Genomic DNA, 137,776 nt, shown 5'->3' with positions numbered 1-137,776 from the left:
CTGCCTTAGCAGCCAGGTCCCCGCTCCGGCGGCGCTCCTCGGCCACCGCCTCCCGCAGCCGACCCATTTCCCGGCAGGCCGTGTTATACTTTTCCAGCAGAGCCTTTAGCTCCTGGCCCCAAGCCTGGGCCTGGGCCACCAGCGAACCCCGAGTTTTCTCGTGTTGCCGCAGGCTGGCTGCCTCCCGGGCCCTTAGCTCAGCCACTTCCTCTGTGGCTTGGTAGAGCAGCTGCTTCAGCTTTCCGATCTCCTGGCTCTTCCCGCTCATCGTGGCCTGAACTGCCCGCAGCTCTTCCTCCAGCTTCCCCAAGTCTTGCTCCAGAGCGGCCACTTGGGGGGATGCTGGGGCCTTTAAGGAGGTGCCTGGCTCCTGACATGGGGACAAGGACCCCCGCAACTGCCGGTTTTCTTCTTGCAGCCGAGCCAGCACCTGCTGGGCCTCCCGGTGCCGATCTACCAGGGCGGTGATGCAGGCCCGCAGCTCCTCCAGGGGCTCCGCTGCTTTGCTTTGTGCACTCCTCTTGACCACTAGGTCTGGGGGCAGGCAGTCCCACAGCCCTTGGAGACCGCTGCTCTGGGCGGCCAGGAGCTTCCGCAGCTTCTCTGTGGCCTCCTTCTCCACGGCCAGTTCATCCGTCAGCAGCCCCACACTCTGCCGCAACTGCTGTAGCTGGACCTGCGCCTCTGGCTTGGGCACAAATTCCCGCTGCAGCCGCTGGCTCAGGGACTGCAGCTCCCTCTGCAACCTCTGCCGCTCCCGCCCCAACTCACCTAACTCCTCCACCAAGTTACTGTTGCTCAGTCTCAGTGCTGACACCTCCTTCTCCAGCTGTCCCTTTGCCAGGCCTCCTAGGGCCTTTTCCCCTCCAGGGGCGCCTAGAGACTCTCCGCGAGCCCCAGGAACCCTTTTCTCCTTCTCTTCATCCTCTTTGATGCTCCCTGGGGCTGCCTTTAGGGCTCCCTCTCTGGACTCCTGGTAAGGAACCTCAGGTTTCACCTGTAGTCCTGCCTTTGCCCGTTCCAGCCTTGCCAGCACGCGCTCCAGTCGGGCCTCCATCTTCTCCCAGGCAGCTGCTGCTGCCTCAGCACGGGGAGTCCCCAGGGCTCCCTCCATGACCGGTCTTGACAAAGCTCCCCGGGCAGCATCCTTTTCTCGCCACACTGCAGCAAGCTCCTCTCTTAGTAGTAGCAGAAGCTGGTTCATGGCTGCTGGGCCCACTGGTTCAGCCACTGTGCCTCCTGGTTCAACTCCTAGAACCTGGGAACTCTCCTTCTGGCCAGCAGGCAGCTGGTCAGCATGATCAGGGCCAAAGGTCTGTGCACCACTGGTAGTCAGTTGCTGTCCTGTGGCTTTCCTGATGGTCTCAGACTCTGGGCTCTGGGGTGGCCCCTGTTCTTCTTGTTGGGACCTACTATGGACTTCATACTGGATCTCTCCTGGGGCTGAGTCCTCAGCCTTCTTCAGAGTTAATACTGGATTTACTGTGGCTGCTGCCTGCTGCTGCTTCTTTAGCTCTTGTATACGCTCAGCCAGCAGGTCCATAGGACAACCCTGCTCCATGCCATCCCCTCCAGGCCGGAGACTAGGGGCTTGCCTTCCTGAAGCTCTGGGCTCCCAGGATAGGAGAAGCCCTAGCTCCTGCACCTGCTCTCGAATCTGGTTCTCAAGTCTCAGACAGGCTGCAGCTTGAGTCTTACACTCTTCTGTCTTTTGCACCAACTCCTGCTCCAACTGAACAACTTTCCTCTGCTCCTCTTCATACTTCCACCTCCACTCCTCTGAGCATGGGTCTTCATCCTCCTCTTCCTCTTGCTCCTCTTCAGGCTCTGCTCTCCATGGGCTCTTAGGTGGAGAACCTGCCTGGGGCTCAGATGGAGAGGCCTATGTTGGAAACAGAATAGTAAAGTGTGGCCACTAGGCAACAAACTGAGCCCCAGGAGTGCCTTTTTTCTCTTAAATGTCTTGACACCCCAAGGACCACTGGGAGTAGTCACAGTGGGATAGCCTGGGGTGTGTCAAAAGCAAAAGGGGAGGCACTTAGGTTCTTACCTGGGATGCAAGATCTGGGTGCTGGACTAGCCTCTGACCTATAAGAAAAGATATGAGGAAAATGAGAGAAGACAGGTTCCATGTACTTCCAGCCCACATTCTTAGCTTCAGACTTTTTCTGAGAGAAGTGGCCTCTCTGTGATCAGTCTCACCACATATCTTCCTGGTGCCAGAAGCCAATCTTGTTTAGTGGATCCCTAACTATCCAGCAACTTTGGTGTCCTCTCCCAGAAATGAGTCACCTCATTCATTTTGTTCACTCATTTATTTATTGGTCACTGTGTCCAGCACTTTAATAAGCACTAGAACGTCAATGGTGAGCAAAACAGAAATGGCCTGTCACCTAAGCAGATTACAATCTGGTAGAGGAAAGAGAGAGTGATCAACAAATCACACAAATAGACGTACAATTACAACTCATAAACGCTAGAAACAACACTAGCCAGGGTTGTCCTCAGTGACAGACCAGGCTGCATTAAAGAATTTTGTGATTATACTTTTGGGATGGGAATTTGGGGTCCTCTCACAGTAGCAGCAATAAATAGGTAAACTCTCAACTCAGGTGACAATTATTTGTCAGATAGATTACTTCCATGGAAACAAATGGGACTCTAAGAAACTTCTCTGATTCTAGGGCTATCAAGGAGAACCTGGAAGTTACAAAAGGGCTTTACCGCCCCGCCGCCGCCGGTTCAGGGCCTGCTGTAGCAGCCTCCACAGTGACTTGTCTTGTGTGTGCAGAGCATAGTGCAGAGCATCATGCCCTGTGCTGTCCACAGCCCCTGCGTCTGCTCCGTGGCTCAGGAGCAGTTCAGCCACCTCGACACTGCCTTTCTCACAGGCCAGGATCAAAGCCGATCTGTGGGTTGAGACAAATCTGAGCATAGACTTTCCCCCATGGAATCCAGAAGTCCTGGTTCCAGACATTCCACTCATAGGGTAAGCTCTTACTCAGTGGGGTCAGGAGAACAACAGACCAACATTAGACCAGACTAGATTTTTTTTTTTTTTTTTGAGACGGAGTTTTGCTCTTGTTGCCCAGGCTGGAGTGCAATGGCGGGATCTTGGCTCACCACAACCTCTGCCTCCTAGGTTCAAGCGATTATCCTGCCTCAGCCTCCCGAGTAGCTGGGATTACAGGCATGTGCCACCACATCTGGCTAATTTTGTATTTTTAGTAGAGACTGGGTTTCTCCATGTTGGTCAGGCTGGTCTTGAACTCCCAACCTCAGGTGATCTGCCCGCCTCGGCCTCCCAAAGTGTTGGGATTACAGGGATTCTACATACAATTTCTATTTGAAAAAAGGATCCTCTTGCTTAAAAGATAATTTGAAACCCAGTAAATTCAGCCAATGGGTCCAGAGCATCGATTCTACTTCCGGGGTCATCTATCTATGAAGGCGGTAGTGACAGCAGGCAGAGTTCTTCAGAACCTCCACTGGGAAGGAATGAGGTTCCCAAGAACACAAAGACCAACCTGACTTCTTCCCCAACACACATACACACACACACGTTGCCCACTGGCTTCTTTCTAAATTGGTCAGGCATGGGAATTGGGGTGGGTAAACGAGGAGGGCTCACTTGTCATTCTTGTCTGTAACATTAACTCGGGCGCCTCTCTGCAGCAGCTGTGAGCAGATAGCTGTGTGCCCACCCAGCGATGCGATCATCAGGGGTGTACGTCCATCCTGCACAGATCGTAGGAAGGGGTTCATGAGGAGCCAGGGACTGCCAGAGGCTTGACACAATCCTAACGGCTCCCCTCCCCTCACACCACTCCACAAAAAATAAAAGCCCAGATCTTGGGTCTAAACACTCCCTTTTGGAGGGTCAGAAGCTCTCCAAAAGATAAGGCTTAACCTCTCTGTGAGGAAGAAGAGGAGAAGCAGGAGGAGAAGGAAGAGAAGGGTGGTGCTAACACAACCCTAGGTCATGGAAGTTGGCCAATCAAGCTCAGAGAGAGCAGCAGCTTGCCTGTGTAGGACACTGCCCACTTGCCCATCTGACACTCACATTATCCAACACGTCCAGGAAGGCTTCGTGGTCACACAGCAGGAGTACACTTGAGGCACAGCCAGAGGAGGCTGGGGAGGAGATGATTGGGTTACGGGGAAGCATGAACAAAGCCTGCTCAGACTATAACCCAACATCCCTTCCAACCATTTCATTGATTGGCCCTGGCTGCCCTTCCCTCGTCACACCTCCCCTTTCCCACCCTGTAGTCCCTGCAGCCCTGTTCCCATGAGTCCCCTGCACACACCTGCCCAGTGCAATGGACTACGGTTTTCTGCATCCACAGCATCTTCATTAGCACCATGCTGCAAATGGCCACAAAGGGAAGCAGCATGGAGCTTGGTGTTAACATCCTCATCCCATACCCCCATTGGGTTACCAATTTCCATGGTAGTATGAGGAGGGGCAGGAGGTCCATTTTGGAGAAGGCTGTCTACTAGGCAAGCCCAGTTCATTCATTGCTGATGATAGGCAGCGTTGATTATCAGCCCTGGTTTCTAAACCAAGGGGCTAAGAAAAATCAGATGGTAGATAAGTAAACATGTTAAAAATCAGATGGTAGATAAGTAAAAGTGTTAGGGAAAATGACACCCAATGTCCCCATGGCTGGTACTTTAGAAACATAATGTGAAACTTGGAAAGGATTAGGAAGAACAAAAGCAGAATATCCATTTGCCTGATGGCTAGTTAAGATAACTGCTTTTTGTTGTTGTTGTTGAGATGAGTATCGCTCTGTTGCCCAGGCTGGAGTGCAGTGGTGCAATCTTGGATCACTGCAAGCTCTGCCTCCCAGGTTCAAGCGATTCTCCTGCCTCAGTCTCCCAAGTAGCTGGGACTACAGGCACGTGCCACCACACCCGGCTAATCTTTTGTATTTTTAGTAGAGATGGGGTTTCACTGTGTTAGCCAGGATGGTCTCGATCTCTTGATCTTGTGATCTGTCCGCCTCAGTCTCCCAAAGTCTGGGATTACAGGCATGAACCACCACACCCAGCTGGTAACTGCCTTTTGTACTTTTGGAAACTCATTTATAAATTATCCACATGTCATTGTACATGTATATTTCTCTTTATACTACTAGACTATAAACTCTTCAGAAACAGACAGTAGGGCTTTGGTTTAATTTGAATATCTCTGTCCTCCTTCCTCTTGCCCCTCATCATAGCAGGAAGTCTCTGCAGTGGCTCTTCTAATGACAAAATCGATAGTTCCTGGCAACTCTGCTTTATAACCTGCCCTCAAAGGCAGTATCAAACATGGTGTCTGTACATAGTAGGTGTTAAATAAATGTTTGCAAACAAATGATTATCAGCCCTCCTATTGGGTACGAGGCGAGTACATTTGGCCAACGATTCCTTTTTTTTTTTTTTGAGACGGAGTCTCGCTCTGTCGCCCGGGCTGGAGTGCGGTGGCTGGATCTCAGCTCACTGCAAGCTCCGCCTCCCGGGTTCACGCCATTCTCCTGCCTCAGCCTCCCGAGTAGCTGGGACTACAGGCGCCTGCCACCTCGCCCTGCTAGTTTTTTGTATTTTTTAGTAGAGACAGGGTTTCACCGTGTTAGCCAGGATGGTCTCGATCTCCTGACCTCGTGATCCGCCCGTCTCGGCCTCCCAAAGTGCTGGGATTACAGGCTTGAGCCACCGCACCCGGCCCAATTCCTTTTAAGTATGAAATGAAGTTAGAAAACTCCGGGACCACTTATTCCCTTCACAAGAGTAGTATCAAGGGGCTGCTCTTACCTGAAGCAGGACCTTAACACACTGTGGCTGGCAGGAGATGGTGGCCAAGTGCAGGGCAGTGCTTCCTGGAAACAGAAGGAAGGGGAGAAGGAGGGTAGGTGGCCCCATGCATGCTGATGACTCACAGGGAGGGAAGGCAAGAGACGCACAGATAATCAAGAGATTAGGGAGAGAAGCCACACAGGGCCAGAAATTCCTGTTCCCCAAGTGCCTGGTACCTATGATGAAGGTGGGAGTGGGGGTGAGGTGTGCCCAGCTTACAGGGAGGGGAACTCCTGGAGGGATGATGACCAGAACTTACTGAGGAGAGAAGCAAGGGACCACAGTAGGAAGGTCCAGCAGGGCCCAGCACCGCCGCCGACTGCTGCTGTACCAGGGGCAAGCAAGCAGCGTGGCCCGGGCTCCGGCTCACTCACCGTCCTCATTCTTGCTGTTGATGTCAGCCCCATTTGCAAGCAGTAGAGTCAGACATTCTGTCAGTCCTTTGGAGGCTGCCAGATGAAACCTGCCAGAATCAAGGCCGAGAGGCAGAAGGATAAAGGGACCAAGGATGAGGAATGGGAGAATCTTGATAAGCCCTTCTTGCTATGCTCCCTACCCCAAAGCCAATCCTAAAAGCAGAAAAAGAAGCTCCCCTAGCTTGAATTTCTGAGAAAGAGAAGTCTAAACGCCCTCCAATCATAAAGGGTGCTAAAAGCAAGAAAGAAATAAGAGCTACAGGTCTCAAGGAATCTCAGACTATTGCAGGGATGTCGAGGGAACACATAATTACCTGCCTTTCTGAGCACAGAACCCTTAGCACAAGTGGAAGGGTCACAGAAAGAGTCAGTCAGAGCAGAGCAGAAGGCTGGACATTCGAAGGCTTTGGGTAGAGACCAGGGATAACATTTCCCTTGGCTTAATCACTACTCCCTCTAGCCATGTGACTCCTATGCTACCACTTCATTTCTAATTTCCCAAGCATACCCACCCTCCTACTTGTGCAATGAAGAAATACTCTACTTCGTGTATATATTCATTTTCTGTTTGTTTAATGGGCTTTATGGACTTTACAAGTCAGTGGTGTCAATCTGGGTTGAGAGATGGATGGAGCTCAGGAACAGTATTTTCTTTCCTCACTTTGTGTAGAACTTATATGTAGCAAAAAACTATTGATATACTCGCTGATTAAGACAATTGAAAAGAGCTCTGAAGCTGTAGGCATTCCCTGGTCCTATGTTATATTGGATTTGGGAGCCTCAAAAGGGAGCCACATGTAAGGGGCAGGGGCAGGAGGACTTACTTACGGGGACTGGCCGTTTGAGTCTAGCTTGGTGGGTCGGGCAGATTTCCTGGAGGCCAGGGCAGCCACGCGTCCCACATCTCCCCGCTGCACTGCCTCCAGCAGCTTCTGATCACGGCGGTTCCATCTCTCCACCTGGTCCAGAGCCACAAGTTGTGTGAATATAGGGGATGGGGGTCGTGTGGAGAAAGAAAAGAGGCAAATGGTTAGGATGCCAAACGAGAGAAAAGGAACATCCCTGAGGTCCTTTTTCTTTTCCACAAGTCACGCATCCTAGATCATTTAGTCCTTCTTAGGTGGGCCTAGCTAAATCTTAACCAGCTAATATGCCACCAAGAACTATTGCTCATTATTTCAGCCCTGAGCCAGAAGGACCCTGGACCACTGAATTAAAAATCATTTGAGTGAATGCATAGTATTTTAAGCTGAATGCATAGTATTTCAAATGTCCTTTTATCATCATTACGATTCGAGTTGTTGTTGGGTGCCCAACCTAAAAGCAATCCTTTCCCTTTTGCTCTCTAGGTCTTGCTGGAGCAAATGGAACCAACCTGACCACTCTTGAGGGCTCACATTGCCTCTCACCACGGCCTCCATCCCTGAACCCCTGCTGCTCTGCCTTTTGTCATCAGTTGTTTGAGAAGTACGTCAAGGCACCGAGCTTCAGGTTACAGCTAGGAGTCCCAATACCTAACCATTCCATCTCTTTTCATTGGCTTTGGGCCCCAAAATTAAAAGAGGAAACTAGAGTTTCTGTTTTCCCATATCATATCTAGATGCTTTGGTGAGTGTCTTTCCCCTTTCCGTGGCAACAACAACCAAAAGGCAAAGAGGTTTCTAGCTATGCTTGAGGAAGCAGCAAGAAGGCAGCTCTCCTTCTCCTCCCTCCCAGTTTCCCTGGCAGGGAGCAGCTGTCTAGACAAGAGCCACACCTGGGCATGCATTGTGCTATCATTCCAGCTTGGGTTTTGCGGGTGGTGGGGTAATTACAATAATTGAAGTGCTGCAGGGCGTGAAAGAGACAGCTAGGTAAAAACACCCAGGGCCGAAAGTACAGAAAAGCCTGGTTTTGTCCAGAGAAGGGAATGAAAAGGAAGAGATAGATGCAAAGATCTGTGGTCTGATGTAAAGTGTGCCAGACGAGTATTTCATTGGCTGGCCTGAGTTTGGGACCTAGTTCAGCTACATTCTCGGCTATGTGACCTAGAGTAAGCCATTAAACACCTTTAACCTGTTTCCTCTTCTATAAAATATGACTAATAACAACTACCTCATCATGCTGTGACTATTAAACAAGCTAATATACACAAAATCTCTTTATAAACTGTAAAGAGCCATACAAATGTGTGGCACCCTTGTAACAAAACAGGAAGTAGTGGGGGGTTGGTGGTGGCACATGGCATTTTATAAGGTATAATCTTAACAAGAGGCTATAGAAGGGGGTGAAGAAAAATAGGGTCTGTGGAAGCCCAATAACTCATTTTCAAGCACTGTTTACGTAGCCAGGGCAAATTGTGAATCAACCACAGGAAAGCTTTAAATGTCCAAACCATAAAATTATCTAAGGTAGATGGATTCTGAGGTAACACTCCTGTACGGAAGTTGTAACTTCTCACAGTCCTTTCACGTGCTATTTCAATTAGTCTCTCAACATCCCTGGAAAGTAGTTAGGGCTGGCCGAGTGCAGTGGCTCACGCCTGTAATCCCAGCTCTTTGGGAGGCCGAGGCGGGCAGATCACGAGGTCAGCAGATCGAGACCATCCTGGCTAACACGGTGAAACCCCGTCTCTACTAAAATACAAAAAATTAGCCGGGCGTGGTGGCGGGGCCTGTAGTCCCAGCTACTCGGGAGGCTGAGGCAGGAGAATGGCGGGAACCTGGGAGGCAGAGCTTGCCGTGAGCCGAGATCGCGCCACTGCACTCCAGCCTAGGCGACACAGCGAGACTCCGTCTCAAAAAAAAAAAAAAAAGAAAGTAATTAGGGCTATTATACCATCTCTTTGACAGAAGAAACGGAAGTATACTGAGATTAGATAACCATTCAAGATCACGAAAAAGAGTGGCAAAACTGGAATTAGAATCCAGGCCACAGCCGGGAGTGGTGGCTCACGCCTGTAATCCCAACACTTTGGGAGGCCGAGATGGGTGGAATCACCTGAGGTCAGGAGTTCAAGACCAGCTTGGCCAACATGGTGAAACCCCGTCTCTACTAAAAGTCCAAAAAATTAGCTGGGGGTGGTGGCCGGCACCTGTAATCCCAGCTACTCAGGAGGCTAAGGCAGGAGAATTACTTGAACCTGGGAAGTGGAGGTTGCAGTGACCCGAGATCGCGCCATTGTACTCCAGCTTGGGTGACAAGAGCAAGACTCTGTCTCAAACAAACAAACAAACAAACAAAAAAAGAACCCAGGCCACCTGATGCCAAATCCTAGCTCTCACCACCAGACCACACTACTACAAACTATAGAAAAAGGTTTACTTATTTCCAGATAAACAGTCTCAAGTTGCCTCCAGGGCAAAGACACCCACCCTTAGACTCTACTGCCTGCACGGAGTCTCCAAACAGGTTAACTCTCAAAGGACAAAATAAGCAAAATGACTCCTCCACATACTAACAGACTCTGACATGTAAGAACGCATTTCCTAATGCCCTTTTGAGACCAGGTCACCTCCGGGAAAGTAGAAAGCTAGAACTATACCACACGACAGGGTGCTGCCATCAGCTGACCTGAACCTGCAGTTCTCTGTTTAAAGTCTTGACTTTAACACTGTCTGCCTCTGTGAATTTAGGCATGTAACAACATCTCTGAACCTCAATTTCCTAACACTATAACAACCTATAAGGCCTCTAGCTCTGTGTCTGTCACATAGTAGATGCACAATCAATGTTATTTCCAATCCCCATCCTTCCTAGGCACATTTTAGATGTTCCTGGGCTCAGAATTCTCCAGCCAGGGGAGTGGAAGGGATCTTGCTGATATTAGCCAGTGAATAACAGCCAAGCTGTATAGATGGTAAAGATGTTTCTTAGCAATATAGATACTTTTCTTTCCACTTCTTTTGATTTCTTTTTTCTTTTTTTGACAGAGTCTTGCTTTGTTGCCCAGGCTGAAGTGCAGTGGCATGATCATAGCTCACTGCAGCCTGGACCTCTGGGCTCAGGTGATCCTTCCACCTCAGTCTTCTGAATAGCTGGGACTACAGGCATGTTCCACCACACCCAGATAATTTTTTTTTTTTTTAGAGATGGGGTCTCACTGCATTGCCCAGGCTGCAGTGCCTCACTGCAGATGGGGTCTTTTAGAGATGGGGTCTCACTGCATTGCCCAAACTCCTGGGCTCAAGTGATCCTCCACACCTCAGCCTCCCAAAGTGCTGGGATTATAGGCATGAGCCACCACACCTGGCCTGGATACTTTTCTTTCCAGCTAGATAGTTCTAAATCCACCCAATTTACTTCCTATAATCTCATTATACTAAGTAGAGTTTAGAATGGAAATTTTTCATGGCCAAGCCTCTGCAGAGCTGGAGGAAAGGACAGAGAAATGCTTTCAAATGTTAAGACAGACATTAATGTCTTAAATGCACAGACATTTCAAATGTCTGTAGCTTACCCCAGCACGTTGGAAAGGAGGCACTAGATTACCATCACAGCCTCAAGGGAGCAATCACCAAATTAATCAGCAGACTCAATAAGTATAAGCTTTGTATTTCTATAGGTGAGATTAGAGGACTTTTGTAGAAGTAAATGTACCTTCTCCTTAGCTCTCTGACAGTGTACCTATAAGCATCCTATAACATGGAAGCACACCAGCAAGTAGAGAGAGAAAGAATGACTTCTGCTGCAGGTCAGGTGAGTGGAAACAGAAAGCCTATCCTGGAGGAACCAAGACCTAATTCTCAGTGTTTTAATTGCAGTAGACAGTGCCAATTTTTTGTTTGTTTGTCTGTTTTTTGAGATGGAATCTTGCTCTTGTTACCTAGGCTGGAGTGCAATGGCACCATCTTGGCTCACTGCAACTTCCACCTTCCGGGTTCAAGCAATTTTCCTGCCTCAGCCTACCAAGTAGCTGGGATTACAGGTGCCTGCCACCACGCCCAACTAATTTTTGTGTTTTTAGTAGAGACAGGGTTTTGCCATGTTGGCCAGGCTGGTCCCAAACTCCTGACCTCAGGTGATTACACCCGCCTCAGCCTCCCAAAGTGCTGGGATTACAGGCTTGAGCCCACGGCGCCCAGATGATCCAGTGCCAATTATTTAAAGCTCTCTTCTAGTTTACTTCTGGTCTACCTAGGCAGAGTAAGCTCGTATGTAAGATACCCTCAAGGATATCCTCTACTTGACTAAAATAAAATGGGATTATAGGAGTTGGGTTTTTGTTTGTGGATGTTCCTTTATACTGGATAACTTAGATTAGCTTTAAAATGATCACCGCTTTTTCAGTCCTTACTCAGACTGAGGGTGCAGGGCTCTGGCCCTGGACCTAAGTGTGTGAGTGCAGATGGGTAGAGGCAGTCTTCCAGTGTGACTGGGAAGCCAGGCTTTTGGAGTGGCCAGCAAGACTGCCACACTACTTCTCTGACAAATGGTTCCAGAGTAGTTTGCCATCCAAAACAGTGGAGGAATTTATCATGAGAAGTATGGGGAAATTTCATGAGGAACAAATTTACAGCTGAAACTGGCCTATTTGCAAGCTTTCTATGACTCCAGTCTATCTGAAGAAACAGTTTTCTTTCCAGCTAGATAACTCTAAACCCATCCGACTTACTTCGCATAGTCTCATTATGGTAAGATCTTGTTATACTAAAAGTTTAGAATGGGTGATCATTCTTTATGGCCAAACTCTGTACAACTGGAGTCAAGGAGGACAGAGGGATGGTTCCAAATTCCAAAAGCCAGTCCGCTCACTCCAGCACCTTGGAAAGGAGGTACTGCCCAAGGTTTGGAGGATCAGAAAGAATGAAATAGTTTCCCCATTCCTAAGGAGCAGGCAGACTGCACAAACCTGTAAGGGAAAGGCAACATCGAATACTTTCAGTAACTAAGGAAGAGGCCATATGAATTTCTAAAAAGTCATTATGAGTTAAGACTGAGTCTGGGCAGCATCAGTTTCGGGGGTGTAGAATAGTAAATACCTTTGGATTGGTTGATCAATGTGTGGAAACTAAGTAGAGATGCAAATGTAAGTGGGACAAGGACAGGCCTCAACAGAATTCATACTCTTGCCTCATAGCTTGCTTCCAGGATTCTGTAACCTGCCCATGCAGAATGAGCTAATTGAATGTTTCTCATATTTGCTTATGAGCGATACCACTAAGTCAAGTTAGCAAAGCAATATTGCTACAAGTAGCTGGCTAATTTGCTTCTAAATTAGCCATAACCCTAACCTCTACAGAAAATTCCATTTCTAGATTAGGGGGCTCTCTGTAAGAGATCTTTAGAGAAGAAGAAGCAATATCCTCCCTAAGCCACTACCTTCTATAATCTTATGGGTTTTTTTTTTCTGGGAGAACATGGGGAATAGAGTGACTTCTACTGGGAACTCTGAGTCTGCTCTATCCTCTTCTCTCATCATCACTTTCCTCCAACTCAACCAAAGGAAACAGAGAGTATCATTCCTAAACAACTGGGCAAGGGTTCAGGAAATGAATAATCTGGGGAAAAGCAGGCAGAAAGGCCTTGAGCCTTGACTGGCCCAAGAACCAGTCTGATGATCAGATACTGCAGTGAACTGGCTTGGGTGGATTCTGCAGGCAACTCATCCAGTCCCTTGGGGAGCAGTCAGGCAACTGTGCATCCTCTGGCAGTGCCTGTGAGGCTGACCGGACTGCAATATTAACTCACAGCAAGCAGGCAGGAGGAAAAGTGGGACTGGCGACCACTGGGCAGAGTAGGGCAGAGGTTGGAGGGGAGAACAGAAGGTTGCTCTTGTGGGAGCATCAATTGGAAAAAGGTTTGGAGTGATGTCTGAGGAACAGCAGTGCTGGTGAGAGACGGGAGTGAAAGTGGCATGGGGCAGGAGGGAAGCAATGACAGAGGAGATTGTGAAAAAGAGTTAGCAGAAGGCACAGGGCTGGGAGTGCTTGTTGAACTAACAGGAAACAGCAAGGACAGAGCTACGTGGGAAGGCAAGATTGTGGGGATAGGACAGGGATGAAATATGGGGCTCTGGGACATGACTTGGTGGTGTAGAATGGAGCTTGGGGCCAGGCAGGGGCCGGGGAAGATGCTTGGGGAAGGTTTGGTACTGGGAGACAGAGCAGAAGTAGGGGCAGGGCCATGGGAAGGGGACAGAGCTGCAGAAAACGTACCAGAAATTGGGGGTGTAGATGCTAGGAGGACAATAAAGGGGCCAGGGGAAAGGACCTTGGGGAGGGCAGAGGTGAGGAAGGCAAGTCAGAAGCTGCATTGAGACGGAACTAAGGACTTCTGTCACCACAGAGCTGGGACCCCAGCCCCATCCTCCCACACATTTTGGCACCTACCGCCACCTGTGAGCTGGAGCAGGAGAAGATACGCTTCATGGCCAGGGTCGAGGCCACGGGGGACGGGGACGCGCAGAGAGCCGGGCCACAGGTTCCCGAACCCACCGGACTTGGCAGCGGCTGTGCAAGAGACAGCTGTCAAAAAGCAGAGCGGGCCCCGCCCCAAGATACGCCTCAGAACCCGCCCTGCTCAATCAGAGGCAAGAACCCAAGGGCTGGGCTCAAAACTCCGCCCCTGGCCCTGCCCTACCCCGCCCCTGCAGAGGCGAAAAGCCCGCAGTCTTAGGCTGCGACGGGGGCTAGGCCTCAAACCTCGCCCTTCGAATCTGAACCCGCCCTGGGATCCGACCTGCTCAATCAGGAAAGGAACCGGGTGGGCTCCGGCTGAGACTTCTCCCGGGCCCGGCCCCGGCCCACCCGCAGTTCCAGGCGGGGCCTCCGCCCCAAGCCCCGCCTCAGCCCCGCCCCTTGGAGAACTGTAGCTAGAGGCAGGAGGGTCCCAGCTTCTACCGTGGGCTTCGGTCTCACGGACTGTCGTATTTGCATTTAATCACTGGCGAAGTTACCTCTGCCCCCTCCAACTCCCCCCGCCCCACCCCGCCCCATTCCCCTGCCAAAAACCCAAGCAAAAAAGAGCATTTGAAGAGAGCAGTTCGGAAATAGGAGATTGTAGTGCTAAGCAGATCACGGATAATGCGCGGCCCACGGTAACCTGGGGACAAAACCTAAGGAAAGGGCATCAGGTCCAATTTTATTTTTTATTTCTTTTTTTCTGAGACAGAGTCTCACTGTCGCTCTGTCGGCCAGGCTGGAGTGCATGGTGCCAGCATAGCTCACCATAACCTCCAACTCGTGGGCTTAAGGGATCCTCTCACTCCAGCCTCCCGAGTAGCTGAGACTACAGACATGCGCCACCACGCCTGGCTATTTTTTTTTCTTCTTTTTTTTAAAGAGATGGAGTGTCGCTATGTTATCCAGTCTGCTCTTGAACTCCAGGCCTCAAGCGATTCTCCTCACCGTAGCTTCCCAAAGCGCTGGGATTATAGGCATGAGCCGCCACTGTCCCTGGCCCAGGCTCAATTTTTAAACGCACTACTGAATTAGAAAAGAGCAGAGAGCGAGGAGAGCACTTTTATTTCAAGCCGCCCTCCCGCCCCGCCCCCGCCTCCGCATAGAAACAAAAAATAACCAAACAAAAAACTGTCTTCATTATTTCCACTGCCCTTGAAGTTCAGGCTTTTGGTAATTCTTGAAATCAGTCTCCGCCCATTGGTCTTCCGGTCTCTCTTTTCTCCTCTCCCCGCCGGAGAGAGCTCACTAAAATGCATATGAAAACTTAGAGGGTAAGGCCCAAAGTTCTTAAGTGGTTTACAAGGCTCTTCAGGAGTCCTATGCTGCTGCCCTCTTTTCCAGTCCCATCTCTCATTACTTTCACACAAAAGAGCCACTCAAACTGTTTCTTTTTTATTTTATTTATTTTTTTTATTTTTTGAGACAGAGCCTCACCCTCCCACCCAGACTGAAGTGCAGTGGCTCACTCACGGCAGCCTCTGCCTTCCTGGTCCAAGCAATTCTCCTGCCTCAGCCTCACAAGTAGCTGGGATTACAGGCACGTGCCATCACACCCGGCTATGTGTTGTGTTTTTAGTAGAGACAGGGTTTTGCCGTGTTGGCCAGACTGGTCTCAAACTCCTGACCTTAAGTGATCCACCTGCCTTGGCCTCCCAAAGTACTGGGATTACAGGCGTGAGCCACTATGCCTGGCCTTGTTTTATTTGTTTTGAGGCAGGGTCTCGCTGTCACCCAGGCTGGAGTGTGATAGCATGATCACGGTTCACTGCAGCAGCCTTGACTTCTTAGGCTCAAGAGATCCTCCCATTTCAGCCTCCTTAGTAGCTGGGACTACAAGTGCACATCACCATGCCCAGCTAATTTTCGTATATTTGGTAGAGACAGGGTTTCACCATGTTGCCCAGATGGGGTTTGAACTCCCGGGCTCAAGCAATTTTCCTCACCTCAACTCCCAGAGCGCCAGAACTCAAACTGTTCTAATTTATAATTCCCTTTGAAGCTGGTGATTAATCCTCCGAAGAATGCCTCCTGTCACATTTGATCCCTGTGGTGGAAAAGTTAAATATTAAATTTGAACTCAATTGAACATGGACAGAAACAATGGTCACCAAGTCCCAGAACAGGTTGTGTGAGCCCTTTTGAGGTGTTCATCCAGCACTGTTTTGGAGAAATCTCTATTTCAATCTATTCCTATACTTTAGTTATTGAAAAACAATAGACAATTGCAAAAATAAGTTGAACGTTTTGTGTTTCTTGAGCCCAGTTGCCAAGGGCCTTGTGACTGGGCCTCATGCCAAACAACTCGTTACAAAAAGAGGTAGGGTCCTAGACTGCACCAAAACTTCATGAGACCTCTCCTCGTCTGTGCATGGACCAGTGGCTGACTCTGGAGCCCAGGCTGTTGCTTCTCAGTCTGGTGGTGAATCCTCCATAGTCTGGTGAGTGTAAATATCTTTTCCCTTCTCCCCTTCCCATTGCAATTTGCTTATTATATCAATCTGTTTATTATATCATTTGCTTATTACATAATTTGCTTATTATATCAATTTGCTTATGCCATTTGCTTATTATATCTGCATTGCCATTTATGTGGATAAAGCTTGTTTACCCTTAAAGGTATTGTGTGTGTGTCTTTTCTTCTCCCCTTGCGTGTTTCCTGCACAGAACAACCCCCAGGCCAAATTTCTTTTTTCTATAAAGTTTTCCCTTACAACCCTGCCACCCCCACTGCCCAAGAAAGTGTGCCTCTTATATGACATACTCCTAGTACTTGTTGATATATAGCAATCACCTCTTTGCATTTGCCAATTTTTTTTTTTTTTTTGCTTTTGTTTTTGAGATGGTGTCTTACTCTGTCACCCAGTCTAGAGTGCAGTGGCATGATCTCGGCTCACTGTAACCTCCACTTCCTGGGCTCACGCCATCCTCCCACCTCAGCCTCCCAAGTAGATGGGACTACAGGTGCGCGCCACCGTGCCCAGCTAATTGTTTTTGGAATTTTGGTAAGGACGGGGTTTCACCGTGTTGTCCAAGATGGTCTCGAACTCCTGAACTCAAGTGATCCAACTGCCACGACCTCCCAAAGTGCTGGGATCACAGGCGTGAGCCACTGCGTCCAGCCTGTATTTGCCACTATTTGTTTACATGTTTGTTTCTGCTACTAGATTGGACTCTTTGATGGTAGTTGTGTTTTATATTATTGCCATTGCCAAGCACATATTATGAGCTTGATATCTGATGAATAAATGAATGAAAAAATTAATGAAGAAGCAAAGGACTAATACTATTGCAAATAAAGGGATAACAAGATTGGGGTTACAGAAAGTCCCAGTCTGGCACTGAGGATGGATAGGAGGGGTATCTCTAGGTGGAAAAATACATTAAAAGTGCTCTCTTAATCATATGGATAAAGAATTACATGAGGTCAGGCACAGTGGCTCACATCTATAATCCCAGCATGTGGATAGGCCAAGACAGGAGGATTGCTTGAGGCCAGGAGTTGGAGACCAGCCTAGGCAACATAGTGAGACCCCCTCTCTAAAAAATTTTTAAATATACACATATATACACATATATATGTATATATGTGTAAGAATTAGATGAACCAGTCCTCAAGGAAACCCACTTCCATTTGGGGACTGACTGAGGGTAAAGAGGAGAGGAGAGTCTGTCAACATAATATGGTTGCAGTCTCAGCCCTAGAAACTCTGTGCTCCATAAAGGCTGATAAAGTTACAGCCTGTATGAAGTGCACTGAGAGTCACAATGGAAACTCTTTCCTGTCACAAAACAACTTAGCAGGTTGACAGAGAATGGTGTTCATGCCAAATAGGCCGGACAGGCCACAACTCTCAGGGTTAGGCAACAGAAGCAGAGACTGGGTCTCTAGAAGACCATTGCTTAAGTGCACATGTTCCCTCAGGATACTGGAAAAACTCTGGGTGTCTCAAGAGAGCCTAGAAGATACCTGCTTAATGGAATCAAATAGATTTGATCCCTACCATGAGAACCTTAAATTCTTCAGCTAATTATCACCTTAGAGAGCTCAAAGAGCTTATTTCAAAAGGGATGAGGCAGGCCAGGCACAGTGGCTCACACCTGTAATCCCAGCACTTTGGGAGGCTGAGGCAGGCAGATCACGTGAGGTCAGGAGTTCAAAACCAGCGTGGTCAACATGGTGAAACCCTGTCTCCAAAAATTAGCTAGGCATGGTGGTGCACACCTGTAGTCCCAGCTACTCAGGAGGCCTGAGGCAGGAGAATCACTTGAACCCAGGAGGCGGAGGTTGCAGTGAGCTGAGATCACACCACTGTACTCCAGCCTGGGTGACAGAGCGAGACTCCATCTCAAAAAAAAAAAAAAGGGGGGGGGGATGAGGCATAGGACAAGATTTAGTGGATGAGACAATAGCACATAGAAGAAACACACCTTCATGACCTGGGAGATGGGTCAGAGAGCAGGAACGCCACCACCTGGTGCTCCAGTATACTTTCTCCCTTAATCCTCACAAGGCGTGATACGGTAGATTATTTTATGACAAAATAGTTTTATAATCATAGTTACCATTTACTGAGCATTTACTAAATGCTCATTTTTCTTGGATTATTTCATTTTGTCTTCATGACCCTAATAATAGGTTTAAAGATGAGAAAGCCAAGACTTAGAGAAGTTAAGTCTGTCCTAGGTGAAACGGACTTTTTAAGTTGTATAGCCTAGATTTAAACCCAAATCTGCCTTCATTGTTAACCACTGTAAGACACAGCCTCTTATTATTATCTGAGCCTCAGGGAAGTTATGACTTGCTGAAGGCCATCTAGTTAATAAATGGCAGACAGGATTTCAATCCAAGCCTCTGTGCTTCCCAGACCTTTATACTTTCTGGTCACTTAAGCAGGTGAGAATTACAGGAGGCTAGAATACACCTCCTGTGGGACAGCCACAGAAAACATTTAAAATACTTAACTTTGCCTTCCAGGGGCTCCACTCTGTAAAGTCCCAGGCAAAACAAGTATCTACCTCTCACTATTACTGAGCAGTCTATATCCTAGGGAACACATATAGAGCCAAAGGTCATTTGACACTGAACTTTATTTGTTCTGACCATCTGATACACTGTCCACCCTGCTGGGAAACAGAGACAATGCCCATGAGGGTGGGCCTCTGCAGAAGGCCAGAGACATGCCAAAATAAACACTGTGGTCAGGCCTCAGGAACAGCGTGGGAGGACAGGTTCTGTGACTGCCAGTCAACCACCCAATCAGGTCTTCTCTCTTCTCAGCTCTAAATGAGTGCTGATTCTTCAAAAGGCTCTCAGAGCTGCACTCTGGAGATCAATAACTGACTTCGATATCTCAAGTCTTGATCACAAAGAAATATAAGTTACCCAGTTGTCTATGAGACTCTAACTGCCTTTACTGGCCATGACCCAAATATGGAGTGGATTGGGGAGGGGTCAGAGATAGAAATTAACCTGGAGATTTCCAGTAAACACCAAGCAAGGGCTGGCAAACTGATTCCACCAGAGAAACCCTGCAAAATATGACCAAGGTTCTATAGGGTTGCCCCAGAAACACTTTCCTAGGAGCTATTTGTGCTGTATAACCAGTGCTGAGCAAGTAAGGGCTTGCTCCCCACAGTCCCATGCCACTCTCGAAGGCTTCTTAATGTGGACCCCTCACGTTAGATCCCATGCGGCTGCTGCTTCCCAAAGCTGGTAAAGTGAAAGCATTTCCCATCATCAAGCAGCAGTACTCTCTCTTCTGTCTGCTTTCTAAGCAGGCCCTAAGGAGGGCTCAAGAGTGAGTATAAGACTTGAGAGAAGCAGAGAAAATACTGCCTAGGTACACCCAGTCCTCCCTGCTATTCCAGCTCCAGCCACCTGAGGGCTCCTGGCTACAGAAAATCAGGCACCAGGCCCTGGCTTTGCTCCCAGAAAAGGCTGGGAATCAGGAAGCCTATGCCCAGCAAGCCTGGGGGCAGCTCTGTTTCACCAACACCTGAGGGCGGGCGAGTGCACCACAGGTCTCAGGTTTCAGGGGGGATGGCAGTTGCCTGTCTAAAAGGCTTCTCTGTTCCTTGGAATTGTACAGAATGTCTCTTGTGGCTTTTCCTCCTCCCTCCTTTTTTCCTGTTGACTCTCCCCATCCGGCTCTATGAATCACCAGAGTCCACAGGAAAGCAGCAGATGTTGACTTTACTCCTTTCAAGCCAACGTCAGCTCCCTCCTGTGGAGTGGGGAACAGGCAGGAAGGTGAGAGGGTGGAAGAATCGAGGAAGATAACTCTCATCCTTTCCAAACTGTGAGGGAAGATTAAGAGGGAATCTGAAAGGAGTCAGGCACCTAGGCAAAAAAATGATTGGTTCCTGGGGATAAAAGGACCCCAAAGAAAGGCCCCAGTGTTGGCTATGGAACCAGGATCATGAAGAGGAGGGACGCAGAGGGTGGGAGCATGGCTAGTTTCGGTGCCAGCTCTTCTTGTCTGAGGTAAAGCCTCTTCTCTAGCCAACAGTATCCCTAGGACTCAAAAGTCAAGTCAGGCTGCTGGTCTGGGGAGATAGTCCAGAGGCGGCTTCTTGTCCCATCTGAGCTCCCAAACCTCTGCTTTAATGCAAGTCTCTTGAAGAAGCTGCCAGGGAGGACTTTCTAGACCCTTATTCTACATTCATTGTTCCAACTTCTCTTCTCTTTTTTCTTCCTCAGGGATTTTCTTATGGGCAAAGAAGCCAAGCTGTAGAGGAAAAGATAAGCGTCATCGCCAAACGCCTAGACTGGGAACCTTGCCAGTAGCTCTCAGACTTATCTGAGATCTTCACTTTTGTTCTGTTTCCAAAAATGGAATTCAAATTTATTTTATTTGGCTTAGAATAATTTAACCAACATTTGTGGGGTACAGTGAAGGAGACTTGGGCATGACATCCACAGCCTGCTTAGCTGCCCAGCACAAATCCTGTTCTCTCTGCTATAATCAAGGATTCTTCAACTCATGGGCACCATGCTCCACACTCCCCACTAAAGCAGTGCTTACCTTCCACAGGCAGAAGACAAGGAGAGCAAGCAGGAGCAACCCTCCCAGGACACTGCCTATGAGGATCCACAGGGAGATGAGGATAGGCCGGGTCTGAACCACCTCCAGAAGGCTCTGTATGGAGAGAAGAGTAGTTTTCTACATGCATCCTGTAACCCAGCTAGTCTCATCCCACATTATACCAAAGCCAGCCCCCAAATAGAAGAAATAACCTCCTTCTACTTAAAGGAAAGAAACTGAGGCAGGAATGGCAGCAGCGGAACACTAGGATCCTGCTACCTGATGGAGATGCCTTCGTTCTGGAAAAGCCCACGGGTGGCCCTATCCCATACTCATCATCATTATTTTCACAGCTCTCAAACTCGGTCTCCAGCCCCACCTCACTCCAACGGGAGGCTTCAGTCAGCTGTAGGACACTGCCCTCCTCGGTTCCCAGCTCAAAGGTGCTGACCACCATCAGGGACTTGAACTTGGCCTGTGGAACAAGTGGATAGGAAGACATTTAAAATGAGCCATCACCAGGTGATGTAGTTCTTTAGAATCCCAACAGCAAAGTTGAGGCCGAGAGACAGTAACCTCAAGGGCTCTCAAGACTAGAAGAAAAGGCTGAAGACCAGTGGGAAAAGAGAGGAAGGATAATAGATGGAAAACCCCTGGTCACATCTGCTGCTGCTATTTGTTTTCCAAGGACAATCAGTACATCTGGTGCTTTACCTGAAATGCATTTTTTTTTTTTTTTTTTTTTTGAGACGGAGTCTCGCTCTGTCGCCCGGGCTGGAGGATCTCAGCTCACTGCAACCTCCGCCTCCCGAGTTTACGCCATTCTCCTGGCTCAGCCTCCCGACTCAGTCCCTCAGCTGGGACTACAGGCGCCCGCCACCTCGCCCGGCTAGTTTTTTGTATTTTTTAGTAGAGACGGGGTTTCACCATGTTAGCCAGGATGGTCTTGATCTCCTGACCTCGTGATCCGCCCGTCTCAGCCTCCCAAAGTGCTGGGATTACAGGCTTGAGCCACCGCGCCCGGCCTACCTGAAATGCATTCTACTTCTCTTTCCTTTGGCTGACCTCTACCCCTCCTTTAGATTGAAGTTTAGAAGCCATCCCCTCTGGGATTTAGGGAAATCATTCCTCCTAACCCCCACCAACCCTGGTGTTTACTTCTGTCTTTCACTCCTGAACTACAAGATCCTCCAGGTTAAAGGCTGTGCCTTACTAACTTTTGTGTCCTTGGTGCCTAGTAGATAGCACGGTGCCAAGTATGTAGCGGTTTCTTTTTTCTTTTCTTTTTTTTTTTTTTTGAGACGGAGTCTCTCTCTGTCACCCAGGCTGGAGTGCAGTGGCGTGATCTCGGCTCACTGCAAGCTCCGCCTCCCGGGTTCACGCCATTCTCCTGCCTCAGCCCCCCAAGGAGCTGGGACTACAGGCGCCCGCCACCACACCCGGCTAATTTTTTGTATTTTTAGTAGAGATGGGGTTTCACTGTGTTAGCCAGGATGGTCTTGATCTCCTGACATCATGATCCACCCGCCTCGGCCTCCCAAAGTGCTGGGATTACAGGCGTGAGGCACCGCGCCCAGCCATGAAGTGGTTTCTTAATAAATCTTTGTTGAAAGCATGAATAGATTAATGAAAAAAAGATACCAAAGAAGGACAAAGAGACTTGGAGAAGGATGGTTTATTGGACTTAACGTCCCTAAAACATATGATGACATCCCAGGGATCTTGTGTTATTCCAGGTAGATATGGGAAAGCACAACATCAACCTTAGTGCCAAATGCCATTACAATTAAGATGCCATTTCCCTGCCCAGGAGGAACTCACACTGACTCCTCACTACCTGTCATATTAAGTTCAATTTCTCCCTGGATTCAAAGGCCTTTCATAATCTAGATCCCTCTTGCCTATACAATCTTACTTCCCACCGCTCCCCAATACAAATCCTGCATGTAATATCAATTATTCAGTCATTTAGCAAAAATATATTAAGCACCTACAATGAGTTAGGCATGGGGGCTAAATGTTGGCGATATTCTCCTCAGTGTCAGCCTAATACAGGGCCTTTTTACGTAATAGGCACTTGATGGATTATTAACTGATTAAATGTAGGTATCCTGTAAATGTTGACTGATACAGCACTAAGGAATGGTCAGTGGAAGAAAATACAAGGATAATAACTTGTGTTCACCATATGTCCAGCTCATTATTCATTTATTCTTTATAACAACTCCATGAAATTGGTATTATCTTCCCCGTTTAGAGATTAGGAAAAAGAGGCTTAGGGAGATGAAATAACTTGCTCATGGTCAAATAGCTAGTAAGAGGCCGGGCGCGGTGGCTCAAGCCTGTAATCCCAGCACTTTGGGAGGCCGAGACGGGCGGATCACGAGGTCAGGAGATCGAGACCATCCTGGCTAACATGGTGAAACCCCGTCTCTACTAAAAAATACAAAAAATTAGCCGGGCGAGGTGGCGGGCGCCTGTAGTCCCAGCTACTCGGGAGGCTGAGGCAGGAGAATGGTGTGAACCTGGGAGGCGGAGCTTGCAGTGAGCTGAGATCCGGCCACTGCACTCCAGCCTGGGCGACAGAGCGAGACTCCGTCTCAAAAAAACAAAAACAAAAACAAAAACAAATAGCTAGTAAGAGGCAAAAGTGAAACTTGAACATGGGTCTGTCTACCTCCAAAACCTATGCTAAAGTTCCAGAAAGGAGCAGAAGAGGGGAGTAGTAGAAAAGGAAAGGCTTACTCTTCGGAAAAATTCATTGTGAACCAGCCTCAATAGTCCAACAGAGACCTCGGTCCCCTTTGCCAGCTGCCCAAGGTGGCACCTCACCACCTGACACTGAGTATTGCTCCCATTCTAACAGAAGAGAGAGAGACAGACAGATCAGGACTCTGTGGTGGAAAGATCCTCTTTCCCCACCTCTAGTTCACACAGTCTTGTCTCAAGGCACCTGACTCCATTTTCATTCCCACTCCAGATCAGACCCTGGGGTGGAAAGATCCCTTCTTCCCCACTCCAGATCCTATCCCCTTGTCCAGGGCATCCAACTCCACTTGCATTCCCACTCCGGACACCCCCTTGTGACTCATACCAATCTGTTTGTGTGTTGAAGCTCCTCTGGATGCACAGGGGGTGCTGGGGGTTCAGTCAGATTCTGCACTGTGCAGCTTGCCTAGGGGAAGATCCAACTTGAAAGACCCTCCTGATGGGGTGGGGCTAGCCACTCAAGGCTGAGCTGGAACATACCCACACCTTGCAGTTCTTCCCCTTATAATCCCTTTTTCTTCTCCCAAATAAGCCACATGTGTAAAAAGAAAGCCCCTCCAGAGAGAGGAGCCCCAAGAGTAGCAGCCCAACAGATAAAGAGCTGGTGTGGTGTCCAGCTTCAGTGAGTCCACCAGCTCAAGGGAGCAGGACTCCATGCCCTCCTAGACCAGACTCACATTGTTAGTGATGACTTGAGACAGTGATAGGAAGTAATTGCCCCCATGGGCCACAGCTGGAAGGAGGGCTGAGATGATGAGGCCACTGACCACATAGCAGCCTAGGTTCTGAACCTAAGAGGAAGGTTGGGAATAGTAAGAAGTGGGAGACGGAAGGCCCTTCCTCATCTGTTCCCCTTCACCCTAGATACCATTAAAATCCAAGAGAGACCCTTCCAATCCTTTTCCCACAAAGCTGTTGTTCTCCCACCTCCCCTTCATGCCAAGACCCCTCCAGCTTCTCACCCTAAGAGTGGTTTTGAATTCTGGGCCAGGACCCACTGGGAGGGTCCCATATGGGTGAACCTCATAGCGGTGCAGGGTAGACTCACTGTGTGAACACCAAGTCAGGAAGTACATGGTCACAGCCATGACACAGACACAGGAGCACATGATCAGCACACAGACATGGATTCAGAGGAGGCAGGGCCAGCACATGGATAAAGAGATGGGGGTACATGCAGAAGACAGAAGTAGAACATGACACAGACAATGCAAGCTTTATGGCTACATCCCATATCCCCTCATCCCAGCTCCAGTGCCCAAGGCCTGGCAAAACCTTATATCTAGGAAAGTAAGATGCTTAAAAGGGAAGGTTCAGCATGAATAGGATTAAGGGCAAAAAGACTGAGCAGCCGCAAGGGCTTGGGTTTTTGGAAACACTGAGGCACATGGAAAGGGAGGAAAGCAGCATAAGGGTATGAGTGTGAGGGGAGAACTGGGTCCCACCTAGAAGCTGGGCCTACCTAGAGAAGAGGAGATGGGGCTCATATTGGATGTGGGCTGAGGTCTGGGCTGTGTTATCTCGAAGGGTTCCATCTCTCTCCAGGCTGTCACTGTAGGATCAGAGGGGAGAGGCTCACATCTCAAACCCTCCTCAGAAGACACCCTTCTCTGCTAATAGAGGAATCAGTGTTGTTCCTCCCCACCCCTCTAGTCAAGACTCAGTAGGAGGAGAGGTCTAGAAGAAAGTTCCGTCATTCTCACCTGCTGGCAGTCAGCTTCACGAAGACTTGGCTCAGGAGAGAGGAGCAGCTAAACTCGAACTCTAGCAGAAAGGTCACCTAGGGGCAGGGGACACGGGGTAATGGTAGAGTCTTCCTCATGGAACAACTATAGAGGAACAGGAGCCCTTGTGTGCCTCCTTCCCTGAAGTCCCAGGACCCTCAGATCCCAGCCTCTGGGACCTCCTTTTCATCCTAGACCCCAACTCACCTTGGCTCCAGTCTGGAAGACAGGATGCCCCACAATGCAGAGCCTGGCATGAGTAGAAGGGGCTGCACATTCCACCTTTATTGGGCTGTCTCTCTGAGGGCAGGGGAATGGAGATGGAAGCTGGAGCTGGGGCTGCAACTGCTGTCCTACCCACAGCCTCTAAACACTGAGCCATTCTCTAGAACACCTCACAGCTGAGGCCAGTACCCCAACCTTCTTCCTCCTCCTTTCTTTCCTTCTCCCACACCCCCTCCTCCATGGGCACCTGAGGAGTGAGACTGGCCAGGTGGAGGTTTCTAGAGAAGATGAGACTCAGGCTAGTATTGTAAGCATTTTCCTTCCTGTTCTCCAGAGTTGCAGATACCAGCGCTTTCCGCCGGCCACCTCGAACCACAAATGGGGCCTTCCTGGGAATGATGAATGAGGGAGAGACCAGGAGTTGAAGGAGGGGAGTGCCAAAAGTCTCACTTTTGTTGTCATGGGTAAGAAACAACCCCCTACCCTCAGCTCCCTTCGAGTCCCTTCCAGTCTGTCTCAGGTCACCCTGGTTTGCCCAGTACATGTTCATCCAACCTGGAGCCTCTGATGTCCATATTCACTTGAAGCACCAGGTCTGTAACACATTCATTGTCAGGGCCACAATCCTTTGAGAAGGGGACCTGGAAGAAAGGGAAGGGGCTAAGGGTTGAGAGGAAAGCAAGGAGGAAAGGAATAGAATAGGGGAAAAGTGAAAAGACAAAAGTGGGTATATTTTTATTAGAGGAGCCCAGGTCAGATTTCACCATGATCTCATGTCTTCTCCCTCCCTTTTCTCTTGAAAGAGGGCAGTGTTGGGAGCAAGGGGCAGGGCATGGCACTGCTGACCAGCTTTTGTATAGAGGTGGGTGAGCCCTCATCCAGCACAGGCCCTGGCTTTGTGGTATTGTCCAAGGCAAAGGTCACGGTAAAGGCCACAGGCCGGAGGTAATCTGACGTATCCTGAAGGAAAACAGAGTCACAGAGTCAAGGATCATGTGATAATTGTAGTGATCATTTATGAAGCATTTTCTGTATGCTGGGCACTGTCCTAAGATCTTAACTGTATTACTAAATTTAATATTAATACAACTCCTATGATATAGTTCTTATTATTATCACCCCTTTGCAGACAAGAAAACTGAGGGTTGGACTTGCCAGAATTCATAGGTGGTAAATGGCACAGCTAGGATTCAAACCCAGATCAGCCCTGACTCCAAAGTCTGAATCATCTCATTTCCCAGCTTTGGCTTTCTTGCTGATCCAGCTGAAATTCCTCCTCTGACCCAGACTTCTCTTCATTCTCAGTTCCTGCCCTTTCCTTACCAGCACATGGAAGTGTAGCTGCTCACAAGTGACATTCCCCACACTGAGTCGGAGCCTCCGAGGGGACAGCCTCTGGCCAGAACCATCAAATGCTGCACGTGCCCCAGCCGTCCATTCATCCAGTGATGCTGTGAACTTCATGTCTGAATGAAGGAGGCAAGAATAAGGGTGGAAGGGGTCTAGTGAGGAAGGCAGACAAGGAATTGAGAGTTGCCTGTGATGCGCTTTAGTCACTCACAGAATCGGCGATCCCAGCGACCAGGAGTACGGGAGGTCACTTGGAAGCAGAGGGCTGCAGTCAGACAGACTGCCTCCTGGCCTCGCCGCCTACAGTCCCTCTGAACCACACTGATGGCCTGTGGGGTCACCTCCAGTGATGGGGCCAGATGGACAATGGGCCGGGAGCTGGGAACAGTGTGGAAAAGAAATCCTATCAGTAGGAGGTAAGCCCTTGAGAAGCGCAAGCCCAGTGTTTGCTTCCCCATGGTCAAAACAAAGAAGGAGGGGCTGAATGCACGTGTCACCCTCCCCCGGAGCCCTCTGACAGAAGTAAGACAATAGATTCATGTCATTGATCTTTTTTTTTTTTGAGATGGAGCTCACTCTGTGGCCCAGGCTGGAGTGCAGTGGGGCGATCTCAGCTCACTGCAACCTCTGCCTTCTGGGTTCAAGCGATTCTCCTGCCTCAGCCTCCCGAGTAGCTGGGATTACTGGCGCCCACCACCATGCTTAGATAATTTTTTGTATTTTTAGTAGAGATAGGGTTTCACCTTGTTGGCCAGGCTGGTCTTGAACTCCTGGCCTCAAATGGTCCTCCTACCTTGGCCTCCCAAAGTGCTGGGATTACAGGTGTGAGCCACTGTACCCGGCCCTAGATTCACATCAATAAGCAATTATATGCTAGGCACTGTGTTAAAATCATTATATGGATTATCTCATTTAACCCTCACAATAAACCTATAAGGTAGGTACTATTACTATTGTCATTTTTTAAACTAAGGAATGGAGGCACAGAGTAAGTTGACCAAGAAACCCAAATCTCAGTCTGTGACTTTAAGGCCCTTGCCTTTAACAGCTATGCTATGCTGTCCACTGCTACCTGAGCTGGGACCCCTCACCTGAGCAGGATGGCTGCCCCCTGGGCACCCACAGCCACATCGACCAGATCATCTCCATCCAGATCTAGCCGGCCATCCACACTTCGGCCAAAGTAGCTGAGGGCATGTGACATGGAGGCAGCAGCAATCCTCTGAGAGGAAGAGAGAGGAGACTAAGGCAGGGACCCATACACCTAGTTTCTCAGGCCTCCTGCCTTGCTCTTTCTTTATTTTTACTTTATTTATTTTATATATATATATATATATATATTTTTTTTTTTTTTTTTGAGATGGAGTTTCACTCTTGTTGCCCAGGCTGGAGTACAATGGTGTGATCTTGGCTCACTGCAACCTCCGCCTCCCAGGTTCAAGCGATTCTCCTGCCCCAGCCTCCCAAGTAGCTAGGATTATAGGCATGCGCCACCAGGCCCAGCTAACTTTTTGTATTTTTAGTAGAGTTTCATCATGTTGGCCAGGCTGGTCTCCAACTCCCGACCTCAGGTGATCCACCTGCCTCAGCCTCCCAAAGTGCTGGGATTACAGACGTGAGCCACCACGCCCGGCCATGCCTTGCTCTTTATAATCCTCCCATCAGTCCTGGGAATAAGAGAAACTTGCCTGTGTTCAGGAGTTCTTAGTTCAGCAACCTGTATTCTACCCCACTGCCTTATGTTTTTGCCTACTAATAAAAGCACTTGTTCAGTTTGGGTCTCAAGCCAAGGGCACTATTGACAAGCAAAGAGAATCCCCCTACTCCTCTTCCTACAACCATGCCCCTGCTTTATTTGGGTACTCCTGACCTGGGCAGGATGGGGCCTGACTCCACTCTGGGTTCCATGGTACAGGTACAGTGCTCCCTGGTGCCCATCCTCCAGAGGTGCCCCCACAGCCACATCAGCAAAACCATCTTGGTTCAGATCAGGAAGAGCACTCATGGCAAAGCCAAACCGAGCATCCTGGGGGGGTTCTGGCTGAAGTTTTCCTTGGAGGGTCAGCAAGGACTGCTGGTGGAGGAGAGAAGATAGAAGATGCTAATCCAGCAGCCCCAACCTCTCAGCAAACCCTCAAATATGTGCACCCTCCCTCCTTTCCTCCCTCACCCCCACAACGCAAGTCCAGGGCAGGGGGTCCCAGCCAGTCTCACCTGGCCCACCAGATACACATAAACACGTCCTGTTTCCTTGTTCTGGGGTCCCAGGAACATGGGGGCAGCCACAAGTAAGACATCAGTTGTTCCGTCCCTATCTGTATCCAATGGGCAGAGCTCACTGCCAAAGTATGAACCAATCTGGGGAATGGTGGGTGATAATGACCCCAGAGAAAAGGGAAGGTGACTGTAGACAAGTGGACTCAGTGGGAAGAACTCACCAGCCTGCAAGTCTGCTCCTTACATCCCTGACAGACTCTGCCAACCAGAATTCCGCACAGACTTTGCAGGCCCCTCTCTTACCCACTTCACACTCCTCCCCAAGAGCCCGGAGGTCCCTGGGAATCCAAAGGTCCCACTCTTCCTTGGATGCCCTACCTGCTCCCCCTGGAGGCTCTGGGCAACCCTCACAGCCCCATCTTTCTTAAGCTGGAAGGCGATGACTTTTCCTCGATGTCTAAATCGAGGAGCCCCAGAGAGAAACAGGCGGCGTCCACCCCGCAAAAGCATGGAAGAAACAGAGTAACCTAGAAGTGAGCAAAGTAACAGAGTAGTAAAGGAAAAGAAGATGGGGTCCAAAGTAGGGGGTTCCCTAAAGGCACAGCGGGAGGTCCCAAGGGAAGTAGCAAGAGGTCAATGAGAAACCTCATGAGTTAAGAGGGAGTATTTCATACCCCCCAACTAGGGATGTATTTCCTCCCCTACCCTGCAAGTCCTCTGCAACTCTCTGCTACTCACCCAGGTAGGCTGCATGGTTCTGCAATGCAGAGGGGAACTCGTCTTCCAGAGCCATTCGTGGGGGGAAAAGGTGGTGACCTCCTTCAAGCCATAGCACAGAGCCCCCCCAGTCATAGGCCCCCACCATCCCAAAGAGAATCCCATCCTGTGGACAGAAGCAGATGGCGTCACTGAGAAGACAGTGGGGAATAAAGGGAAAAAAACATTCCAGGAGTGAAAAGATCACTGAGGGTCTGCTGGGCTCAGTTGGAAAGGCACGGGAAGGTCAGCATGGAGGCTGGTTAAAGGAGGAATCTGGAGGGCCCTGTGGTTGAAGTTATCTGAGTCAGAGAATGGGAGAAGTCATAAAGGGGTCAATCTGTCCAACCTTTAGCCGATGAGTGGAGAAACCAATCTGAGACATTTCCAGCCCAAAGGAGCTTTCATTTTCTGCATGGGACCCTTAGTCGTGAGAAAATATTGAGACAATATCAGGGGAAGACAGTTTCCCCTTTGACCTACGGAATTCACTCCAGAGCCCCACCTACACTCCAGAACTTCTCCTGCTCTGTCCATTTCTCCAGAGTAATCCTCACCTTCGAGGCCAAAAATCCGATCTCCTAGGGCATCCACAATGTCAGTCAGAGCAGCCTCATCTGTGACATTGAAGAAGAATCGCTCATCTGGATCACTGGCAATAGTTCTAATTTCTCTCAGGAAAGAGCTGGGATCTCGCTGCCGCCGGAGGTAGTGACCAAGGACCTAAGAGGTCATAAGATCAAGGAATGAGACGTTAGAGTTGGCACAGAACACAGCCAACTAACATGATGAGGCTGAAGTCTGGGAAGTAGTTAATGCCCTTGTTTTCCTCAAGTTCCCAGTCCTTGGACAGTTCACAAGACACTGCCCCCTTGCGACCCCCCAACTCTTCCAGATCCAGGGTGAATTCTCACTGCAATCCCATAGCGTGTCACTCTTCCAGCCTCACAGGTCTTCAGTGCTGCAGGAAGCTTCTCTCCATCATGGGACTCTCCATCAGTGACAACCACCAGTAGCCTGGCAGCCTCGGGTCGGCCCCCATGGGACTGACTGAACCCTTCTGTGCTGAGAAGAGAAAGGAGTGAGGTGTGATCAGATGTATGCAGACACACACAAACACACACACACACACACACACAGGATTTAACATCAGCACTTCACTGAGGTCAGGCATCTTGCTTTTAGGCCATTTCTTGAGTATTTAACATGGAGATGGCATGGAATGAGAGCTCAAATGTTTGAATGTCATAGAACATACAGAGTAGCTTATCAATCTAAATAAGTACAACATTCATACACTCAGATTCATTCAACAAATATTATACTTGGGAGGATAAATACTAAGGAAATATAGAATAGAAGAGAATGGTCTGGGCAGGGACTCCTCCCAGACATGAGTTGTTTTGTTTTGTTTCAATTTTACCACTGTGCCCCTAGAGATGAGTTTTGGATCATGTTTGGAACGTGAGCTAGGACATCAGTAGTGGAGAACCTGTGGGCCAGGATCACTGTTGGAGTGGAGGGATAGAAAGATACTTCTGTCTGTGAAATATGGAAAGACACAGACATAGACACTTTGTAGAAATGTAGTGAGAAGGAGTGCAATGACAGCCCACTTAGCCTTCCTCTGTGTACCATTAGTGTACATACAAAGAAAGTATGCAAGACATCTTGGGATATATACACTGCACTCCAAACCTGCCCTAACTTCTCCTTCTTGTTTTTTTTTTCTTTTTTTTTTTTAAAGGGAAAGTTTTATTTTATTTCTTTATTTTATTTTATTTTTGAGATGGAGTTTTGCTTTTATTGCCCAGGCTGGAGTGCAATGGCGTGATCTCGGCTCACCGCAACCTCCACCTCCCGGGTTCAAGAGAGTCTCCTGCCTCAGCCTCCTGAGTAGCTGGGATTACAGGCATGTGCCACCATGCCTGGCTAATTTTGTATTTTTAGTAGAGATAGGGTTTCTCCACGTTGGTCAGGCTGGTCTCAAACTCCCGACCTCAGGTGATCTGCCCGCCTCAGCCTCCCAAAGTGCTGGGATTACAGGCATGAGCCACCGCACCCAGCCCTGCCCTAACTCTTCTAAGGCTTCATTGCTCTAGCTTCCCACACCTCTCTTCCCAGTGCCTCACCAGGCCACCATTATTGCTTGGGCAGTCTTTGTTTCTCGTCCCTCCCGCCGACTGAGGTTCTTTGCTGCTCTCACCACTTCTTCCTTCGTTCGGAAATCTCCCAGGGACCACTCATGTACAGGGCTCTCCCCATACTGTACCAGTCCCACCTGGGAATAAAGCGCATTCAAATGAAATGTATGTATGTGAGATCGGGGGAGAGGAGGAAGAAGAAAGTATGTAAGAAGAGGAGAGATGAACACCTGGATACTACTGAAGACAACACCTACATTTATCCCCTCTCTCTCTGTCTCTCCCCTTCCAAGCCCATCCATATTGCTTTTCTCTCTCTAAGAAATGGGGTCTCACTCTTTCACCCAGGCTGGAGTGCAGCTGTGTGATCAAAGCTCACTGCAGCCTCAAACTCATGGGCTCAATTGATCTCTTACCTCAGCCTCCTGAGTAGCTGGGACTGCAGGTGCATGCCACCATGCCTGGCTAATTTTTTTTTTTTTTTCATATTTTTAGAGATGAGGTCTCACTATATTGCCCAGGCTAGTCTTGAACTCCTGGCCTCAAGGGATCCTTCCACCTCCACCTCTTGAGTAGGTGCCACAAGCAACTGCACCCAGCTCATATTGCCTTCTCTTACCTGTATCTGTTCCGGGTCAATAAACAGTTTCCCTACCAGTCTTCGTAGGAAAGTCTGAACTTCAGACCAGGGGTAGATGCTGTTGGAGCCATCCAAGACGATGACAACATCCATGTATGTTGGGCAGCCTAGAAGGAAGGGGGAAACTGAGGTAGAAGACACTGAGCTGGGGGCAACAAAGGAAAGAGGTCACAGGAGGACACATTCAATTTAGACATTTATAAGGCACTCTTACATGCAAAGAAGGTACTGTGCCAGGCTCTGTGTAAGTGTAGAAATTAATAAAAGATTCCTTTAGTAATCTTTAGTAATTGTGTATATGTAAGTATATATATAAATGTATATATGTGTGTATATATGCATATATAGGTATATAAACACACACATATACACATTTATATACATATATAATTTATATATACAATGCTCTAAAAAACAAGAAGGAATTAAATGCTAGGTAGGAACATAGCATGACTCTGTACAGTGGGGGAACAAAAGCAGATTGGTTCTGATGGTGGGGAATGAAACATGGTAGCAACTAAGAAGATAGTAAAGACTGAAAATATTTAAGGAGAAGAGAATATTAGGAAAGGCATGTGGGTAGAGAACATTTTGTTTGTTTTTGAGACAGAGTCTCACTCTGTTGCCCAGGCTGGAGTGTAGTGGCATAATCATGGCTCACTGCAGCCTCGACCTCCTGGGCTCAAACGATCTTCCCACCTTGGCCTCCTGAGTAGCTGGGACCACAGGCATGCACCACCATGCCTGGCTAATTTTTTTATTTTTTATTTTTGTAGAGATGCCCAGGCTGGTCTCAAACCTCCAGACCTCAAGCAATCCTCCTGCCTTGGCCTCCCAAAATGTTGGGATTACAGGCATGAGCCACTGTGCCAGGCCAGATCATGGACTCCTGATAAGGAGTCCGAGTTATTATTATTATTATTTTTGAGATGGTGTCTTGCTTACTCTGTCACCCAGGCTAGAGTGCAGTGGCACAATCTTGGCTCACTGCAACCTCCACCTCCTGGGTTGAAGCGAGATTCTCCTGCCTTAGCCTCCCAAGTAGCTGAGATTGCAGGCATGCACCACCACGCCCGGCTAACTTTTGTGTTTTTTTTTCTTTTTTTTTTTTTTGAGACAGGTCTCACTCTGTCACCAGAACTGGAGTGCAGTGGCACGATCTCGGCTCACTGCAACCTCCACCTCCCTAGCTCAAGCGATTCTCCTGCCTCCACTTCCCGAATAGCTGGGACTACAGGTGCTCACCACTACGCCCAGCTAATTTTTGTATTTTTAGTAGAGATGGGGTTTCACCATGTTGGCCAGTATGGTCTCGATCTCTTGATCTCATGATCTGCCCGCCTCGGCCTCCCAAAGTGCTGGGATTACAGGCATGAGCCACCACACCTGGCAATTTTTGTACTTTTTTAGTAGAGATGGGATTTCACCATGTTGGCCAGGCTGGTCTTGAACTCCTGACCTCAAGTGATCTGCCCACCTTGGCCTCTCAAAGTGCTGGGATTACAGGTGTGAGCCACCATACCTGGCCAGGAGTCTGAATTCTAATCTGTCAGGAAACATGGAGCTTTTGCAAGCATATTAGGTAACGATGAGGACAGCCATGCAGGCCCTCTGCCAGGCATCATACCCCTTTGCCCCATCTTTTTCCCACCCAGTATCCCCTTCTGGGAACCAAGTACTCAGCCTTCCTCTGGCTCACGTTGGGCAGTGGGTGCCAGGCTTCCCTGAGGCCGGAATGAAGCATCCACACGGGCACATATCCCAGAACTGAAGACAGAGCTGCCACAAGCACGAGACCAGAGAGGGGCACAGGCCTGGGGATGGGGAAAATAGTTACTCCCAGGCTTGGGAGGGCACCCTCAGAACATGTTCCCAGTTGAAGGAGGCATGAAGACCACCCCCTGACATTACCTACCTTGCTTTCTAGGTTTTTAACTTCTTGGCCCCTCCACACAGACCATTTTCCCTTACCACACTGCTCTTTTTTCTATTATGGACCTTCAGAGACACTGCCACCACCCTTTCCTTAGCTCACCATGAATCCCCCATCACCATCTGTCTCTAACAGAGACATCCCCAGGTGCATATTCACAGCAGGATGAGATGAATTTCCCAGTTGGTAGTCACCTGGTTGGAAGGAGGTAGAAGAGAATGAGATCATGGTGTCACAGATGGGGTGCTTGAATTCATATGATTTTGGAGGAGAATGAGCAGGGATTGGTATCAGATTGGGGACAGTGGATTTTAGGGGTGAAAAAGCTGAGGTATAGGGAGTTGAAGCTTCTAGAGTATCAAGGTCAGGGTTTAGGAGAAGGGTCAGGCATCTTCTTACCTAAGTGGCTCTTGGCACATGGGGCATCGTGGGCGCCCCCTACAGGGCAGCGATAAACATCCCCCCTCCGGTCGCCTGAAGGCCCATCCCAGGGGGCGCCCACCAGCATCCTGGGAAGAGGATGTGAATATAAGCATAGGGCGAACATGACCCTTGACATAGGCCAAAGGGAAAAAGCATGGAGGTGGCAAGTTTAGAGCCCCAGCCACTTCCAAAAGGCCAGATTAGTTTAGAGTCCCATCTATCTTGCCTCCCCTTTGTTAGCACTACTGCAGTCCCAGTCCCCTGGCACTCCAGTTTCTTCCTCACCATCGCTGTCCACCCCCAATATGTTGTAAGACACTGTATCCAAATTCAGCTTCTGGTGGCCCTGGGAATAGGCGCAGGTGATGTTCATCCAGGTTAAAGGGGGAGCAGAGACCTGTGGGGCCAGGATCATAAGGTTAGCATGAGGTAGTGAATGGCTAGAGGCACAGCCAGAGAGAAGCTATGAGGGAGCATCTCAATCTCAGTCTTTCTGCCTGCTTTTTCACTCATAAGCTTTTCTGGCCTCTCTCAGTGTCTTGTGCTCAGAACCCCAGGCAAAGATGATCCCCTTCCTGTGTTTGTGTCCAGATGCCTAACCTGTGGCCCTCTGCCATGCTGATGCACAGCTGTATTTCCATTCCCACCCCTGAAATTTCATTCACAGACATTGTCTGAAAAGGTCAAGTTACTCTTTTCCACAACATTCCTCCCACACACACTCCTCAACAAACTGTGAGAGTCAAAAGATGGAGAGGGCCTTTCTGTATCCCCAGAACAACCATTGCTTCCAATTCTCCCCAACATAGGGGGAATGAAAGGAAGCTAAGAAGCACCGCATGTCTGGCTCTCTCCTTCTCTATCTCTTCCTGACTCCCAGTGTCATTGTCACACTCTCACTGTCTTTTTCCAGTGTCTAGGTCTCTGGTTGATTCCAGCCTTGGCAATCTCAGTGGTAATTAACTGGGTGGGGCCACCCGCCTGCCCACACACATAGTTTGCCATCCATCCTTGCCAAGGGTCCCATCACCCTGAAGTTTCCCACAACCTGCCTCCTTTTTAACTCATCTACTCTCCCAACTGCACCTTCCATCCCCACCGCCAACCTCCATGGTTTCCTCAGCCTTTAGCCCACTCTAAAGGTGGCCGACCCTGGCTGATCTTCCCTTTTGACCCCAATGCCTTTAAAATCAGAGCTGGTATTTTAGGAAACAATGATTACAGGGCACTGCCAAGGAAAAACTCCAGGCCTCTTGTCCTTCCCATGGTCCTTTCCCCAACTATGTCTTGCTCTGTACTTCTAAGCAACCCCTCTCAGGCTACCCCCCCACCATTACCAATGGCTATAGCTTTATCCCAAACCATGCTCATTTTCAGAAAGGTGTTTTGTATGTGAGCAGTTCTGCATCCAGAAAACTGGCAGGGCTGTATGACTAGAAACTGCAGCTCATTGGTTAGATAAACCCAGAGTTCTGACCACATAGTTAGTCAGTTATGCCTCAGGCCCCAGGGACCACCAAGGGTAAGAAGTTAGGGAGGGGATAATAGGAATCAGACTAGCCACATGGAAAGTCACATCACATTTCTTTTTTGTCTCCTTACTCCTATAGGGCTTAGGATGAAGATTTTATATATTTAGATACAAATCTCAGCCAAGCATGCTGGCTCATGCCTATAATCCCAGTACTCTCGGTGGCTGTGGAGGGCGGATTGCTTGAGTCCAGGAGTTAAAGACCAGCCTGGCCAACATGGCAAAACGCTGTCTCTACAAAAAAAAAAAAAAATTAGCCAGGCGTGGTAGCACATGCCTATAGTCTCAGTTACTCGGGAGGCCAAGGTGGGAGGATCACCTCAGTCTGGGAGGTTGAGGCTAGAGTGAGCCATGATCATGCCACTGCATTCCAGCTTGAGTGACAGAGTGAGACCCTGTCTCAAAAAAAAAAAAAAAAAAATTAGCTGGGTGTGGTGGCGCGCACTTAGTGGTCCCGACTACTGAGCTATGGTTGCACCACTGCAGTCCAGCCTAGGCAACAAAGTAAGACCCTATCTTTAAAAAATAATAATTATAATGATTATTATTAGATACAAATCTTACACAAGGTCCTAGGCAGCTTTAGCCCCTGCCAGTCTCAATATTGAAACAGTCATATGTGAGGGCCTAAAAATGCACAAGGACACAGACACACATAACAAGAAATGTAGAACCAGTGTTCGCTTCCTAAATCCCAAAGAATTTTAACTCTAATGGTCCCAATTCCAAACGATCTATGTATCTTCCATTCCCACCAGAAACCAAGAAGTTAACTTCCCTCACCTGTCAGGAACACCAGGGGCAAGAACAGGTGAGTGATGAGGGGGAGTTCCATGCCTGATCGGTTTCTGTCCGGTATGAGAAGTCCTCTGGCCTCTGTCTGTCCCTCTCCTTTTCTGTTTTCTTTACTTTCCCTCCCATCCTGCCCCCTCCCAATGGCAGCTAAAAATAAAGTTGGAAGGAATGGGAGGAGTGACGGTGGGGAACTGTGGGGAGCCCCAGACCAAGGAAAGGACTGAGCCATCTTAGTCTATTTCTCTGCCTTGGTGCTGCCACCTGGAGGCCTCATCTCTATATCCAGAGAACATTTTTTTTTTTTTTTTTTTTGAGATGGAGTCTCGCTCTGTCGCCCAGGCTGGAGTGCAGTGGCCAGATCTCAGCTCACTGCAAGCTCCGCCTCCCGGGTTTACGCCATTCTCCGGCCTCAGCCTCCCAAGTAGCTGGGACTACAGGCGCTCGCCACCTCGCCCGGCTCGTTTTTTGTATTTTTTAGTAGAAACGGGGTTTCACCGTGTTAGCCAGGATGGTCTCGATCTCCTGACCTCGTGATCCGCCCGTCTTGGCCTCCCAAAGTGCTGGGATTACAGGCTTGAGCCACCACGCCCGGCCAGAGAACATTTTTTTTTTTGTCCATTTCTGCTATTTCTTTTTTTTTTACTGTTTGTTGTTGCCAGGTCAATAATGCTTTCCTCAACTTTGGAACAGGAGTGGGAGATGGATTCTTCTTTTATAAGAAAAGAAATCTTAAACTTTTATCTAAAAGTTTTTAGACAAATTATTTATATTGAGAATACAGACAGGGTTTCACTATGTTACCCAAGCTGGTCTTGAACTCCTGAACTCAAGGAATCCTCCCACCTCAGTCTCCCAAAGTGAGCCACTGCACCCGGCCGGGGGATAGGAGATAGGTTCAGATTCTTTTTTTTTCTTTGTTAAGGCAGAGTCTCACTCTATCACCCAGGCTGGAGTGCAGTGGCGCAATCTTGGCTCACTGCAACCTCTGTCTCCTGGGTTCAAGCATTTCTCATGCCTCAGCCTCCCAGGTAGCTAGGACTACAGGCACATGCCACCATGCCTGGCTAATTTTTGTATTTTTAGTAGAGGTGGGGTTTCACCATGTTGGCCAGGCTGGTCTTGAACTCCTGACCTTAAGTGATCCACCTGCCTTGGCCTCCCAAAGTGCTGGGATTACCAGCGTGAGCCACCAACCTGGCCGATAGATTCTTTTTACCTCCTAACCTTATTTATCTCAACCTGGAATATGGAAAATGAAAGAGCTGACAGCAGTGGTATCATTTTCTCTACCCACCCAGGGGAGTCCCAACATGTGAAGACACAGCTCCAAATCCTTACCAGCCCCACACCACTGAGTTCCGTTCTTGGCTCTTAGCCTATGCTGTCATATGGCATTCTGCTTCTTAGAGGGATTATATATCAACTGGTATGAGATGTGTTTTGTGGAGCCAGGACAATAACTTTAGTATTAGACCACCCCTCTGCCACCCCAACTCCTCAGCTAGGTTATAAACTTCTTAAAAGTTGGGAGTGTGGAGGTTCTTAGATTTCTGGATGCCCACTAAGTATTTTGCTTTACATACTGTAGGTGCTCAATAAAAATAATGTGGGTGACATTAGTGGCTAATCCCAAGAAAAACCCAAACCATAGTGACAGGAATAGGGGCCTCAAATGACCAAAAAATGAGGGACCAGACTAAATGTTGATGAGCAAACTGAACTTTAATTTGCTTACCTGAAAGGCTTGCTCTTCATCATTGGCATAGGCCACAGCTATTTACACAGAATCATTGTACAAGATTTACAGCAAGATGCTACACTAGGGAACAGACTAGGGAATAAAGCTCTGAAATCAAAGTGTAAGCAGAAATCTGAAGGTATGTGTACAAGGAAGGATAAGGGCCAAATCATGAGCGAGGCTGGTGAGGTAGACATGAGGGAGGAAGAGGAAACATCCAACCACTTGTGGTGCAGAGATATGAGGGAAGAGTCCACTGGCACATAGTATTAAAAATTATGTTTGGAGTTTGAAGGAGGAAAAATCTGCCATAAGCCACCTCTGTGAGAAAAAAGAAGGCAGTTAGAACCTTACAGACCAAACCTTATACCTCCCCTACCAAAAAGTAATTCTGCTGATTAAATCCCTGGATAGAAGAATGAGAAGGTTAAAAAAAGAAAGAGAGAGAGAGATGCATGGACACAGAACCTTAAATAGACATAACAGACACAAAGTAAATACATTCAAGAGAGACACAGACAAAGACAGAGGAAAAGAACAGAAGCTCAGGCACATCTAGAAATTAGACACATCCTATTAACTTCACGAGTCACCTTTCCTTACCTCATCTTCCCCAAAGCTCTTCCTCCACCCCTAAATCTCTGAATTTCTAACTTTAACCAAAGAGTAGAATTCGAATGAGGCTGGTACATGGGGGACGATCTAAGATTCCATCTCACCAATTCAGGTCCCCTCCTTATCCTGTACCAGAAGGTCAGGGCTTGAGTCGTAGCCAGGGATAGATTAGGGTGAGAATAGACAGGATGGAGGACACGAGGCCACAAAGCCCCACAATCCCAGGGCCACAGCGCCAGAGGCCTAGTTTGTCCAGTGGAATGAAGAGATCACAGGCATTTCTGACCACATCTAGCAGAAGTGGGGGATGACCTCTAAGGACTCGAGCCAGGAGCAGGACTTGCAGCCGAAGTTTCAGAGCCAGCTGGGGCAGACCTCCTCCTGGAGTCCCTGGTCCCCCAAGTCCCCCAGTTTCACTTCCTCCAGGGACTCCTCCTCCGGAACCTTTCAGTCGCCGGCTACAAGCTGAAGACTCTTGCTCCATCAGTAGGCGAATCTCATAAGCATCACGGCTCAAATTCATGATGAGGGAAAACAAATAGTACCTGATACACAGAGCAAAAGGGTCAGTAAGGGCATGGATACCTACTTAACATATTCAACATCACATTTTAACATTGTCTTTTCCTGTAGCACAAAGAGATTACACATTAGATCATCAGAAGTAAAGTGAATGCTATTACCCCTATCAGAAATGTCCTCCCTTGAGGACACTATGCTAAGCAAAACAAGCCAGACACAGAAAGACAAATACTGCATAATCTCACTTACAGGTGGAAGCTAAAATAAGGTCGGGCGTGGTGGCTCATGCCTGTAATCCCAGCACTTTGGGAGGCCGATGCAGGTGGATTACCTGAGGTCAGGAGTTTGAGACCAGCCTGGTCAACATGGCAAAACCCCGTCCCTAATAAAAATACAAAAATTGGCCAGGTGTGGTAGCCAGCGCCTTTAATCCCAGTTACTCGGGAGGCTGAGGCATGAGAATTGCTTGAACCCAGGAAGCAGAGGTTACAGTGAGCCGAGATCTCACCACTGCACTCTGGCCTGAGCAACAAAGAAAGATTCTGTATCAAAAAAAAAAAAGGGCTAACTCATAGAGGCACAGAATAGAATGGGGGTTGCCAGGGGTTGGGGAGTGGGGGAAATGGGAAGATATTGGTCAAAGTGTACAAGTTTCAGTTATGCAAGATGAATAAGTTCTGGAGATCTAATGTACAACATTGTGACTATAGTTAACAATACTGTATTGTATACTTGAAATTTGCCAGGAGGGTAGATCTTAAGTGTTCTTACCATAAAAGAAAAAAGGTAATTATGCGAGATGATGGATATGTTAATTAGCTTGACTGTGGTGATCACGTCACAACATACATGTACAAACATCGAGCTATAACTCCTTAAATATATATAATTTATATTTGTCAATTATGTCCCAATAAAAATGAAGAAACACAGTCCTCCCACCATTCTATAACTAATACATGTTTATGTGCGCCTTAAGATCCTGTTTTAAACTTCATGAGCATCATGAAATCTTCCAAGGTCAATCTCAAACTTCATTTTCCACTTGGCAACACACACACACACACTCACACACACTCTCTCTCTCTACTTGACCTATAACAAGGCAAATTTGTTTTGAAAGAACAAATTTCAGTTGTTTCAGAGACTCAAACATATTAAAGGTGATCTAAATCCAATCCCTATTTCTTTAAAAAAAAAAAAAAAAAGTGGCCCAGAGGTTTAATTGCCAAATGTGTTAAATTATAAATTTCTTCAGTAAAAAAATCCATGTTTTTTATTTGCAATCCAATCTGACAATGGTGGTCTGTACTCAATAACTTGATCTACCTTAAAAGTATATCCTGAATCCAACCACATCTCTCTATCACACCCCACCGCCATACTCTAAGCCACTAACATCTCTTGTCTGGACTTCTGCTTTAGTGTTTTAACTGGTCTCACTGTGGCCATTCTTGCCCCACCCCCAACAATCTATTTTCATATAGTAGCTAGCATAAACATAAATCACATCACTACTTCCCTTCTTAAAACTCTCCATGGTTGACCAGGCGTGGTGGCTCACGCCTATAATTTCAGCACTTTGGGAGGCCGAGGCAGGCGGACCATGAGGTCAGGAGTTTGAGACCAGCCTGACCAACGTGGTGAAACCCTGTCTCTACCAAAAATACAAACATTAGCCAGGCGTGGTGGCACGTGCCTGTAATCCCAGCTACTCAGGAGGCTGAGGTAGGAGAATTGCTTGAACCTGGGAGGTGGAGGTTGCAGTAAGCTGAGATTGCACCATTGCACTCCAGCCTGGGCAACAGAGCAAGACTCCATCTCAAAAAAAAAGAAAAACAAATAAACAAACAAACAAAAAAACACAGCTTGTCATGGTTTTCTTCCTATCACATTCATAATAAAATGTAAATACCTTAGAGAGGCTTACAGGACTCAACATCTGGTCCCTACCCCTCTAACTTTACCTTGTATCATTCTTTCCTTCAATCATTATGCGCCAACCATGTTGGTTTCTTTCTACATTTTAATTTCATCATGCTTGTTCTTGCCTTAGGACCTTTGCACTACCTATTCCCTCTACCTGGAATATTCTCCCTCCAAAATCCTCACATAGCTAGTTCTTTCTTGCTCTTCAGGTATGAGCTTAAATATCACCTCTTCGGAGAGGCCTTCCCTTATCCCTAAATCTAAAGCACTGAATCAGTTACTCTCTACTCCATAACCCTGTTTTAATTTCCTGCATAACACTTACCAGTATCTGATATTTTAATTTATTGTTTATTTATATTTATCTCATCCCATTACAAGGTAAGTTCCAGAGGAGCAGAGGCCTTGTTTGTCTTTAACCACTGTACCCCTGTATGTAGACTGATGCCTACCATATGGTAAGAGCTCAGTAAGTATCTGTTGGATGAAATGAATAAATGTAACATACAGACTCCTTTAGGGAGTTGCTTTTCCATACTGCTCCAGCCATGCCTCTGCTCCCACCCCTCATACATCATAAGCCATGTTATAGTTGTAAATCACTGAGAAAGATGAAGGGAAAAGCAAGGTTAATATAATGAAAAAGTACAATCATAGGAAAACAAAAAACAAATACAGATAATATGTTAGGGAATTTTACTCCCACATCATATTCTCCCTACCTTCATTGTCAGCTACCTCCTTTGTCCAAGCCAACGTCATCTCTTGCTCATATTAGGGCATCTCCTCCTCTCTTGCCCCACTGCAATCCATTTTCTTTTCTTTTCTTTCTTTTTTTTTTTTTTTTTTGAGATGGAGTGTTGCTTTTGTCACCTAGGCTGGAGTGCAATAGCACAATCGCAGCTCACTGCAACCTCTGCCTCCCAGGTTCAAGCAAGTCTCCTGCCTCAGCCTCCCGAGTAGCTGGGATTACAGGTGCCCGCCGCCACACCTGGTTAATTTTTGTAATTTTAGTACAGACGGGGTTTTGCCATGTTGGCCAGGTTGGTCTTGAACTCCTGACCTCGTGATCCCCCAACCTCGGCTTCCCAAAGTGCTGGGATTACAGGTGTGAGCCATCACGCCTGGCCTGCAATCCATTTTCAACATCTCAGAAAGAGATGTCCTTTAAACACAATTTGAATCAAGTCATTTCCCTGCTCAGAATCCTTCAATAATGTTCCATTGTAGGATAAAATAAAACAAGCATTAACTAAAAGGCCCTATATGAAAGGTCTGATGCCTGTCTACCTCTCAAATTTGAACTGATGGACTCAATACTGTCAATCACACTGGCTTTCTATTTCTCTAATTCCCTGAAGTCTTAGTTCAAAGTCTTACTTAGAATGTGCTATTTTCTCTGTTTGGAAATGTCTTTTCTGCTACTGTTGGCTTTGTCTAACTCCTCCTACTCAGACATCAGGTCTGAACTAAAATATTGCTTTCTCAAAGAGTTTTTTCCCGATTTTTCAATCTAAATTAGCTCTCCTTGTGATATTCTTTCATAATACCGCATACTTTCCCACAAATATATATGAGAAGTTATTCATTGTAGTATCTAACTCCCCCACTAAACTGGAAGCTTCATGGGAACAGGTACATAGGCACATTATCTGTTTAGCTCTGTGCTTTATCCCCTGCCCCACAGTAAGCATCTAATAAATATTTTTGGAATGAATGAGTAAGCAGGTAGTGAGGGGGAATAACCTGTGGTATAGAAGCACAATTAAAGTGATATAATATCTTACCTTGCACAATATTAGTCATTCATTATGGAAGATCATCTGTCTTCCATCTCCCCCCATTTGATATTCTCCAATAGTTTAAGATCTAACTGAAGACTGGAAGCCAAGTGGCTGATCAAGACTTATATACTCTGGAAAGATCCTAAGAGATCTTTCCCTCATATAAGACAAGCTATGCAATATAGAGGCTACAAAAAAAAAAAAAAATTTTTTTTGAAGGAGAAAAGGATATCAAACCTGAATGAACGCTGGGCCCACTTCTCCTGATCCACACGGGGAGCCAGTCCAGACTTTCCAGCCCACAGGACATTGTCACAGGCAAAGTATAAGGCTCGATTGAGGTGACTAACAGTGATGCAGAATCTCAGGACAACATCTGATAGGTGAACAGCTCTTTTGGCTGACTCAAGGGCATCTGCTGAGTTACCCAGGCGTAGAACTTGTGAAGATTAGAAAGGGAAAGCAAGGATTTGTAAGTAGAGAGGCAGATAGCAAGAAACAGAAACAGAGAAAGCAAGAAGGCAAAAGTTGAGCAATAATAACAATTTTTTTGAAGAGCAGAAACAGGCTGGACGCGGTGGTTCAAGCCTGTAATTCCAGCACTTTGGGAGGCCGAGGTGGCTGGATCACCTGAGGTCAGGAGTTTGAGACCAGCCTGGCCAATATGGTGAAACCCCATCTCCACTAAAAATACAAAAATTAGCCCGGCATGGTGGTGGGCACCTGTAGTCCCAGGTGCTCAGGAGGCTGAGACAGGAGAATTGCCTGAACCTGGGAGGCAGAGGTTGCAGTGAGCCGAGATTGGGCCACTGCACTCCAACCTGGACGAGAGACTCTGTCTCAAAAAAAAAATAAAAGATAAAGAGAAGAAACACTTCATTTTTCAATTTCAAATTTAATTTTTGTGCCAGTTTAGTTTTCTCAAACTTGCCCCATTCTCTCCAACCCTCCTAATTACTTCCGTACCCCTGCTCTCTTATCTCAACTTGACGCATGCAGAGGGTAAGTGCAGAGCCAAATGAGAAAGAAGAACAGGCAGAGAGGGTACAGGAAGAAGGGACCAAGGAAGGAGAGCTGGGGATGGAGGAAGGGTTGGGGGATAAAAGGAAAGACAGAGTTACTTACGCTTTCTTCCAAGGCTCAGGTGGCCCTCCAGCTGTCGAATCTGTTTCTGTAACTCAGGACTGGCTCCATGCCTTTGCAGCGCATGGCCAAGAAGAGAGCAAGCATACTGGGCGGCCCTAGAGGAGAGGGCAGGCAAGGTAAGGTGGAGACCTCCCTTACCTTCCGCTCAAAATTACCCTCCAAAAGGCACAGACTTCCCCCTTTCCCAGTTTGAGACCACTCCCCTTCCTCCTCCATGCCCATATCTCACCATTTCTCCAGGTCAGAGGAAGGGAAAGGCATAAGGAGAAAAGAGTCTAGAAAGGGGTGGGGAACACTATTGAATGCTGAGCAAATAAGAGATTTGACAATGATGAGGCCGGAAGGGGCCGGTGCAGGCCGCAGGGTCCATCACAAGCACATCAGCGTGAGCATGTATGTGATCGATGAGGGGAGGCAGACAGTTGGAGGGCATTTTATTCCTCAAAACAGGTGAACTAAGAGATTTCAAGGCCCTCTAGCTGAATGGAGACCAAACGCCAGGACGGACGCAGAGGAGTTCCCGAATGACAGCACGGTGTGGGGACATGGAAACTGGGAGTGCCTCCTCATCTCTGGGGGCAGAGTCCAGGGCTATCCACCGTGAGGTGAATGCTCCTCATTCTATCAACGCTCAGTGAGAACACTGTCGGTCTTATGTGGACACAGCAACCCTGAGTGGCCTCCCCGCTGACCCACTCATGCCTCAGTTTCCCCATCTCTTCCGCGAGCGGAAAGGAATCATCTCAACAGCGGCTCAAATCTGCGCCTCACGGTCCGTTCGGGTAGCCAGAGTTGACCCTTCTTGACCCCCCTGTAGCCTGAACTGATTTCGCCTCACTAGAGTCTTCCTCTGCCCATCCCTCCCCCGCCCCACCCCCATTCCTATTCGGGCCGCACCTACACAGCCGCTCCCGGGCTTGGCTCTGAGCACTGAAGCGGACCCAGGCGTCCATGACAGCGGCAGCCCAGGCTCCGCGGCCCCGCTCCCGCCCCACTTCCCGCCCCTAGTCACGCCTCCTGCGCGACCCAACGGTGCCTCGCGAGGGACAAACAATATCAGAAAAGAAAGCGAGTGGAGCTTGCCCTCGAAGCGGAATTTCAGGACGCGAAACGCGTGTCTTTTGAGCCTACATCTGCGTATTATTGTGCGTGTCTCCCTCAGAGGGTCTCCTTATCAGACGATCTCCACTCCCTAGCACGCCTCCAGCGGCACATTCTTCTTTAAATATTCAGGACCAAGGGCGGGGCCTGCAGGGGTCGGGGCGGGGCGAGAAAGCGCCGCAGTGAACTCCACGCCTTGGAGGCCAGGATAGGTGTGCGCCCGGCAGAACATCCGAAATACACATGCACGCAGGCTCTGACTGAATCCAGGGCTGTAGGGGCTAAAGAAGTCTAGGGCAGTAGAAACCCGAAGCCTAGGCTGGTCTTTCCAAGGAAAAAGGAGCGTGACTGGTACCAGATCTTCGTTCCCTGCAGAACCTTGACAGTTGGACAAGTGACCTCCTCCAGAACAGATGGAGAGTCTCCAGAAGCAGAGGCTTTAGTGAACGAAGTTCGCAATAATCAGCTCCAGATCCTGAAAAGGTGGGAGAAGAATCAGTGGCCAGAGCTAACCGCTTCATACCCACACTGCATCCTCCTCAGTTTCTCTCCAGGCCACCATGTCTGCAGGCAACGGCACCCCTTGGGGGTCAGCAGCGGGGGAGGAGGTCTGGGCTGGATCAGGAGTGGTGGTGGAGGGCTCAGAGCTGCCCACCTTCTCGGCAGCAGCCAAGGTCCGAGTGGGAGTGACCATTGTGCTGTTTGTTTCTTCGGCTGGAGGGAACCTCGCCGTCCTGTGGTCAGTGACACGGCCGCAACCCAGCCAGCTCCGCCCCTCTCCGGTCAGGAGACTTTTCGCCCATTTAGCAGCTGCCGACTTACTAGTCACTTTTGTGGTTATGCCCCTAGATGCCACCTGGAATATCACTGTTCAATGGCTGGCCGGGGACATCGCATGTCGGACACTCATGTTTCTGAAACTAATGGCCATGTATTCTGCAGCTTTCCTGCCTGTGGTCATTGGACTGGACCGCCAGGCAGCAGTACTCAACCCGCTTGGATCCCGTTCAGGTGTAAGGAAACTTCTGGGGGCAGCCTGGGGACTTAGTTTCCTGCTTGCCTTGCCCCAGGTGAGTGACCTAGGACTCAGGACCGGGCAGGACAGGGATTTGGGTCCGTAGCATGAGTTAAAGGGTGCGCTTGGGGGCCATTAATTAAAGGGTGCGCTTGGGGGCCATTAATTCTCAGGAAGTAAGCCTCTGCTTTTTTTTTTTTTTTGCCGGCTCACTGCAACCTCCGCCTCCTGGGTTCAAGCAAGTCTCCTGCCTCAGCCTCCCGAGAAGCTATAGGCGCCCGCTACCACGCCCGGCTAATTTTTGTATTTTTAGTAGAGGCGAGGTTTCACCATGTTGGCCAAGTGGTCTCCATCTTTCGACCTCGTGATCCGCCCGCCTCAGCCTCCTAAAGTGCTGAGATTACAGGCGTGAGGCACCGTGCCCGGCTACCTCTGCTCTCTTCTGTAAGATTATTTGCATGTTAATTTACATCTGTTAAGAGCCTGCCTTTCATAAGCAGTATCCTCTATTTGTGCCTCTTCCATTAGATCTGTTTTACTACACTTGGCTTCTGCATCTCTGCATCCTCCCAATCTCACCTCCTTCAGATTGGGGCAGGGAAGAAAAACAGAAAAACATACATGGGGGTCTATGAAGAGAGTGAAGTCAGTGGTTTGGGTAAAACTTTGTGGTACTCATTTATCCATTCAAAAAGTGATATGCATCTCCAGGGCCACTCAAATTTTGCTAAGGATAGGGTAGCAAAATTCTGCCTTCAGGAAATGTATTGACTAGTGCAGGAAACAAAGAAATTAGGCAATTACAATATAGTGTATTCGGAAGTGTTATGCTAAAGGAGCTAAAGAAGACAATGGGGGTGGGGGGCAGAGAGGGGTGTCTGACACAGCCATGCAGTCAGGAACAGCTTTCCAGATGTTAATGTTTGATTCTTCAGAGATAGGTGTTAGACCAATTAAAATAGGAGAAATGCTAGGGAAGATGGAGGATAGAGGATCTCAATGCTGCTAAAGCTGAGGACTAGTTAATGGTGAGTAATGAGCTGAGAGGGGAAGAGCGAGCCAGATCACAAATAATAAAATTGTACTTTATCCTGAGTGCAGTGGAGAGACACTAAAGAGAGTGACATAACCAAATTTGTGTTTTTTACTGACTTTATTGTCGAATGAGTGTTAAAATTGGAAAGAGGCGAGCATCTGAACCTGAATACTAGGTTAATCAAATCTCAAAGCAAATCCAATACTGAAAAGGAACTAGAAATCTAGGTGGGAAAAAAGCTAAATACAAAGCAATTCCTTCAAGACAAAAACCACTATCACTATCATGGGGTTGGGGGGCAGGATAGAGCAGCATCTCTGAGACTGTAGGATTAGCATTCTGTCTAGAAGGAGGCCAAGAAGGGTCTAGGATTTGTTTCTGGAATGATAATATATTATACTGATTTAAGATTTGATCCTTACTTACATCCTCAATTATTAGAAATATAACTACTAGAAGTTAGTCTGACTATACTCCTAAGAACAAAGAAAGGCCTGGTGGCTCAAGCCTGTAATCCCAGCATTTTGGAAGGCCAAGGCGGGTGGATCACTTGAGGTCAGGAGTTCAAGACCAACCTGGCCAACATGATGAAAGCCCATCTCTACTAAAAATACAAAAATTAGCCCGGTGTAGTGGTAAGCACCTGTAATCTCAACTATTCAGCAGGCTGAGGCATGAGAATTTCTTGAACCTGGGAGGTGGAGGCTGCAGTGAGCCAAGACTGCACCACTGCACTCTGGCGTGGGCGACAGAGCCAGACTGTCCAGGGAGATAAAAAGAGAAAACCAATACTTCTAATATGTTGCAAACAAGACCTTTACCAATCCAAGTGTTAAAAAGAAGCCTGTTGCTACAGTGCCATTTACAATTAGGTTTGTTTACATAAAGCAAATTTTACATGTGGACTGGGAATTAGAAGACTTTTTGTTTCAGTTTGCCTGTTTTACTTTGTTTTTTTTCTGAGTCTCGGCTCTACTGCTAACTAGCTATATGATTTTGGCTAAGGCACTTGAAATCCATGGGCCACAAGATGATGCAATGGGAAATGAATTTCATCCTTTCTTATGGCCTGACAATCTGACAATATTTGCAATCTCTATTTGTTTCGATGGCAAACTGATTGTGACATGTATGATACATGTGCAAAAGGTGAAATTTTTTGGCTCCAAATTAGTATCCTTCTGGGTAAATTCTGCCTTGCCCATATGCTGTAGTTGTAGTTAAAATATTAGTGTTAATAAAATAAAAAATTTAATAATGTCACGTTAGTGTGGTAAGGGCTTAGGAGTCCTTAGGGGTACGATTGGGGTAGTTAGAAATTACTTATTTTTGTAGGCTTGTTCCCAAGTTATCAGCAGTTGAAAGGGATGTTTCTATAGTACATGGTAAATGGTAATAAAATAGGAGAGAGGAAAGATCAAAGCAAGGCTTGGACCAAACTATGAATCCAAGAGCTTTGACTATTTTTTTTTTTTTTTGGAGACAGAGTCTCGCTCTGTCACCCAGGCTGGAGTGCAATGGCGCAATCTCAGCTCACTGCAAGCTCCGCCTCCCGGGTTCACGCCATTCTCCTGCCTCAGCCTCCTGGAGTTCCCGAGTAGCTAGGACGACAGGCGCCTGCCACCACTAATTTTTTTTTATCTTTAGTACAGACAGGGTTTCACCGTATTAGCCAGGATGGTCTCGATCTCCTGACCTCGTGATCCGCCCGCCTCAGCCTCCCAAAGTGCTGGGATTACAGGCATAAGCCACTGTGCCCAGCCAGCTTTGACTATTTTTATACTCCTCACAATTCTCATGTACTTCTTAGGCATAGCACAAAAACAAAAACAAATTATAAATATATGAATGCAAGAGATGGGAAGAGGAAATAACATTTTCCGAGTAGCTCAGAGTAGCCTGATCATAACTCCAAACAGTTCACAAAACTCTGTCTTAGGCTGAAACTATTCATCTTTCCTAAATGTCCCTCATGTCTGCTAAAATCACTGTCCCAAATGCCTTGTATCTAGGAATCTGATACCTACTGAGCTTACCTTTTATCAAATTAATAGTGACTCAATCTGCATTACTGGAACCCAGGCACTTTAACCTTGTAGCTCTAAATGGAAATAGTTTTTACTGATTCAGTTGGAAAACCCAGCAATTTAACAAAAAGGGGGAGGGGCAGTCCAATAGCATTTGGAAAATGTTAGATTTTATTATTTAACATTCTTTACCATTATAGTTACTGCACATAAGACTATTACTACTAAAGGTCACTTCAGAGTCACTGCAAAATGCCTGGAATTTTGGCAGCACCCATTTTACACAGTTTTTCTTTTTCCACAAAATAACAGACATACCAGGAAAATCATTTCAGCTAAAAATATGAGTGAGGTGGTAGAAATATCATCCCTTATAAAGCGCAGTGTTAGAATAGTACTTGAGAAGGCGGGATTGTTTTAAGTTCCGAGATTTAACAAACTCACTGCTCAGCATCATATTCAAGCCTAAAAGGAAGACAGGATTTCAAGATATATTTCCAACCTCTTTAACATGGCACCATGGATGAACTGTTTTTCAGCACTGTGCTGCTTCACTTGGAATTAAGGATGAATTGGGAGGAGACAGTATGACACAGGTGGGTAGGTTGGGTGGTGAGGGGAACCAGTTCTAATAGTCCTGAACTCCACTCCAGCTGTTCCTGTTCCATACCGTCCACCGAGCTGGCCCAGTCCCTTTCACTCAGTGTGTCACCAAAGGCAGCTTCAGGGCTCGATGGCAAGAGACCACCTATAACCTCTTCACCTTCTGCTGCCTCTTTCTGCTGCCACTGACTGCCATGGCCATCTGCTATAGCCGCATTGTCCTCAGTGTGTCCAGCCCCCAGACAAGGAAGGGGAGCCACGGTGAGACTCCAATTCCCAGGCCTTAATCCTTAACCCTAGACCTGTTGCCTCTAGCATCATTTATCTACCTACCTAATAGCTATCTACCAGTCACTAAACTGTGGTGAGATCCTAACCACATGTCTAGCACCTGATGCTAATTTAATTGAATCCTTTCAATTGTAAACAGCTAAGTTAGCTGGACAAGGACTAGGGAGGCAATCAGTATTATTTATTCTTGAACACCATCAAGTCTTAAAGTAGACTGGGTGGCTTCACATTTCTATCATAATCCCTGGGGGTAAGAGATCATATAGTCCCAGGTTGGGAAGGGGAAAAGGGTTTGCAGCATTCTCCTCCTTGTAGGAGGCGAGCTCTGTGTCACTAGCTATGCCCCTCCATCAATTCACCCTATACTCAGTTCAGAAGCTTAGAGTCTGAATTACAGTATATTTTCTAAATTCCTAGCCCCTGCTGGTGAATTTGTCCTCCGCCGCTCCTTTGACAATCGTCCCCGTGTTCGTCTCCGGGCCCTGAGACTGGCCCTGCTTATCTTGCTGACCTTCATCCTCTGCTGGACACCTTATTACCTACTGGGTCTGTGGTACTGGTTCTCCCCCACCATGCTAACTGAAGTCCCTCCCAGCCTGAGCCACATCCTTTTCCTTTTTGGCCTCCTCAATGCTCCTTTGGATCCTCTCCTCTATGGGGCCTTCACACTTGGCTGCCGAAGAGGGCACCAAGAACTTAGTATAGACTCTTCTAAAGAAGGGTCTGGGAGAATGCTCCAACAGGAGATTCATGCCCTTAGACAGCAGGAAGTACAAAAAACTGTGACATCAACAAGTGCAGGAGAAACAAAAGACATTTCTATAACATCTATCTGATCCTAACAGAGTGTACAGGAACAAAATAATAAGTCTTTAATACCATAAGATCTTAACATCTCACTTCTACTCCTGCTCTCCTAGTTCCCCCAAAAAAGAAATACTGACCAGTGTCTACTTTAAACCCTACCTGAAACTTGAGACTGTATCTAGTATAGAAATTCATATAACCAACCCAGGCAACACAGCAAGACCCCATCTCTACAAAAATATTAAAAATTTAGCCGGGCATGGTGGCATGTGCCTGTAATCCCAACTACTAGGGAGGGTGAGGCAGAAGGATGGCTTGAGCCCAGGAGTTTGAAGCTGCAGTGAGCTATGATCACGCAGCTGCACTCCAGCCTGGGGAACACAGCAAGACTCTTATCTCAAAAAAAAAAAGAGGCCGGGCGCGGTGGCTCAAGCCTGTAATCCCAGCACTTTGGGAGGCCGAGACGGGTGGATCACGAGGTCAGGAGATCGAGACCATCCTGGCTAACACGGTAAAACCCCGTCTCTACAAAAAAATACAAAAAACTAGCCGGGCGAGGTGGCGGGCGCCTGTAGTCCCAGCTACTCCGGAGGCTGAGGCGGGAGAATGGCGTGAACCCGGGAGGCGGAGCTTGCAGTGAGCTGAGATCCGGCCACTGCACTCCAGCCTGGGTGACAGAGCAAGACTCCGTCTCAAAAAAAAAAAAGAAATAGGCTGGGCGCGGTGGCTCAAGCCTGTAATCCCAGCACTTTGGGAGGCTGAGACGGGCGGATCACGAGGTCAGGAGATCGAGACCATCCTGGCTAACACGGTGAAACCCCGTCTCTACTAAAAAGTACAAAAAACTAGCCGGGCGAGGTGGCAGGCGCCTGTAGCCCCAGCTACTCAGGAGGCTGAGGCAGGAGAATGGCGTAAACCCAGGAGGGGGAGCTTGCAGTGAGCTGAGATCCGGCCACTGCACTCCAGCCTGGGCAACAGAGCGAGACTCCGTCTCAAAAAAAAAAAAAAAAAAAAAAGAAATAGAGTTCAGTCCCTAGAATTATCTTCACAATGATCCATACAGCCTTACTATGCTTTAGAACTTTCAATTTTACGATAGGAAAGTAATATTAAATGTAGAAAACAAAAATGGAACATTTATTCGCAACACAAATACTATGCATATAGGGTAAGAGATTAAATATAAACACAGAAAGTTCCACCCCACTCCTATTTGTCCAAGGCTGCATAGTCAAATGGAATCTTGAAGAGAACACCTGGACAACAGAGGACCTGTCAGCGACGTCTCCGGTCTGGACTTCTGCTGCGTCTTCGGCCTCCTCTAGAGAAAAAGAAGCAGGGAGAAGAGCCCATTAGAGGGACATAATACTACGTCCTCATTCTGTTTTGTTTGTATTCCCTTCACCCAGTGTTTGCCCTCTTCATTTTACCTCCTCTTGCCTTTTGGTGGACCCCGAACAAAACACCAGTCAACGCTGATGGGCTGTCCCATCAAATCCTGGCCATTGAGTCCCTCCATAGCAGCCTGGGCCTCCTTGTATGTTTCATACTCAACTAGAGTATACCCCTGGGGAAAGTAAAAAGACAGATATGAAAACCCTCCTATTTCCCCAAGCATCATTGAGTATCTTTTTCCTCAAATCTAAACTCAGGAAAATCTATAAAATTTAAGCAATGAATGTACATCATATATCTCTGTATATATACAACATGTCTGTCTCTTTGGCGTGTCTGACAAAACATATCCATGTTTTAAATGTCATTTTATTTCAACTTTGCTCTTGGCCAACCACAGCAAACACAGAACTACCAATGCTGTCTAAGGGTTATGAAAGAAAGGAGGCAATAAAGTGTCACTTAGGATACCTTCAGATATCCTGTTCGCCTGTCGAGGTTGAGGTGAATGTTTTTAATTTCCCCATATTCTGCGAATTTGTCGTGTATGTCTTCTTCAGTGGCTTCCTCATGGACTCCAGTGACAAAAAGAATCCAGCCTTCAACAGCTGTTGGGGGACGGGGGAAGTTGTAAGAGAAACGCTTCAAGCAGGCTCACAGGAGTAGAGTGAGTGCGGACTCAGATTGTTTAAGCTATCTCTGAACCCATTCCTACTGCTTAACTATGTTATCGGTTTCTAACTACTACCACAGACACGGATACCTCACAGGTTCCATTATTACTCACAGCGTTGTGGTCCGGGTTCATCGCCATCCTGCTCCACGCTGTCATAATCCTCACGCATACGCGCTCGGGACCCCTCTTCTGTAAGGGACACACACGAGATCACCGAAAACTCCCCCTTTCTCCCATTGTTCCTATGAGTTGGGTGGGGACTCCAAAACCCGGGGCTCCTGCCCTACTAGGCCACTCTACCCCATTTTCCCCACACTCACCAGAGCCAAAGCCGCGACCCTTCCGTTTCTTCGCTTTTTCTTTCAGTTTGTGAATGCTCTCTGGAGCCCCAGAAGATAAAAGAGTAAGCAACCATGACAGTCATTTGTAACAATCGTTTCTTTCCCAAGACACTGCAAGCCGACCCAAACCGCCTCCAGTCTCAGTGCCTTCCCGGTCACGCCCTCCCTTCTCCTAAAGGGGGCGGAATCTCTAATCCACCCAAGACCCGGTTCCCCGATTCCCATCCTCACGACCCGGGAGAAAAGAGAGTAAATTTTCCTATTATAGCCTTCTCTCACACCTTCCCCGCTACCCCCGCCCGCCTCCACTGTCCTCACCGTCCCCATCCTCATCCATGGCGAAATCTTCGCCCCCAGCCTCGTGAAGATCTAGCACGTCCGCCATCTCGCCTTCGATCGAGATCTCGTCTGTGCCGCTCAGACACTAGGTACCTCGGGAAACTGTCGCAGAGGGGAAAGGTCGCCAGTCAAGCTGACCAATCAAAGGCTAACTCTAAATCCCTCCCTCCGCACGGTAAAAATACGCAATTTGGGGCGGGCCTAGTTCGGAAAGATGCCGGAAGTACTTCTGTGGCCATCTTGAGCAGGTCGCGAGCTAAATGCTGCCATGTTGGGAGGTGCAGACTACAGGGGTCAGTGGATTGCTCTTAACCGCGGCAGCTGCTGATACTGTACTATTAACAGTGAGGCCCGGGGTAATTTCCTTATTAGAGGGCTTCTTTATGTCTCTTCATCCCAAACTGGGAAATGGTCACTGAAGACACCTTTTTCTATCAAAAATCCCAGGCCTGTACCCTGTTCCGAGGCAAGGTGATGTATGATAGGAACGTTTTTAAAAAATAGTTTGATCAGCAATACGGGCATAAAGAGCTGCTTCTGGAACGTACTGCAGCACCTAATTTCTCTTCAGGAAACTAACAGACCTGGTTGCAATATGATTGGTGAGACAGATATCAATTTTTTTTTTTTTTAAGATAAAACTCCCTGCCCGTAATCCCAGCTACTCGGGAGGCTGAGGCAGGAGAATCGCTTGAACCCGAGACGGAGGTTGATTAGCTGGGCGTGGTGGAGTGCGCCTGTAATCCCAGCTACTCGGGAGGCTGAGGCCGGAGAATCACTTGAACCCGGGAGACGGAGGTTGCAGCGAGCCGAGATCTTGCCACTGCACTCCAGTCTGGGGGACAAGAGCGAGAATCTGTCTCAAAAAAAAAAAAAAGTGAAAAAGAGTAAAACGAAAAATAAAATTTCAAAGCGATTAGGAGACACTAATTTATTCTCCACGTAGGTAGTGTGATAATTTTAAAAATCAGTTGGTTACATATCTACTAAAAACCCTTTTTGTTGTTTTGAGACAGAGTCTCGCTCTATCACCCAGCCTGAGTGCAGTGGCGGTCTCAGCTCACTGCCACCCGGGGTTCAAGCGATTCTCCTGCCTCAGCCTCCTAAGTAGCTGGGACTACAGGCGCCCGCCCCCACACCCGGCTATTTTTTGTATTTTTAGTAGAGACGGGATTTCACCATGTTGGCCAGGCTGCTCTTGAACTCTTGACCTCAGGTGATCCACCAGCTTCTGCCTCCCAAAGTGTTAGGATTACAGGCGTGAGCCACAGCGCCCGGCCTAAAAACCCTTTTGGTTAGAGGGGTCTGGCTATACTGCCCAGGCTGGCCTGAAACTCCTGGACACAAGGGATCCTCTGGCCTCCCAAGCAGCTGGGACTACAGGCATCTAACCCTGCACCCGATTCTTTTCTTGGCTTTTTGCTGCACTTAAAATAAAATTTTAAACTCACACAGCCTGCTCTGCCTGTGTTTTCAACCTGTTCAACCACCATTCTTCTCCATCACCCATGAAGCTCTCCTTGCACTTTTGCCCATCGGTGGTGTGCTCTTTCTCATCCCAGGGCTTTTGCAACTTGTTTTTTTTTTGTTTGTTTTTGTTTTCAAGACGGGAGTCTCTGTCGCTCAGGCTGCAGTGCAGTGATGCGATCTTGGCTCACTGCAACCTCCGTCTCCTGGGTTCAAGTCTTCTCCTGCCTCAGCCTCCTGAGTAGCTGGGACTACAGGCATGCGGCACCACACCTAGCTAATTTTTGTATTTTTAGTGGATACGGGGTTTCGCCATGTTGGCCAGCCTGGTTTCTAACTCCTGACTTCCGGTCATCTGCCCTTCTCAGCCTCCCAAAGTGCTTGGATTACAAGCATGAGCCACTGCTCCCCGCAGCTTTCTGTTCCTGGTGTTCTTCCTCTAGCTTTTCACATATTGGGTTCCACCTCATTTTTTTTTTTTTTTCTTTGAGATGGCGTCTCGCTCTGTCACCCAGGATGGAGTGTAGTGGCGCGATCTCGGCCCACTGCAACCTCCACTTCCTGGGTTCAAGTGATTCTCCTGCCTCAGCCTCCCAAGTAGCTGGGACTTCAGGCACATGCCACCATGCCCAGCTTTTTAAAATTTTTTTAGTAGAGATGGGGTTTCACGATATTGGCCAGGCTGGTCTTGAACTCGTTACCTTGTGATCCACCCACCTTGGCCTCCCAAAGTGCTGGGATTACAGGTGTGAGTCACCACGCCCAGCCGAGTTCGACCTCATTCTTAAGGTCTCAATAGTACTGTCACCCAAAGGGGTCTTCTGTACCCTCCTTTCACTGTGTATTTCCTTCACAGAACTTAAATCAGAATCTTCTTTCTTTTTTTTTTTTTTGAGACAGGGTCTTACTCTGTCAACCAGGCTGAGTGCAGTGGTGCAATTATGGCTCACAGCAGCCAACCTCCCAGGCCCAAGTGATTCTCCTGCCTCAGCCTCCTGAGCATCTGGGACTACAGGCATACGCCACTACATGCGGCTAATTTTTTAAAAATCTTTTGTAGAGAGAGTCTTGCCATGTTGCTTAGGCCAGTCAGAATCTTTAATTACCTTGTTTACTTTCTAACTTGTTTATTGTCTGTTTTTCCCATTAGAATGTAATCTTTATGGCAGAGAGTTATTTATAACTAAAATCCCTAAAGTTTAGCCCAATATCTGGCTCGTGGTAGACATCTGATAGATACTTATCGAATGAATGAATATTAGAATGGCAGGATATTCTGTCTGCACGATGCTATGTGACGGGAAAATAAAGCTGGAAATACAGTTTAGGGTCTGCTATGCTAAGGATTCTGGAATTTATCCTATAAGCGAGAAATTTACCTACTTCAACATATTTGAGTATTCATGGTTTTTAATATTTGCAAATAGTCCCCATACTAGTTTTTGCTTATTATTTTTCCTTAAATAGACTGACTTTAAACATAAATGTATACTGAAAGGAAAATCAATATTTTTCTACTACAAATTCAGATAAAAGCACAACTATTAAAAACTGTTTGCCCATCTATCATCTAAAATCATCTCAGGAACACATATAAAACTGGGAAATGGTAGGCCGGGCATGGTAGCTCACGCCTGTAATCCCAGCACTTTGGGAGGCCGAGGCGGGTGGATAGTTTGAGTTCAGGAGTTCAAGACCAGCCTGGGCAATATAGCAAGACCCATCTCTACAAAAAATTTAAAAAGAATTACTTGGTTGTGGTGGTGTGTGCCTATAGTCCTAGCTACTCTGGAGGTTGAGGTGGGAGGATTCTTTGAGCCTGGGAGGCGGGGTTGCAGTGAGCCAAAATCACACCACTGCATTCCGGCCTGCTCATTAGAATGAGACCCTGTCTCAAAAAAAATTTTTTTTTAAACTCTTGAGAAATGCTGCTAAAGGTAAAGATAGTTCAGTGATGGCTTAAGCAAGGGAGTATCACAGTCATAAGTATTTTATAAAGAAATATGACAGCAGTGTGGAGGATGTCAAGAATGGAGGTGAAGACCAGCTAGGAAGCTATTTGTAGTGATCCAGTCTGGAGATGAGAAAGGACCAAACCTAAACTAAGGCAGTAAATATGGACAAAACATATTAGGAGGTAGGCCAGGCACAGTGGCTCACACCTGTAATCCCAGCACTTTGGGAGGCCAAGGTGGGCGGATCACCTGAGGTCAGGTGTTCAAGACCAGCCTGGCCAACATGGTGAAACCCCATCTCTACTAAAAATTTAAAAATTCACCAGGTGTGGTAGTGGGTGCCTGTAATCCCAGCTACTTGGGAGGCTGAGGCAGGAGAATCTCTTGAACTCGAGAGGCAGAGGATGCAGTGAGCTGATACTGCACCATTGTACTGGGCGACAAGAGCAAAACTCCATCTCAAAAAAAACAACGTACTAGGAGGTAGACTCAACAGTAGTGACTGATTAGATTATGGTAGAGAAGGCCGGGCGCGGTGGCTCAAGCCTGTAATCCCAGCACTTTGGGAGGCCGAGGCGGGCGGATCACGAGGTCAGGAGATCGAGACCATCCTGGCTAACACGGTGAAACCTCGTCTCTACTAAAAAATACAAAAAACTAGCCGGGCGAGGTGGCGGAAGCCTGTAGTCTCAGCTACTCCGGAGGCTGAGGCAGGAGAATGGCGGGAACCCGGGAGGCGGAGCTTGCAGTGAGCTGAGATCTGGCCACTGCACTCCAGCCTGGGTGACAGAGCAAGACTCCGCCTCAAAAAAAAAAAAAAGATTATGGTAGAGAAGAGTTGAGGGCAGATCTGAGGTGTGTGGCTTAGGTAACAGCATAGATAATAATTCTAATAGATTGGCCGGGCATGGTGGCTCACACCTGTAATCCCAGCACTTTGGGAGGCCGAGGCAATTGGATCACCTGAGGTCAGGAGCTCGAGACCAGCCTGGCCAACATGGTGAAACCTGGTCTCTACTAAAAATACAAAAATTAGCCAGGCGTAGTGGTGGGCGCCTGTAATCCCAGCTACTCGGAAGGCTGAGGCAGGAGAATTGCTTGAACCCAGGAGACAGAGGTTGCAGTGAGCTGAGGTCATGCCATTGCACTCCAGCCTGGGGGACAAGAGCAAGACTTTGTCTCAATAATAATAATAATAATAATAATAATTTGAATAATAGATCTAGAGAGTCAAAGAGGAATCAGTAGAGAGAAATGTATTTTATTTTGGATGTTTCAAAGTGCTTTTGTCATATTCAGGTGGTCATGTCCAGTATGTGGAAAGTAAATGTAAAAGCTTAAAACAGGTTAGGGAGGAAGAAATAGATTTGAGAGTCATGTGTATAGTGGAGTTCAAGCCACCATAATGGGTGAGATTGCCAGTGGGAGTAGGTAGAGTTGAGGAGAAAGGGCCAAGGACAAAGTCCAGGTTAAATGTCTGCAGAAAGGGAGGCAGGCTGCCTTGTGCAATCATTTCTACCACCCCAAAAATGCTAATAAAAATTCTTTTTTTTTTCTGAGACGGAGTCTAGCCCTGATGTCCAAGGCTGAAGTGCAATCACTCAATCTCGGTTCACTGCAACCTCCACCTCCCAGGTTCAAGTGATTCTCCTGCCTCAGCCTCCCAAGTAGCTGGGATTACAGGCGCCCACCACCACGCCCAGTTAATTTTTTATTTTTTTTAGTAGAGATGGGGGTTTCACCATGTTGGCCAGGCTGGTCTCAAGCTCCTGACGTTGTGATCCACCCACCTCGGCCTCCCAAAGTGCTGAGATTGCAGGCGTGAGCCACTGCACCCGGCCTAAAAATTCTTATTTAGTATACATGTAAAAGGACGGACATTTTAGAGCTTCTCTAATATATAGGTCTCAAGAAAGAGTCAGTCTGGCTCACTAGACAAAAATCTATTTTTAATTGTATAAAATTATACATATAAAATACATAGAATGTACTAAGATGATGAGTAAAATCTTTGACACCAGAAGTGGACAGATCAGGAAACAATTTTTCTCAAGTTATTTGGGATCTTACTGGTTGGTATCTGAGAAACATAATAAATCCAGGAAGTACCAGGACAATTCTTCCCACAACTCACATCCCTTAACCCACACTTCTTCCCAGAGAAGGGAGCACAGGAGAAACAGGAGTGTTGATGAGTGCCAGCTTATAAATATCAATACAAACAGACACACCTGGTATGTCTAGCTGTTTTTGCCTTTATTCCAACCCAATGTGTTTCATGGAATACAAAGATGGGGCTTCTACCCCAGCTCTCTTCTGATTAGTAAGAAAAAAAAAAAATGATTGGGCCTGGAGAATTCAAAGAGGCCCATTTTAAGCACTAATAAAATTGTAGCTGGATTCCTTACATCTTATCCAACATGATTTCAAAAGCAAGAAAGTTGCCTTTCATCTTGCCCCTACCAAATCCAAAAGAGCAAATTATGGCCTATTTCCTAATCTATTTATTTTTATTGTTGTTGTTACACTTGAACTTTCTGTTTGGAACCTAATCTATTTCTAAAAGCTAAGTCTGTATAATTGTCAAGTGCAAAGTCCAATTGCAGGAATACTAAATGTCCCAAGCTCCGTTTAGAAAGTATATGGGACAATAATATAGTATAAAAGAGATCACAGAAACAAGGGGGAAATATATATTAGAGACCGCCAAAAAAATTCTCTGAAAGGAGAATACTTTAGCTGCTGTACTACCGGTTATTTCTCTCTTATGTCACCCAGGAAAGAGGTGGGGGAGAATGGTGTTAAAAACACAAATAGTTTGGGAGGCCGAAGCGGGTGGATCATGAGGTCAGGAGATCGAGACCATCCTGGCTAACACAGTGAAACCCCGTCTCTACTAAAAATACAAAAAATTAGCTGGGCGCAGTGGCGGGCGCCTGTAGTCCCAGCTACTCGGGAGGCTGAGACAGGAGAATGGCATGAACCTGGGAGGCGGAGGTTGCAGGGAGCCGAGATCACACCACTGCACTCCAGCCTGGGCAACAGAGTGAGACTCCGTCTCAAAAAACACCACCACCACCCACAAATAGGCCAGGCACAGTGGCTCACACCTGTAATCCTAGCACTTTGGGAGGCTGAGGCAGGTAGATTACCTGATGTCAGGAGTTCACGAACAGCCTGGCCAACATGGTTAAACCCCATCTCTACTAAAAATACAAAAACTAGCTAGGCATGGTGGCGTGTGCCTGTAATCCCAGCTACTGGGGAAGCTGAGGCAAGAGAATCGCTTGAACCCTGGAGGCAGAGGTTGCAGTGAGTCGAGATCGCCCCATTGCACTCCAGCCTGGGCAACAGTGTGAGACTCCATCTCCCAAAAAAAAAAAAAAAAAAAACACACACACACACAAATAACTGCAGTCTCCCAAGGTGTCAATTAGGAAGTGCTGAAAACTGAAGTCTCATTTAATTTTCCTGATCAACTCATGTTCTAATAATTAATGTGGAAAAGAGGAAAGAAAGAGAAAACAAATGAGAATCTAAGGTAGTAAACAGCAGCAACTTAGCAGGAATAAGGGGAACATGGTTCTCACTAACCAAATAGGACTGATAATGCTTCCAAAAAATAAAATATTGGGTGAAGGGAAATATGGAAATATGTTTTACCTTCTACTAATAGCTGCAGGCAGGAAGTTCTAAACGTAGGGTTTAACTAAGCTGGGTGAGCAGGGGAGATGTGCAGAGGGAATACTGAAAGAGAATCAGTTTCAACCATAACCCCCATCTACTGTAGAGTATATCCAGAAATCTAGACTACTAGTATGGCATACATATGCCCTAGAAGCAACTTAGGTAGTAAAGTCCCATGAATTGTTTGTAATTTAACTTGTCCCTGGGCAGTTTCTTAGGAGTGGCTTCAGAAGCAAGATCTCTACTTCTTTCAGAATAATAAGGTAGGGAAGGAAGCCTCAAAACAAAGTGGTAATTTGGAGGCAGAGAAGGAATAAGGTAGTGGTGGGGAGGAAAGGGATAGCAAGCAGGTTCAGTTCAAGAACTAAAGGCAAAATCTTCATACTCATACCCTGTTTGAGTCCAAGAGGAAGCAGGAATGAGAGTAAGAGTGGGGCATATAATCCTTATTCAAGCTACTGATATTTGAAAAGAAGGAGACATGAACACTTGAGTTAATCTTTTAGTGCTACTGAAATGACTACACAGTTAATCTGGAAGTTTAAGAGCTAACAAAGCTTCAAAGACAACCTGCTCTTGTAAAGTGAACTGAAGATGTTTCAAATAAAACTACATCCAAAAACTGGAAGTAAGAAAAGGGATCTCTTAGCAAATAGGAATCTAGGTGTAGAATCTATACACATATATATATATATTTTTTTAAGTATAAAATTGAGAAAGTATGTACAAAAAATCATCCTAAATCTTAGAAAGGAGACATACAAAAAAGGCTGTGGAAAGGCTGGGGAGTATGTGGGTGGATGCCTAGCAGTTGGAAGAATGCATATTGCCCAACTGCCCAGCAGCCAGCACGAGAATATCTTTCTTCTCCTTGTGGAAGCGCAGCTCCTTGCCTGCCAGTCGGGCTTCATCCAGCTCCCGCTCAGTAGAGGCCAGCTCTCTAGAGAGTGCCCCTGGCACACTCTGCTCCCGGCTCACCCAGTCCAAGGCCATTTGGTGGCGAATATCATCATCCAGGGCCCGATGCGAATAATGAGCCAACACCTCCTAGTAGGAGAGGGGAATGTGAACAGCATTGAGAAGGTAAAGGTTCATATCATATACCACACTGACCCAACTGGGACTAAGAACTCAGTTTTAGAGACCTGAGGTCAGCACCCAAATCCTTCAAGGAGATTCTTGTTTTTGTTTTTTTTTTTTGAGACGGAGTCTCACTCTGTCGCCCAGGCTGGAGTGCAGTGGCCTGATCTCAGCTCACTGCAAGCTCCGCCTCCCGGGTTTATGCCATTCTCCTGCCTCAGCCTCCTGAGTAGCTAGGACTACAGGCGCCCGCCACCTCGTCCGGCTAGTTTTTTGTGTTTTTTTTTTAGTAGAGACGGGGTTTCACCGTGTTAGCCAGGATGGTCTCGATCTCCTGACCTCGTGATCCACCCGTCTCGGCCTCCCAAAGTGCTAGGATTACAGGCTTGAGCCACCGCGCCCGGCCCCGGCCGGAGATTCTTAAAGGAAACTTCTTGGTAGGAGAAGCAAGATAGACAAAAGAATCACAGCTAATATTTAAATAGGAAAGATTACAGGGATGAAGAGGGTACTTAGGTAAGGCTTTCAATATTCACAACCATAGGTCACAATAGACCTTATTTCTAACATAGTAACCACCTCAAAAGAGTCCGCTGACAGATTGTGCTCCCCTCATTCGCCCCCACTCATAAAATCTCTTACCTGCCGAGAGCATTGTCGTTCCCTCATGGCCTTAAGGCTGCCATTCCAGTGTAGCAGTTGAAAAACTGTCATTAGCTCCTGGGGGAAGAATAGGAAGTACCAGGACAGTGATTTTATATTGGGAGGTTACATCAGAATTACATGGGAAATCTTTTACAAAATGGATTTGTAGAAGCAACTTTCATCACTAACTCTGATAGGCCTTTGGGGAAGGAAAATATTTATTTACTTATCTATTTGAGACAGAGTCTTGCTCTGTCACCCAGGCTGGAGTGTAGTGGCGCAATCTCAGCTCACTGCAACCTCTGCTTCCTGAGTTCAAGCAATTCTCATGCCTCAGCCTCCCAAGTAGCTGGGATTACAGGCATGTGCCATCATACCCAGCTAATTTTTGTATTTTTAGTAGAAACGGGACTTTGCCATGTTGGCCAGGCTGGTCTCAAACTCCCGGCCTCAAGTGATCCACCTGCCTCAGCCTCCCAAAGTACTGGGATTACAGGCGTAAGCCACCACGCCTGGCCAGGAAGGTATTTATTTTTGAAAAACAGTGTAACAACCTTCTTTCCTTTGCAGTATCAATGAGTTAGGAATTAGTAGGAGCCATTATATATTATAGGAGCAGTCTGACCCATGTTATTAGAGCCAGGGAAGTACATGGGAAAGTACCTGGAACTCCAACATTGATTTGCCCTTGTTGGATTCCAGCATGAATCGGAAGGCACCAATCCCTGTATTTGGGTTGTCAGCTTCCTCCCTGTTGCCCTGGTAGTAGAGGAACAGAAAAGACAAATAGATTTTCAACCAGGATTATCATCTCAAGAAGCACTGTCCAGTAGAAATATAATGCAAGCCACATATTTAATTTAAAATTTCCTCTCTGCCACATTAAAGTAAAAATAAAGAGGTAAGTCCAGGTGCAGTGGCTCATGCCGGTAATCCCAGCACTGTGGGAGGCCAAGGCAGGCAGATCACTTGAGGTAAGGAGTTTGAGACCAGCCTGGCCAACATGGTGAAACCCTGTATATACTAAAAATACAAAAATTAGCTGGGGCTGGTAGTGGGTGACTGTAAATCCCAGCTACTCAGGAGGCTGAGGCAGGAGAATCACTTGAACCTGGGAGGTGGAGATTGCAGAGATCAGGCCACTGCACTCCAGCCTGGACAACAGAGTGAGACTCTGTCTCAAAAAAAAAAAAGTAAAATTAATTTCAATAATGTATCTTATTTAACCCAGTATGTTCAAAATAATACTTTTCAAGTGTAGTCAGTATAAACATTATTAATAAAATATTTTACATTCTTGTTCTGAGTTTCTGAAATGTGGTATAAATGTGGGAAATTCTGGGTAGCAATGGGGTCTCCTGGGCCCTGGCCTATTGTGTCTTCTATTGGTTATGTAACCCTGCAGGGTTAGAATTAAGACGCGCTGTCCTGCATTCAAGCCTAGTATGTATAAAAACCAATACAGCACAGAAGTTAAGAGCATGGACTAGAACTCCTACAAATAGTGTGGCCTTGGTAAAGTCATTTAACCTCTCTGTTCTGCAGTTTCCTCTTCTGTAAGATGGGAATAATCAGAGACCTACGTTAAATGATTGTTTTGAGAATTAAATAAAATTTTAAATTAAAAATAAAAATTTAATTTTTTTTTTTTCTTTCAGACGGAGTCTCACTCTGTTGCTCTGTCACCCAGGATGGAGTGCAGTGGTGCAATCTCGGCTCACTGCAACCTCTGCCTACTGGGTTCAAGTGATTCTCCTGCCTCAGCCTGCAGAGTAGCTAGGACTATAGGCATGCGCCACCACGCCCGGCTGATTTTTATATTTTTAGTAGAGATAGGGTTTCACCACGTTGGCCAGGCTGGTCTTGAACTCCTGACCTCTGGTGATCCACCAGCCTCCACCTCCCAAAGTGCTGGGATTACAGGCGTGAGTCACCATGCCTGGCCCAGCATTTACACTGTATTAGGTATTATAAGTACTCTAGAGATGATTTAGAGCATTCATTCGGGAGGATGTGCATAGGTTATATGCAAATACTATACTTTTTTTTTTTTTGAGACTGTGTCTCCTTCTGTGTGTCACCCTGGCTGGAGTACAGTGGATGGTCACTGCAGCCTCAACCTCCCTGGGATCAAGTGATCCTCTTGCCTCAGCCTCCCAAGTAGCTGGGATCACAGTCAAGTGCCTCCATACCCGGCTAATTATTTTATTATTTTTTTGTAGAGATGGAGTCTCTTTATGTTGCCCAGGCTGTACTCTGCTATTTTATATGAAGGACTTGAGCATCCTTGGGTTTAGGTATCCTCGAGAGATCCTGGAACCAATCCCACATAGATCCCAAAGGAAGACTATAGAACCATAATTTTTTTTTTTTTTTTTTTTTTAGATGAAGTCTCACTCTGTTGCCCAGGCTGGAGTACAGTGGTACAATCTCAGTTCACTGCAACCTCTGCCTCCTGGGTTCAAGTGATTTTCCTACCTCAGCCTCCTAAGTAGCTGGGACTACAGGTGTGTACCACCATGCCTGGCTAATTTTTGTATTTTTTAGTAGAGATGGGGTTTTGCCACGTTGGCCAGTCTGGTCTTGAACTCCTGACCTCAGGTGATCTGCTCACCTCAGCCTCCAAAGTGCTGGGATTACAGGCATGAGCCACCATGCCCAGCTAGGAACCATAATTGCTTTTTTTTTTTTTTTTTTTTTTTGAGACAGGGTCTCACTTGTCACCCAGGCTGGAGTACAGTGGTACAATCTTGGCCCACTGCAGCCTTGACCTCCTCACTCAAGTGATATTCCTGCCTCAGACCCCCAAGTAGCTGGGACTACAGGTGCGTGCTCCCATACCCAGGTAACTGTTTGTGTTTTTTGTAGAGATGGAGTTTCACCATGTTGCCCAGGCTGGTCTCCAACTCCTGAGCTACACTGATCTGCCTGCCTCAGCCCCGCAAAGTGCTAGGATTACAGGTGTGAGCCATAATTTCAATAACAGTGAATTTAGTTATTTTTTGAGACAAAATTTTGCTTTTGTCACCCAAGCTGGAGTGCAATAGCACAATCTCGGCTCACTTCAACCTCCGCCTCCTGGTTCCAGTGATTCTCCTGCCTCAGCCTCCCAAATAGCTGGGATTACAGGTGCCCGCCACCACACCCAGCTAATTTTTATATTTTTAGTAGAGGTGGCATTTCACTGTGTTGGCCAGGCTGGTCTTGAACTCCTGACCTCAGGCAATCCGCTCGCCTCAGCCTCCCAAAGTGCTGGGATTACAGGCATGAGCCACTGCGCCTGGCCAACAATGAATTTAGAGCCTATGATCATATAAATACTGCACATCCTACTTTCTATAATCCACAGTTTCTTTTTTTTTTTTTTCCTTTCCTTTTCTTTTTTTTTTGAGACTGTGTCTCCTTCTGTGTGTCACCCTGGCTGGAGTACAGTGGATGGTCACTGCAGCCTCAACCTCCCTGGGATCAAGTGATCCTCTTGCCTCAGCCTCCCAAGTAGCTGGGATCACAGTCAAGTGCCTCCATACCGGCTAATTATTTTATTATTTTTTTGTAGAGATGGAGTCTCTTTATGTTGCCCAGGCTGTACTCTGCTATTTTATATGAAGGACTTGAGCATCCTTGGGTTTAGGTATCCTCGAGAGATCCTGGAACCAATCCCACATAGATCCCAAAGGAAGACTATAGAACCATAATTTTTTTTTTTTTTTTTTTTAGATGAAGTCTCACTCTGTTGCCCAGGCTGGAGTACAGTGGTACAATCTCAGTTCACTGCAACCTCTGCCTCCTGGGTTCAAGTGATTTTCCTACCTCAGCCTCCTAAGTAGCTGGGACTACAGGTGTGTACCACCATGCCTGGCTAATTTTTGTATTTTTTAGTAGAGATGGGGTTTTGCCACGTTGGCCAGTCTGGTCTTGAACTCCTGACCTCAGGTGATCTGCTCACCTCAGCCTTCCAAAGTGCTGGGATTACAGGCATGAGCCACCATGCCCAGCTAGGAACCATAATTGCTTTTTTTTTTTTTTTTTTTTTTGAGACAGGGTCTCACTTGTCACCCAGGCTGGAGTACAGTGGTACAATCTTGGCCCACTGCAGCCTTGACCTCCTCACTCAAGTGATATTCCTGCCTCAGACCCCCAAGTAGCTGGGACTACAGGTGCGTGCTCCCATACCCAGGTAACTGTTTGTGTTTTTTGTAGAGATGGAGTTTCACCATGTTGCCCAGGCTGGTCTCCAACTCCTGAGCTACACTGATCTGCCTGCCTCAGCCCCGCAAAGTGCTAGGATTACAGGTGTGAGCCATAATTTCAATAACAGTGAATTTAGTTATTTTTTGAGACAAAATTTTGCTTTTGTCACCCAAGCTGGAGTGCAATAGCACAATCTCGGCTCACTTCAACCTCCGCCTCCTGGTTCCAGTGATTCTCCTGCCTCAGCCTCCCAAATAGCTGGGATTACAGGTGCCCGCCACCACACCCAGCTAATTTTTATATTTTTAGTAGAGGTGGCATTTCACTGTGTTGGCCAGGCTGGTCTTGAACTCCTGACCTCAGGCAATCCGCTCGCCTCAGCCTCCCAAAGTGCTGGGATTACAGGCATGAGCCACTGCGCCTGGCCAACAATGAATTTAGAGCCTATGATCATATAAATACTGCACATCCTACTTTCTATAATCCACAGTTTCTTTTTTTTTTTTTTCCTTTCCTTTTCTTTTTTTTTTGAGACAGAATCTCACTTTGTTGCCCAGGATGGAGTGCAACGGAATGATCTCACTGCACCTCCACCTCCCAGGTTCAAGCGAGTCTCATCCTTCAGCCTCCTGAGTAGCTGGCATTACAGGCATGTGCCACAACGCCCGGCTAATTTTTGCATTTTTTCCTTTTTCTTTTTTTTTTTTTTTTTTTGAGACAGAGTCTCGCTCTGTCACCAGGCTGGAGTGCAATGGCACAATCTCAGCTCACTACAACCTCTGCCTTCCGGGTTCAAGTGATTTTCCTTCCTCAGCCTCCTGAGTAGCTGGGACTACAGGCGTGCCCAGCTACCACCACACCCGGCTAATTTTTTGTTTGTTTGTTTGTTTTTAAGTAGAGACGGGGTTTCACCATGTCAGCCCGATGGTCTCAATGTCTTGACCTCGTGATCTGCCCACCTCAGCCTCCCAAAGTGCTGGGATTACAGGCATGAGCCACCGTGCCCAGCCAAATTTTCTATTTTTAGTAGAAAGGGGGTTTTGCCATGTTGGCCAGGCTGCTCTCGAACTCCTGAACTCAAGTAATCTGCTGTCATCTGCCCCACAATGTGCTAGGATTACAAGTGTGAGCCATTGTGCCTGGCCCTGTTTTCTTTTACAATACCATTAGGTGACCTAAAAATAGCAAGTGTACTTCCCAAAAAATTTTAGCTGTTTTTTTCTTTTTTTATTTGGTTTGGATTAATATAAAAATGTTTTCATTCCCTGCAGATGCTGTTGACTGGGGCAAAGAATAATGGGAGAAAAACAGCTGGGTCCTAAATAACAGAGGGAAACCAACTTTCAATAAAGTGTTCAACAACTAATCCACAAAGCAGATAACTGAAGTAATTTAGTATATGTAATTACATCTTTTTTATTTTATTTTTATTTTTTTGAGATGGAATCTCGCTCTGTCACCCAGGCTGGAGTGCAATGGCATGATCTCAGCTCACTGCAATCTCCACCTCCCAGGTTCAAGCTTTTCACCTGCCTCAGCCTCCCAAGTAGCTGGGATTACAGGCGCCCACCACTGCGCCCAGCTAACTTTTGTATTGTTAGTAGAGATGAGAGGTTTCGCTATTTTAGCCAGGCTGGTTTTGAACTCCTAACCTCAGGTGATCCGCCTGCCTCAGCCTCCCAAAGTGCTGGGATTACAGGCATGAGCCACTGCACCCGGCCTGTAATTACATCTTAATTAAATGCAAATAGAACAGATACTTGGTCTGAGTATCAATGAATTTGTGGAGAGGAAGGAAGATGGCAGTGTTAATTTCTAAGATGTAACTAAATTAAGTCAACTTGGGTTCTAATTTTGGCGTGACCACTTACGAGCTATATCATGTTGACACTTCACTTCTGTGTTTTTAGTCTCCTCATCTGTAAAATAGGAGTAATAATAGTACTTATACCTCATAGGATTGTTGTGATGACCTAATGAGGTAAAATACATATAAATCCCCTAGAACAGTCCCTGCCACAAGGTAAATACTCAATTAGGATTAATTATGGTTATTCTTATCATCATCATTTGAAAGAACAGTTGTAAATAAATAGAGTAAATAAATTATCCTCCTTGTTCCTAAAATAGATAAAAAGACATTTTATTATAAAAGGGTTATTTATCAATAAGATGAAGTAACGGAGGCAGGAGACAAGTGACAATAAAAAACAGTCTTATAAAAAAAGAACAGCAGAAACTAAGGTCTTAACCTAAATTAGCAAAAGCAAAATTCAAGCTCAATTTTCATTTTGGAATAGCTCTAAAATTCCATAAATACGCAATTAAAGGTTTCTAGATACCAAAGAGATACAATGAAAGAGACAAAACAACAAAAAACACATAAATACAGATATAGAATTAGAGACTGAGACATGTGGAGCACATGACACAATAGACTGACAGAGAATAAATCAAAAAAACAGAGAGGTGAACCAGAAAGAAAACAGGAATTCATGCTCTGTTTCACAGTAATTTATGAATTCCCAAGCAGCCGGTTCTCCCATCTCCCACTCTCCTTCCAGCTCCATATAACTTACATTGAAAGATGCCAGGGCCTCAGAGACACTCTTCTCGATGAACTCATCAGTGATTCTTCGGGAAGGATGTTCATTAAACACAGAATTCATTAGCGCAATCTTTGCAGCACTCCTCCGGGCCTCAGCTTTTGTGGGGCAAAACTAGGCAGGGGAGAATGAGTGAGAATATATGTATTTGTGCATATCAGAGAGAGGAAGGAACAGTGGGAGGGAAACACTTCAGATAGAAAACACTTGGACGCTCTTTGGATAAATCAGTTGTGTTCAACACACTCTCTAAGGTTTTTATGGTAAAGTGGTTGGGATGTTTGGAAATGTAATTTTGATTCAACATCCTGAAGTCATTAAGGAACTGGAGAGTACTGTAGCTCATACCAAACTGAATACAGAATGAGGAAGGCTGCATATAATCACTGGACATGAAAAATACCCCTGTTAAAACTGTCGTCAGAATTAATTACTCAAAAGTCAGATTCTGGCTAGCTTAATAGAAATCTCTATCTTGTTCTGTGGACAGGCAAGGTTTTTTGGATTCCTCTAGATAACCCAAGATTAGAACCGAAGCTGTGTCTAGGCTGCTTCTACAGAGAAGGCCACTGGTCTCTATCAGAAGCACCCATCTTGGAATCTTGGACTTCATTTTTAGCTGTGCATTTTCTCAATGCAGTGAGCCAAAGGAGCTATCCCTGAGAAGGGTTTAAGTCTGAAGAAGGAATTTATAGACTTCTTTTTTTCCCCCCAGTGGAAACAAAGAGAAGAGGAGTAACTAAGGGAAGGAAAGCTGACTTAAGAAGGAAAAAAATAAAAATTAATTCATGTTTTTATACTGTATCCAACATAGGTATCACAGAACAAGTCTGATCTGCAGAAGTCTCAAAATTATTCAATTTCAGATCTCTAGCCACCATAGTATTCCTTTATAATTCATCTTTATTGGCTGTCTCAAAGGCCTCTTTGCCCTGTGTCATTTATGAGTAATTAGAGGAAAGGAAGAAAATGATGTTGCAGTTTTTAAAAGTAGACCAAGGCTGGCCTTGGTGGCTCACACTTGTAATCCCAGCACTTTGGGAGTCCAAGGCAGGAGGATGGTTTGAGCCCAGGAATTCAAGACTAACCTGGGCAACATAGCAAGCCCCCTGTCTCTACAAAAAAAAAAAAAATTAGCCAGGCATGGTGACACGTGCCTGTAGTCCCAGCTACTTAGGAGGCTGAGGCAGAAGGATCACTTGAGCCAGGAGTTCCAGGCTGCAATGAGTTATGATCACACCATTACACTCCAGCCTGGGTGACAGAGTGAGACTGTTTCTAAAAGAAAACTTAAAATAAAAAGTAGAATAGAGGTTGGGCATGGTGGCTCATGCCTGTAATCCCAGCACTTTGGGAGGCCAAGGTGGGAGGATCACTTGAGGCCAGGAGTTTGAGACCAGCCTGGCCAACATAGTGAAACGCTGTCTCTACAAAAAATTTAAAAATGAGCTGGGCATGGTTGTGGTGCACACCCATGGTCCCAGCTAATCAACAGGTTGAGGTGGAAGGATCACTTGAGCCCAGGAGTCAAGGCTGCAGTGAGCTATGATTGTGCCACTACACTCCAGCCTGGGCAACAGAGCACAACTCTGTCTTAAAAAAACAATAAATAACGGGCACGGTGGCTCATGCCTGTAATCCCAGCACTTTGGGACGCTGAGGTGGGCGGATTACAAGGTCAGGAGTTAAGACCAGCCTGGCCAAGATGGTGAAACCCCGTCTCTACTAAAAATACAAAAAAAAAAAAAATTAGCTGGGCATGGTGGCAGATGCCTGTAATCTCAGCTACTTGGGAAGCTGAGGCAGAGAAATGCTTGAACCCAGGAGGCGGAGGTTGCAGTGAGCCGAGACCGCACCACTGCGCTCCAGCCTGGGCGACAGAATGAGACTGTCTCAAAAAAAAAAAAAAAAAAACAATAAATACGTAGACCAGGATGTGTTTAGTACTTAAACATCCCTACTATCAATAATTCCTAATTTCTATTAACTGACAGGCTCTCTGAGACAGCATATGAAGTTTCGTAAATAAGTCTGAAGTCTTCCCAATGCTTCAATTTGTCTGTTTCTATTTGTCTATTACTAGCCTGCTGGCCTGCTCTATAGTGCTGTTGCTTAAAAAGTCATCTGTGAAGAAAACCAGTGGGAGAAATTTCACCTGCCAAAGTGGATAGAGGTATAAACTCAAACCCATCTTGAATTTAAGCAGTTGCAGACTACCAACACCTAGCCCATGTTCTGATCTAGCTTCAGTTATTGCACCCTGCCCCTGGCCGGGTGACTCATACCTGTAATCCCAGCACTTTGGGAGGCTGAGATGAAAGGATTGCTTGAGCTCGGGAGTTTGTGACCAGCCTGGGAAACATGGCAAAACTCCATTTCTACCAAAAATACAAAAACTAGTCAGGCATGGTGGCACATGCCTGCGGTCCCAGCTATTCGGGAGGCTGAGGTGGGAGGATCACGTGAGCCCATGAAGTCAAGGCTGCAGTGAGCCATGATTGTGCCACTGTACTTCAGTCTGGGTGACAGAGAGAGGCCCTGTCTCAAGAAAAAAAAAAAAAAAAAAAAGCTGGGCGAGGTGGCTCATACCTGTAATCCTAGCACTTTGGGAGGGTGAGGCAGGCAGATCACCTGAGGTCAGGAGTTCAAGACCAGCCTGACCAACATGGCGAAATAATACAAAAATACAAAAATTAGCTGGGCGTGGTGGCAGGCGCCTATAATCCCAGCTACTCGGGAGGTGGACGCAGGGAGAATTGCTTGAACCTGGGAGGTGGAGGTTACAGTGAGCTGAGATCATGCCACTGCACTCCAGCCCAGGTGACACAGCAAGACTCCGTCTCAAAAAAAAAAGTTTAGGCTAAAAGGCCAAGAAAGACAATTCTACCCTTTCCAAAAATAACAGAAATCTAATTACTACAATGTTTCAGTTATGGGCATCCATCATAAAATGTTCAAGTCATTCAACAATGTAATGAGGTGGGAAGAAGAAGGAAAGATCAGCCCAGCACAGTGGCTCACGCCTGTAATTCCGGTACTTTGGGAGGCCGAGGTGGGCGGATTGCTTGAGGTCAGGAGTTCAAGACCAGCCTGGCCAACATGGCAAAACCCCGTCTCTACTAAAAATACAAAAAATTAGCTGGGCGTGGTGGCAGGTGCCTGTACTCCCAGCTACTTGGGAGGCTGAGGCAGGGAGAATCACTTGAACCCGGGAGGCAGAGGTTGCAGTGAGCTGAGATCGGGCTGTTGCACTCCAGCCTGGGCAACAGAGCGAGACTCTATCTCAAAAAAAAAAAAAGGAAGGAAAGATCTTATTCTCTTAGAAGTGAAAGCATAGGCTGGGTGCGGTACCTAACACCTGTAATCCCAGCACTTTGGGAGGCCAAGGTGGGTGGATCACGAGGTCAGGAGATTGAGACCATCCTGGCTAACATGGTGAAACCCTGTCTCTACTAAAAATACAAAAAAAAAAAAAAAGAAAGGCCGGGCGCGGTGGCTCAAGCCTGTAATCCCAGCACTTTGGGAGGCCGAGGCGGGCGGATCACGAGGTCAGGAGATCGAGACCATCCTGGCTAACACGGTGAAACCCCGTCTCTACTAAAAAAATACAAAAAAAAAAAAAACTAGCCGGGCGAGGTGGCGGGCGCCTGTAGTCCCAGCTACTCTGGAGGCTGAGGCAGGAGAATGGCGTAAACCCGGGAGGCGGAGCTTGCAGTGAGCTGAGACCTGGCCACTGCACTCCAGCCTGGGTGGCAGAGCGAGACTCCGTCTCAAAAAAAAAAAAAAAAAAAAAAAAGAAAAAAGAAAAAAATTAGCCAGGCCTGGTGGCAAGCACCTGTAGTCCTAGCTACTGGGGAGGCTGAGGTAGGAGAATCACTTGAACCCAGGAGGTGGAGGTTGCAGTGAGCCAGGATCATACCACTGCACTCCAGCCTGGGCAACAGAGTGAGACTCCATCTCAAAAAAACAAGTGGAAGCATAAACATTCATCATCTTGGGTATATATTTATTTCTGTGAAATGACTAAAGTTATTTTCACTGCAATCTCCGGCTCCCGAGTTCAAGCAAATCTCCTGCCTCAGCCTCCTAAGTAGCTGGGATTACAGGCGTGCGCCATCACGCCCAGCTAATTTTTGCATTTTTAGTAGGGACGGGGTTTCACCATGTTGGTCAGGCTGGTCTCAAACTCCTGACCCCGCGATCTGCCCGCCTCGGCCTCCCAAAGTGCTGGGATTACGGGTGTGAGCCATTGCACTAGGCCTGAAATGACTGCAGTTCTAAGGGAAAAAATTTCATCACCTGATGTGAAATGAAGTTTCCTTAGGACTGCTTTGTTTGAGGCAGAAACTAAGCTTCAATGGCACTCATTCATGCAACAGACATATTTGCCTACTATCTGGTAGGCACTAAGATAGGTGGTAGGGATTTAACAAGAAGACAGACACAATCTTTTCCTCTATGGAACATAGTCCACTAAGAGAGACAAACAATTATGATATGTTGTAATAAGTGATATGATAGGGGAAGTTCAAGGTGCTATGCAGACACACAGCAGGGCTTTTAACCTTGTCTAAGGGTTATACAAACGATATGGAAAGCAGAACAAAGGTGTTTATTATTTTCTCTAAATTCCATTTCAGAATTTTAAACGGACATTTCAGAAGGCTGCCTCCCTGTCTGCAATGTAAAAAGTCCATCTTTGATAAGAATATTCATACTAGTCCATAATTTCTCACTACCTCATAATGGCAACCATTCTTTCCATCATCATAGGTATTTCACATAATTGTAGAATGTTAGTAGTAGAAAAGACTTCAGAAATCATCTAACCTATCTCTTTCATGTTATAGATGGGAAAAGTGAGGCCCAGAGATTTGCCCCATTGATATTCAGAGGAATGTGAATTTAGATCTCCTAACTCTTAAATGAGTACTGTTCCCACCATACATAGTCCCTCCGAATTTGACCTCTTAGAGAACTCCAATATTGCTTTCTTTAGTAATTGCCTATGAAAAAGTACTGGAGGCAAAGAATATTGTTCTATATCCTCAATAAGAGATAGAAAATAGTTGGAATGCAATAACTGAAGCCAGATTGGAACATGGGTTGGATGCTGGTAGTCGGATATACCGAGCAAGGGGATATTCATAACTGCTCAAATTCAAAATGGGTTTGAGTTCTTGAAAAGAAAGCATGCTACTGAGGTTCTATTATGGTCAAATTACCCTCAGATGCTTGCCAGAATAATTTTCCCAGAATTGCTTTAGGTCCTCAAATATATGATTTCAGGCAGTTTAATGGCCAAAGTGATGGAGAAAGCCGTTACTAACATCTAAGCATTTACCTTTGCTACTGCCACCTCACAACTCTTACCTGGAAACTCCCAAAGCAACTTCCCCCAGGCAGCGTGACATAGCAGACATAAGGAGGGCTGTTGGAGGGAACCATCTCATAAACCACTAGAGCCCCATTCTTTAAGTCAGCACCACGGGACTGCTTCATCTGCCAGAATTCCTGAAGTGCCTCCACCACATTCACTACAAAAGAGAAATAGTTAAGTTCAGCAATGAGAACACCTCCAAGTGGTGCTATACTTCAATACAGTATCTGTAACCTGTACCTACATTAAGAGTCAGCCCCTTAGCTCCCTACCTATTGCCATTTAAAAGCATTTAAATTAATAAACCTAGACTGTGATTAAGTTAATTTGCCTAGAAAGACCAGAGTATGCCTGCCCTCCTCCACCACTTTTCTGGTTCACATTTTATTTTATTTAAATTTTTTTTCACTCCCACCTCCAATCTGAATAGTTCACATTTTAACTTAGTCCTAGAATAACTTAAATATTGGAGGCAGAGTTCCCAATGTCAGCAGACCATTATCACTGCCTGATGAAATACAAGTAGATTACTCCACAATTGTTAGCTGGCCCAGGATGATAATAACCACCACAATAAGTACCAACATGTATTGAACACATTGTATGTCAAGCACTTCTGTAACTGCTTTACGTGTTTAATCACAGCAACTTTATGAAGCAGATATTTTTACTATCCATATGTTACAGATGAGGGAAATGAGGTATAAAGAGGTTAAATAACTTGCCCAAGGTTATGTCAGGAGAAAGCAGCAGTTTGAGTATTCAAACTCAAGCAGTCTTGGTTCCAATGAGTATTCTTTTATGCAATACTGCTGGCTCAAGGAAATATAGCCCTAATAACCATTCTCGAGCCTGTGCTTCTAGTGAGCACATCCATTGCCAGATTCCTTTTCCAACCCAGCATACTATGTGTATACTATGAGTGAGAGAAGCCAGGGTATGGAGGTGGGAGAGAACTCTTTTGAGGCTTTACCTGGGTATAAATGATTTTTGGAGGAACTATATGGTGAGATGCAAAGCAACGAAATGGGAAGCAATTGGAGGACTTTAAAAAGAAGCACTCCTCCATGGGCCGGTCTCTCACGCTCCTTCACATCTTGCTAGGTATGGCAAGATTGCAAAACCCTGACTGCTCTTTACTTGGGCTATTTTTCAGGACTGTGCTTGCAGCAAGAAATATTGAGGGATGAGGTACTATCTTCACTCAGATAAAGAACATGCTTGCTTCTGATTGTTGTAAAATGGCAAGTTCCCCAAGCTGTGGGTTCTGTAAGTGTTCCTCTGTTGTGAAGCAACCCATGGCCTATGCAAGTATCTACCTGAGTCCTCTGCATTGGACGTGGGAGGAGGCAAGGAGAACTAATATAAACATGATGCTCATGCTATTTGCTGTGCTATGAATAATAAATTCCTTTGTCTCTAATCTCGAAGTCTCTTGACTTCTGCCAGCATCCATGAAATAGTAAATGGCTAATTTATTAGTTGTAGGTAGGCTAAAATCAAACTCCAGACCTGACATTGTATTCTAGAACACTTCCTCTCATCCCCTACGTTTTCCTTATGTAGCCTACAGTGTAAAGAGGGAAGGAGATATTAACCAAATCTCAAACAAATGTAAAATTGCAGCTGTGATCAAGTTCTATAAAGAAGTGATAGATGTCGGAGTATCTGACCTAGTTAAGAAGGTCAAAGAAAGCTACCCTGAGGAGGCAATATCTAAGTTCAGGTATGACTAGGAATTCACTAGGCAAGAGGTGAGAGGACAGTGTTCTGAGTATAAAGAACAGCATGTTCAAAGGCTTGTGACAGCAGGGAACATGATGAATAAAGGGAGTTAAGACCATGTGGCTATGAAAGAGTGAGTGAGGGGAAGTGTAATGCAAGATGAGGTTGCAAGAGAAGGCAGGGACCAGACCAAGTAGGGCCTTTTAGGCCATGTTAGAGTATTGGCTTTACCCTAAAGTAATAGGCAGCAATTGGAGGACTTTAAAAAGAAGGAGGGATTCTTTTGAACTCAGCTCCAAGGAAAAATAATTAATTAAAAAAAAAAAAAAAAGAGGATGAGATCAGTTTGCTTTTAGAAAGGATCACATTGACTCTAGGGTTCCAAACATTTCAAAGAGTTTTAGCTAAAGCCTCACAATAAAAAATTATCACAGATGCTCTCCAATATCTTGCAACATATTGACCACTCTCCTTTTTTTTTTTTTTTTTTTGAGACAGGATCTCACTCTGTTGCCCAGGCTGGAGTGCAGTGGAGCAATCTCAGCTCACTGCAACCTCCACCTCCCAGGCCCAAGCGATCCTCCAACCTTAGCCTCCAAGTAGCTGGGACCACAGGTGCATGTCACCACACCCGGCTAATTTTTGTAATTTTTGTAGAAACAGGGTTTCACTACATTGCCCAGGCTGGTCTCAAACTCCTGAGCTCAAGCAGCCTCCCAAAGAGCTCCTCCTCCACCTCGGCCTCCCAAAGTGCTGGGATTACAGGCGTGAGCCACCATGCCCGGCCTCTCCTCTCCTACTCTTAATCGCAACAAAGGCTCATTCGTTCTTTCATATTTCCTTAGTTCAGATCTGATAAGAAGACACCAAGATGGGATAGGCAATTGCAAGAGACTTATTGGGGAGGAAGCAGGAGAAGACAGGGAGCGCCTTCTGAGCACAGCAAAGATCTGATGACTGTGGAAGAGAGGCAAAGTAGGAGGTCTAGATATGACAGTCTCAGACTGTAGTACAGTTGTTGTTGTTGTTGTTGTTGTTTTGTTTTTTTTTTTAGACAAAGCCTCACTCTGTCGCCCAGGCTGGAGTGCAGTGACACAATCTCGGCTCACTGCAAGCTCTACCTCCCGGGTTCACGCCATTCTCCTGCCTCAGTCTCCCGAGTAGCTGGGACTACAGGCGCCCACCACCACACCCGGCTAATTTTTTGTATTTTTAGTAGAGACGGGGTTTCACCGTGTTAGCCAGGATGGTCTCGATCTCCTGAGCGCGTGATCCACCCGCCTCGGCCTCCCAAAGTGCTGGGATTACAGGTGTGAGCCACCATGCCCGGCTATAGTACAGTTTTAAGAAAGATTTGGCTAAGCCAGTGAGAAGTCCTCATCCCAAAAGAATCCCATATCTCACCAGGATCTGCCTGTGTTAATACCCCTAATGTGCTCCGTCTTTGGTTGGAAGCAGCCTACAGGAAGTGTGGTTCCTTCAAATGTGGTTATAGATGCAAATGTGCAACTTTGGGGTACAAATGTGATTATGGATGACCCAGAATGGGCAGTGGCTGAGGTTGTTAGTTATGCTCCCTGCAGCAGGCAATCTGAACTGCACATTTTCATGGCTGTCATACACACATTAGTAAAAGTTTGAGCATTTAATAGGTACATGGCATTATTCTAAGCATTGGGCATGAAAAGAATAACACACAGTTCCTGCAAGCAAAGAATTTATTTTATATTTGAGTTGGAGTCTCACTCTGTTGCCCAGGCTGGAATGCAGTGGTGCGATCTCGGCTCACTGCAACCTCTACCTCCCAGGTTCCAGCAATTCTTCTGTCTCAGCCTCTTGAGTAGCTGGGATTACAAGCACATGCCGCCATGCCTAGCTAATTTTCATATTTTTAGTAGAGACAGAGTTTCACCATATTGGTCAGGCTGGTCTCAAACTCCTGACCTTAGGTGATCCACCTGCCTCGGCCTCCCAAAGTGCCAGGATTACAGGCGTGAGCCACTGCGCCCAGCAAGCGAGGAATTTAAAATCAGCGGCCAATAATAAATTATCTCACCTGCTCTGTGACTGAAACAAACACCCATGTACTAGCCTGAGTTTGAGAAGCAGCATAAACTCTTTCTAATAACCTACACTTAACTGACTTTTAAGAATGCTCATTTTTCTATTAAAAGACAGCATGAGGGCACGTCATTAGGACCTCCTGAGGCTCTGTCATGGGCAAAAAAAATTAAAATTAAAATTACAAATTACAAAAAAAGACCCAGCAGGAAAAGAAAACTCTCTTTCCCTCCATTGGTTTTGGCAGGGCTCTTCAAGGGTCAATACTGACCAGAAAGCTCAGCCATCTTTATTCTCTCCATGAGATCTTTTTAGCTCCAGTTCCCTCTTTAAGACAGTTTAGCACAATACACTGGGTGACAGCTCTCCTGACATGCAGACAACAGGAAGAATACTGGAATAAAGAGGAAGAGGAGGAGACCACCATAATTGGGAAGGTCCCATTAAAAAGCATATGTTCAGTCTCTATCCAGTTAAACATTTCTTCGCACAGACTAGAGAACCATTTTTTAATGATTACTCAAAGCCAAGGGGCATGGGGAGTCTTGATTTTAGAAATGTGAGTATGAAGCCTGTAATCCCAGCACTTTGGGAGGCCGAGACGGGCGGATCACGAGGTCAGGAGATCGAGACCATCCTGGCTAATACGGTGAAACCCTGTCTCTACTTAAAAATACAAAAAACTAGCGGGCGACGAGGCGGGCGCCTGTAGTCCCAGCTACTCGGGAGGCTGAGGCAGGAGAATGGCGTAAACCCGGGAGGCGGAGCTTGCAGTGAGCTGAGATCCGGCCACTGCACTCCAGCCTGGGTGGCAGAGCAAGACTCCGTCTCAAAAAAAAAAAAAAAAAAAAAAAGAAATGTGAGTATGAAATGATAATTGGGCAAAGTGGTCAAGAAAAAAGCAACTGATTGTGACCCGCATTTGAAAATGCTTCTAGACTTCTTCATGTTTAGAACTGGAAAGAACTTTAGAGATCATCTAGTCCAACACTGGCTAAGAAAGAACAGAAGACTTGTTTGAGGTCACACGGCTATGGCAGAGTTGGGGCATAAATCTAGATTTCCGGGGGCCAATATTCTTTCCAATTTGGGAATCTTAACCCAGGCTCCAAGGTCCAGTCCATAGCTGAGCTTCATGGAGGTTCACAAGCTTCCTAAAGTAAAATTGTGTGTGTGTCTGTGTGCAAATGAGTATTTGTGCATGTGTACATGTGGAGCACCCACATTTTTTATCATATTTTCAGTGAGGAACCATGGATATAATGGTTTACATAAAGATGGCTAAAGAACAGTAAGGTGGGAGGGTAGGAATAACTGAGATATACACCTCTGACAATTGTTTTCTCAAAGTCCCTCACAAGAAAGACCAAGATAGGAATATTTCAGTGCTTATACCCTGCTGTTGAATAACAAAACAGAGAATAATTTAGTTTTTGCCTTTAGGAGATAAAATATACGAACGTCTAAGTGGACGGGATGGGAATGAGAGGTAGTGATCATTTTCAGCCAAAATAAAAACTTTTTTGTTGTTGTTGTTTTTGTTTTTGAAACAAAGTCTTGCTCTGTCGCCCAGGCTGGAGTGCAGTAGCATGATCTTGGCTCACAGCAACCTCCACCTCCAAGGTTTAAGCAATTCTCCTGGCTCAGCCTCCCAAGTAGCTGGGATTACAGGTGTATGCCACCAAACCCAGCTAATTTTTGTATTTTTAGTAGAGACGGGGTTTTGCCATGTTGCCCAGGCTGGTCTTGAACTCCTGACTTCAGATGATCCTCCCACCTCGGCCTCCCAAAGTGCTGGGATTACAGGTGTGAGCCACTGCACCTAACCTAAAACATTTTTTTTTTTTTTTTGAGGCAAAGTCTCACTCTATCACTGAGGCTAGAATTCAGGGGCACAATCACACCTCACTGCAGCCTTGACTTCCTGGGTTCAAGTGATCCTCCCACCTCAGCTCCTTGAGTGGCTGGGACTACAAGATGCATGCCACCATGCCTGGATAATTTTTAAAAATTTTTTGTAGAGATGGTATCTCACTATGTTGCCCAGGCTGGTCTCAAACCCTAAGGTTCAAGCAATCCTCCTGCGTTGGCCTCAAAATGTTGGGATTACAGGCATGAGCCATTGTGCCTGGCCAGGATAAACATATTAAAACAATATATGAAACTACAGTACAAAATTTATATCATAAAGATAAATACAATCTTGCCAGGAAGGTAATTAACAAAAATAAAAGAAAAAATAATAATAAATACAACTTTGTCGTGGGGAAGCAGGAATAAAGAGATAACGAAATTAAGAGGTGAGTAAAAAGAGTCTCCTTGATCACATAGGATGGCGAGAATAGACTGACCCTATTCACATTATTATGGAAGATAGGGAAGGTGGTTAACAATATTTCATCTATTTCCTATTTCAATGTTTAGAAGGTACATCTGCCCCTAAATAGCCTACGGTGCACAGTCTCTTTGGAAGGAGAGACTGCAAAGTAACAGTGACTTTGGGAGGGGACTCTGGTAGACTGAATGATGCCACTTTCCAAAATGTCCATGTCCTAATCCTTGGAACCTGTAAATGTCACTTTATCTGGCAAAGACTTTGCAGATGGGTTTAAATGATTTGAGATGGGGAAATTACCTAGATTATATAGGTGGGCCCTAAGTGCATTCACAAGTGTCCTTATAAGAGGGAGGCAGGATGGACACACTGACTCATGCCTATAATTCCAGCACTTTGGGAGGCCAAAGCAGGATGATCACTTGAGGCCAGGAGTTCAAGACCAACCTGGGCAACATCATGGGATCTTGTTTCTACAAAAAATTTTTAAAATCAGCCAGGTGTGGTGACATGCACCTGTAGTCCTAGTGACTTGGGAGGCTAAGGCAGGTGGGAGGATCACTGGAGCCCAGCAGTTCCAGGCTGCAGTGAGCTATGATTGCACCACTGCAGTCCAGCCTAGGCAACACAGCAAGATCCCATCTCTTAAAAAAAAAAAAAAAAAAAAAGGAGGCATATTTGACAAAGAGTAGGAGTCACGGAGGTAGAGATTATAGTGATACAGCAATAAACCAAGTAATAAACCAATGTCAGCAGCCACCGGAAGCTGGAAGAGGCAAAGAATGAATTCTCCCCTAGAGCTTCTGGAGAGAGCAAGGCCCTGCCAACACCTTGATTTTGGCCCAGTAATACTGATTTTGGACTTCTGGCCTCCAGAACTATGAGAGAACAAATTCCTGTTGGTTTAAGCCACTAAAGTTGTGATAATTTGTTACAGCAGCCACAGGAAACTAATATAGGGGCTAATCCAGCATTTCCAAAAATTGGAAATATTCGGCCCAACCCATTTAACTCCAGTCTTACAGAAAAGAAGCTGTCTGTGATTCTGAGGAAAAGGAACAACTAAATAGAAAATACTACACATGCCGGGCGCGGTGGCTCAAGCCTGTAATCCTAGCACTTTGGGAGGCCGAGACGGGCGGATCATGAGGTCAGGAGATCGAGACCATCCTGGCTAATATGGTGAAACCCCGTCTCTACTAAAAAATACAAAAAACTAGCCGGGCGAGGTAGCGGGCGCCTGTAGTCCCAGCTACTCGGGAGGCTGAGGCACACTGCACTCCAGCTTGGGCGACAGAGCGAGACTCCGTCTCAAAAAAAAAAAAAAAAAAAAAAATACTACACAAGATTCATTTGTTCAACTTAGTGAAATAGCAGGGCAAAATCTCCAATCATGCAGCCATATTGTAACATAAAAGGATAGCAATACTTCCAAAACAACAGGTTTGAAGAGGGAAATGTAGCAGTTACAGAGCAAGGAAAGTGAGTTACTCGATCCTGCCAGTTTAGAGATTGCCAGATGTCAAACATGAGAAAGACTATATGCCATAGAAAAAAGGGGGCAAAGGAAATGGCAATGCAGAACAATACATATCATTTGTAGTTTCCAAAGCATTTCCAAACGCACAATAATAGCAACCACACTAAGTACCATGTGCTGCATGCTTTATATTTGTTGTCTCATTTAATCCACACAAAACTATCAGGATAAGTATTATAATACCCATTTTACAAAAAGTAAGCAAGTTAAGGAACAGGCCAGAAGTGGCAGAACCAGGATTTAGAAACAATGTTTGTTTGGCTCAAAGTCAACCCTCTTTGTATTGGGCTGGCCTGCTTTATTACACCATTAATCTTTTTTTTTTTTTTTTTTTGAGACGGAGTCTCACTCTGTCGCCCAAGCTGGAGTGCAGTGGCCGGATCTCAGCTCACTGCAAGCTCCGCCTCCCGGGTTCACGCTATTCTCCTGCCTCAGCCTCCCAAGTAGCTGGGACTACAGGCGCCACCACCTCGCCCGGCTAGTTTTTTGTACTTTTTAGTAGAGACGGGGTTTCACCGTGTTAGCCAGGATGGTCTCGATCTCCTGACCTCGTGATCCGCCCGTCTCGGCCTCCCAAAGTGCTGGGATTACAGGCTTGAGCCACCGCACCCGGCCTACACCATTAATCTTTTTTTTTTTTTTTTTTTTATTATACTTTAAGTTCTAGGGTACATGTGCATGACTTTTATATCATGTATAACTCCCCAATGCAATCCCTCCCTCCTCCCCCCTCCCCATGATAGGCCCCAGTGTGTGATGTTCCCCTTCCGAGTCCAAGTGATCTCATTGTTCAGTTCCCACCTATGAGTGAGAACATGCGGTGTTTGGTTTTCTCTTCTTGTGATAGTTTGCTAAGAATGATGGTTTCCAGCTGCATCCATGTCCCTACAAAGGATGCAAACTCATCCTTTTTTATGGCTGCATAGTATTCCATGGTGTATATGTGCCACATTTTCTTAATCCAGTCTGTCACAGATGGACATTTGGGTTGATTCCAAGTCTTTGCTATTGTGAATAGTGCCGCAATAAACATACGTGTGCATGTGTCTTTGTAGTAGAGTAATTTATAATCCTTTGGGTATATACCCAGTAGTGGGATGGCTGGGTCATATGGTACATCTAGTTCTAGATCCTTGAGGAATCGCCATACTGTTTTCCATAATGGTTGAACTAGTTTACAATCCACCAACAGTGTAAAAGTGTTCCTATTTCTCCACATCCTCTCCAACACCTGTTGTTTCCTGACTTCTTAATGATTGCCATTCTAACTGGTGTGAGATGGTATCTCATTGTAGTTTTGATTTGCATTTCTCTGATGGCGAGTGATGATGAGCATTTTTTCATGTGTCTGTTGGCTGTATGGATGTCTTCTTTTGAGAAATGTCTGTTCACCATTAATCTTTATACATGCTCTGTAATGTGAACTGGGAGCTCTATCAAGATAGGGACTAAATATCTGCCTTGTCCACCACTGCATCCGGTGACCAATAAATATTTGTTAAATGAATGAAGAGAACAGATGAGGCATAGAGAGATTAAGCAACTTCTCCAAGATCATACAGCCAACTTTTTAACAGGGCTAGGTCCTCTGATTACAAATCCCATGCACTACAAACTTATCAAGATCCTACAGAATACTGAGCTATGTGTGTATCTTGGGTAAGTGGGTGACGGAGGCAGATAAAGGACAGGAAAGTTTTTTAAAATACATACATACATACATACATACTGATATTCCACATGAGTGAAGGTAGATCTAAAGACTGACTGGAAAAGGTGAATTTGGAGCATTCAGGAAGAAGATGAAGGATGTTAATTGAAGATGATGCGGTAAAGCATTGCTGGATGAGGGAATGAATTGTCTAGGCAGAGGCTAAAGTAAATTGTATTCAGGGGAATACATCCATTCCCCCAAATACCATGCCATCAGTCACAAGGGTGTGTGAGTACATGCCAGTGGCAGCTTTGTCTAAGAAATGAAGCAGAATAAGTGATTCCATGTGGTAAAGGACTTCTGAGCCAAATGGGCAGAGATTCTGCTTGCCTGAAGCTGAACTATCTGCCAGATTCTCCTAAAGTACTGGCTGGACACCCAGACTGGAAATGAGAAACTCAAGAATAATGAGAAAGACTGCGATGGGAGGTGGGGAGATAGGAAAGAAAATCAACCACAGAGTCTGAAGCCTGACTAATTGCCCTTTGTCAGCACAATCCCCTTGTTCCCTCATCCTTGCTAAGAAAATGAAAGTTTTTACAGGGTGCCCAGTTTAGGAGCCAAAGCAGAGGCTCTCCAGGTAACACAGACAAGAAAAAGGGTGTACTCCTCTACAATTTTAATAAATGCCTATAAGTTTCCAAGAGGAAGGCTTCAGATTTAGTGTGACCACTCTAGGCTACTCCTGTGCCCAGAGGCAAAGACCTTCCCTTGATCTTGACTTAGAGACTTGAAGCAGCAGGATAGTAGCTAATAGCAGTTCCATCACATAGCCTTGTTAAATCTTGGGATTACATTGGAAAAATAATATGTCCTTATGAGTTTCGGATTCATCCATTTGTATCCCCAGCACCTAGCAGAGCTCCTGTCTTATAATAGGAGTTCAAATTGTATGAAGAACAAAGGGAAATTGAAGATAAATGAATCATAGGCACATATAGCAAAATGGCTCTAAAAATCTGTTTTCATAGGAATTTTTGGGTTTACATTATCAGGATTTAAGAGTGGGAAAAAGTGAAGCATGTTCTACTTGAGGAACTATGAACCAACACATTTGAGATAATAATCATTTTTAGGTTACATGTCATTTGCAATGTCTCAGTTAATCCATATTGTAACCCTTGAAGAAACTGAAGCTCAGTGAGATTAAGTCCCTTTCCCAAAGATTTGGCTGGTAAATGACAAAGATCTCCAAACCCTGTGTGTGCTCTTTTCACTAAACTTTTTTTTTTTTTTTTTTGAGATGGAGTCTCGCTCTGCCGCCCAGGCTGGAGTGCAGTGGCCGGATCTCAGCTCACTTCAGCTCACTGCAAGCTCCGCCTCCCGGGTTTACGCCATTCTCCTGCCTCAGCCTCCCGAGTAGCTGGGACTACAGGCGCCCGCCACTATGCCTGGCTAGTTTTTTGTATTTTTTAGTAGAGACGGGTTTTCACCGTGTTAGCCAGGATAGTCCTCGATCTCTGACCTCGTGATCCACCCGTCCCGGCCTCCCAAAGTGCTGGGATTACAGGCTTGAGCCACCGCCCCGGCCTAAACTTTCTTAAAAAAAAAATCTACAGAAAAGCCTGTAACTTTTCTCTGCATTATTGTTAAACTAGAAAGTTAAAGATATAGGCCGGCGCGGTGGCTCAAGCCTGTAATCCCAGCACTTTGGGAGGCCGAGACGGGCGGATCACGAGGTCAGGAGACCATCCGGGCTAACACGGAAACCCCGTCTCTACTAAAAAAAATACAGGCCGGGCGCGGTGCTCAAGCCTGTAATCCCAGCACTTTGGAGGCCGAGACGTGGATCACAGGTCGGAGATCGAGACCACCTAGCTAACACGGCAAAGTCTCTACTAAAAATACAAAAAACTAGCCGGGCGAGTTGGCGGGCGCTGTAGTCCCAGCTACTTGGGAGGCTGAGGCAGGAGAATGGCGTAACCCGGGAGGCGGAGCTTGCAGTGAGCTGAGATCCGGCCACTGCACTCCAGCCTGGGCGACAGAGCGAGACTCCGTCTCAAAAAAAAAAAAAAAAAAAAAAAAAAAAAAAAAAAATACAAAAATTAGCCGGGCGAGATGGCGGGCGCCTGTAGTCCAGCTACTCGGAGGCTGAGGCGAGAGAATGGCGTAACCCGGAGGCGGAGCTTGCAGTGAGCTGAGATCGGCCACTGCACTCCAGCCTGGCGACAGAGCGAGACTCCGTCTCAAAAAAAAAAAAAAAGAAAGTTAAAGATATAGTCACTTCCAGGTCAAGCAGGACCTGGCCAAGGAGACAGAAGGGACGTCTTGTAAATTCCAGGCTTAAATTCTGTATTCTACACCCTTCACTATATATTCCTTATTACTTACACTATAAATCTGGAACTCAAACTCAGACAGGAAACTACACTAGTTAAACAAAAACAACAAAGAAAACCCTCACATCCCTCTTTAAAGAAATTAGACATCTTTAAGACGAAGTTTTCTAACTGAAATAGAGTTTCTAACCTGGCTCATTTCCACAGAATTTAACATTGAAAGAGCCAAGGCCTGGGATTTATCCTCAGTTCCTGGGCAAGGGCCAGGAAAACAGAGCCAGACAGAAAGGCTGGAGTTGTGAGTCTCCATACTAAACAAGATACCAAAGTAAGGTGCTAAGCCACAGGAAGCTGGCGTGAGCTCAGTGGTACAGGTCCGGATTTAAATGCACAATTACTATAAGTGACTTGTGAAGGCACTACCTAGTTCCCCAGTAAATCTGAAGTTGCACTGAAATTTCACAGTGAAGGTAAGCAAAGAATTTAAAAGTCAAGGTTAAGGAGCTGGAGCAAATTAACAGGGGAGTCCAGAATTGCAGAGATCACAGCGGAAAGATTGAGAGGGTGTGGATGAGAAATTGGATCTGAAATAAAAGACAGGATCTCACACAATGGGGACTGGTTCTCAAAGGCAGAGAGATGTTAAGGTATTAAGCTGGAGGAGGAATTCCATTTCTAAAGGAGAAAAGCTTAGGAAGAAAAGAGGATTGTATCTGAAAAAGCGTCCCTGGAGAATATATTAATAACTCAGTAAAGGGAAGGAGAGGTAGGAGGCTTAAACGTGTGTATGAGTGTGTGCGTCTGTGCGTGTGCGTAGCCCAGAAGGAAACTCCCCAAAAGGAAATGCAAGTGCGGGCTCCACGCCAGGAAAAGCGATCCGGAGGACTGTGGGAGCAAGGCTCCCTTAACAGAGGGTGTCGCGCAGGAGGCCTGACCCGCAGACTCACCTCGGCCATAGCCCTGCGTGTGCTTGGCGAAGCTCCTCACTACGGCCTCCACGGCCTCTCGCAGCACTGCCGGGCTGCCCGCGGCGCCGGGGGACAGGGGCAGTCCTGGGGCCCCAGACATGAGCAGCGGCGGCGGGGGCGGTGCGGGAGGCGGCGGAGCAGGCGGGGGGCCCGCAGGGGGTGTGGCGGCGGCAGCCGCAGCCCCAGTCACTCCCGGCCGCAGCGCTCGGAGAGTGCCCCTCCCGCTGGTGCCCACACCAGGCTGCAGCCGCTGCGCTCGCATCGTCTCCATCCCGGCCGCCAATGGAGTAGCGCCCCGGAGCCTGCCAGCCTGCCGAGCTAACGGTCCCAACTACCCCAGTCAGTTAGCGCCTGGGGACTGAGGGCGGCGCCAGGGCCGAACCTTCAGTCAAGTGGGGGCGGGGACGAGCTAGGTCCCATGCCAATCACCAGTGGCGGGGCGGGAGCTGGAGGGCTACTACTCCGCCATAGGCAAATTATTGAGGAGGGTGGAGATTCTGAGAACCAATTGCAAAGAGAAAAAGCGTATCCTCTGAAAGGCAGACGCGTAGCTTGGGCGCGTCTTTGGGAGTCCTGTGGCAAGCACTAGAAAGCGGGCCAGAATCCTGGGGCGGGGCTTGAAGAAAAAAATGGGCCTAGATGCAAGACTGGGGAGAATTGCAGACAGAGTAGAGATCATTTTGTCCTACCATTTCATTTTGCAGATTGTAGGTGAGGAAACTGTGGCTCAGAGAAGTAATTTGACTTGTCCAACATCACATGCAATTGGTGGTGGAGCTAAGGCAAGAAAGATACTGACATTTAATGAACATAAACTATGCAATGTACTGTAATGCATGTCTTATTTACAATCACAATCACTAGATTTTATTATTTTAGGGATAAGGAAACAGATGCTGAGGGAGGCTAGATAAATTGCCCAAAATTAAATAGCTAAGAGATGGCAAAGTGGAATTCAGAGTTTAAGCATAGGTGTTCTGATTCCCAATATTTTTTATCTATTTACTATGCCACGTTGTTGGGTAAATTTCTGATTTCACTTATTCTAAGTAGGGGAAGGGAATAAGAGATAGTGGGATGGGCAAGTCTTTTTGCCTTCCATTAGAGTGAGAAAGAGTTAGGATACATGCAGAAAATTAGAAAACTGAGCAGTCCAGTTGGGGGAATTAAGAAAATTACCTTTGTTGGTATAACATGTCAGACTGGGTTCCTCTGATTACTTTGCACACACACACACACTTGCACACATGCACACACACACACACACACATTCTACATACCCTTTATCATGTGGTCACTGGGCCATTTTTACTTAGGTGAGATTATATTAACTGCTTCCCGCCATCTCTCCTACAGTGGTTCAGAAATCAAAGATGGGGAAATAGAGGCCAGAAGTAGAAGAAAATAGAAGAAACACACTTGGTGAAATGAAAATTAGACCCTGACTAAAAACTGTGAGTCGTCAAGAAATAGGAAGTTTGAAAAAAAGACAGTTAATCTACTGGGATATATCTGCTGATGATGGAGGGAGGAACTCTTGTAGGAATCTTGATTCAAGGTTGGACATAGAGGAAACTGGTGGAAATGAAATCCTGTCGAATGCCTTAAAACCTTTAGGACACAGGACACTTGCCTTTTCTCTATAGAAAAGTTGGTTTCTTGGAAAGAAGGTGGCTGGAATGGCTAAGTATCCCTTGGATAATTATAGCTATAAGTTAGTATTACCCTCCCTCCCCATTCCTCATTCCCCATACCCACACCTCCAGGCAGAAGTGACAAAACAGAGACTTGTGAACACATTTATTTGATATGTCAAGTGGAGAGAGGAGTGATTTAGGGTCTCTCCCCACTTCTACCCGTGGGGGTGTTCATAAGCTCAGATAGACAGAAGAGCAGTTTAGAGCCCATGACCCACCCCCTGGGAAAATGAGACAATCTGTTGTAATTGTTGGAGGAACAGGGTGGGAATAAAAAGCAGGAAGTTGAGAAGTGAAGTTGAGAGCAGTAAAGACAGCAGCAGAACATAGGCTGGGGGTTGCTGCAGGAACCCCCAAGAAGAGTGAAAAAGATATCCTGAAAAGTGGTTAGGGTTGGAAGCCGGGTGTGAATAAGGAGCCAGGCCTGGAGAAAGAAGCAAGACCTGGAGAATGGGCTGGGATGTTCATGTAGAGAGCAGAGTATGCAAAATCATGATAGGCTGTGTTGCAGGGCATACATGGAAATCGAGGGATTGCTTCTGCAGGAGGGCAAAGACATGGGAGACTGACGGTAAGTAAAGGTTCCCTACTGCTTCTGCTTCTGAACAAATGCAAGAGAGTTTGGGACCCTAGCCCTATCTGTTTATTGATGTGCTGTGCCTGCAGGTACACAGGTAATCCCATATGCATGTGAAATGGCCAGGGCATGAATACATGTGTCTATATACCCAGTAAATAGAGTACTTATTCTTTCTTGCTAATAAGAGTACTGTGCTTATGGACACATGTTTAACCATGTGTGGGTGCACTGTGCACCCATGAGCACATGCAAGAGATCCCTATGTTCGTGATGTGTGTGTGAGCTGGTTCTCCCACCTATCCCATTAAGGTCCTAATCCCCACCCTCCTTGGTTCCTCTCACTTCTCTCAGCGCCCTGGCTCCCCAGGCCCACCTAGACTCTGGAAGCCCCCTAGCAGGCGGATCTGCTCAGTCTGCATGGAGTGGCGTCTCACCAATTTGCGCTTGGTCCTGGGGGAGCCTGGCGCTCCAGCATAAGGAGGGGCAGGCAACGAAGGCGCCCGACCTCCGGGTTGAGGGCGAATGTCAGGGATGGGAGGGTGGGGACTGACGTTGAGAGGGGGCAGGAAACCCGGCCGCGTTTGCGAGATGTGGTCCAGGAGCAACGTCCCCGAGCCCCTCCGCTCCAGCAGCCCCGGACTCCGCCTCCGTCCGCTTAGCGGAGATACTGCCCCTGGCAGACTCTCCTGGGACTGGCGCGGAGAGGGAGCTGAGCCGGCTGGAGGGAGGGTCAACGGGGAGGCGCTGTATCGGCGGCGCTCCAGGGACAGGCGACTGGACTCAGGCGAGTCAGGGCAAAGGTGTCCGGGAGTGTCGAGCTCCACTGGCTCCATGCGGCTCAGTTTCTGCCTCAGCCCTGAAGGGGGACCAGACTCCTGAGCTTCTGGGGCTGTGTTTCGGCGAGAGAGAGGACCCCCGCTAGTCACTTTCTCCGCCCATGGGGGCGGGTCTTCAGGGCCTTCGGTGCTGTGACGTCGGGAAAGACGGGGTCGACCGGTCAGGGTCAGGCCATTGAATTCGGCAGTCAAGCGCTCGATCCCCGGTCTTCCTTCGGTGGGTGGGACTGGTTGAGGAGGGGCCACTAGGCCCCAGGGCTCGGAGTTGAGCCTTTTGAGTGGTTTGGGGGGATGGCGTGGTGGTTTGGGGAGCGGCTCGGAAGGGGATGGGTCATCGGGGGGCTTAGGAAGAGGGAATTCAAATACGTCCCGCTTCTCCTCTTCTTCCTGGGCGCGAGGGGATAACATCCCACGCCCTCCTCCTCCTGCGGTCTGCAGCTGGATTTCCGAAGGCGACGTGCAGATCCCCGGGCTAAGAGGAGCGGGAGCAGGGTCCTCCACCCCTGGGGATGGTGGAGAATTGAGATACTGCCTGGTCTTCTTGGTGCCCGAGGGCGAGGTATCGGTGGTGATGATGATGACCTCCGTGCCCTTGGCCTTGCAGGCGTCCAGCAGTGTGGCAAGGGTCTCGCGGTCCCCGCGGTCCAGGGCGTGGACAAGAGCCGAGGCGCCCGCGTGATCTCGGACTGAGGGGTCTGCGCCGTGGGCAAGGAGCAGCGAGGCCACCGCAGCGCCCCCACCCCCGGCGCAAGCGTGCATGAGCGCCGTGCGCCCTAAGCGGTCTGCGATGTTGGGGTCCGCGCCTTGCTCCAGGAGGTAGCGTACCATGCGTGCCTTGTTCTGGGGGTCGTCGTAGCGGGCCCGACAGGCTGCCATTAGCGCAGTCTCCCCCTGCGCATCACCCTCATTCACGTAGGCGCCTCCCTCCAGAAGCAAACGGGCCAAGCGTAGCTTACCCTGACCCACCGCCCGAAGAAGAGCGTGGCCCTCGGTGTGCAACATAGCTGCGGCTGGGGCGAGGGCACAGATGGAGCTGGGACTGAGACCTGCCGAGGATGGCTAGGGGTATGGAGTGGGGGGTGGGGGGTGGCTGACAGAGGCCTGAGGTCTCAGTGACGAAGCCGATCCCTGCAAGAGAGACATCTTATTGATAGATTCGGCAGGGAAACTGAGGCACCGATGCAGGAACCCAGCGTGGGGTGGGGGAGATCTTCACGGCATACAGTCCTTCCTCTAACTCATGCCTTTGAGCCGGCCCTTCCCCCGCAGCGCATGCCTGAGGAGGTGGGAAGGGTGCACACGCACTGAAGGACTAGGGCGCGTGCAAATGCGTTCGTGCACGCGCAGGGATGTCCGCACCCCCACCCTCACCCCATGGCTTATCAGATCTTTCCTCTATCCCCCTTTTCTTATCCACACTTGGGATCCCCCTTTCTAGGATGCTGAACGCCACCCACCTACATACATGCACCCTACAAGTCACACATGTATTCTCATTCCTAACCTCTTTTAGCTTGCCACAACCCCAAAAATTGAGTGGGGGGAGGGAAGTAGCCTGCATTTGAGCCCTAAAATGGGTGGAGGGAGAATTGGGGGGTTCTTTTGCCCCTGCGATGTTCCCCATCACTCCTTGCTCTTTCCCCTCCCAGGCTGTGCGCCCAGATAGATACCTGAATGTCCGCAGAATCTCCTCCTGGCCAAGATTGGGGCCGTGGCCACGGGGCAGCCGAGGTGGCGGAGCCAGGTTCCTGGGGGCCCGCATGGTGTGGAGGGGGGGCACCCGGATTCCCTTGGTGTCAGTATCTGCGCCCCAGCGCCGGATCCTCGTCCCTCCTCCCGGAGCGCCCCGGGCACAGCGCCGGCTCGGGAGGAGAGAAGCTGGGGGGGGGGGGGGGGGGCGGAGCTCTGCTGTGCTATTTATAGGCTAGTCTCTGCGGGTGGGGGCGTCGGGCACCAAACTGCTCCCCCACTTATGCACACATAAACCCTCAAAAACCTAGAAGCTCCAATCCTGACTTCCTTTTCTTAGCCGACCTCCCCTCAGCCCCAACAAACATAAGTGTTCCTTAGGGGACTCCTCCACGACCCAGACAGGGACCATCATCATCCAGATTCTTCGCTGAGCTTCAGCAGATCCCTATTCTCGGCACTTGGTGTATTTATGCGCTCCTGTGCGCCAGACCTGACCTACCACGCACGGCACATGGCACACCGTGCAAGAAAGGTGTAGACAGGCTTTTTGGATCCACAGCCGGTGTCCATACTGTGCAAAGAGAGGCAAGAGATGTGGCTTTCTTCCTGTAGTTTAATTGTGAAGGAGACACGGTCCAGCCTGGAGTCAAACACAGATACACCCCTGCCCCATCTCTCAAAAACGGAACACCCATCGCAGAGAAACTTGGACCTCAGCTCCCTTATACAGACTTAGATAAATATGAGGAAGGTGGATACGGGGGCACTTTTAGACAGGGCAAGGGACATTCCCAGGTGCCTCCACGCCGTATTATTGTGGGCAGGGAGATAGGAAAGGGGCAGGAAGAAGAGCGAACCTTGTAATACACTCTGTCACATTGCACCTCTTTGATCTCAGTCTTGCTTAGTCGTCTTATTTTTTCCATCTTGCTTGAAGATCTCTCTCTGAAATGCTCCTTATATCTTCTCTCTTCCTATCTGTCTATTGGTCTCTCACACTGTCTCTGCCTCTCCTTGCCACCTGCCCTGTCTCCATGGTTACCATAGCTTCCATCCACATATTTTAGGAATGAGTTTGTGTCCAGCTGGAAGACACCAAGGAAAGTGGGAGAAGAAGAAAAATCCTAAGGATTTAAAAAGTTCACTCAGGGTCCTGAGCTAATTCGGAGGCTGGAGGCCCCCCAGATGCAAGATACTGAAAATAATGTTCCCAGGTATGGGAGAGAGAGAAATATTTGCGGGAAGCTACCCATTTTTACTAGTTATTTCTTGGACACGTGTCAACTATGTGCCATGTGCTTTACATACACTATTTTCAATCCTCACAACTCTGTAAGATAGGAACTATTATCTTCTTGTTACAGATGAGGAAACAGACTTCATAAGTTTAAGCAAGTTCTCCAAAGTTTCACAGCTATATTTCTGTCCTATGGCAAAGACTGGGCGCTTGCCACTACACCTACAGCCTCCCAGTTTACAGGTCATTTTCTCTTACATCTGGGATGTTCTTCTTGACTAACTCCTAGACTTCATCTCCATTCTGAACCCTTTCTCCCTTGTTTCTGTTTTCTGCGAAAATAGCACTCCTCCTTCCACGCTGCTCGCCTTCCCAAGGAGCGCGCAGGAACTGGAAGGTAGTGGAAAATGCAGAAAAGGCTGGGCTTCTGCCCTGTCTCCCCAACTCTGGTACTCTGATCCCAGATCCTTCCTTTCTCAAACCCTCTGCCCACCTTCTCACAGACACGGCAGCAACTCACAGAAAAACATTTTTAGAAAAGAAGTATCCATTGGTGGTGCTGGAGAGAGGCAGTGTATGATTGAAAGGAAGCCTGGAGTAATGGAGAGACCAAGCTGTGAAGCTAGAGTCACAAAGAGACTGATCCCTAAAGAGCAGCTTTCACAGGGGTTCATTTCTCCATAGGCCCTTTCTTCTTTTGGCCTCCCTGTAGGGGCTCCCTCAACACGGTCCCTCGATGAGATACGAGTGTCACGTTCCCTTGGTGAACTCTTGCCGGCCAGTGGCTCCTTCATCTGGAGTGAGACCGCAAATAAGTGACACTAGATGATTCTGCAACCCCCATCTCTCTCTGCGACCCGCTTCGCAAGCTTCGGTTCCGGGCTTACTCGCTCCCTCCCTCCTTCTCTTCCTAGGCTTCAAGAGGGCGGACTTCCCTCCTCAGCTTCTCCTGCATTGGCCGAGAAAACTCACCAATAGGGAGCTCCGGGAGGCGGGCCTAGAAAGCCACCGACTCCAGGAAGCCCAGTACATTTCAAGTTGGCCGCGGCGTGGGCTCCGCGTGGGGAGGGGCAGCAGGTAAGGCTCCAATCTGGTGGCTCTGACCTGGTTCGGTCCCACACTTGCCGAACTTGTTCATCTCGGCCAGGCTGCGAAATAGACTACGCTTTCCGTCAGGTTGTTGGATCAGCCCCCTTCTGGCTCCCTCCCCTTTCTCCCCTGGGCTCCCATTTCTGTATTGATTGTATACTAGAGAATGGTAGTTTTCTATCGCGCACGGGGAGAGACATTAAAGCAGAAAACGACACAGCCTCTTGTACCTCTCTTTGCTATAGCATCAACTTCCTCCCAATCTATTAATATTATCCCAAGAGCCTGACAAACTCCTGTTATCTATGAAGACTAGCTGAAATACTACCTGTAGTTTTCCTGGGCTGCCTTTCTTGCAAAATGAATTGTTCCCCCGTCTGACGATAGCATTTTGTGTATACCTTTATTGGGACACTTAGTGCACTCTCTCTAATGACTCTATGCCTTTTAGAATAGAAGGTTTTGTAGGACAGGTACCAGTAGTTAATATATAGTGCCCAATAAACGTTAGTTAAATAGAATTGATTTTTGGCAACTTGCACTCTTTTTGGGGAGGCAGAATTTAAACTCCTAACATAAAAATAATAATAATAATAATAATAAAATAAACTCATAACTAGGGAACAATAAAAGACAATACAGTATGTAATTAAGAGCCATTAAATTAGTGGTTCATAATATTAGTGTTTCATAATTGTTTCTGCAATCTAGAGAAGGAAGAAAGCAAGGAGAACTGGAATGGTGAGGGGAGGCTTTATGGAACACAAGGTCTCAAGTTTGGAAAGGCCCAGAGAAATAATGTATTTATTCATTCATTCAACAAATATTTATTGAGCACCTACTATATGCAAGACACAATGCTAAATCATGCTGATCACAGGGAATCTTCTACTAGAGCCATGCATCCTTCTTACAAACCCTATTTAGTAAATTGTTACCCAGCTTCTATGTAAACATCTTTAGTAAGGAAACTCTCTTATCTCTCTTGTAGGTCATTCCATGTTTTGATATCTGTTCTTTAGTCAATATCCAACAGATATTCTAAATAAGAACTATATAGCTAAAGGAAATGCATTCCACACTTCCACTGTAAACAGGGGAAATCTGGCTGGGCATGGTGGCTCATGCCTGTAATCCCAGCACTTTGGGAGGCTGAGGCAGGCAGATCACCTGAGGTCGGGAGTTGGAGACCAGCCTGACCAACATGGAGAAACTCTGTCTGTACTAAAAATACAAAAATTAGCTGGGCGTGTTGGCGCATGGCTGTAATCCCAGCTACTGGGGAGACTGAGGCAGGAGAATCATTTGAACCCGGGAGGCAGAGGTTGCAGTGAAGCGAGATCGCACCATTGCACTCCAGCCTGGGCAACAAGAGCAAAACTCCGTTTCAAAAAAAAAAGATGGAAATCTGTCCTTTTACAGTGGAATTGGTAGCATTCTTAAAGCAAGCCATTTCTAGCTGGGCGTGGTGACTCATGCCTGTAATTCCAGCACTTTGGGAGGCTGAGATGGGCAGATCACTTTAGCCCAGGAGTTCAAGACCAGCCTAGGCAACATGACAAAACCCTGTCTCTACAAAAACTACCAAAAAAAAAAAAAAAGAAAAAAATAGCCAAGCATTGTGGCTCAGGCCTGTGGTTCCAACTGCTCAGGAGACTGAGGTGGGGGGTTGCTTCAGCTGGGGAAGTCGAGGCTGCAATGAGCCAAGATTGCCACTGCACTTCAGCCTAAACGACAGAGCAAGAACCTGTCTCAAAAACAAAAACAAACAAACAAACAAAAAACAAAAAGAGGCTGGGTGTGATGGCTTACACCTGTAATCCCAGCACTTTGGGAGGCTGAGGCAGGTGGATCATGAGGTCAGGAATTTCAGACCAGCCTGGCCAACATGGCAAAACCCCGTCTCTACTAAAAACACAAAAATTAGCCAAGTGTGATGGTGGGTGCCTGTAATCCCAGCTACTCGGGAGGCTGAGGCAGGAGAATTGCTTGGACCCGTAAGGTGGAGGCTGTGGTGAGCCGAAATCACACCATTGCACTCCAGGCTGGGTGACAGAGCAAGATTCTGTCCCCCCCAAAAAAAAACAAAGACTCCGTCTCAAAAAAAAAAAAAAAAAAAGATACACAACTCTCTGCACTAAAAAAATTTCAAAAAAACCTCATCCCTCAAATTAACCATTGTTAATTTTTGGTCCATATCTTTCTTTAACAGCTTTTTAATTAATATGTGTGTATGTATTTCTGACAGAAGATTACCTTCTACATATATTTAATATTTTTTTCACCAACTAATCTCTTGTGAATTTTGAATTGCTACTTGATTTTTGTTTTAGCTTTTTGTTTTGAGACAGGGTCTGTCTCTGTCACCCAGGATGAGTGCAGTGGCATGATCACGGCTCACTGAATCCTCTATCTCCTGGGCTGAAGCGATCCTTCCACCTCAGTCTCCCAGGTAGCTGAGACTACTGGCATGTGCCACCATGCCTGTTGAATTTTTTTTATTTTTTGTAGAGATGGGGTCTCACTATGTTGCCCAGGCTGGACTCAAACTGCTGGACTTAAGTAGTCATCCCATCTCAGCCTCCCAGAGTGCTGGGATTACACACAGGTGTGAACCACCACGCCCAGCCTCGAGTTTTTTTTTTTTTTTTTTTTAATTAATAGATTATATATTTTAGAACAGTTTCAGACTTACAGAAAAATTTAGCAGATAGTGCCAAGAGTTCCCATTTGTCCCAGTGCACAGTTTCCCCTATTAACATTGTAGATTGGCTGACCGTGGTGGCTCACGCCTGTAATCCCAGCACTTTGGGAGGCTGAGGCGGGTGGATCACGAGGTCAGGAGTTCGAGACCAACCTGGCCAAGACAAGACGGTAAAACCCCGTCTCTACTAAAAATACAAAAACAAATTAGCTGGGCGCGGTGGCGGGCTCCTGTAATCCCAGCTGCTAGGGAGGCTGAGGCAGGAGAATCACTTGAACCCGGGAGGCGGAGGTTGCAGTGAGCCGAGATTGCGCCACTGCACTCCAGCCTGCGCGACAGAGCAAGACTCTGTCTCAAAAAAAAAAAAAAAAAAATGCCAGGCGCAGTGGCTCACGCCTGTAATCCAGCACTTTGGGAGGCCGAGGCGGATGGATCACCTGGTCGGGAGGTGGGGACCAGCCTGACCAACGTGGAGAAACCCCCTCTCTACTAAGAAAAGTATAAAATTAGCCAGGCGTGGTGGTGCATGCCTGTAATCCCAGTTACTCAGGAGGCTGAGGCAGGAGAATCACTTGAACCCGGGAGGCGGAGGTTGCGTTGAGCCAAGATCGCTCCATTGCACTCCAGCCTGGGCAACAAGAGCGAAACTCCATTTCCAAAAAAATAAAAATAAAGTAGATTAGTATATTTGTTACAATTAATGAATGAATACTGATACATTATTAACTAAGGTTCATACTTGATTGACATTACTTTGGTTTTTAGCTATTGCTCTTTTTCTGTACATGGATCTCATTTAGGATTCCACATTATATTTAGTTGTCACGTCTCCTTACGCTCCTCTTAAGTGTGACGGGTTTCTCAGACTTTACTGTTTTTGATGACTGACAGTTTTGAGGAGTTGGGTATATTGTAGGATGCTTTTCTGCTGGAATTTGTCTGATGTTTTTCTCTTTATTAGCCTGGGGTTATGGATTTTTAGGAGGAGGATCACAGAGGTGAAGTACCATTGTATCGTACAATATTAAGGGCACATACCGGGAACATGACTTATGAGTATTGATGCTGACCTTGGTCATCTGATTGAAGTAGTGTTTTTCTGGTCTCTCCACTGTAAAGATATTTCTCCTGATTTCCTAAATTATACTGAATGAGGGCTGGGCGCAGTGGCTCACACCTGTAATCCTAGCACTTTGGGAGGCCGAGGCAGGCGGATCACGAGATCAGGAGTTCAAGACCAGACTGACCAACATGGTGAAACCCTGTCTCTACTAAAAGTACAAAAATTAGCCGGACGTAGTGGCATACGCCTGTAATCCCAGCTACTCAGGAGGCTGAGGCAGGAGAATCGCTTGCACCTGGGAGGCAGAGGTTGCAATGAGCTGAGATTGTGCCACTGCACTCCAGCCTGGGTGACAGAGCAAGACTCTTGTCACAAAAAAAAAACAAAAAACATATATATATATATATATTTCCTATACACAGTCCACACATAAGAAGTGGGAAGTTATAGCCGGTGTGGTGACTCAAGCCTTAATCCTAGCACTTTGGGAGGCCAAGGCGGGTGGATCACCTGAGGTCAGGAGTTCCAGACCAGCCTGACCAACATGGAGAAACCCCATCTCTACTAAAAATACAAAATTAGCCAGGTGTGGTGGCACATGCCTGTAATCCCAGCTACTTGGGAGGCTGAGGCAGGAGAATCGCTTGAACCCGGGAGGTGGAGATGGCAGTGAGCCGAGATCGCGCCATTGTACTCCAGCCTGGGCAATAAGAGCGAAACTCCGTCTCAAAAAAAAAAAAAAAGTGGGCCGGGCACGGTGGCTCAAGCCTGTAATCCCAGCACTTTGGGAGGCCGAGGCGGGCGGATCACGAGGTCAGGAAATCGAGACCATCCTGGCTAACACGGTGAAACCCCGTCTCTACTAAAAATACAAAAAATTAGCCGGGCGTGGTGGCGGGCGCCTGTAGTCCCAGCTACTCGGAGGCTGAGGCGGGAGAATGGCATGAACCCGGGAGGTGGAACTTGCAGTGAGCCGAGATCGCGCCACTGCACTCCAGCCTGGGCGACACAGCGAGACTCTGTCACAAAAAAAAAAAAAAGTGGGGAGTTATGCTCCCCTTCTCCCTTTTAGGATAGTGTGTCTACATATTCTATTTGGAATTCTACATGAGAGATTTGTCTTTTCTCCTCCATATAAATAAGTTCAGTCATTTATTTATATCACTATGGACTCACAGATATTTATCTTATACTTTGGGGTTATAATCTAATACTGCTTTACTTACTTTGTTCCTCAAATTGTTTCAGCTTTGACCATTAGGAGCTTTTTCAGTTGGCTCTTATTTCCCTTTGACATGACCTCATCAATATGTTTATTTTTTTATTTTTTTCTGCTTTTTGTTTGTTTTTTGTTTGTTTGAGACAGAGTCTCTACTCTGCCACCCAGGCTGGAGTACAGTGGCACAATTATGAGTCACTGCAGCATCAACCTGCCTGGCTCAAGCGACCCTTCCCAGTAGCTGTGACCACAGGTGCATGCCATCATGCCTGGCTAATTTTTGTACTTTTTGTAAAGATGGGGTTTTGCCCTGTTGTCCAGACTGGTCTCAAACTCCTAGGGCTCAAGTGATCTGCCCACTCCAGCCTCTCAGAGTACTGGGATTATAGGAATGAGCCACTGCACCCAGCTAACCCCATCAATAGGTGAGTGTGGTTGTTGTTTTGAGCACTTCCTTACTTTTTGGCACCTCAAGATGCTCTAGACTCATCCTGTGTGTTTCCTACCCTGTCCTAGAATCAGCTAGTAGTCCAGGGAGCCCTGGTTCCTTTTATTGGAAAATTGTATTAGAAACCAAGATCTGGGTGCTAGGTGTGCTCATTGCTACTGGGATATCATTTCTCTCAAGTTTTCTTTTCATCTGGTGATTTTAATCCCCCATCCTAGCTGCCTCTGACTGGTTCCTCAGGATTGATGATAAGAGACAGAGTGAAAATTCAGTAGAAGGAGAAACTTTGCATTCATCATTGTTGATCACAGTGGAATATACTGTCTTGGGGGAGAATGGATACCATCGCTTTAGGGAAATGCCACCAAAAACTGAATAACAATTCACAAAGTAGGGTCAGGGGTGGTGACTCATACCTGTAATCCCAGCACTTTGGGAAGCCCAAGCAGGTGGATCACTTGTGTCCAGGAGTTCGAGACCAGCCTGGGTGACATGGCGAAACCCCGTCTCTACAAAAAATACAAAAATTAGCCGGGCTTGGTGGCACATGCCTGTAGTCCCAGCTACTCAGGAGGCTGAGGCAGGAGGATCACTTGAACCTTGGAGGTGTAGGTTGCAGCGAGCCAAGATTGTACCACTGCACTCCAGCCTGGGCAACAGAGTGAGACTCTGTCTCAAAAAAAAAAAAAAAAAAAGACACACATACACCAAACAACAACAAAACAATTTACAGAGTGAAGTCCTGGACTGGGAGGGATTTAGACTAGATGACCTCTAAGGGTCCTCCGAATTCTAAGATTCTGTGCTTCCAAGTGGTGTTTAAAAAGATCAATCTGGCCTCTCGTGGTGGCTCATGCCTGTAATCCCAGCACTTTGGGAGGCCAAGACATTTGGATCACTTGACATAATGAAATCCCATCTCTTAAAAAAAAACAAAAACCAGGCCGGGCACGGTGGCTCTAGCCTGTAATCCCAGCACTTTGGGAGGCCGAGACGGGCGGATCACGAGGTCAGGAGATCGAGACCATCCTGGCTAACACGGTGAAACGCCATCTCTACTAAAAATACAAAAACCTAGCCGGGCGAGGTGGCGGGCGCCTGTAGTCCCAGCTACTCAGGAGGCTGAGGCAGGAGAATGGCGGGAACCCAGGAGGCGGAGCTTGCAGTGAGCTGAGATCCGGCCACTGCACTCCAGCCTGGGCGACAGAGCGAGACTCCGTCTCAAAAAAAAAAAAACAAAAAAAAACACAAAGAGCCAGGCATGCTGGCATACACCTGTAGCTCCAGCTACTTGGGAGGCTAAGGCAGGAGGATCACCTGAGCCCAGGAGGTTGAGGCTGCAGTGAACCATGATCACACCACTGCACTCCAGCCTGGGTGACAGAAAGAGACCCTGTCTAAAATAAAATATAAAATAAAATAAAATAAAATTTGATTGTAATGTCTCTTTTCCCCTGGTTGACAATGAAATTGATGACTCATACCTGTGCTCCCACAGTGCCCGGCACTATCTTTTTCATGGTAGACGATTAATAAATGTTTCGCTGAATGCATTTCTTTGGATTGAATTGGGGACTGGTCAGGTTTGGAAGACCAGAGATAGAAAGAATTCAAAGGTTATACGTATAAATGCAGTTAGTGGCTGGGCATAGTGGCTCATGCCTGTAATCTCAGCACTTTGGGAGGCTGAGGCAGGAGGATCACTTGAGCCCAGGGGTTCGAGGCTAGAGTGAGCTGTGATTGCACCATTGCACTCAAGCCTAGGTGACAGAGTATCTCTAAAAATAAAAATAAATAAATGCAGATAGGAATAAACATCAAATTGTCTTAGGGATGTAGAGTTTTGTCCAAGGGTCTAAGCACTTTCTCCTTTGTGCTAAACTATATTGTAATTATCTGACCTGTTTGGGGGACCATGTCTCATTCATGTGTATGTTTCCAGAAATTCTCTCTCTGACACTGTGCCTTCTCAGTCAAAATTTGTTGAATGACATTGACTTTTTATGTCCCAGCAATAAAAGATTGAATGTCTTGTACCTCCTTGGCTTCCTGTCCATTCTACTACATTTCTTTTTCTCTTTGTTTTTGTCTTTATCAGGTTTTTTCACTGGATCTCTGAACACCCAGGCCCCCTCCACCATGGCCAGCCGGGGTGGGGGCCGGGGTCGTGGCCGGGGCCAGTTGACCTTCAACATGGAGGCCGTGGGCATTGGGAAAGGGGATACTTTGCCCCCACCCACCCTGCAGCCTTCTCCACTCTTCCCTGTGAGTCTCTCCACTTCCTTCCCAGACTCTCATGTGCCCCTGGCTGACTGTACATGATTCTGAATTCTTCCTAGACCATCATAAAACCATGCTCACGTTGGCCCTCTCTGTCTCTATACTCCCAATGCACATGGGATGTTTTGCAGTCAAAGAAGTGTCCACCTTTACTTCTCCCCAGCTTTCAAAATGATATGTTACTCTCCCCATTCTCTTTCAGCCTTCTGCTCAGTGGGATATTAGATTAAATTGGGAGGAGGGGTCTTCCTAAATTTGTACTAGCATTTTCTCCCTGAACAGACCACTGCCCCTGCCTCTTTAGCCTTTGGAGTTCCGCCCAGTACCTTTGCCCTCAGGAGAGGAAGGGGAATATGTCCTGGCACTGAAGCAGGAGCTACGAGGAGCCATGAGGCAGCTCCCCTACTTCATCCGGCCAGCTGTCCCCAAGAGAGGTCAGTTGGAATGCTAGCATCATATTCTGAGTGCCTTCCATGGGGAGCGCCCTGTGCTTAGCACCACTAGGGGCTGGAGAGGCACAGGAAGCATACTCTCTGACTGGGGAGATCATAATAGTTACTCCTGCATCTGAAATGCATTATAGTATTCATGGTTTGTTTTGAGTCTCATGATAGTTTTGGGACAGCGGGAGGTTAAATATTAAAATCCCATTTCTTGTGTGTAGGTGGGGGGATGTATTTTCTAAAAATGTATATATTTTTTATTTTTTTGTAAAATAGAGATGGGGTGTCCTTATGTTGCCCAGGCTGGTCTTGAACTTCTGGGCTCAAGAGATTCTTTCACCTTGGCCTCCCAAAGTGCTGGGATTACAGGCATGAGCCACTGTGCCCAGCAAAATTTTTAACAATCTGGATATTAAAAGCACCAACCAACAACAGAATACTGAAATCCTGGTTTCTTATTCCCTAGCATACTTTCCACTGCACCGCACTATTTCTTAATACAGCCATGCCTTTGAAGTAAGGGACAGAAAAAAAAAAAGTCATCATGGCCGGGTGCGGTGGCTCACGCCTGTAATGGCCAGCACTTTGGGAGGCTGACATGCGTGGATCACTTGAGGCCAGGAGTTTGAGGCCAGCCTAGCCAATATGGCCAAACCCTGTCTCTACTAAAAATATAAAAATTAGCCGGGCACAGTGGTGTGAGCCTGTAGTCTCAGCTACTCAGGAGGCTGAGGCATGAGAATTGCTTGAACCTGGGAGGTGGAGGTTGCAGTGAGCTGAGATCTCGCCGCTGTACTCTAGCCTGGATGACACAACAAGGCTCTGTCTCAAAAAAAAAAAAAAAAAAAAAAAAAAAAAAACTGGCCAGGTGTGGTGGCTCACACCTATAATCCCAGCACTTTAGGAGGCTGAGGTGGGCAGATCACGAGGTCAGGAGTTCGAGACCATCTTGGCCAACATAGTGAAATCCCATCTGTACAAAAAAAAAAAAATACAAAAAATTAGCCAGGCCTGGTGGCAGGTGCCTGTAATCCCAGCTACTTGGGAAGCTGAGGCAAGGAGAATTGCTTGAACCTGGGAAGTGGAGGTTGAAGTGGACCGAGATTGCGTCACTGCACTCCAACCCTGGGCGACAGTATGAGACTCCATCTGAAAAAAAAAAAAAAAAAATTCATAATTTTGGGTGGAAAAGAAACAGGTTAGAAGAGTGATAAGGGGCCAGGCTCAGTGGCTCACGCCTGTAATCCCAGCACTTTGGGAGGGCGAGGTGGGTGGATCACGAGGTCAGGAGATTGAGACCATCCTGGCCAACATGGTGAAACCCTGTCTCTACTAAAAATACAAAAATTAGCTGGGCATGGTGATGTGCGCCTGTAGTCCCAGCTACTCAGGAGGCTGAAGCAGGAGAATCACTTGAACCTGGGAGGTGGAGGTTGCAGTAAGCTGAGATTGCACCACTGCACTCCAGCCTGAGCGACAGAGCAGGACTCTGTCTCAAAAAAAAAAAAAAAAGGGATAAGGTCCTCACTGAAGCTGACCCCCTGGGCTCTGACTTTGGGGTAAGGAAACAGATAATTCCTGAGTATTGAGAGGGCTGGACTCTCAGGAACAGTCCTGTTCTGGGTCTCAAGGGATAAAACTTTGACCCTTCCACCCCTCAGATGTGGAGCGTTATTCAGACAAATACCAGATGTCAGGTCCGATTGACAATGCCATCGATTGGAACCCTGGTAGGTGACGGGCCCTTTCATTGACTGTCTTTCTTTCAAATGCATGAGATGCTTCAAGCCATTTCCACCATGCCCATGTCCCCACCCCATTCCCTGATCCAGCATCTGCAAGCTAGAGCCTTAGTTATGTTCCAAAACACTCTCCGATTTTTTTTTTTTTTTTTTGAGACGGAGTCTTGCTCTGTCGCCCGGTCTGGAGTGCAGTGGCCGGATCTCAGCTCACTGCAAGCTGCGCCTCCCGGGTTTACGCCATTCTCCTGCCTCAGCCTCCCGAGTAGCTGGGACCACAGGCGCCCGCCACCTCGCCCGGCTAGTTTTTCGTATTTTTAGTAGAGACGGGGTTTCACCGTGTTAGCCAGGATGGTCTCGATCTCCTGACCTCGTGATCCGCCCGTCTCGGCCTCCCAAAGTGCTGGGATTACAGGCTTGAGCCACCGCGCCCGGCCAACACTCTCCGATTTTACCTGAAAAAGCTATTAAATAGTTCCCACTACTCAGGAGATATCTAAGCCACAGTTTTGTTCTGAACAACTTTGACCCAGCCCCTTCCTTCCTCTCCTTTAAAACCCTCAATCCCCCTTTAAAACCAGTCATTATTCACTGGAGACCCCAGGCAGGGTCCTATTGACATTTACATTCCCACTATTACCAGATTGGCGGCGTCTACCCCGGGAGCTAAAGATCCGAGTGCGGAAGCTACAGAAGGAACGTAAGTGTATCTGGAAAAAGGAGGGAGAAGAAAGGTTTCCTTCATCAGCCTGAGGGCCAAGGCTGCTGCTGGTCTCTCCTTCCATCCCAGTTCCTATACCCAATCTACCAAGTGTTGTTGCTAGATGTCATAGTGGCCACATGAGGGCAGCAGAGTGACATGTTCTTTGCACGGGGATGTATAAAGCTGGCAAAATTTGCTCTCTGATGGTTCACCTTTTGATCCCCCTACCAGGGATTACAATTCTGCTCCCCAAGAGGCCCCCTAAGACCACAGAAGATAAGGAGGAAACAATACAGAAACTAGAGGTGAGGAGGAAGTGTGCATAGAGACCTTCTGAGCCCTGGATCCATTCCCTCTCTCTTGACCCATGTGTGCCTCAATTTTTCCCTTCTGTGAACTGAACCTGAGTTTCTATTCCTATTCATCCCCACATGAGACCCTGGAGAAGAAGGAAGAAGAAGTAACTTCAGAGGAGGATGAGGAGAAGGAAGAAGAAGAAGAGAAGGAAGAGGAGGAAGAAGAAGAGTATGATGAAGAAGAACATGAAGAGGTGAAGGGGACTCCTTCCACCTTAGTCCCCCTCCCTTTACCCCAGAAACTCTGAGGGTCTCAACTCTTTATACTAGGGATGCTTTCCTCAGAGGGTTGGCATGCCAACAGAGATAGTGCCCCCCAGGGTAGGGGCTTCCCTCTACTCCCTCTGCCCACTTCTCCAAACTACAGCTGGAAGAGATGTCTCAGGCCTGGAATGGTGTGACTGGGAGGAAAGGGGTCTGGTACACAGGAAGGAAGGTGAATGCCAAATTGACTTTTACTTTTTTTTTTTTTTTTTCCATTTCAGGAAACTGATTACATCATGTCATATTTTGACAATGGAGAGGACTTTGGGGGTGACAGTGATGACAATATGGACGAGGCTATATACTGAAGAAGGTCTCTGGACCCTTGTGTCTTTCTTGAGGATACAGAGAGTAACTGTCCCTGTTATTTGGTTTTTTGGACAAGCAAATCATTTGGTCAGAGTTCACATAACCTGTCTGGTCCCCGGAGATGGGAATGGAGGATGATGACAGTTTATTTTCTACGCTTCTCCTCCTTCCATGTTTGTATCACCTCCGCTATCTTGGGGAAAGTGCAAAGGACAAATATCTCAATTGTATGAAGGGAGAAAGGAGAATTGAAAGAAGAACTGGGGTTGTTAGAGCTGAGATAACTGTACACATACCCCTGCCCAATTTGTATAGCTCTTTGTGGAGATAATTAGGGATGGGAGCAGTCTGAAGGAGTAAGCCTGGTTTTATACTTTTAAATAAAGTGTTTTTATCTGTCTCTGTTATGGGTGAGGCCTGGTGATAGAGGGCTGGAGGAATGAAGGAAATGATTAACTAAGCAGGGTCTGGTGTGACACACTGGAGGGTTACAGCCTGCTTGTCCTTTGTCCCTTCCCTTCTACCCCCATGATGGGATACATATTCACAATCTAGCCCCGCCAAGGAATATTCAAGACCTCATCTGTAGGGCAATGCAGAGTAAGTTGTAGAGAAGAACAGTCTGTGCCCCCTGCAGACCAGCTGACTTCTGAGCCTCTGGTCCTAAGGCCACAAGGACATGATTGTGTCTGTTCACACATGTTCACAAGGACACAGACCCTGTCTTTCCCACACTTGACCTTGATCTTGTCCTTATTTACAAAAAATGGTTACAGCAATTTTTGTAGGGAAAGTCAAGAAAACCAGGTATGAGGAGGGAGGAGGAGCTGACTTATCCACCATAGTATTCCCTCCTCTTCCAGACCCTGGAGACGCCACTTTGAAAGGTATGTCTGTGCAGAGTGAGCCCCCCTAAATATCCTATTCTCCAGTTACAGAAACCAGTGTGTGACTGAGTTGCAATTTCTCTTTTGGTTCTTCCCTTTGTGAAATTTAGTTAGCCTTTCTCACTCCCTTTCTTTGGGGGAAGGGAGGTAGGCGGTGTTGTTTTACAGGAAGTAAGGAGGGTGGGGAGGAAGGGAGTGACTTAGGGACACTCACAGATCTGAGAGATGCTTTCTCGCCCACAGAGCTCTCCCTTGGGTGAGGTCACTTTCCGAGGCTCTGATTGGCTTCTGAGGAAGCCTTAGATGAGCTGATTGGTTCCAGCCACTTGACATGCAACAGTCACGGGCAAGCTGCGTGTCCAGAATAGGAACTGAATAAGGAAGCATGCTATCATAGCAACTCTACTGAGCATTTGAAAGCCGTAAGATGGGATATAGAAGAACCTTCAAAACATTCCCCAACTGCATTCAGGCAGGCCAACTGAATTCCCTGCAGCATCAAGTGATGGAGACTGGCAATCTAAGGTTGAATATGTTTGACCCCATTGTAAAGAATGAAGAAAGAGTATGACTCCATTGAGAGAAACCACCTTAAAAGCCTAGTTTGGGTGTGTTAGTTAGTGTTTACATAGAAGCAGTGGCAGGCGCCATGGCTCAAACTTGTAATCCCAGAAGTTTGGAAGACTGAGGCAGGAGGATTGCTTGAAGCCAGAAGTTTAAGACCGGTCTAGGCAACAAAGCGAGTCCCTGTCTCTACAACAAAAATATTTTAAAATCTTTCAAATAGCTGAGCGTGGTGGCACTCCCCAGTAGTCCCAGCTACTAGGGAGGCTGAGGCAGGAGGATCCCTTGAGCCCTGTAGTTTGAGGCTGTGGTGAGCTATATGATTGCACCACTGTGCTGCAGCCTGGGCAACAAAGCAAGAACCCGTCTCGAAGAAAAGTAAAGTAGAAGCAGCGAAGGAAACAGGAATAGAAGCAGAACATTCCAGAGTCATTGAGCAATTATGATGATTGATGTGTTTCTTTTTTAGTCCTCCTGAGGTGTTGTATTGAGTGGCAGGAAGGAGATAGGGGACCTGTAACTGGGATTTCCCATAGCTGTACTTCAGCCTGTGATTATAGCTAGGGAGAGATCAGAAAAACAAAAGTAAAAGCTATTGAAAATTTTCCTTTTGCATTGTTCCCTACATACACACACCAAGTCCTAACCTGGTCAATTATGTGTCTATGTTGGGAGCACAGCCACCCCATAAAGCCCACCAAATGTCAGCCTGGAAACTTAAAAGAGTGAGAACAAAGAAGATTCTGGAAAAGCAGCACACATCCTATACACACACATCCTTTTCCCATGAAACTGGGGAAATGAAGACAAAGGTTGGAGTGACCACTTGAGATCAGTTGTATTACTTCAAAGTGTCAGAAAGATCAGACTATTCTTGGACTCTGCCCTGTCTGCAGGTGACCTTGCTGGACAAAGCCAGGGACACAGAACCCAGCAGCTTTCCCAGATTCTGAAGTGGTTCCAGGAATGAGCTAGACTTGTTTCCACTGACCTTTCCCCTACTTTCCATAGGTACTATATCAGGCAGGCCTGAAGCCCAAGGCCTAGTAAACAGGGTCATGGCTCCTATTCACTTTGGAGGAACCCCTGAGAGGTTAGGAGTTGAGGCCATGCTTGCAAACGTTTTTTTGTTTTGTTTTGTTTTGTTTTTTGAAATGGAGTCTCACTCTGTTGCCCAGGCTGGAGTGCAGCGGCACAGTCTCAGCTCACTACAACCTCCACCTCCTGGATTCAAGTGATTCTGCTGCCCCAGCCTCCTGAGTAGCTGGGATTACAGGTGCATGCCACCATGCCTGGCTAATTTTTGTATTTTTAGTAAAGATGGAGTTTCACCATGTTGGTCAGGCTGGTCTCGAACTCCTGACCTTGTGATCCACCTGCCTTGGCCTCCCAAAGTGCTGGGATTACAGGCGTGAGCCACCATGCCCGGCCCCTACTTGCAAACATTTACAGAGGACCTACACAGAGCTGCTCAGCCCAGTACTACTCACCCGATAGGGCTTATGTTGAACAGATTGCTGCCATGTCCACAGCCTGGGCTGCACTGGCCCCAGGCAGGGTAGGTTCTCTGTCAAGAATCCTGTCCTGGGCATGGTGGCTCCCACCTGTAATCCCACCACTTTGGGAGGCTGAGGTGGGAGGCTGCTTGAGGCGAGGAGCTCAAGACCAGCTTGGGGCAACATAGTCTTCCCTAAGTCTGCCTTTAAAAAAAAAAAAAAAAAAAAAGGAAAGAATCCTATTTTTCTCTATGCTATGTTCCATCCCTAGCCTCATGATTTCCTCCCATCTCAGGTGGGCAGTTTAAGAGGGATCTGCAAACAGACCCAGTGACTCAAGTGGTTTGAGGGAGGCTAAATGGCAGACCTGAAAGCAACATGTAGTTTAGATTGGGAGTGGAGACCAAAGAAAATTGGAGGGTCAGATGAATAAGGTAATTGGGCACCTATAATTTGGTAAGGAAAAGACAGTTCTTTTCCTCAATTCTTTTTTTTTTTTTTTTTTTTTTTGAGACGGAGTCTCGCTCTGTGGCCCAGGCTGGAGTGCAGTGGCCGGATCTCAGCTCACTGCAAGCTCCGCCTCCCGGGTTTACGCCATTCTCCTGCCTCAGCCTCCCGAGTAGCTGGGACTACAGGCGCCCGCCCCCTCGCCCGGCTAGTTTTTTGTATTTTTTAGTAGAGACGGGGTTTCACCGTGTTAGCCAGCATGGTTTTGATCGCCTGACCTCGTGATCCGCCCGTCTCGGCCTCCCAAAGTGCTGGGATTACAGGCTTGAGCCACCGCGCCCGGCCCTCAATTTATTTTTTTTTAAGAGACAGGGTTTCACACTATTTTATGGTCCTAGTTTCACCACTCCATAGCTTGGTGCCCTTCAGAAAGTCATGTATGTCTCCAAGCCTCAGTATTCCTCATGTGTGAAATATAAATTTGGACTAGATGTGTCCAGTGGCAGCCATTCTAGCTCTCACAGAGTAGGGCTTATGCTGATCCATCTGTAAGAATTCAAATGGGCCTGAGAGCAAAGGCAGGATGTGCCTAGCTTTGGCTGAACATATTCCATTCGCGGGATTTCCCCACTTTATTTTCAGCCTAGGCAGACTCAAGATACCTCAGGCATCTGGCCAGTCGTTTCCAAGAACCTGCTTCAGCTCGGGTAGCAAGAAGATCAGCAATTCCATCAACTAGCAAGAAAGGGACACCACTTACAGCAGAGTTCAAGGTCACAATCAGCAAGCCAGGACTCAAATCAAACAGGCCACCAGTAGATTTCTGACTGAAGAAGGGGCTGGTGGGCAGGTCCTCTTCATCTCCCCTCATATGTCATGTCCAGTCAGAGGATGGATAAGAGAAACGAGCTCAATGGGAATAGCTCCACTAACTAATCTGGCCAAACCAGTAATGACCTCTTCTCCACTGACCTTTCCCCTTCTGGGACTCTCGTTTCCTCAAGGTCATTTGGGACCACAAAACTGGAAATAAGTTCTAGTTTCCTGCTGGCACCTCAGAAAGGCCTTTGGCTCATCCCCAACAGACTTTAATTTGCCTCTTTGTATCTAGGAAAGAAGGGAGGTCCCCCTCATAACCTTAATGGGGGAGTCAGTGGGAAGACACTGATCCAACTTAACTGCAGGACCTTAATGGCTAGGTGCTCTCACCTTGGGAATCCAAGATGTTGGGGAAGGAATCCAGAGATTCCTCAGGCCTGATCCCAACAAATGCAGGAAGGGGCTAGGTCCCCATGACCTCAGAGTCTGAGATTATTCTCTAGTCTCAAACCTCTCCTCCTCCCAGGATCCTCAGCTTTGGGCTATGCTCCCAGCCCTTTCCTGAATAGTTCTCATCCTTGTGATTCCTCGTTGATCTTGGTTTACAGTAGAGAAAGGGGGAAAATATCCAAATCCTGTCTCTGATATTCTTTGGTACACTCAGGGCAGTGTTGATAATATTAGGTTAGGAGGGAGGGGGTTAGATCTATTTTTGTCTTACCAAAAGGGGTAGGTGGAAGAAACTCACCTAAGTTAGGGATGCAGGTTTGAGCTATTTCCTGTCTTGGAGAGAATAGGTAGAGTCCCATTTGGACAGGGAAAGAAGCCCTGGTACTCATCTTCCTTAGGCTCTGGTGTGATCAGAGATATAGCCATTTTGGAGAAGAAATTCCCTCTTCAAAGGAGGACCATTTAATGCTTGTACTTCATTTTTCTTAGGCAGAGTGATAACAGGAAGTGACACAAAATGGGCTCAGTGGGAGAAAGGGCAAATTCTGATCAGCCCTTTTCTAAGTCTTCCATTTCCTTGCCAAGCCTCTTTCCTGGCACCTAGACACTCTTTCTCATCTGACCATACTTGGCTGCTCTGGATCTCTCACCTCTCCCGTACTTGGCTTGGCTCCTGTTTTTGGGTCTTGCTTTCTACCCTGAGCCGCCACTCTAACACCTGTCCAGAGATATCAGGGATATTTATACACTTCTCAGTGGCTGAACTGGGCCAGGCCTGGAGGGTTGGCTGAGGACCAGACAGAGAGCTTATTACTCAGACTCATTCTTGTTATCTTTCAAATTATTTTCCTCTCTTTGACTCTTTCTCCGTGTCTCTCTTTACCTCATGCCTTTATACGGTGCCGTTTAAATTGGATTATTCCTGGGGTGATATGGTGAAGACTATTTGGAGCCACAGAATACACATGGCACATCTTCCAGAGTGTTAATTTTACTTTTAAGATTTGGTGGGGGAAGATAAATCATTTTTATGCTAAAACCAACACAAATATATTATGCAGTGTAAATCAAAATTTGCATTTTTTAAAGATAAAATAGGTACTTCAAAGACATTTCTGGCTTATGACAGGCTCCTTTAGACTGCTTTGGGAGTCCTGGGGGAAAATGGTTCACTCTCTTGTATCTTAGGGGTCCTGCAGAGGAAATATTTGAGGAGCTCTACTTAGAACAGAGGTAACAAGTTAAGAGAAACCTAAACACTAAACAGGAGTCAGGCAGATATAAAAGATGGAAGCATGCGAGTGTAATGCAATAGGGAGTGGTGAGAACTGGCAAACCGGAGCCTGCCTAGCCCCTTCAGCTCCAGCCGATTAATGATGCCATGAAAGAATGTGACTCAGTGTTACTAAATATGATTGCTTTTTAAGAGACACCAGAATGAAGCCGGGCGCGGTGGCTCAAGCCTGTAATCCCAGCACTTTGGGAGGCCGAGACAGGCGGATCACGAGGTCAGGAGATCGAGATCATCCTGGCTAACACGGTGAAACCCCGTCTCTACTAAAAAATACAAAAAACTAGCCGGGCAAGGGGGCGGGCGCCTGTAGTCCCAGCTACTTGGGAGGCTGAGGCAGGAGAATGGCGTAAACCCAGGAGGCGGGGCTTGCAGTGAGCTGAGATCCAGCCACTGCACTCCAGCCTGGGTGACAGAGCGAGACTCCGTCTCAAAAAAAAAAAAAAAAAAGACACCAGAATGGTAGATGTTACTGAAATCTGATTTTTAAATGTTTACAACTGATTCAAATGTTTAGGAAAGGAAATACAGGTTTATTTATTTATTATTTTTTTTGAGACGGAGTTTCACTCTTGTTGCCCAGGCTGGAGTGCAATGGCACGATCTCGGCTAACTGCAACCTCCACCTCCCGAGTTCAAGCAATTCCCCTGCCTCAGTCTCCTGACTAGCTGGGCTTACAGGCATGCAGCACCACATCTGGCTAATTTGTATTTTTAGTAGAGACGGGGTTTCGCCGTGTTGGTCAGGCTGGTCTTGAACTCCTGACCTCAAGTGATTTGCCTGCCTCAGACTCCCAAACTGCTGAGATTACAGGCGTGAGTCACGGCGCCAGCCGGCAATATGGGTTTCGAAATGTCTGCAAGCTGGTTTGGCCTATGGGCCTCTGATTTGCTGCCTGTGGCTTAGTGTTTCCTCCAGCTTTGCTTAGGTTCATCATCAGCTAAAATCAAGACAAAAGAAGAGAAACACGAATCACAGTGTGATCTCCCTTCCCTAAGTCCATCTCCCTACCAGCTTCCCATCAATCTTGGAGCACTTATGTCAGGGATTTTCTCCTCCACCCACTAAGCAGGGTGGGCAGTATCAGAAATAGTGTTGAGATACAGGAAAGAAGAAGAGGAAAGAAGGAAGCAGTCTTTGGATATAGAAGGTTATTCAGTTTAAAGCGTATTCACCAAGGGAAGATGAAACCCCAAATAGGAAATTATCATAATTTTTGTCTCTCCTTCTTCACTTTCATTCCTAACCTCCAGGCCTCTCTCACAGTCAAAAAGATATTCTGAACTTGCTAATGATCAACCTCTACTCCCAGCCCTTCCACCTCCCAGGTGACCTAATTTTCCCAAACCAGAGATAGCAGATCTTGCCTTGTCAGACTTGGTCACCATTTCCAACCTCTCTGACCTTCACTATCATTTCTTCTACTTTCCAAAAGTATATGAAGCACAGGCCTGGGATTCCATGGTGTCAAATTCTGTTCCCAAGAGTTGGGGGCAGTGGGATGCATGAGGTTGCAGGAGAGTTTGGAGCTGTCCTGCGGGACAGCTTGAGGAGGTAGAACTGCAAAGAAGCCTTGAGAGTACCACTGGCAGAGGTACACCTATCTCCAGGGGAAACAAAGGAGCTATTGGCCCTGCCCAACCACCCTCTTCCTGATGTACAGGAATCGGGAGGTAAAACAGAAACCAGAGTTTCCCCAGAGTTGGAAGGTGAAGCAAGCATGAAAGACAGGGAATAAACAGAAATGGGAGAGCAGGAGGCAAAGGATTAACCCTGAGTCTGGCTAGATGAAGGAGGAAGCCAGAATCTGGAGAAGTGGAGAGGGAGGGATCTTTAGCCACAGAACCATATAAGGGAAGCACAAATGTTGGCCAGGCGTGGTGGCTCACGCCTGGGATCCCAGCACTTTGGGTGGCCGAAGCAGGCGGATCTATAGTGAAACCCCGTATCTACTAAAAATACAAAAATTAGCCAGGCGTGGGGGTGGGCACCTATAATCCCGGCTACTCAGGAGGCTGAGACAGGAGAATCACTTGAACCCGGGAGGCGGAGGTGCAGTGAGCTGAGGTCGCACCATTGCACTCCAGCCTGGTGACAGAGTGCGACTTGTCTCTTAAAAAAAAAAGGGGGGGAAGCACAGTTCTCATTCCCCTGAATACCTCCTCCCCTCTCAGCAGCTGAAATCCTTGCTCTATCCATCTGTCCAATACGTTAAAAATATCCATGCTGGGAACCTAGCCAGACATTTCCAAGAACCTGTTTACTGACCATTTGGTTAACTTTGATTGTCAGCAAATAGCCCAACAGGGACTGAGAATGGACCTTGCCTAACATCTCAGGACTCAGGGAACATGGAATTCACAATCCTGTCCCTTTGTTTTCCCTGTCTTCTTTCTCCCATCACTCTGTTGCCTGGAGATGACCAGTCAATTGATAGTCAGACTCTGTTCATTCTTTTCTCTTTACATAACAGGCCCAGCAGAGAGTAGGGAAGGGTCAAGCAAAGGGAAAGGTCAGGACAGAACAGGAATAGCCTAAATAAGCTAAACTGGGCCTCATCCGTGGGCTCACCTCCACTGACATTTGTGCTACTCAGTCTAGTCCACCTCGCGGAAAAAAATCAAATGGAATGCAATACCTTGAAAGAAAAAGTCTGCAAGTCCTGTGACGTTACATTGTATATCTAGCACTCTCTGTTCCTCAGTTCATCACTCCAAATGGTGGGAAGCTTTTCTTTGGAGTTGTATACTGAAAAGTTAAGAAAGTTCAAATAATTTTTAGAAGGTTACAGGGTTTAATCCACAGGCATGGGAAGCACACTGGGAGTGTGAAAAAGAAAATCCTGAGGCCAAGTGGGTACTGTGGCTCACTCCTGTAATCCAAGCACTTTGGGAGGCCGAGGCAGGCAGATAGCTTGAGTCAAGCTATCTGGAGTTTGAGACCAGCCTGGGCAACATGGTGAAACCTCATCTCAGCTAAAAATAAAAAAAATTAGCCAGACATGGTGGTGCATGCCTGTAATCCCAGCTACTTGGGTGACTGAAGCAAGAGAATTGCTCGAACCCAGGAGGAGGAGGTTGCAGAGATTGCCCCACTCCACACTAGCCTGGGTGATAGAGTGAGACTGTCTCAAAAAAAAAAAAAAAAAAAAGTAAATTATTCAAGGGGGTGATGAGGGATATGTCCCCTCTTTTTTTAGGTAACAATCACTTAAGTGGTATTGTTCTAACTTTTTACATATATTTTAAAATTTCTCACAATCTTCTGAGGTAGGCATTATTATTATGTCTCATTTTATAAATGAACTCACTGTGACATAGAGAGGTTAAACAAGTTGCCCAAGGTCACACAACTGGTTAAATGGTAGAAGAATGGTCTTAATTTAGATAGTTTGGCTTCAGGGTCCACGTGCTTAACTACTATACTATACTTTCCTCCTTTTTCTTTTCTTTTTTTTTTTTTGAGACAGAGTCTCGTTCTGTCACCCAGGTGCTGGAGTGCAGTGGCGTGATCTCTGCTCACTACAACCTCCCTCTCTGGAGTTCAAGCAATTCTCTTGCCTCAGCCTCCCAAGTAGTTGGGACTACAGGCGTACACCACCTCACTGGGCTAATTTTTTGTATTTTTAGTAGAGATGGGGTTTCACCATGTTGGCCAGGCTGGTCTCAAACTCCTGATGTCAGGTGATCCGCCCACCTTGGCTCTCAAAGTGCTGGGATTATAGGCATGAGCCACCTTGCCTGGCCTATTTTTTCTTAATAGTATAGGAAGACTAATCTTTGGACTTTTTCCGGGTTCTAGACTTACCTATTGAGCCAGGACCTGCAGCCCTGGATCTTTAGCTCTCTGAAAAGGAGTGTTTCAGCTTATGAAATAGAGGTGGATGTGAGGTCGTAACAGAGAAAGGACAAAAAACTTCCCATCCCCCATGCCCAAACTATTGAGGCCAGGATGCCTGGGGCAGGGACTTCTGATCATTGGAAGGTCAGTAAAATATGTTCCTTACTCACCTTATGCATTTTATCACCTAGAGGTAGCCCAAGAAAATAATTCTAAGAGGGATCTGTAGTCTGTTGAAAGAATTGGGCCAAGGTTGCATGTGCCTGTCGTCAGAGCTACATGGGAGGCTGAGTAGGGGGAATCCCTTGAGGCTATGAGTTCAAGGTCAGAGTTTGCTATAATTGTGCCTGTGAACAGCCACTGCACTCCAACCTGGGCAACATAGTGAGACCCTCTCTCAAAAAGAGAAGAAAGAATTGTGCAAAGGTTACTCCTTGACTCCACTTCGTGCCCTTCAGCTCTTGTGTGATTGTTTTTTGCTGAACGTGTGCTTTGTCCAGATCCTTGCCTCCACATTTTTCCCTCCCAGTACCTCAACCCAAGTTAGATCCTTGTGTTTCCAGTCTGTTCAGAGGTATCAATCAAGGCAGCCAATGACTCTGGTTGTTGAAGTACCTGTTTTTTGTTTTGTTTTGTTTTGTTTTGAAAAGGAGTCTCTCTCTGTCTCCCAGGCTGGAGTGCAGAGGCGTGATCTCGGCTCACTGCAGTCTCCACCTCCTGGATTCAAGCGATTCTCCTGCCTCAGCCTCCCAAGTAGCTGGGACTACAGGTGCCTGCCATGCCTGGCTGATTTTTATATTTTTAGTAGAGGCGGGGTTTCACCATGTTGGCCAGGCTGATCTCAAACTTCTGACCTCAAATGATCCACCCACTTTGGCCTCCCAAAGTGCTGAGATCACAGGCATGAGCCATTGTGCCCGGCCCCTTTTTCTTGTTAATTTTATTGTCTTGCTCTTTTCTCTCTTTAGGTAGTTTTCTTTTTTACTTCTCTCAGATCTCCCTATACCAGATTGAACCTACTGAATAAATGATACTCAGAACCACATCTCCTCTAATGATTGTACCTGTAGGTCATAGCTCTTTAAAAATTAAAAGGCGCATGAGAAGAGGATAAGCAAAGAAGACCCAAAATATTCACCCACTTAAGTGGGGAAATAGCTAGGCCACTATCCAAGGAAGTGTACTGAAGCAAGCCTGTAGGCAGAAAATGTCCTGGGGTGAGGTAGACATTGTATACAGAAGGCAAAAAGAAGTAGAGCAGAGTTTTTGTGCTGTAAGAGAAGGATAGGTTTCCTCTGGCGGAACAGCTCTAGCTGCTTACTCCTTTAGATTTTGATGTGATATTCAGTATGGCAGTCACTAGTCACACAAAGCTGAAGTTTAATTGAATTAAACAAAATTGGGCCAGGCATGGTGGCTCACGCCTATAATCCCAGCACTTTGGGAGGCTGACATGGGCAGATCACCTGAGGTGGGGAGTTCGAGACCAGCCTTACCAACATGGAGAAACCCTGTCTCTACTAAAAATACAAAATTAGCCAGGTGTGGTAACGCATGCCTGTAATTCCAGGTACTTGGGAGGCTGAGGCAGGAGAATCACTTGAACCCAGGAGGTGGAGGTCGCGGTGAGCCAAGATCACGGCGTTGCACTCCAGCCTGGGCAACAAGAGAGAAACTCCGTTTCAAAAAAAAAAAAAAAAAAAAGATAAACACAATTAAAAATTCAGGCCGGGCGCGGTGGCTCAAGCCTGTAATCCCAGCACTTTGGGAGGCCGAGACAGGTGGATCACGAGGTCAGGAGATCGAGACCATCCTGGCTAACATGGTGAAACCCCGTCTCTACTAAAAAAATACACACAAAGGCCGGGCGCGGTGGCTCAAGCCTGTAATCCCAGCACTTTGGGAGGCCGAGACGGGCGGATCACGAGGTCAGGAGATCGAGACCATCCTGGCTAATATGGTGAAACCCCGTCTCTACTAAAAAATACAAAAAACTAGCCGGGCGAGGTGGCGGGCGCCTGTAGTCCCAGCTACTCGGGAGGCTGAGACAGGAGAATGGCGTGAACCCGGGAGGCGGAGCTTGCAGTGAGCTGAGAGCCGGCCACTGCACTCCAGCCTGGGCGGCAGAGCAAGACTCCGTCTCAAAAAAAAAAAAAAAAAATACACACAAAAAAACTAGCCGGCGAGGTGGTGGGCGCCTGTAGTCCCAGCTACTCGGGAGGCTGAGGCAGGAGAATGGCGTAAACTCGGGAGGCGGAGCTTGCAGTGAGCTGAGATCCGGCCACTGCACTCCAGCCCGGGTGACAGAGCGAGACTCCGTCTCAAAAAAAAAAAAAAAAAATTTCAGTTACAGGCTGGGCACAGTGGCTCACACCTGTAATCCTAGCACTTTGATAGGCTGAGGCGGGAGGATTGCTTGAGCTCAGGAGTTTGAGACCAGCCTGGGCAACATGGCAAAACCCCATCTCTATGAAAAATACGAAAATTAGTTGGGCTTGGTGGCATGCACCTGTAGTCCCAGCTGCTAGGGGGCTGAGGTGGGAAATCACTTGACCCTGAGAGGTGGAGGCTGCAGTGAGCAGAGATCATGCCCCTGCACTCCAGCCTGGGAGACAGAGCAAGACCCTGTTTAAAAAAAAAAAAAAATCATGCACAGCACTTTGGGAGGCTGAAGCAGGCAGATTGCTTGAGCCTAGGAGTTCAAGACCAGACTGGGCAACATGGTGAAACCCTGTCTCTACAAAAAATACAAAAAATTAGCTGGGCATGGTGGCGTGTGCCTGTAGTTCTAGCTACTTGGGAGGCTGAGGTGAGAGAATGACCTGAGCTTGGGAGGTCAAAGCTGCAGTGAGCAAGCCGAGATTGTGCCACTGCATTCCAGCCTAGGGGACAGAATGAGACCCTATCTCAAAAAAAAAAAAAAAAAAAGATGAGAAAAAAATCAGTTTATCAGTCACAGTAGCCACATTTCAGAGCTAGTGGCTAGTGTATTGAACTTTTCCATCATCATAGAAAATTCTATTTGGACAGCTGGATAAAGGATATTAAGGGTATCTGGAGGGAATGCCCATGTTCTGGCTCTTCCAGGATCAGATCTCTCTTTTTTTTTTTTGAGACGGAGTCTTGCTTTGTTGCCCAGGCTCGAGTGCAATGGTGCAGTCTCGGCTCACTGCAACCTCCGCCTCCTGGGTTCAAGTGATTCTCCTTCCTCAGCCTCCCGAGTAGCTGGGATTACAGGTGCCTGCCACCATGCCCGGCTAATTTTTGCATTTTTAGTAGAGACGGGGTTTCACCATGTTGGCCAGGATGGTCTCAAACTGCTGGCCTCGTGATCCACCCACCAACGTGCTGGGATTACAGGCATGAGCCACCGCGCCCAGCCCCAGGATCAGATCTTTAAGAGGCCTTGGGGGCCGGGCGCGGTGGCTCAAGCCTGTAATCCCAGCACTTTGGGAGGCCGAGACGGGCGGATCACGAGGTCAGGAGATCGAGACCATCCTGGCTAACACGGTGAAACCCCGTCTCTACTAAAAAGTGCAAAAAACTAGCCGGGCGAGGTGACGGACGCCTGTAGTCCCAGCTACTCGGGAGGCTGAGGCAGGAGAATGGCGTAAACCTGGGAGGCGGAGCTTGCAGTGAGCCGAGATCCGGCCACTGCACTCCAGCCTGGGTGACAGAGCGAGACTCCGTCTCAAAAAAAAAAAAAAAAAAAAAAAAAAGGCCTTGGGTATAAAGTTATCTATCCTTTCGAAGCCATCCCTCTTCTCATATTGGGTACTGGTAGCCCGACTGTGCACACAAACAACCAGGCTCATGTACTCCATGGTCTCTGCATTCCTTTGTCCTGCTTTCTGGCCCGTTTTTGTCATTGCTTCACCCCTCTAGTCCCTGGAAAACAAGCTACAGAAAAAACTTTTCCATCAACTTTGACCTAATTTCCTGGTCACGGATTTGAAGGGGAGGAGCCGCTAAATTCTTGAACAGGTGAGAAAGGGGCGGAGAGTTCAGGTGAAAGTCACCTTGGCAATAGGTAGAAATAGAGACTGACACTTTGGTAATGAAAGAGAGACAAAGAGAGGGAGGAGTGTGCTATAGAAAATGGAAGATAAAAGGAAAATGAAGATTTAAATAGAAAAGGATCTTTTAAATCTCACTTTCTATTAAATTCACATTGATTTTAGTTTGCTTATCATTTATTTATTTATTTTCGAGGTAAACTCTGTCCCCCAGGCTGCAGTGCAAGTGGTGCGATCATAGCTCACTGTAATCTAGAACTTCTGGGCTTGAATGATCCTCTTGCCTCAGCCTCGTGAGTAGCTAGGGCTATAACACCCTACATTGATTTCATGTAGAATTTCCAGGTGCCTGTTATTTGGAATTAGTTTGTGGAAGTCCTCAGAAAAGCCAGTTCCCCAAATAAGGGCCAGGACCAGATATGTGCAAATATTTAAATTAGCCATCCCAGGGTTTCTCACCTGTCAGTTCTTTAGGAATGAAAATCACTACCAGGTGTGGTGGCTCACACCTGTGAGCACTTTGGGAGGCTGAGGCAGGTGAATCATGGGAAGTCAGGAGTTCAAGACCAGCCTGGCCAACATGGTGAAACCCAGTCTCTACTAAAGATACAAAAATTAGCTGGGCAAGGTGGCTCATGCCTGTAATCCCAACTACTCAAGCGGCTGAGGTAGGAGAATCGCTTGAACCTGGAAGGCGGAGGGTGCAGTGGGCCAAGATTGGGCTACTGCACTCTAGCCTAGGAGATAGCAAGATTCTATGTCAAAAAAAAAAAAAGAATGAAAATCACACCAATTAAACATGGGATTGTTTAATCCCATGTTTAGAGAATTACTAATAGTAGTAGTACTCAACTACTATTACCCTACAAGGAATAGGAACCACCAAAGCATCTAAGGGATAAGGGTGGATTTGAATAGTTAGCAAACGTTTACTGAGTTATGTGCTTGAATAGGAATTGTGAAAACAAAAAATGGTTAGCTGCCTCCAAAGAATACTCATAGCTCTATAACTTCTTAAGTCCTGAATAGTTATCCTTGTTAGTATATAAATCAAGTTTACACTGGGAAGAAACTTTATGATAAAACCAAATTATGAAAAAGGGATCTTCAGCCGGGTGTGGTGTCTCATGCCTGTATTCCCAACACTTTGGGAGGCCAGGGCCAGCAGATCACTTGAGCCCAGAAGGTTGAGGCCACCCTGGACAGCATGGCAAAACCCCAGTTCTACAAAAAGTATAAAAATTAGCTGAGTGTAGTGGTGTGTGCCTGTAGCCCAGCTATGTGGGAGTCTGAGATGGGAGGTTCACTTGAGCCCAGGTCAAGGCTCAGTGAGCTAAGATCATGCTACCACACTCCAACCTAGGTGAGACTGTCTTAAAAAAAAAAAAAAAAAGGAACCTCCACTCTTTTCTTTCAAATTCCCTCATAAACATCATTTCCCTGTATTTTAAGAACTCATGAACTCCAAAACTGAAGGAATTTAGTAATGATTAGCTATGGACTTGGAAAACTAGACAACCAGAAAATCCCAGTATAGCTCTTCAGTGAATCTGAATGAAACATGCCTCAAACTGTTTCCCTCTTCACCTCCAGCCCCTACTCTGCCGCCATTCCTTAGGGTCCATAGGGAGTGTTTTCTCCACAAGGTTTTCACTGGTGTGGATTGTTAAGTGGAGGAAGACTCCTTTAGGCACACCTTCTTTCCAAAAGCTTCTCCAAAGCCATCTCACAGACAACATTTTTTTTTTCCCATTAAAAAAACTTTATTTTTATTTTTTACAAGAATATCCCCATCTGGGGTAAAAATATATCTGGTGAAGTACAAAATATAGTCTTTACCATACAAAAAGATACATAATACAAAAACATGAAACCACCTTCAGTCCACACTTTCTGGCTGCAGTAACTCTCAGAAAAGGGTGGAGCTCAGTGCTGACACAGGACAGTGAACAAAGTGCTATGGCTGAGAGTGACTGACCAAGTGCTGGCAGCTGTAGTGAGAGAGGGGCCAATATCCCTATCTCCTAACACAGGGCAGGAAGGGTGTTCGAAGGGCTTTTGTGAAGACCTGCCCTCTAGTTTCTCATGGCAGTATTTGGAGGTTCTGATCAGTGTTGGGCATTTTGATCGAGAGTTCCTCCTTGGGTTTGGAGAAGTCACAGTGGGCAAGGCTGACAGCAGCAACCATTTCACATGATTTGAGTCTTAGAATTATGTAATTCTGTACATTGGGGCAATCTCAAAAGTAGTTTTTTTTTTCGTCTTTGGGCTTACCCCTAGAGACATAGTAGACGAGTTTCAGCTTACATCGAAGATGGCAGAGGGAGGAGGACAAAAAATTTGACAGGAACTAAAGTGCTAAGAACATCACCTTAGAATCAATTCCAAGGACTTGCATGAAGAGAAAAATATCCTCCCATATGAAAATATTTGCAATAGGAGAACACAGTGCAATAGGCTCCAAAAACGGCTTTTAAGACCTTTGGTGGGACACAGTTACTACTGCTTTAAAAGCCAGGTTAAAGTATACTCTAAGTAAAGATGACCATAGAGCAGCTAGCTTCTTTTTTTTATAATCACAAAGAAAGCTCTCTCCAAATGTCCATCAAATCAGCCCTAGAAGGTTTTTCTTTTTTTTCTGCAAGTACACAAACACTGATTTTAGGAACCTCCTTTTCCCAAAGTTTTGGCCACAATTTCCCTTTTCATCTTCCTAGTTTGCTAAATTGGCTCTTCTCCACATGATAGATACGTAAGTTCAAGGTCCAAAGTGGTTATCACAATTTGCACAAAGCCTCCAAGAAACCTTGAAAAGCTTATGCCAGGAGGCCATTTTTACCTGACCCGAAACTACCCAAAAGACCTCAATTTTCAAGGAGATCTGAGAAAATGGATGGGCCTGAGTTTTTCTAGCTGTTTTTAAACCCATCCAACAAACACCCCTGTATCACAACATCGGCGCTGGCTGAGGATGAGTCCACATCCTTTAAGGCCCAGGAGACTGCCTGCTGACCACCTCCTGCATTGGGAAGTCAGAGGCTAAGGTGGATCCACTCCATTGCAGAGACTATTAAGTCTCTGAAAAAGTGAGAGTCCAGGAAGAGAGACAAAAAGAAACAAGTAGGTAAAGCTGCTTCTTTTCTTCCACATGTTCACTGCACATTGTTGTTGAGGATGCACGGATCCACCTAAAGGAAGAAACAGACTATTTCAGTTCAGGTAAGAACTAAAAGAACAAACCAGTTTAGCAATCCCTCTAAGTCAACTTCTTATAGAAAGCTTAGGACAAATTTAACAGTAAATATGACAATTCTCACCTCAGTGTAAGTAGGTGGTGGCATGAACTTGAACTCAGGGGCATACATAAAGATAGGGCTGTCTTGAGCACCATCCATGTCATCTAGCAGAGGAGTGGTGGGGCTCTCCAATCGGTGATCTTCGGGAATGACATCCATATAGCAGGGAGGAGCTAGAAAAGAAAATATGGCCACATAAGAAGCCTGCCCAAGAAATGCTGGACGACCACAAGTTTACAAACCCAGGTAGACCAGAAATGAAGAAAAGACATTAGGTCTGGCTCACCTTCTGGGGTATCAGGGATATTCAGATCTACCCAACTCATCTCAGAGCTGGTCCGGCTGGCCATGCTAGATGTTCTGCTGCTTAGACCTGATCTGCTGCCAATTACCAGGGGCAGGTCAAGGATGACCTTCTTGGATCCAGGAACGCTAACATAGATCTAGAAAAGGAAGATGGTAGTTTGTTAGACCAGAGCTCCGGAGAAACAAGACAGTTACGGTAACAGATGAACAATTTCTCTGCTGAACCCACCCTGCCTCTACTCACCAGTAAGGAATATTCAACTCGAAGAATGTTGCAGCCCAGGATAGAAGGCCTGATCTTCTGAACCCGAAGGCTCTTTCCATGCCATGATGCACATGTCCCTGAGATAATATGATTGCCTCTGACTGATGACAACTTCTGAGTCAGCACCTTGGTCTGGCCATTGGCAAGGTAAGTGTGGCGGGCTACAATGGCAGCTTTGGGGACCACAATTCGGGAACATGTATTCTCAAAGTCAGCATGGATGGAAATCTCATCACCTAGGAAAGAGAAAAATGAAAACTTACTGATACTCAGTATAGTTAATGACATTTCCTCTACCCCAGTCCCATGCCCTTGCCCCACTAAACCCAGTTCCTGTTATATCTGCCTGCCATAAGCACTAGGATTTTACCTTCACAGAATCCTTTTCTGTCAATTCGAGCAGAGACAGACACCCGCCCATCAGGAATGAACATGCAGGAAACTTTCTTTTCCTTTTTAGCAGACACAGGTGCCTATGTAGAAGGGGACAAAAAAGGGTGTTTTGAGATGCTTCAATCTAATGCCCAAGACATCTGATTTATCATCCCTGTGACCCAGAAAACTATAATCTTTAAAACAAATCTCACCATTAAATCAGGGGTATTGACATCCACCAGATCCACCACTTCAAAGTTTTTCTTTGTCTCCTGAGTTGGCTGGCTGGGGCGGTCAAGAAAAGCCTTCACCCAGTAGTCTACACACCCATATTTTCCTTTGAAGGATGTTCCCAGAGGCCTGTGTCAAGAAAATGAAAATTTTTAAATGCTCTCCAAGGAACAGTAAGTGATCAAAGGAGGACAAGGTATTTTAGACAGAAAAGTTCGAAGATGCATTTAGCTGATATTTACCCCTGGGGAAGCTCAAAGCCGAACTTGTACTCATATTTGTTTCCAGGTCTCATGATCACCATCTCATTCTCACCTGAAGGGGAAGAAAATCGAGTAGCCATTAGGCTTCCTGTTACACTTAAAATGCATCTGTGTGATAAGGAATGCTTGGGTGGCCTGCAAGGTATTGAAGTACCCCCAATTATATTCCACAGATAGGTATTTTAATCATCCCATGTTGGTCTTAAAAAGAAATTCTGTTGTATTTTGTTGGGCAGCAAATTCTCAAGTTGCCCTGCAATGCTTTTAAAGATTCACCCAGGACAGTTCTCCACTAACATCTCAAACAGGAAGTAGGCAAAGAATAAGCAACTAATGCACACGTAAGATTTTTAACTATCCGAGGCAATGCCCCTCAGAATCACCTTTAGGACACAGCACCATAAAAAACTGTACAAACCACCCCTTTTTTGGGGGGGGGGGAGAATGTCTGCAAATTAGAAAAAAGGAAGTAACAATGTGTAATTCACACCACTCAAACTGAGCAACTTAAAACATTTCGTATAGTTTTGTGTATTCCTTTCAATTCTCTTCTCTAATCAGCTTTCACCCTCCAACAATGAATTGGGCCGCTTACCTGTTGGCTGGTCTTCCGGAAGAAGCGTGTCTTCATAGCGCAGGTACTCCGAAGTCTGTTTGCACTGCTGGGATCCCTGCATCCAGAGTACTTTAGCCACTCCGCAAGCAAGGATCCTAACGGCTTTGACACGAGTAACTTCACACACCTCCACTATCACCCGGCCAGCCACCTTCTCGCCACTGCCGTACACCTTTTCAGGGTCGTTAAAGACCACCTCAAAAGACTTGATCTTCTTGAACATCACCATGATGGGGCTGAGTTGGTTTGAGAGTTAGAAAAGACCGTGGAAGAATAAAAAAAAAAAAAAGCACCAAATCGAGGAAACTCTTTTACAGTAAATTATTTCACTCTTCCTAAGGAATGAAGATATTCTTAAGCAATTTGAGCTTAAAAATAAAGATTTTAACAAATGAATTTTAACTACTAGGTTTTCGAAGAGGCGTCCAAAAAATTTACGCCGCTGGTTACACTAAGCGATTTCAGAGAAAAAGTCTTCTTTCCCCCGATTGCTGAAGAAGAGATCTGATCTCCGCACGTACCCCTTCACAGAGAAAGCGAGGTTAGTTTCAAGCAGCAGGCGGAAAAGGCTCTATATAGAAGCCCCGGCCAGAAGAGCCACGCGAGCGCTGGGCCCGAGGCTCGTGCTGCCCTCGTGCACATCCCTCCCATTGGCTGCCCGGTCCTTGTTTACCAGGAGCCCGACCAATCAGTGAGATCGCTGAGGCGCGTGGACACGGTGTGCTCCTGGCGGGGAAAATGGTTGTTGTGCTCGGGAGCGGTGCAGGGAGGGGGGAAGGAGAGGAATGAGGGGAAGGAGAGGAAGGAGGGGAAGGAGGGGGATGTTGAGTCTTCACCTGGGCCCAGTGGAAGGAGGATCCCACTGACCCTAAAACCTAGCCAGGGCGACAGGCCATCGGAGGGCGGGTGTGGACGTTTCTGGTCTGAGAGCGGTGTTTTGAGGTAAAAAGAAAATGTGTTTATGAGGGAATTTCATGCCTAGTCTTAGCCAGTGCAATTAGAGTCTGTCGTTTATTCATGGCTCGTAAATAGCAAGTGTGTGAAAATCCCATAGCTCCAAGAATACTTTTAGGTTTGGGGCCGTGGAGCGCAGAATGCTTGGTGTTACTGTTAAGGAACAGCCCCTTTGTCCTTCTCTTGCCCCGCATCCCTATTAAATGTAAAAAAACACCACCATCTCTGAGGGAAAGGAGAACTTTCAGGCCTCGTTGCAGCTGTGGGACTGCTGTCTTCTTCCGGTTCCAATCCCTTGGGGCTAGGGCTGGGGGCTGCGTGCCTGTGCTGTTCGTCACCCCCCCCTCTTGTACCCTCTCTTCCGTTCTCTCTGTTCTCTGGCACGGAAATAGGACAGGCGTGTTTACATCCTGTTGCTTATCCTGTTATCTCTTCAATTTCTGCCTGCAAAGTTGGGGAACACTTTGTCTGTGTTTCCCATTTGCCTCATTACCTCTTTAGTGAGGTGTGTCCAGGCGCTGATAATCTCGCACTCCCTACCTGCTTATGGAGGAAAAGGAAAGGGGAGGGGGGGAAACAAGGATGCTTCACTTTTTTCACTTTCTTCCAGAGTTATGTTCACTTTTTCTTGTCTCCCTCCCCTCTCCCAACTCACTAAATCAAATATACATCCATAAATCTGGTTAAAAGCAAGAAAGTCCTCTTGTTTATATACAAATTTCCAGTGGAGAGATGGCCACACACCTGTTTGAAGGAACAATTTTTAAAAATATTTTCAAAGGTTTTTCCCTAAACGGTTTAGAAAACAGTAAGAAGGAAAAGAGAAGAAAGATCGGTCACCAGAGCACTATAAATTCAAGCCAGAAGAGACCCTACCCTCCCTTTGTTGGTTTCATTCTTTGTTGGTTTCGTTTGGCCAGCTGTCAGATGGATTTTCCCTTGCTGGCTGTGAGATGCTTTAGGAGCTGAGTACTGAGAACTTACTCTTAAATGTAATAAGAAAAACCTGTATGCAGAAGTGCAGGGATTCTTCCCCCTTTTCTTTGATTCATAGACCGTTCCCATATCTGTGCTGGGGTATCAGAAGATTATTATCTCATTCCTTGGGCTGGAATGAGGAAGATAATGTCCCAAGATTGAGATGGGGAAGTAACTAAGAAGCATTCAAGTATATTGAAACCCTACCCAATCAGCAAAAAAGAAACCTATTCATTGCTGTTAAGGAGACCTCTTCCTTCCTCAGACACCCTAGCTGGATTGACACCCCAAGGCTAACAAGTTACAACTCAACCCCAATATTAAACAAGCTCAAGAATAGGCATCATGAGTCTCTTGGAAAACACACACACACACACACACGCACACACGCATTAAACCCCAGGAACTTGTTGATCCTTACGGCGTGTTTGAGGCGGCACCCTGCTCTAGAAGCTTAAGCAACTAGGCTTGAGGTGTTTCCAGTTGGTTAACAATATTGATTGAGTTACTGGGAGTAGAGGAGGTAGGAGTCTGAAGTAATTTTTTTAAGATAGAATCTCACTCTGTTGCCTAGGTTGCAGTGCAGTAGCCCGAACTTGGCTCACTGCAACCTCCGCCTCCTGGGTTTGAGCGATTTTCCTCCTTAGCCTCCCAAGTACTTGGGATTACAGGCATGTGCCACCACGCCCAGCTAATTTTTTATTTTTAGTAGAGACAGGGTTTCACCGTTTGCCCAAGATAGTCTTGAACTTCTGATCTCAAGTGATCCACCCACCTTGGCCTCCCAAAGTGCTGGGATTACAGGCATGAGCCACTGTGCCCGGCCTGACTGAAGTAATTTTTCTCTTTTTTGGAGTCCCGCTGTCTCCCAGGCTGGAGTGCACTGGTGCGATTTCATCTCACTGCAAGCTCCGCCTCCCGGGTTCACGCCATTCTCCTGCCTCAGCCTCCCAAGTAGCTGGGACTACAGGCACCCGCCACTGTGCCCGGCTAATTTTTTGTATTTTTAGTAGAGACAGGGTTTCACCGTGTTAGCCAGGATGGTCTTGATCTCCTGACCTCGTGATCCACCCACCTTGGCCTCCCAAAGTGCTGGGATTACAGGCTTGAGCCACCGCGCCCGGCCAGTAATTTTAAAAGTTCCTAAATTGTGGCTTCTGGGAGAACGTTTAGTTTGATGGGTATGAAAGTGTAAATATCAAACATCAAAATGCTGACAAATATATGAATCAATATTGTTAACTACATAGTCAATATTGTTAAATACTGATAAATCTTAACTACATACATTTTGAGGGAATAGGAAAGATGGTGGCTAGTGGTGGATCAGAGTGGTGGTAATATGGGACATCTTAAGAAAAGGGAACACTGATATTTATTTGGGCACGTCTCTGAAGTACTGAATTGCTGAGTTTTTAAAAATCCTATGACAATTCTCTCATTCTGAGTTTCTCTCCTGGGCTCTCATTCTGATAGTTTCCTAGTATCTTCCCATTTGCAGAGCTCACTACAGACTACATTGCTCTGTGTTATGCCTGGGTTCCTTTAAATGCCAAAAAATTATTTAGCTTTGGCAGCAGCTGCTGCCTACTAGGCCTGTAGCCAAGACATGTTCTGAAGTGGAGCCCTCCTGGACACAGTTGTTTACAACCTTTCACCTTGTAACCTGGTATTCTGATAAAAATCTGCCCCCTGATTCTCCTTTCCCAGTTCTTGGGTCTAAGAAGAAAGACGTTTTGTAAACTCTTGTCCTAAAACCAGGGTATAAAAATGCTTGTGAGGTTTGGGAAAAGACGTGGGCCAAGGAGGAACAGCAAAGTAGGGCACAGTCCAAGAGTTTTGCAAGTTGGATCATCTTTATCAGCCCCTTCTCTACCCTCTTCAGTCCTAGTGCCAACAGGAAACCAAGTGGTGATTGTTGTTTGTTTGCTTTAATGCAAGTGATAGAATAAAGCCAGCACTTTGTTGCCAGTCAGAGACAAGACACTGATTGCATTCCTCTTTCTTTTTCTTTCTTTTTTTTTTTTTTTTTTTTTTTTTTTTGAGACGGAGTCTCGCTCTGTCGCCCAGGCTGGAGTGCAGTGGCCGGATCTCAGCTCACTGCAAGCTCCGCCTCCCGGGTTTACGCCATTCTCTCGCCTCAGCCTCCCGAGTAGCTGGGACTACAGGCGCCCGCCATCTCGCCCGGCTAATTTTTTGTATATTTTAGTAGAGACGGGGTTTCACCGTGTTAGCCAGGATGGTCTCGATCTCCTGACCTCGTGATCCGCCCGTCTCGGCCTCCCAAAGTGCTGGGATTACAGGCTTGAGCCACCGCGCCCGGCCGCATTCCTCTTTTCTTTAACCTGTGGCCTGACAAACGTTTAGGACATGAAGACTCATAGTTCTTAATGCAGAAGAAAGCCCTTTCTTGGTCCTTTTAATCACTTCTGTCACCTCTACTCTGCAAACTTCCCTTTTACTCTTACCCATTTTCCTTTCTCTCTCTCTCTTTTTTTTTTTTTTCAAGATGGGGTCTCACCTCACCCAGGTTGGAATGCAGTGTCACTTGGCTCACTGAAACCTCCACATCCCAGGCTCAAGCAATCCTCCCACCTCAGCCTCCCGAGTAGCTGGGACTATAGATGTGCTCCAGCACGCCTAGGTAATTTTTGTATTTTTGGTAGAGATGAGGTTTTGCTGTGTTGGCCAGGCTGGTCTCAAACTCCTGCTCAAGCAGTCCGCCTACCTCGGCCTCCCAAAGTGCTGGGATTATAGGCACCTTTTCCCTTTCAATTTTTTCCCTAAGGAATTTAGAGGCAAATTAGGAGTTTGAAGACTGCCCAAGTCATAGATAAATAAGAATCAATTAACAATTGTAAGCCAGGTGTGGTGGCTTATGCCTGTAATCCCAGCACTTTGGGAGGCTGAAATGGGAGGATCGCTTGAGGCCAGGAATTCAAGACCACCCTGGGCATTGTAGTGAGACCCTATCTCTGTTTAAAAAAAAAATAGGCTGAACGCGGTGGCTCATGCCTGTAATCCCAGCACTTCGGGAGGCCAAGGTGGGCAGATCATGAGGTCAGGAGATCGAGACCATCCTGGCCAACATGGTGAAACCCCCGTCTCTACTAAAAAATACAAAATAATTAGCCGGGCGTGGTGGCAGGCGCCTGTAGTCCCAGCTACTTGGAAGGCTGAGGCAGGAGAATGGCGTGAACTCTGGAGGCGAAGCTTGCAGTGAGCTGAGATCGCACCACGGCACTCCAGCCTGGGTGACAGAGGGAGACTCCGTCTCAAAAAAAAAAAAAATTGTATAGCATGTTAGAGTTCCAAGTGACTTTTTAGGTAATTGCCGTTTGTTGAGCACCTATAATGAACCTGGTCCTTTATGTAATTATGTCAGTGATATGTATAAGGTCATCTGTCATGTTGTTCTAGAAAGTATTTGAGATTAGATTGTTTCATTTAATTCTCTGAATAACCTTGTGACTCAGTGTTGGTTCAGTCAGGCTCAGAAGTGAAGTAATTTGCCTGAGGTCACAGATTTTGTAAGTAGAGCAAGATCTTGAACCTGCATCTGTCTAACAGTATGTACTCTAACGTGTTGTCTTGGCTCTCAGTGCTTTGATGCACAGTATCTTGTTTGATTCTCACAACAGTCTTATAAAGGATTCAGGGCAAGACTCAGAGAATTTTAGAGTTAAAGGGGACTCTAGCAGTCTTTTACTTTTTTAAAAACCAGTTCTTATTTTGGTTAAGTGACTTGACCTGGGACCTAAGCTAGTATCTGGTGGAGCCACTCTCCAAACCCAGGATTCTCTTTATTATCTATTTGTTTATTTTGTTCTTGCCCAGACTACAGTACAGTGGCACAAGCATAGCTCAGTTGTGGGAACCACTAGGAACACACACTATACCCAGCTAATTTTTTTTTTTTTTTTTTTTTTTTTTGAGACGGAGTCTCGCTGTGTCGCCCAGGCTGGAGTGCAGTGGCTGGATCTCAGCTCACTGCAAGCTCCGCCTCCCGGGTTCATGCCATTCTCCTGCCTCAGCCTCCCGAGTAGCTGGGACTACAGGTGCCCGCCACCATGCCCGGCTAGTTTTTTGTATTTTTTTAGTAGAGACGGGGTTTCACTGTGTTAGCCAGGATGGTCTCGATCTCCTGGACCTCGTGATCCGCCCATCTCGGCCTCCCAAAGTGCTGGGATTACAGGCTTGAGCCACCGCGCCCGGCCTTTTTTTTTTTTTTTTTTTTTTTTTTTTTAAAAAGGATCTTACTCTGTCACCAGGCTGGAGTGTAGTGACATGACCATGTCTCACTATAACCTCAACCTCCAGGGCTGAGGTGATTCTTCCACCTTGGCCTTCCGAGTAACTGGGACTACAGTCACATGCCGGGCTAATTTTTGTATATTTTGGTAGAGATGGAGTCTTGCCATGTTGCCTTGGCTGGTCTGGAACTTCTGGGCTCAAGCGATCCACCCACCTTGGCCTCCCAAAGTGCTGGAATTATAGTTATGAGCCACCATGTCCAATCTTGTTTTTTAATTTAGTTTTAACTTTTAAAAATATCTCAGCTGAAAGCCCACATTTTATGTTTACTGAGATCAATTTTTCTACTATGATAAGCAAAGGACAGAGATCTCAGTATTGTCCAATGTCATGGCACGATGGGGAGAGGGGCTGAATTAACTTGTTCGGAGGTATTGTAGGCTCATTTAAGATAGTTATTTTTGGCTGGGTGTCCCGGTGGCTCACACCTGTAATCCCAGCACTTTGGGAGGCTGAGTCAGGTGGATCAACTGAGGTCAGGAGTTCGAGACCAGCCTGACCAGCAAGGAGAAACCCCGTCTCTACTAATAATAAAAAATTAGCTGGGTGTGATGGTGCATGCCTATAATCCCAGTTACTTGGGAGGCTGAGGCAGGAGAATTGCTTGAACCTGGGAGGTGGAGGTTGCGGTGAGCCAAGATTGCACTCCAGCCTGGGCAATAAGAGCAACACTCCGTCTCAAAAAAAAAAAAAATTTTTTTTTTTCTTTCTGAAGGCCCTTATGGTAACTTCCTAAAGGTAGTTCTTCTTTTTCTTTTCTTTCTTTCTTTTTTTTTTTGTAATTAGCTTCGTTTATTTATCTATTCACTTTTGAGACAAGGTCTTACTCTGTCACCCAGGCTGTAGTGCAGTGGTGCAATCTCGGCTTGCTGCAACCTCCGCCTCCCAGGTTCAAGTGATTCTCCTGTCTCAACCTCCCTAGTAGCTGGGATTATAGGCACCCACCACCATGCCCAGCTAATTTTTTTGTATTTTTAGTAGAGGCAGGGTTTCACCCTTTTGGCCAGGCTGGTCTTGAACTTCTGACCTCAGGTGATCCACCCGCCTTGGCCTCTCAAAATGCTGGAATAACAGGTTTGAGCCACCATGCCCGGCTTTATTTATTTATTTTTTATATAGAGTCTGACTCTGTCACTCAGGGTGGAGTGCAATGACATGATCTTGGCTCACTGCAACCTCTGCCTCCCAGGTTCAAACGATTCTCCTCTGCCTCCAGAGTAGTTGGGATTACAGGCGTTGGCCAGGCTGGTCTTGAACTCTTGGTCTCAAATGATCCAGCCACCTCGGCCTCCCAAAGTGCTGGAATTACAGGCGTGAGCCACTGTGCTGGGCCATAGTTCTTAAAGTTGCCTTTATACATGATAAAAATATCTTATTCCCCTTCTCATGCTGTTACAGTATTCTTGTATTCTTTTTTTTTTTTTTTTTTTTTTTGAGACAGTCTCACTCTGTTACCCAGGCTGGAGTACAGTGGCTCGATCTGAGTTCACTGCAACCTCTGCCTCCCCGGTTCAAGTGATTCTTCTGCCTCAGCCTCCCAAGTAGCTGGGATTACAGGCACCTGCCATCAAGCCCAGCTAATTTTTGTATTTTTAGTAGAGATGGGGTGTCACCATGTTGGCCAGGCTGGTCTCAAACTCCTGACTTAAACTTAAGTGATCCACCCACCTCGGCCTCCCAAAGTGTTGAGATTACAGGCATGAGCCACCGTGCCCAGGCGGTATTCTTCTTCTACTGTCAGATTTCTTAAGAGAATAACCTGTATCAGCTCTCTCTGTGGACTGAACTTGTCCCTTTGTAGTCTGCCTTTTGGTCTCTCTGAAATGATTTTCTTCAAGGTCTCTAGAGGAAATTGGAGTCGTTTTTATTTTCTTTTCCTTTTTTTTTTGAAATGGAGTCTTGCTCTGTCACCCAGGTTGGAGTGCATTGGTGCGATCTTGGCTCACTGCAACCTCTGCCTCCTGGGTTCATGCAATTCTCCTGCCTCAGCCTCCCAAGTAGCTGGGATTATAGAGGTGTGCCATCATGCCAAACTAATTTTTGATTTTTAGCAGAGACCAGGTTTCGCCATGTTGGTCAGGCTCCTCTCAAGCTCCTTACCTCAAGTGATCCACCTGTCTCTACCTCCCAAAGTGCTGGGACTACAGGCATGAGCCACCGTGCCTGGCAAAATCAACGTAGGGTTTTTTTTGTTTTGTTTTGTTTGAGACAGGGTCTCGCTCTGTTGCCCAGGCTGGAGTGCAATGGCGCGATCTTGGCTCACTGCAACTTCCGCCTCCTGGGTTCAAGCAATTCTCCTGCCTCAGCTTTCCGAGTAGGTGGGATTACAGGCACGTGCCACCACGCCCGGCTAATTTTTGTGTTTTCAGTAGAGACAGGGTTTCACTATGCTGGCCAGGCTGGTCTGGAACTCCTGACCTCAGGTGATCCACCCGCCTTGGCCTCCGAAAGTGCTGGGATTACTGGCATTAGCCACTGCGCCCGGCCAATCAGAGTACTTTTTATAGGCTTTATTCCTTTTGACTTCTATATAATTTGAAAACTGCCATCTTTTAAAATTTTAAACACTTACCTTGACTTTTGGACTTCATCCTTTTCTCCTTTGCTAACAATTCTTTTTTTTCTACTACTTGAAAATTCTTCTTAAGGGCTTGTCCTTGGCCTTCTCCTTTTCTTTCTTGAAGTTTCACTTTTCAGTTTGACTATCTGTACATCACTCTGTGTAAATTACTTTAAATCTATGCTATACCTTTAGCCTGTCTCCAAAGTTATAGCTGGTATCTCAAATTCAGCTTGTCTAATAGTGAATTCAAGATCTTTCCTTGGTCCTCAAACCCATTTCTTTGCCTTGTTTCCCCCCTTCCCCCTTCTTTCTTTCTTTTTGAGACGAGTTCTTGCTGTGTCACACAGCTTGAAGTGCAGTGGTGGGATCATAGCGTACTGCAACCTTGAACTCCCACGCTCACGGGATCCTCCTCCCTCAGCCTCCCAAGTAGCTAGGACCACAGGCATGGCCACCATTCCCAGCTAATTCTTTCATTTTTGGTACAGATGGGATCTCATTTTGTTACCCAGGCTGGTCTCAAACTCCTGGGCTCAAGGGATCATTCCACCTTGGCCTCCCAAAGTGCTAGTATCATAGGTATGAGCCACTGCACCCAGCCCCCTTGTTTGTTTTAGTAGAACCATTATACATTCCCCTAGTTATAAAGGCTTAAAATCTAGAGATTGCCTTTAATTCCTTCCTCTCTGGCATGCCCCACGTCCAGTCAACTGCTGAATTCTATAGAGCCGTCTTTCTAGTGTTTCTAGCACCTATCTCCTGTTTCTTATTCTACTGCAACCATTCTCGTTCATGTTTTTGTTACTTTTGCCTAGATTAATAGCTTTTAACTAATTTTCCTGCTGTAATCTGTAGAACATCACTAGATTAATCTCACAAAATTGAGTTCCTGTGTGTTCCTATAATACTGCAAAATGTATTGCTTACTGAATCACATTTAAATGCTTCAACCTGGCATTTAAAACCTTCATGAAATGTCCTCAACCAAATTTTCTCATTCATTTCTCACTATTTCCTCATATATGTACCCTATACTTCAGCCAAAACTGAGTACTCAGTGTTCCCTTAATATATCCTTCTCTGTCTTTACGTCTTTGCTTACATTTTTCCTTATACCTGGAATGCCTGTCCTTCCCCATCTCTGCTTTTTGAAATTTTACCCAGTCTTCTGTAGACAGCCAAATAATTTTTCCTCTATTAAACTTTTCTTGTCTGGGTGCGGTGGCTCACACCTGTAATCCCAGCACTTTGAGAGACTGAGGCGAGTGGATCACTGAGGTCAGGAGTTTGAGACCAGCCTGGCCAACACGGTGAAACCCCATCTCTAATGAAAATACAAAAATTAGCTGGGCGTGGTGGCAGGTGCCTGTAATCCCAGCTACTCGGGAGGCTGAGGCAGAATTGCTTGAACCTGGGAGGTGGAGGTTGCAGTGAGCTGAGATCATGCCGCTGTACTCCAGCCTGGGAGACAGGGTAAGACTCTATCTCAAAACAACAAAGCAAAAACAAAAACATTTCTTGCTTCCCAATCCCCTCAATCCCTTCACTTTTTTTCTTTTTTTAGATAGAGTCTCACTCTTTTACCCAGGCTGGAGTACAGTGGTGCTATCATGGCTCACTGTAGCCTCGATCTCCCAGGTTCAAGCAATCCTCCCACTTCAGCCTCCTGAGTGGGGCTACAGGGGCATGCAACCACACCTGGCTAACTTGAAAACAAAACAAAACAAAAGACTTGTAGAGACAGGGTTTCACTATGTAGCCCAGACTGGTCTTGAACTCCTGAGCTCAAGCGATCCACCTGCCTCAGCGTCTCAAAGTGCTGGCATTATAGGTATGAGCCACCACGCCCAGCCAATCCCCTCATCTTTTACCTTACAATCAAATATTTTTTCATTTTCTTTGGAATACTCCATAGCACATTTATATTTCTCACATAGCACTGACATGTAAAGTGCCTTTTCTCTCCTAATTAATTCTTAGAGAATAGAAACTATGCCCTTTTTTATCTTTGTATTCTTCCTAGCATCTATTAGAGTACATTTCACAGAATAAATATATTATTAAATATAAATTGAGGCCGGGCTCAGTGATGCTTGTAATCCCAGCATTTTGGGAGGCTGAGGCAGACAGATCACTTGAGCTCACAAGTTCGAGACCAGCCTGGGCAACATGGGGAAACCCTGTCTCTACTAAAAATAAAAAAAGTTAGCTGTGTGTGATGGTGCACGCCTGTAGTCCCAGCTCCTTGGAAGGCTGAGGTGGGAGGATGGCTTGAATCGCCATGTCAAAAAAAAGAAAAAATATGTATATACACACACACACATACATATAGAGATAGATTGATTGAATTGATAGATTGGGTTATGTCTCTGGGTAGAATATACCACTAATTCAGATCCTAGTATTATTTCTTTTTTTTTTTTTTTTTTTTTTTTTTGAGACGGAGTCTCACTCTGTCGCCGGGGCTGGAGTGCAGTGGCCGGATCTCAGCTCACTGCAAGCTCCGCCTCCCGGGTTCACGCCATTCTCCTGCCTCAGCCTCCCGAGTAGCTGGGACTACAGGCGCCCGCCACCTCGCCCGGCTAGTTTTTTTGTATTTTTTTAGTAGAGATGGGGTTTCACAGTGTTCGCCAGGATGGTCTCGATCTCCTGACCTCGTGATCCGCCCGTCTCGGCCTCCCAAAGTGCTGGGATTACAGGCTTGAGCCACCGCGCCCGGCCTATTATTTCTTATTACTGTTAGACTTGACACCTCAACTTCAATTTCTTATGCTAAACTGTATCATATTTGTCCCTCCTCAAAGCCTATGGCACAAGTATGTATCAGAGCAGGGACGGTAAGGAGGCGAGAGGTGATGGTTTGTTTTTCTGTGAGAAGAAAATTGGACTGCGTTGGTGTTTATAAGTATGAGGGAGACGGGACATTGTGTGCTCAACCCAACTTCCCCTTTTCTGAGAAATTATTTCTTACAC

General features: G+C 46.7%; 9 protein-coding genes across 16 annotated transcripts in view; 2 read left to right on the top strand and 7 right to left on the bottom strand.

Annotated features, from left to right (window-relative positions):
* ANKRD35 (ankyrin repeat domain 35) overlaps positions 1-13,724 on the bottom strand; it is a 19,210-nt gene extending 5,486 nt beyond the window's left edge. Inside the window, exons 1-10 of one of the 2 annotated variants that reach the window (XM_033197862.1) lie at positions 13,571-13,724; positions 7,089-7,219; positions 6,219-6,307; positions 5,803-5,867; positions 4,311-4,368; positions 4,064-4,134; positions 3,632-3,738; positions 2,725-2,909; positions 2,051-2,088; positions 1-1,882 (exon numbers count right to left, since the gene is read on the bottom strand). The exon at positions 1-1,882 is cut by the window's left edge and continues 122 nt beyond it. In XM_033197862.1, the coding sequence (XP_033053753.1) occupies positions 1-1,882; positions 2,051-2,088; positions 2,725-2,909; positions 3,632-3,738; positions 4,064-4,134; positions 4,311-4,368; positions 5,803-5,867; positions 6,219-6,307; positions 7,089-7,219; positions 13,571-13,609 (2,665 nt within the window). In that variant the 5' untranslated portion in view covers positions 13,610-13,724. The remainder of the gene's footprint in view (positions 1,883-2,050; positions 2,089-2,724; positions 2,910-3,631; positions 3,739-4,063; positions 4,135-4,310; positions 4,369-5,802; positions 5,868-6,218; positions 6,308-7,088; positions 7,220-13,570) is intronic. The other variant, XM_033197863.1, reaches the window with a different exon arrangement.
* A 4,988-nt stretch (positions 13,725-18,712) lies between these two features.
* Positions 18,713-37,467, bottom strand: ITGA10 (integrin subunit alpha 10). 3 transcript variants are annotated; one of them, XM_033197859.1, is made up of 30 exons: positions 37,163-37,467; positions 35,134-35,245; positions 34,825-34,934; positions 34,528-34,619; positions 34,192-34,306; positions 32,472-32,599; positions 31,841-31,989; positions 30,623-30,773; positions 30,266-30,431; positions 30,058-30,131; positions 29,691-29,835; positions 29,331-29,479; positions 28,950-29,093; positions 28,606-28,809; positions 27,827-27,957; positions 26,947-27,113; positions 26,709-26,851; positions 26,232-26,345; positions 25,941-26,026; positions 25,633-25,774; positions 25,368-25,460; positions 25,140-25,216; positions 24,899-24,988; positions 24,399-24,483; positions 24,114-24,227; positions 23,762-23,842; positions 23,413-23,526; positions 21,047-21,142; positions 20,668-20,781; positions 18,713-20,370 (listed from the first exon to the last, which is right to left on the bottom strand). In XM_033197859.1, exons 1-30 carry the CDS (start codon positions 37,401-37,403, stop codon positions 20,305-20,307), a joined length of 3,693 nt encoding a protein of 1,230 aa, XP_033053750.1. In that variant the 5' UTR covers positions 37,404-37,467; the 3' UTR covers positions 18,713-20,304. The 3 variants fall into 3 exon arrangements, 2 of the variants coding, with proteins under 2 accessions (XP_033053750.1, XP_033053752.1); XM_033197861.1 differs by having other exon boundaries at positions 28,606-28,806; XR_004434011.1 differs by lacking the exons at positions 18,713-20,370; positions 20,668-20,781; positions 21,047-21,142; positions 23,413-23,526; positions 24,399-24,483.
* Positions 37,468-38,877: 1,410 nt separating this feature from the next.
* PEX11B (peroxisomal biogenesis factor 11 beta) lies at positions 38,878-46,100 on the bottom strand. The gene is made up of 4 exons (XM_033197931.1): positions 45,806-46,100; positions 44,888-45,003; positions 44,000-44,201; positions 38,878-40,072 (listed from the first exon to the last, which is right to left on the bottom strand). The coding sequence occupies exons 1-4, from the start codon at positions 45,859-45,861 to the stop codon at positions 39,667-39,669; spliced, it is 780 nt and encodes a 259-aa protein (XP_033053822.1). The 5' UTR covers positions 45,862-46,100; the 3' UTR covers positions 38,878-39,666.
* Positions 46,101-46,176: 76 nt separating this feature from the next.
* On the top strand, positions 46,177-52,176 carry LOC117075525 (gonadotropin-releasing hormone II receptor). The gene is made up of 3 exons (XM_033197985.1): positions 46,177-47,079; positions 50,741-50,951; positions 51,399-52,176. The coding sequence occupies exons 1-3, from the start codon at positions 46,570-46,572 to the stop codon at positions 51,815-51,817; spliced, it is 1,140 nt and encodes a 379-aa protein (XP_033053876.1). The 5' UTR covers positions 46,177-46,569; the 3' UTR covers positions 51,818-52,176.
* A 726-nt stretch (positions 52,177-52,902) lies between these two features.
* RBM8A (RNA binding motif protein 8A) lies at positions 52,903-54,690 on the bottom strand. 2 transcript variants are annotated; one of them, XM_033197943.1, is made up of 6 exons: positions 54,519-54,690; positions 54,180-54,239; positions 53,971-54,048; positions 53,655-53,791; positions 53,219-53,355; positions 52,903-53,109 (listed from the first exon to the last, which is right to left on the bottom strand). In XM_033197943.1, exons 1-6 carry the CDS (start codon positions 54,583-54,585, stop codon positions 53,064-53,066), a joined length of 525 nt encoding a protein of 174 aa, XP_033053834.1. In that variant the 5' UTR covers positions 54,586-54,690; the 3' UTR covers positions 52,903-53,063. The 2 variants fall into 2 exon arrangements, with proteins under 2 accessions (XP_033053834.1, XP_033053835.1); XM_033197944.1 differs by having other exon boundaries at positions 52,904-53,109; positions 53,971-54,045; positions 54,519-54,676.
* Positions 54,691-62,139: 7,449 nt separating this feature from the next.
* LIX1L (limb and CNS expressed 1 like) lies at positions 62,140-88,557 on the bottom strand. 3 transcript variants are annotated; one of them, XM_033197923.1, is made up of 6 exons: positions 88,152-88,555; positions 75,544-75,707; positions 70,144-70,284; positions 64,037-64,132; positions 63,371-63,448; positions 62,140-62,695 (listed from the first exon to the last, which is right to left on the bottom strand). In XM_033197923.1, the coding sequence occupies exons 1-6, from the start codon at positions 88,441-88,443 to the stop codon at positions 62,453-62,455; spliced, it is 1,014 nt and encodes a 337-aa protein (XP_033053814.1). In that variant the 5' UTR covers positions 88,444-88,555; the 3' UTR covers positions 62,140-62,452. The 3 variants fall into 3 exon arrangements, with proteins under 3 accessions (XP_033053814.1, XP_033053816.1, XP_033053817.1); XM_033197926.1 differs by lacking the exon at positions 62,140-62,695 and adding an exon at positions 63,020-63,162 and having other exon boundaries at positions 88,152-88,557; XM_033197925.1 differs by lacking the exon at positions 64,037-64,132 and having other exon boundaries at positions 88,152-88,556.
* Positions 88,558-89,957: 1,400 nt separating this feature from the next.
* Positions 89,958-93,139, bottom strand: ANKRD34A (ankyrin repeat domain 34A). Its single transcript, XM_033197893.1, has 2 exons — positions 92,956-93,139; positions 89,958-92,413 (listed from the first exon to the last, which is right to left on the bottom strand). The coding sequence occupies exon 2, from the start codon at positions 92,285-92,287 to the stop codon at positions 90,797-90,799; it is 1,491 nt and encodes a 496-aa protein (XP_033053784.1). The 5' UTR covers positions 92,288-92,413; positions 92,956-93,139; the 3' UTR covers positions 89,958-90,796.
* A 1,989-nt stretch (positions 93,140-95,128) lies between these two features.
* POLR3GL (RNA polymerase III subunit G like) lies at positions 95,129-107,231 on the top strand. The gene is made up of 8 exons (XM_033197938.1): positions 95,129-95,293; positions 102,837-103,002; positions 103,322-103,451; positions 105,122-105,190; positions 105,843-105,899; positions 106,134-106,207; positions 106,339-106,452; positions 106,744-107,231. Exons 2-8 carry the CDS (start codon positions 102,877-102,879, stop codon positions 106,828-106,830), a joined length of 657 nt encoding a protein of 218 aa, XP_033053829.1. The 5' UTR covers positions 95,129-95,293; positions 102,837-102,876; the 3' UTR covers positions 106,831-107,231.
* Positions 107,232-122,391: 15,160 nt separating this feature from the next.
* Positions 122,392-126,590, bottom strand: TXNIP (thioredoxin interacting protein). 2 transcript variants are annotated; one of them, XM_033197914.1, is made up of 8 exons: positions 125,974-126,590; positions 125,358-125,430; positions 125,097-125,244; positions 124,880-124,982; positions 124,489-124,745; positions 124,225-124,381; positions 123,960-124,111; positions 122,392-123,830 (listed from the first exon to the last, which is right to left on the bottom strand). In XM_033197914.1, exons 1-8 carry the CDS (start codon positions 126,221-126,223, stop codon positions 123,795-123,797), a joined length of 1,176 nt encoding a protein of 391 aa, XP_033053805.1. In that variant the 5' UTR covers positions 126,224-126,590; the 3' UTR covers positions 122,392-123,794. The 2 variants fall into 2 exon arrangements, with proteins under 2 accessions (XP_033053805.1, XP_033053804.1); XM_033197913.1 differs by lacking the exon at positions 122,392-123,830 and having other exon boundaries at positions 123,902-124,111.
* Between the last annotated feature and the right edge of the window lie 11,186 nt (positions 126,591-137,776).

This window comes from Trachypithecus francoisi, unplaced genomic scaffold (genome assembly GCF_009764315.1).
Source record: "Trachypithecus francoisi isolate TF-2019V2 unplaced genomic scaffold, Tfra_2.0 Lachesis_group5, whole genome shotgun sequence".
In the NCBI taxonomy this organism is placed as follows: Eukaryota; Metazoa; Chordata; class Mammalia; order Primates; family Cercopithecidae; genus Trachypithecus; species Trachypithecus francoisi.
This window is presented reverse-complemented; position numbering and strand designations above follow the sequence as displayed.

What these genes read in the sequence shown, in the direction of transcription:
- TXNIP (XM_033197913.1), bottom strand. Translation starts at nt 126,223, where the DNA reads ATGGTGATGTTCAAGAAGATCAAGTCTTTTGAGGTGGTCTTTAACGAC. An exon ending in GGCTTTGAGCTTCCCCAGGG is followed by an intron (nt 125,245 to 125,357) that starts GTAAATATCAGC and finishes TTCTTGACACAG; the next exon opens with GCCTCTGGGAACATCCTTCA. An exon ending in TATCCCTGATACCCCAGAAG is followed by an intron (nt 124,112 to 124,224) that starts GTGAGCCAGACC and finishes TTTCTTTTCTAG; the next exon opens with CTCCTCCCTGCTATATGGAT.
- ANKRD34A (XM_033197893.1), bottom strand. Translation starts at nt 92,287, where the DNA reads ATGTTGCACACCGAGGGCCACGCTCTTCTTCGGGCGGTGGGTCAGGGT.
- PEX11B (XM_033197931.1), bottom strand. Translation starts at nt 45,861, where the DNA reads ATGGACGCCTGGGTCCGCTTCAGTGCTCAGAGCCAAGCCCGGGAGCGG. An exon ending in GCCCGGGAGCGGCTGTGTAG is followed by an intron (nt 45,004 to 45,805) that starts GTGCGGCCCGAA and finishes CCTCTCCTCTAG; the next exon opens with GGCCGCCCAGTATGCTTGCT. An exon ending in CCTGAGCCTTGGAAGAAAGC is followed by an intron (nt 44,202 to 44,887) that starts GTAAGTAACTCT and finishes AATCTTCACAAG; the next exon opens with TTCTACGCCTGGGTAACTCA.
- LOC117075525 (XM_033197985.1), top strand. Translation starts at nt 46,570, where the DNA reads ATGTCTGCAGGCAACGGCACCCCTTGGGGGTCAGCAGCGGGGGAGGAG. An exon ending in TCCTGCTTGCCTTGCCCCAG is followed by an intron (nt 47,080 to 50,740) that starts GTGAGTGACCTA and finishes ACTCCACTCCAG; the next exon opens with CTGTTCCTGTTCCATACCGT. An exon ending in GACAAGGAAGGGGAGCCACG is followed by an intron (nt 50,952 to 51,398) that starts GTGAGACTCCAA and finishes CTAAATTCCTAG; the next exon opens with CCCCTGCTGGTGAATTTGTC.
- LIX1L (XM_033197923.1), bottom strand. Translation starts at nt 88,443, where the DNA reads ATGGAGACGATGCGAGCGCAGCGGCTGCAGCCTGGTGTGGGCACCAGC. An exon ending in GTTGCTTTGGGAGTTTCCAG is followed by an intron (nt 70,285 to 75,543) that starts GTAAGAGTTGTG and finishes TCCCCTGCCTAG; the next exon opens with TTTTGCCCCACAAAAGCTGA. An exon ending in AACGACAATGCTCTCGGCAG is followed by an intron (nt 62,696 to 63,370) that starts GTAAGAGATTTT and finishes CTCTCCTACTAG; the next exon opens with GAGGTGTTGGCTCATTATTC.
- ITGA10 (XM_033197859.1), bottom strand. Translation starts at nt 37,403, where the DNA reads ATGGCTCAGTCCTTTCCTTGGTCTGGGGCTCCCCACAGTTCCCCACCG. An exon ending in TCTTCCAGACTGGAGCCAAG is followed by an intron (nt 25,217 to 25,367) that starts GTGAGTTGGGGT and finishes CCCTGCCCCTAG; the next exon opens with GTGACCTTTCTGCTAGAGTT. An exon ending in AAGCCTCCCGTTGGAGTGAG is followed by an intron (nt 20,782 to 21,046) that starts GTGGGGCTGGAG and finishes CTCTCCATACAG; the next exon opens with AGCCTTCTGGAGGTGGTTCA.
- RBM8A (XM_033197943.1), bottom strand. Translation starts at nt 54,585, where the DNA reads ATGGCGGACGTGCTAGATCTTCACGAGGCTGGGGGCGAAGATTTCGCC. An exon ending in GGCGAACAGGATATCTGAAG is followed by an intron (nt 53,356 to 53,654) that starts GTATCCTAAGTG and finishes TACTTTCCCCAG; the next exon opens with GGGTATACTCTAGTTGAGTA. An exon ending in CCACCAAAAGGCAAGAGGAG is followed by an intron (nt 53,110 to 53,218) that starts GTAAAATGAAGA and finishes CTTTTTCTCTAG; the next exon opens with AGGAGGCCGAAGACGCAGCA.
- POLR3GL (XM_033197938.1), top strand. Translation starts at nt 102,877, where the DNA reads ATGGCCAGCCGGGGTGGGGGCCGGGGTCGTGGCCGGGGCCAGTTGACC. An exon ending in GCCAGCTGTCCCCAAGAGAG is followed by an intron (nt 103,452 to 105,121) that starts GTCAGTTGGAAT and finishes TCCACCCCTCAG; the next exon opens with ATGTGGAGCGTTATTCAGAC. An exon ending in ATGAAGAAGAACATGAAGAG is followed by an intron (nt 106,453 to 106,743) that starts GTGAAGGGGACT and finishes TTTCCATTTCAG; the next exon opens with GAAACTGATTACATCATGTC.